This window comes from Odocoileus virginianus, chromosome 19 (assembly GCF_023699985.2).
Source record: "Odocoileus virginianus isolate 20LAN1187 ecotype Illinois chromosome 19, Ovbor_1.2, whole genome shotgun sequence".
NCBI lineage: Eukaryota > Metazoa > Chordata > Mammalia > Artiodactyla > Cervidae > Odocoileus > Odocoileus virginianus.
In genome coordinates this window covers 14472489-14616667 of record NC_069692.1, presented here as the reverse complement: position 1 = coordinate 14616667, position 144179 = coordinate 14472489, and the positions used below count along the sequence as shown (strand labels likewise).

At 37.9% G+C, this 144179-nt stretch overlaps 2 protein-coding genes across 3 annotated transcripts; one reads left to right on the top strand and one right to left on the bottom strand.

Annotated features, from left to right (window-relative positions):
- Positions 1-48660: 48660 nt before the first annotated feature.
- Positions 48661-50760, bottom strand: LOC110133630 (uncharacterized). The gene is made up of 3 exons (XM_070480765.1): positions 50587-50760; positions 50144-50356; positions 48661-50046 (listed from the first exon to the last, which is right to left on the bottom strand). Exons 1-3 carry the CDS (start codon positions 50758-50760, stop codon positions 49456-49458), a joined length of 978 nt encoding a protein of 325 aa, XP_070336866.1. The 3' UTR covers positions 48661-49455.
- On the top strand, positions 49925-138819 carry CLVS2 (clavesin 2). Of its 2 annotated transcripts, none has more exons than XM_020887636.2 (6): positions 49925-50015; positions 50484-51415; positions 63763-63937; positions 108758-108868; positions 115832-116052; positions 123223-138819. In XM_020887636.2, exons 2-6 carry the CDS (start codon positions 51027-51029, stop codon positions 123308-123310), a joined length of 984 nt encoding a protein of 327 aa, XP_020743295.1. In that variant the 5' UTR covers positions 49925-50015; positions 50484-51026; the 3' UTR covers positions 123311-138819. The 2 variants fall into 2 exon arrangements, with proteins under 2 accessions (XP_020743295.1, XP_070305983.1); XM_070449882.1 differs by having other exon boundaries at positions 49978-50067.
- The last annotated feature ends 5360 nt before the right edge of the window (positions 138820-144179 follow it).

The window sequence follows — 144179 nt, the reverse complement described above, 5'->3', positions numbered from 1 at the left end:
GCAGGAGATTGACTGAAGTAGTCTGCCTGCTGAATTTGTTCTATAAACTATTACACTCTACCTTTCAATATTTTTTTAGATGCTGTGAATAAAAGTTTTACCTTCTAATTAGTAGAGGTTATTTAATGACCCATTAAAACTGTGAAGCCCCACAATAATAAAGCCTCTGCCTTTCAGTGTCATTTGATTTAATAAAATTCCAGGTTTTTACCACTCTCCCCAGGTGGCACAGGTACACAGCCGATTTAAGAGACTCAAGGGATGTGGGTTCGATTCCCTGGGTCAGGGGGATCCCCTGGAGTAGGAACTGGAAACTCACTTCAGTATCCTTGCCTGGAAAATTCCAGGGACAGAGGGACCTGGTGGGCTACAGTCCATGGGTTTGCAAAGAGTTAGACACGACTGAGCATGCACGACACCACACACACACACACACACACACACACACACACCCCATACCCTGATGTCTATTCTTTATTTATAGCCCATGAGACAGATAATCTCTGGGATATTCCTTTATGAGAAAAATATATTTACATGTCATATTTAGAAAAAATAAAAGCATCTGTTTTGTTGTTCAGGTCGTTATAGCTCCTTACTTTTCTCTGCGTCCTGGGAATTTAATTAAAATAATAAAATAGAGAGAGCTACCATAGTTTGCCACATAATGATGATAGCAAAAAAGAACAGCACACAATTAATCTCTTCTTTCTACAATGTTGCCTGATGTGCACATTCATCCAGAGGCTAATGGTGCCAGTCATATCAATAAAGGGCAATGAGCTCACTGCGGATTCTGTGGGATTGGCTGGTTGTAAGCAATGTTTCAAGTCTCAGCTGTAAAGGTCTACAAAATACACAGCTGCTAAGGAAGTTGCCTTCGCTGTAGCTGTCAGTTACCATGGTTTCTGGGTCTAAAGGTAGAGCTGCTGTAGTCTTAGAGGCTTCTGAGTCTAAAGCCTTACTCCCAGGGCAAAAAACTGAATTGGAGCAATAATCCAGATAATTCACACAATGAGAAGCCAAAGTGCTCCCCACTCCTCTAGGAATTATCTATCTGGATGATAATTTTCAATCATTTCCCACTGTTTGGATAATATGCTACTTGCCCCTTGTGAAACGTGTATTATTAGCAGGAGGTGGCCAATGTTATGCAATTATGTGAACGTGAACTCTAGCTGAAATGTTTGAGAATTTTGTTTTTCAAATTGCATCAATAGGTTCATACATGTTATGTATGTATGTTAATTATATTATGCTATTTTATATTACATAATATATTATTAGATGCTAAGATAGCAGAAGCATATTAGAACAAAAATGAAATATTGTAGGTAGTCTCCAACTCAGCAATGTGTTACTTTCCCAAAGTCTATGTATAAATAAACTATTCAGGAACCCCTAGGGCATTTTTCTACAGAAACTAATAGTCTGATTAATTTCTTTTTTCATGTTCCATCTATGAAAACATATTTAGTGTTACAAGTAAGTCATGATCTCTCTGGTTTCTGGAGTCAGGAGCCTTGTTGTTGTTGCTATAAAAAAGCATAGCGGAAAATACCAGAAACATCAAGGATGGGTTTGTGTGAAATATCAAGTTTCCTCCTACTTCCTCCTGCCATCTCCTCACTCAGCTGGGCCCCTGGGCTCCTCTGTTCAGTGCAATGAGAGTCCCCTAAGAAACATTGCCTTGAGTTGAGAAATGGATCCCATTTAAATTGCTTTCAACTACTTGACCTGTTTGGGAGATTTCTTTGAATTATGAACTACATCAAGAGCTTCGAGGTGCCCTGCCTCACATTTAGAACACATGCACATTTATCTTTCTCTTGGATTAAGCTGATTATGGATATGAATTTGCACAACTGTATTTGTATTTGATTATAAGTTATTGAAAATCAGAACTAAGTAATAAGGCAGGTTAGTTTTTCAATTTTATTTATTTATTTTAATTGATGGATAATTGCTTTACAGAATTTTGTTGTTTTCTGTAAGGCGGGTATTTGAATTACTATCCTAACTTTAAAAATTATCAAGAAAATAAAAATCATAGAAAATTAAAAGCATACAGATAAAAGTAATCAAAATATAACAAGCTGTAGTTATGAGATAAATAAGTACTAGGGATGTAATTGGAACATGATAAATATAATTAACACTGCTGTATGTTACATATGAAACTTGTATAGAGAGTGAAAAAGCTGGCTATGACAAAGCTATGATGAACATAGACAGCATATTAAAAAGCAGAGCCATCACTTTGCCAACAAAGGTTTATAAAGTCAAAGCTATGGTTTTTCCAGTAGTCATGTATGGATGCGAGAGCTGGACCTTAAAGAAGGCTGGGCACTGAAGAACTGATGCTTTTGAACTGTGGTGTTGGAGAAGACTCTTCAGAGTCCCTTGGAATACAAAGAAGATCAAGCCAGTCAATCCTAAACGAAATCAACCCTGAATATTCATTGGAAGGACTCATGCTGAAGCTGAAGCTGAAGCTTCAATACTTGGACCACACAATTTTGGGAAAGATTGAGGGCAGGAGAAAAGCAGGGGGACACAGGATGGGATGATTGGATGGCTTCATTGACACAATGGACATGAGTTTGCGCAGACTCCAGGAGATAGTGAAGCACTGGGAAGCCTGGTGTGCTGCAATCCATGGAGTCACAAATTTGACATAACTTAGAGACTGAACAACAGCACTACAGAGAGTAAATCCTGACAGTTTGCATCACAAGGAAAAATGTTTTTCTATTTCTACAATTTGGTGTCTGTGCAAGATGATGGATGGTCACTAAATTTATTGTGAAAATTATTCCATGATGTGTGTAAGTCAAATCATGATAGGCTGTGTTGTGTGCTTCGCTGCTCAGTCATGCCTTTCTCTTGGGACCCACTGGACTGTAGCCTGGGGATTCTCTGTCCATGGGAGTTTTCAGGCAAGGATACTGGATGGGTTGCCATTTCCTCCTCTGGGGATCTGCCCGACCCAAGGATTGAACCCGTGTCTTTCGTGTCTGCTGCATAGCAGGTGGACTCTGCCTGCTGAGCCGCTGTGTATACTGTACACCTTAGACCTATGCAGTGCTGTTTGTCAATAAAACTGAAGGAAACAACCCATATAGAATTCAAAAATAGAATCATTCCTGAAATGACAGATATCTTAGGTGCCCTTCCATTTTACCAGAGGAATTTTTCAGCAAACACAGGCTTAGCAGCTTAGAGAGAGCTTTCTGGGATCTTCAAGGGGATCAGGGGAGATCATCCATTCTCAAAGACCTAAGACCAACTTTGTTCTGTTCTTAAAGTAGACTTTTCCAATGGAGTTAAGCTTCTAGACTTCTAGACTCTAAGTTCTCTTTAATGCCTCCTGCAAATATCTAATCCTATTCCTTATACCAGCCCCAGATGGAACATGTGTACACTCTGGGCAAGGCAGAAATTCACTCAATAAAGCACTTCTCTGAGTACTGTACATGCCTTAGAAAGCTTACTAATCTTAATTTTCTGAAATTAAATTCAAGTATATTTGCTAGAATACATTTCCAAGTGAAATGGATGATAGTAGAACTAAATCTTTTATGATGATGTGGTATAACTTTAAGAATTAACCTTAATACAAGTTAATGATGTGACTTTCTGGGTGTCAAGCATTAATAGCGGCAGTACCAGCAGAAGCCTCACCATCACAGAAGTTTTTGCTGACTACACTATCTCTTCTGCTGATCTGTTCTTTTAGCTCCTTCCCTCTCCAATTCCCAAGTTGCATTTGGTTCTTTGTGCAAAGGTTTCAACTTGCTGTGCCTCACATTTTCTTAGTGGTAAATTTAACTTGCTAATATCCAACTATCCCATGTGTATTACTCAGGGCCCTGGTAGTACACACAACTGTCTCAAGATAATTGGTAGCTCTGAAATCTTTGATAGCACACATTAGACATATATTCATTCTTTTCACTAATGCGACTCTAATTTCATAGACATCCTTATAGAAAATCTCACATTGATTAGAAATGACAGTACTCTTCCTTGTCTTTTTATCATTTTACTTCCATATTGAACATATACTTTTTAAAAATTTATTTATTTTTTTAATTGAAGGATAATTGTTTTGCAGAATTTTGTTGTTTTCTGTCAAACCTCAACATGAATCAGCCATAGGTACACATCTAGCCCCTGCCTTTTTAAACATATAGTTTTATTTTCATACTATATTTACTTTTACGCAAAATAAGAGCCACTACCAAACTAAAATAGGTATTGTAATTATACAATAAGTATCAACTATAGGCAAAATACATTTTAATACATATACCATATGACTTGGTATTCAGAGATGAAAAAATCCTGGGGGAATTTTTGACCCAATCATTTATTTTGTTATGTAATTTCCTCTATTGAGAACACTGTTCCTGATGGATGGCCACTTGTCCATTGCAGGAATACTTCTAATCAATTGTTTTCTTATAAAACAGCTCTTTCCATCTCAAAGAGCGCTGTTTCAAAATCCTTCTTAACATAAACCTAGATCTATTTCATCATAATTTCTAGTGTCTGGTTCCTGCAAACTCTTCTCCACAAGCCACTCCTAATAATTTGAATTTCTTAATAACATAATCCCCTAGATAAAGCAAAAGAATTATCATGACATGAAAACAAGAAGATAGGTCATTAATGGGTGGCAAGAAACAAAGGCATGACTTGACAGAACCGAAAGAAAAGCAGAGAATGAGAATCAGAGCAAGAATAAAGGCAGGCAGAACTTACCCTGATGCACTGGAATATAGAGTCCTTAAATTCAGAGAATGAATTCGTGAACTTCAGGAGAAGCAGCATGAAGCTCTTTTGGAGGTAAGAGGATGTTTATGGGAAAGCAAAATCAGCAAGGTGGGTGGTGACTTGAATAGAGTTAACCATATACAGGGTGAGCTGCTTTGTCAATGAAAAGTAGATTTGTCCAACTACAAGGAAGAGGGGTGATGGTGATGGTGATGGCTCCTGGCGGGTAGAGGCAACTCTGTGATCACCTAATGAGACCATCAGGGATTGTTTGTTCTTCTGAAAGCGTGTATATGGGATGAGAAATGTCCTCATATGTAAAATAAAGATGATGTACTTTGATTAGGACTATGTTGTCCTATACTGCTATTCATGCATGTGTGCTCACTCGGTTGTGTCTGACTCTTCGCAACCCCATGGACTGTAGCCTGCCAGGCTCCTCTGTCCATGGGATCTCCCAGGCAAGAATACTAGAGGGGACTTCCATTTCCTTCTTCAGGGGGCTCCCCACCCAAGGATTGAACCTACATCTTCTGCCTTGGCAGGTGCATTCTTTAGCCACCAGGGAAACCACATACTGATATTCATGGTTGTCAAATAGATATTATATGTATAGTAATGTATGATTTTTATATATAAATATATATGACAGAAAATTGAGTAGAATTTTTCTCTTTGCCTGGAACATGTGGGCAAGCATATTTTGGTGATATACACACTGAGTTTTGACCAAGCTAAGCAGGGAATGAGACAGATCACTCCACTCTGTATGTGTGACTTCTTTCTCTCTATGATGTCTTCTCAAGAACACTTTCCTTGAATTTGGCAGCCAGCATTTTTATACCATTTTTACCTGAAAGTAGGGCTGAAAGCTGGAGGAGATTAAGGATGTTTTCTAAGAGAAAGAGAGTCAGAAATCCCTGGAGGACTTAAGATTACTATATTTGGGCCATTAGTTATAAGTGGTCTAGATGTTTGTGGTAGTGAATAATAACCCCTCAGAGATGATCACATCCTCATCCCTGAAACCTGTAAATGTCACTTTACATGGCAAAAGGGACTTTGCAAATGTGATTAAGTTAAGAACCTTCAGATGGAGAAATTATTCTGGATTATTTTAGGGGGCTCTTAATGTAACCACAAGAGGATTACAAAAGATCAGTCAGAAATGTGAGGAAGGAAGCAAGAGATCCCAGTGGTACGGACAGGAGACAAGGGATGCAGGCAGTCTCTAGAAATTGGAAGAGGCAAGAATGAGCTTCTCCCCTGAAACTTCCAGAGGAAACATGCCCTTCCAACTTCCTGACTTTAGCCCTGTTAAGACTCATTTTGGATTTCTGACCTCCAGAACTCTAAGAGAATACATTTGTTTTCTTTTAAATCGCTACATTTATGGCAATCTGTTACTGCAGCAATAGGAAAGCAGCAGTATTTTGTATGTTTTCCATTAATTTAACTGCTTTCTATAAATCTAGTAGAGGAGCCCTTGTTTCTACATCAGATATTCCCAGGGTGCTGTGAGAGGAAGGCGAATTGAGGGAGTATACATTCAACCATGCAATAGTACGTGAAACTAAATTGTATCAGTCAAGGTCTGTTAGTTGCAAGGTTCAGAAAACAACTCTGACAGATTTGAGCAGAAAATGAGTTTACTGAGAGGATATTGGGAACATTACTGACTATAGGATTTGGAAAATAAATAGGAACGAGGGAGCCAGGCGTCAGCTAGGACCAGCCTGAGAGTCCTGTGGAGATGCGCCTCCTATTGCTGCCAACACTGACCACGAAGCTATGGCAGTTCATCAAGGCCCCAGAACCCAAGCACCACCCTGCGTGACTGTCCCTGATGCTTCTGAAGATTTAAGGATTTTACTGCTGTTGCCAATACCTGCCAACGGAATAAGGTTTGCATGGCCCCTGCCTCTCTAAATCACTGACTCCTGCCCATAGTCTAAATTGGGTAAATCTGATTGATCAATTCTAGATCACATTTGGATCACCGTAGGTACAAAGGAAGCTGGCAAATGAGCAGCTGTCGGTTTCAGCTCCATCAGAGAGAGTTTGCTCTGTTTCTCATGCATGGTAGGATATGAATTCTCAGAAGGTGGGAAGAGTCTCAAATGATGGGTAGGCTTAAAAATGTATAAACATCCCTGACCTAATTGTTAAGGCAGACTGATATGGCCAGGAAAATGAACAAAAGAAAGTAGTAGAATACACATAATAAATATGACATTTTGAAACTGGCGGGGGGGAGAGGCTAAGCTTAAAACTAAAAGAAATCCTACAAATGGAGAAGTATCATTATTCAAAGAAATAATAATAATAGTAAACATTTATCAAGAGCTTGCTACATACTAAGTACTCTTTTAAGTATTTAATGTGTTAATTCTATTAAGCCTCATAGGAAAGCATTTACCTTACTTGTAGGTAAATAAATGAAGGCATCAGATGTTTAAATAAAACATGTAAATTTACACATCTAGAAATAGAAGATCCAGGCTATACACCCAACAGTCTGATCCAGAGCTGTAATCATTAGACTTTATTGACTCTTGAAAATAAGATCTGCTTCTTTGAAAGAATTGAATAATTGGCATATTTTAACAGATCTTTTAATTTTAAAAAGTCAGGCACACTTATTGTAGAAACAGCAACAATACAGAAGTTTATTGGGAGTGGAAAGTAATAGTGCTCTCTCCCTTTCCCCATAAATCGCACACCACTCAGATGGACATTTATTTGTGTAGTGCAAGTTCTTACAGTCTCCAAGTTGAGTGTTAGGCTGGCTCTGTATTATATAAAATCCTATGAAACTGAGCCTTGTTAACCCCAGGGGACTATATGAATGAGGATAAAAGGGAAGAGAAATTTTAGTATTTCTAATGTGGAAAGGTTCTGTTGGGTTTTTATTTTTATCCATTATTTTCCTGAGCCCCATCTTACACACCTGAGCTTTGGAAAGTCTTTACCTAAAATCTGAGCGCAGGCAATGAACCAGTGACAATCATGCAGAGAAATTAACTCATACTCACACAGTTTTTGTTTGTAGGGGTGGGAGGCTTCAGGGTAATCTAGTCATTTTGGTGACTTTAGCCTAATAAATTAAATTATGGTTGAGCACTCTAGTTGAGGACTCTCAGAGTAAGACTACAAATCTTACCCCCAGATCTCAGGGTAAAGGAAATGGGGTTGATGAGCTCTGGGCCCACATTACCATACTGGAACCATTAATCCTCCTGCTTTGTGTAAGTGTTCTATTTCTTCGAGGATTTTATAATAAGCTGTGCTTTTTGTGCTATCTGTAGATGTTGTCAATGTTCTTTCTCTTTTATCCTATGCTCTCATTCCCTTCCAGGATCCAGGGTGACATCAACACCTCTGGATAAAAAGCCAACATCTGGGCTGCCCATTCTTCTGGTGCCTCAACTGTACTGACATCTTCAGCTTCTTAGTGGCCCATTTCCATTGCCATATTCTGGACCAGGACAGCACCCAGAACTGGTCCAACCTATTGTACTTTTAATCCCTTCATCTACCTCACTGAGTGTATCAATCAGGGTTCTTTATTGTAAACCAAATAATCTGATCTAGATTGTTTAAGCATGAAAAAAAAAAATTGACATACACTAGTTAGATCAAGGAAACCAGGGAGCCATGTCTACATGCCAGAAAGTAGGAGTGGTGTTTGACTCTATCAGGGACTGCTCCAGTACTCTCACCTGGAAAATCCATGGGGTCGCTAAGAGATGGACACGACTGCGCGACTTCACTTTCACTTTTCCTTTCATGCATTGGAGAAGGAAATGGCAACCCACTCCAGTGTTGTTGCCTGGAGAATCCCAGGGACAGAGGAGCCTGGTGGGCTGCCGTCTATGGGGTCACACAGAGTCGGACACAACTAAAGTGACTTAGCAGCTAGTGAAAATATCCCTGCTGCCAATATTCAGTATCACCAGTGTTGCTGGTACCAATGATGACACGGGTGTCATTGGATGCTGAAAATGCCCAGCCAATTCTGAAAAGTCAGGCATCTTTACTGATATAGTTGCTAGGAAATGCATCCCTTTTGCTCACTTTCTCACATTGTTCACTCTTTGAAATTGATATTCCAGGAGCATGAAGCTGGTTGCTATTCACATGCCATGCTCTAGTAGAAAAGTTTGTTCAGGGAAGAACAAACTTGGTTTGTTCTTGGTTTCTACATTGGGTAAGCAAAACTTAGAAGGCAGAAAGAACTCAAATATCATATATGTGTTCAAAAAGTTCCTTAAAGCCAGAAAATATTGCAAGAAGCCACCATATAATTATTTCTTTTTCCAGTTGTTCTCCCTTATCAGGAATTCTAGTACAGATCACTCTACATGTACTTTGTTTATACATTTTCTATTTTCTTGTCATCTCCAAGCTAGGTTAGATTTCATGATAAACAATTTCAATCAATTCCTTAAGAGTATATTGGATTCCTTTGACCCATTATTTTTTCACCCTGACTAACCCAGTATTGGACAAATCCAGCTATTTACATTTTTTTAATGTCTGCATAGGGACTGTGCAGCATTGTTGGAAGTAATTACACAATTAAGCAGGTAATTGTCACTGCATGTTAATGAACCTGGGGACCACACCAACCCTGCCCTTAAGGTTGTCAAGGATTCTGTTTCCCTCGTCAGTTCTTTTTCTTCATAGCTGCCATTTTGAAAGCCCTATTCTATTCTTAATTCTCTCATTATACCCTTCTATTAAGCTCCCTCATATTTTGGGCATATAATTTTGTCTGTTACTTCTTAAAGAAAATAAATCCATCAAAAAATTTTTTTCAAAATGTTGCCCATCAACCTATAAACCTAATTATGTATATTTACATCAAATTGCCTTTTTTCCCTACCTAATAAAATGAGGCCTGGTGGCTCAGATGGCAGAGAATCTGCCTGCAGCATAGGAGACCCATGTTTGATCCCTGGGTCAGGAAGATCCCCTGGAGAAGGAAATGGCAACCCACTCCGGTGTTCTTGCCTGGGAAGTCCCATGGACAGAGGAGCCTGGCAGGCTACAGTCCATGGGGTTGCAAAGAGTCAGACACGACTGAGTGACTAACATTTTCACTTTTCATTAAAATGAGACAACTCTTTAGGGTTTATCTCTTTCCATCAGCATTTAAACACACTCATATAACTCCTTATTAAATTAATTTAAAACATAAAAAGCCAAGTAAACAATTGTATAAAAATAACCAGACCTACTCTGTACCAGCAACTCTTCTATTGCTTTTACCCTTCAAAGGAAACTGATTTCTGGCTTAACTTTCCACTGAAACAGCTGTCTAATAGGATTTTACTACCGACTTCTCTCCCTCCCTCCCTTCTCCCTTCCTTACTTCCTTTTATTTCTTCTGACATTTTAAAAATTTATTTAATTTTTGTCTGTGCTGGGTCTTCATTGCTACTCCTGTGATTTCTCTAGTTATTGTGTGTGGGCTTCTCATTGCCGAGGCTTCTCTTGTTTCGGAGCATGGACTCCAGGGCATGAAGGCTTCAGTAGCTGCTGCTGACCGGCTCTAGAGCGTGGGTTCAGTAGTTGTGGCCCATGGGCTTAGTTGCCCCTCAGTGTATGGTATCCTCTTAGACCAGGGATTGAACCTGTGTCTCCTGCACTGGCAAGCAGATTCTTCACCACGGAGCCCCCAGAGAAGCCCTCTTTGCTTTCTTTTCTTTCTCCTTATCTATTTAACCACCCTAGGTCCTTAAGGATATAGCTTCTTCCTACTTCAACCTCATTACTTGGGGCCATGGGAAATAGTTCTGTTATACTGGATTTGTTCCTGGGAAAATGACATTTGGTAGCTTCAAAATTAAAATTCAAGCATGTTTGCATCCAAAAATGTGTTATAAATTCTGATAAGTTTGCACTCTCTGAATCTTTCTCTGACAGTCTAGAGAGTCTAGTTGCAAAGAACAGGAACCCATTAAAGTTAGCTTAATGAAAATGGGGAATATTGGACGTATTTAGAGTTGCTTTGTGTGACTGACTGGCAGAAGTGCAGGTGGTCCTCGGGGGGCCCTGGCACCAGGAGCTGGGCAGTGATGACCTGGGGCTCCTCACTCCATCTCTCAGGACTGTGAGGTCTCTTTCAGTGGTTTTTACAAGCCGGTAAGCTTTCTTTTCACTCACTGCAGACTGCCTTTTTCTGCTTCTCAGTGCACATGGACAGGTGACTTTGGATTTACAAACCACATAAACAGTGTTCTCAATAGGATACTGAAATATTTCTCAGAGATTTCATGGATTCCAAGGAAGTAGGTTCTTTTCTGCTTAAGACCCAATATCATCCATTCATCCTAACTAAGAATTGTTTTCAGGTTTGAAATCAGTATTTTACTTGTGTTTTCTCTGGATTTAGAAATCTCTCTCACTTGACCCCTCTTTTTCTTTCTGCTCTAATGTTATCACACTGCATCCTGGCTGATGAATGCATTCAGGTGTTCTTGTGACCTTGAACAAACTATCTTATCTCCTTTCCAGTTTCTGCAGAGGTTCTGCTCTCCATTTCTCTAAAACATCCTCTTTTTAACCCATCACACATTTTTCTCTTTTGTTTTTTAAAGTCCTCAAATTATTTTTTTAAAAAAAATCCTCCTGTAGTCTAAATAGAATATATCAACTCTCGTTGCAGAAATCATAGTTTTGAAAAATGAAACCATCATTTATGTAGACAATAAACATCTAAATGCATGCCATGTATGATATGTATGACTCTGAGCATATAGAATGCATAAAATTTACTTTTAGTGTTCCAGCATCTTCCAGCATTATGATTTGGGGCTCAAACATTAGCAATATTATCACTATTATTTCATAATGGAAACACTTAGACTTGAAGAGTTTAAGTAATACTAGTTCAAATTCTCATGGTTATAAATGTAGAGGGAGAATTCAAACTCATGTCTGAGTCCTCAGAATCTTTGTCAAAATCTTACAGAAATCTTCAGTAGTGGCAGATTGCTATCTCTTTTGTCTCGTGGATAATTATAATTAGGTTCAGTGGATGCTCCAAAAGTTATTGGGATCCAAAAGTAATATAAAAAGTATTTTATTACACTGATATGCATGATCATTACAATGTGAATGTAAATATAAGCTTTTTTTTGGTTTCAGAACTTGTATAAGGTAACTGTAAAAAAAAGTTCCCGAAATACTTTGAGTAGTGACAGCCTCTCTGAAATGAGTATGTGAGTGAAAGTTGCTCAGTTGTGTCTGACTCTTTGCGACCCCATGGACTGTAGTCCATGGAATTCTCCAGGCCAGAATACTGGAGTGGGTAACCTTTTCTTTCCCCAGGGGATCTTCCAACACAGGGATCAAACCCAAGTCTCCCACACTGCAGGCGGATTCTTTACCAGCTGAGCCACAAGGGAATTCCAAGAATGCTAGAGTGGGTGGCCTATCCCTTCTCCAGGAGATCTTCCCAACCCAGGAATCGAACTGGGGTCTTCTGCATTGCAGGCAAATTCTTTACCAACTGAGCTTAGTTTTCTAAGATGAAGGATATTCTGAAGAATAACTTGCAATTATATGTACACATTCTTTGGTTTCAAAGAAGATATCTTATTAATTTACCACTTTCTAGAAGGCTTTTAAAGGAGAGATAACTTACTTCAAAATCCACTATTTACCACCATAGACTAGTTAGTTTATCATATTAATTTCTGTCACTTAGGCAACCCAGGGGGAATAAGAATACAAAGATAATTCAAATACTAAGCAAAAAGCATTCTGAAACGTAATAATTTCTACCATAAAGTTGACATCAATGTGCTTGTGTAATTGGGCTAGTAAAAAGATCAAGATCTATTGCATCTCAAAATATGCATTTTCTATAGTTTGATTTAGGCTTTAAGTCAACCTTCTTTAGATTATAGCTTTTTAAATTGAAAGAAAATGTGCTCTTTCCTTTTGTAGCTCATAAGACTTATTTGTTGTCATTGTTTGCTCACTATGGTATTCTCAAGGCAGTTTTCTGTTCTTTCACATCTTTGTGGATATCACTTCAAATAAAAAGAATAAGCATCTTTTCATTGTTGCTCAAAAGCACAAACAAATACCATCTGTTCCTTAAACTCTTCCAGGTATAGTGACCACCTATGGCTCTCCATCTGTCCGCAGTACATCTATCCACATCAGCTGTGCTGTCGGTAGATCCTACACTAACGCTGTGGCAATAATTTTTTTTACATCTCACTTTATGTTTGGTAAAATGTGAAATTTTGATTCATAAATAAAATATGAAACTATACTGTTTTCTAAGTTGACTTGGGGAGACATTTCAAAGGAGAATTTCCCAAAATCGTTGCAGCAGCACTGGCATTTGTGTTTTGTCTTTCCAATGGATTGTTTGGATGTTTGGATAAACATCATTGGGATGTTTATCGTTCAGTAAGTTAATTTTTTAAAGGTAAATCTTCCTATTTTTCTTCATAACTCACACAAGTAAATACTATCATAGCAAATAGTGTTAAATACAGATAAATGGGTAGGCATTTAAATAACAAAATATTAGTATTGCCAGCCCCACTGATTTTGAGTCATTTCAATTGCAATAAAAATTATAATTTTAGCAATATTCATATTAAAAATTTTTTCCTCATAATTTAAATTAATCATAGGGCATTTGGCCACAATTACTAGGCTTTTAACTATACATATTAAAGTAATTCAATTTGTCTTGAGAGTTGAAGAAATTAGTTAGGAATGTGAAAAAAAATTATAAAATACACATTCATAGAAGAAAAAGTTCCATAAAAAAATGGCAGAATAAGAACTTCTGGCCCTCAACACCCCCACAGCAACAACAATTTAACAATGATATGTGGATCAAAAGAACTTTATGAGAAGTTTAGAGTCTAGTTAAAAAATCGTATTACTTCAGATGAGCATAAAACCAAAAGAAGCCAAAAAGAAATGAGTGAGAACAGCAATCTCACTTTACCTGCATCAGCCCCTCCCCAAGACAGCACCTGGGAGGAAAGAGAGGGTGGAACAGGGCTTTTGGTGCACCGATCTATGGGCCAGTCTCCTGTCTCGCCTCCGAGGCAGAGAACTGATGGATCTGACATACATCAGATACCTGTGGTTCCATTAGGATCAAAGGAAAAAGAGCATGGTTCTATGAGAGGGAGGTGAGGCACAGAACCCAAGGCTTCTTCCCCGGGAGGGGAGTGTCCCGGAGCATAATCTTTTACTTTGTTTGAGGGGCTGGCTTCTGTCTTGTCTCACCAAGACGACTGACACAACCTGCTAAGTTTGGTGGAGGCAGCTAAGAACAAGAGACTTGTATTCAGCACAGCTCTGTGCGTTTGAGAGGAGGCACAGAGCTGGAGGCGTCTCCACTAGGATCAATTTAGAATATTACTTAAAAAATCAGTACATCACAAAGACAGCAAGGGAAGTAAAGAGTGACAAAAAAACTACAGAATAGAAAAAAAAAAATTGAGACAGTGACAATTTACTGTCTTTAATTATGTTAAAAGTAGAAAAGTAGATGGATTAAACTCCTAAATAAAGAGCATAGAGGGGCTGAAAAGACTTTAAAAAGAGAGAGAGAGAGAGAAAAGATCCAGTTCAATGCTGTCTACAGGAGACTCATTTTCGATTTAAGGATGTGTATAGCTGCAGTTCTAGATCAAAATGGCAAAGTAGAAAATCCTGAACTCACTCCTCCCATGAACACACACAAAATACAATTAACAACTTCATTGAGAACAACTATCTCTGAGAATGACCAGAAGACTAGCAGAACAGATTTTCTACAATTAAGGACATAAAGAAAAGGCCACATTGAGACGGGTAGTGGGGCAGAGATGTCAGAACCCACATCTCCAGCGTGGGAACCCACAAATGGATGTCACAGCTGCAGTTTCATCCTGAAGAATCTGGGATGCAAGTCCCAGGTTAGTGTCTGCATCACTGGGAAAAGGAACACCCACAATGTCTGGCTTTGAAAACCAGCAAGGCTTGTATCTTGGAGAGCCAAAGGGCTGTGGGAGACTGAGGCTCTCCTCTTGAAAGACTCACAGACAACCTCACTTACTCTGAGTCTCAGGAAAGGCAGCAGCTTGAGCCATAGGAGGTTCATTGACTAGTTTTATAATGTGTGCCAGAAGGGCAGGATTCTGGTGGAACGTTCTCCGGAGACAGAAATCCTGGTAGGTGCCAAGTTTCAAGCTCCTACTAGCAGGTTCAGTGTCGGAGGGCGCCATTTTGGTCACTCCCCGTCAACCTCGCTAACACCGCGCTCCCTGTGCTGGTGCTCCCTTGAGGATCTGCCTCATGTCACTGCAGGGCTTGGCTGCCACCTCCAACGGCGTTCCTGTTCCATCACTCATGGTGAACAACCCTGAACCCCTGCAAAGTGGTTCCTGATCTGGGGGAGCGGGGCCCAGTCCTTCTAAGCCTGGATAGTGGCCTTGGCCCGCACAAGTGCCGCTCCAAAGTGGCGCTCACCCTGGGGGCCGGCCACACACACCAGTGTACCCAAAATAGTTGCAGCTAGGGCTCACAGCCAGTCACGCCAGGGGCCAGACCTGTGTAGTAAAGATACAGACACGGTCTAAGTGTCCACTGATAGATGAATGGATGAGAATCTGTACAGTGAAAGAGGAAAACAAGGAAACAAACGAATAGAACAGAAACAGACTCAGAGAACAATCTGGTGGTCACCAGAGGAGGGGGTGGCAGAGGGTCAGGCAAACTAGATGAAGGGGATTAAGAGGTACACATTTCAAGTTCTAAATAAATGATTTGGTCAATAATTTTAACAGCTTTGTATGGTGACAGATGCTTGCTAGACTTATCATGGTGATCAATTCATAATGAATTTAAATTTCAAATTACTAGGTTTACTCCTGTAACTAGTGTAACATTATATGTCAACTATAATAAAAAAAATTAAAAGGAAATAAAAAGCAGGCAAAATGACTCAAAACTGTGATTTAAGTCAGACAAAGGCAAATATCATATGATACCATTTCTATGTGGAATCTAAAAGAATGATACAAATAAATTTATTTTAAAAACAGAAATAGAGTCACAGATGTAGGAAACAATCTTATGGTCACCAGGGGGTAGGGGGGGAGGGGTAAATTGGGAGGTCAGGATTGACATTTACACACTACTGTATATAAAATAGATAACCAAGGGGGCCTACTGTATAGCACAGGGAAATTTACTCAATACTCCATAATGATCTATATGGGAAAAGAATCTAAAAAAGGGTGGATATATGTATATGTATAAATGATTCACTTTGCTCACGGAAGAAACCAGCACAACATTGTAAATCAACTCTACAATGAAGGTCATCATATAATAATAAATGGGTCACTTTATCAGAAAGATATAATGATTATACATATGTGTGCACCCAACATCAAAGCACCCAAATATATGAAGCACACATTGTCAGGACTGAAGGGAGAAACAGATAGCAAAACAATAATAGAAAATTTGAATACCAAACTTTCAAAAATCAGTAAGTAAACAGAGGATTTGGACAACTTAGAATTATCTATAAAGATTTTTCTGGAAGTTTGCCAAGCATTAAATGATTTCATTTATGTTTCTCTTTTGTGTACTGTCATATTCCATACTTCTCTCCATCAAATCTACTGTACTCTTATAGGGGAAATTTGCTTTTCATTCTTGTTGGTGAAAGTAAATAGTATTATTAGAAATAGCAAACCAGAGTATATACATTTCATCAAAGAATTTTGTTCCACGAGTCATTTACTCTATTCAGAGTCAAATGAAAGAATTCATACCAAACACTTAATGATAGGGTACAGATTATCCAATTTGATAGGAGACTCTATTGACCTCATAACAGCAGGAGTTGCAATATAAAAGACATTAGGAATAAACAGACAGTAATGATATACTGAGAAATGTCTTAACTCTGCCTATAATACAGAATAAAAAGGGAGTTTTTTCTGTTATATTTCTTTGAGGTCTAGGATGAAATTAAAACCCCAGGGAATTTCTATTTGGTTTCAGTATCCTTCAATAATTATTTTTTATTAAAAATAAATAATATTTCCTTTAGCTCTTATCTTTAAAGACTAGGTGAATCCTTGTTACTTCTCCCAAGAATATTAAATTCAGACAAAACAGTTATCTTTTCATTAGGAAATCTACAAAATAAATTATTTCTCTATGGATAGGAGGACTTTCCAGGTGGCGCTACAGGTAAAGAATCCACCTGCTAATGCAAGAGATGCAGGTTGATCCCTGGATTGGGAAGAACCCCTGGAGGAGGGCATGGCAACCTATTCTAGTATTCTTACTGGGAAAATTCCATGGACAGAGGAGCCTGGCAGGCTGCAGTTTGTGGGGCTGCAAAGAGTCAGACATGACTGAGCCACTGAACACATGGATAGGTAAGGGACACTGGTATACTTATAGACAAATGTCTTTCTCTTTAAATTTCCTGTTTTCTGTAATAAGTTTATAGTCAAGATCAAGCTGTCAGTTGGCTGTGATAGGGTAGGTCAATGTTCCGGTAGATGAGTCTATTTCAGACACCTATTTCTTAAGCCCTTGCTTAAGAAATGCTTTAGAGGCACAAAGCATTTTATGAGAGCACTGCCTGCAGGATAATGATTTATCCAAGTATTATACTCATTTGTCTAAGAAATGAAGTTGCTGCACCATCTTCCTTAATATATTATCTTCAGTCCCAGCATGGGAGGACTAGGAAGACACGTGCAAGTGGTTAAAAAAATGAATTAAGGATATTAAATGTCATCACAAAGAAAATGTAGGATATTATAAATACAGTCTGAAGCACCATATATAGAAAGTTCGTACTTGACTATTAACAATGCCTTCCAAAAGGCAACTTAACCACTTTTAAATCTTCTTACTATTTCTTCTCTGGTTGTCTTTATATCTCTTTATAATATCTTCATATTGATATGTATTATATTATTGATTTATGCCTTATATTTTTATTTCATGTTATGCTGGCTTATTGTGCTTTTCTCATCCCCTTCCTCATTTATTCATTTAAGATATAGTCACTGTGTGCCGGGTCGTGGGGATACAACAGTTAATGAAGCAGATAGGGTCCATGCTCTCAAAGAGCATATGGTTATTTGAGGAGAGAGATAAGTATGTAAATAAATTAATCAAAAATTCAAGTGTTAACGGAGTGAAATGAAGACAATAAAGCATGACAATACTAAGGGAAAATGTGGGTGGAACCACATACAGCTTTACATAGAGTCAGGGAAGTCTTGCTGGGAAAGAGATCTTGAGCTAGGACCAGGATAAAGGGATTCCTCTTACGGAAATCTGGGTTGTACATCCCAGATAGTAAAAAAAGCAAAAGCAAAGACCCTAGAATTGAAAATTTTTCCATTATGATAGTAATTACATTTTACATAAATTTTTACATATTTGCATACTTAAGAAATTGCTTTTGCTCCATTTCTATTAGCATATCTTCATTTTTGCAGTATATAAGATATGGATTTCATTGTTTTAAAATCTCCTTTCCATCGTTTCCCTTTTACGGTTTTGTCATCTAAACGGTGGAATTGTTAATGCTAACAATTCTATTTTATGTTCTATAACCCAAACTAAGCTGTTCAATTTTCTGAAAGTTCATTCTAAAAATTCAAAAGAAAACAGTGTTTGCATTACTGTGAGTAGTAAAATCTTGCTCTTTATAGAACCAATGGTTTGCCATGAGCTTTTTTCTTTTGTGTACAGCTTTTTATTTTTCTTCATTTCCCTTGTTTTTCTCTTTTCCCTGTACTATTTGGTTTATCATACTTTTGTTTTTTAATCTACCAATAAAGCATTCTATTAGCTTCACCTTTCCTCTAGAGGCTCTCATGAATTTTTTTCTGGTCTTGTTTGCCATCTAGACCTTTAACATAACTATCACTTGGAGACTTTCTCTGTTTTTCATATTTTGTCCCTCAATTTCCTGAATCGCACATCTTTTTCTTTGTGTCACTAGAATAGTTTGGACTACAAGGAACAAAACTACACCGAGATGACCTAAGTAATTACAAAACTAATCACCTCACACAAAAGAAGGCCTGAGATGGAGTGATTCTAGAGCTGTTTAATTCAATAACTAAATGGAAGCAAGGATGTAATTACTTTCCATCTTTCTGCTTTGCCAGTCTGAGAGTTATTGTCTTTGTCCAACTGTCTTCCTGCTGTCAGGATGGCAACATGGAAGTCACAATTCTAAGGATCACACATAGGCATGAAAATATTATCTTTTTAAAATTTCTCTACTTCAAGGTTAGGGAAACTTAACCTAGAAGCCATCATGCAGATATCTGCTCTTGTCTCATTCCTAAATAAAATGTTGGCAAAGAAAATGAAATTAGTATGATTGGCTTAAATAATCAAAATTTACCTATAAGGTAGGAGCTAGGATTACCATTCCAAGACCATCAGGGAGAAAGAGAAACAACTACCCAGTCCCCTCCTGACCCCAAAGTTGGAAGAATGGAAAGAGTGGCTATTGAAATAATTTTTTTTGACTGAGACCACACTGTTCTGAGCCACATTGCCAGGAAGAGTACCCTAAGAAGTGCACAGAGGTAGATTTTGGTGGTCCCTGCATATGTGAAAATGTCTCAATTTTATCTCCCAAAAGACAGGTAATTGCCTACTTTCGGACTCTCAGAATGAAAAAAAGTTTCCTCAGGACTTTGAAGGAATTTCTCCATGTCCACCAAGATCCAGTGTTGAGAATTTCCAAACAGGACTTTTTAGGTGATCAGGTTCATCCTCTGAAGGTTTTTAGGATGTGCTCGTTATTCTTGGTGTGCTGCAGTTTCTTAATGTAATGTTGTGTTTTGTTTTTCTCATCCAGTGCCATTCACCTTTGAATCTAGGGTTTTATGATCTACTTCCATTCTGGGATATTTAGTTTTATTGATCAAATGACAATTTCCTCCCACTTCTCTTTTTCATTCTCTATTTCTGGGGATTCTTTTAATTGCATATTTGATGAAGATGTCATGAACTGGTCTTCTGTGTTTTATTTTTTTTTCCTCTTTTTTTATCTTTGCTCTTACATTTTCACCTCTTTTTAATTGTTACAATTTCTGATAAAATCTTCATTTTATCACTTAATTCTCAGCTGAATTTTTATTTTGGTAATCATATTTTAAATTTTCATGATCTTTTAAATTTACTCCTGTTATTACTTTTTTATTGCAGCATATTCTGTTTCAGATATAGACGTGATATCTCCTCCAGTCTCCCTACATTTATACTGAAGTCTACTTGTCTCATTATTTACTACTAACAGGCAGATAATGTGTTCCCTCATTTCTGAATTGACAAAAGGATTGAGGGGAACTTTAATGGTTCTATTTCTATACAGAGATATTGACTTTATAAAGCCATTACTCCTCAGCTGACAAGAGTAATTCAGGCAGAGTGGAGAATGATATATGCAAGGACCAACAACATCTGACAGCTTGGATGTTGATTTCAGTGGAGTATCTTGGGGACATCATCAAGATTTGCCACTGTCAAAACTGCAAAGATGCTGAATTTGTGTTGTGTATTCATCTAGTTCTCTTTCTCTTTCCTATTCTTTATAGCTATTTTTTCCTGTTTTCTCTAAACCCAAACTGGTCACTGCTCTCACATTATCCACCCTGAGATTCTGTTCAGGCCTTTCTTTCCTTAAAGTATGTCTAGTTTACTTATACTACTCATCTATTAAATCTGCTAATCTGTAAGATTTCAAAATTAGCTGATTAGTTCATGTTTAAATGTGAATGATTAATGATCCAAAGAGAGATCTTGAAAACTCAATAACATTTAATTGTCATAACTGAGAAGATTTCTGAGACTCTTTCCAGGGCCCCTTGTTTTGTCTAGGCATACTCTCAGAAGCTCTAGCCCAGACACATTTAAAACAGTAATCAGCAACTTAATGTCTTAATTCTGAAGAGATTTATTATACCAATAATGACTTGTAAATGTATTCACTTGATATAAATCTACATATACATCATATACATACATTCTGTTTTTAGGCATAGGAGTATATATGTCTTTCCATGTTTTTCAAGATCCAGATACAAATTATAGTCAATCTCTATACAATAAAGCCTTCAGAGAGAGAAAGTTGTTATAATTGTTATACTTCGTATTGTTATACTTCGTATCTTTCTTCCTTCTCAAAAACATCTAATGTCATTTTGACTGCAACTTGAAGTCTTTTATAATATTGGCCAAAGGAATTAATTAAACATAAATGAGAGTGTTGCGCTTGTTATGTATTGATGACTGATTTAAGAATGCACTCAGAAGCATATGGGGCTTTCATGGTGGCTCAGATGATAAAGAATCTGCCTGCAATGCAGGAGACCTGGTTTAGATCCCTGGGTTGGGAAGATCCCCTGGAGAAGGGAATGGCTGCCCACTCCAGTGTTCTTGCCTGGAAAACCCATGGATGGAGGAGCCTGGCAGGCTACGGTCCACGAGGTCACAAGGAGTTGGACATGACTGAGCGACTTTCACTTTCACTTCACTTTAGAAGCATATATCTAGTTTTTCAATGTGATTATTGTAAACAAATTCACAATATATGAAGGACAGCTGCACTGAAGCAAAAAGTTTTATATATATATATATATGTAGTGCAGTGCAGCTCCTACGATGAAGATAAAAAGGAGTCTAAATACTTTAAGACTGCAGGAAAGAACTTCAGAGCTTATATCAACTTGGAAACTCTGGTAAAACAACAACCCATGAGAAGTACAGTAAGCATGACATGGAATGGACTGAGAATTAGGAATGAATTTTTAAATTTTTAGAAATTTTTAATTAGAGAATGATTGCTATACAGTAGTGTGTTGATTTCTACCATACATCAACATGAATCAGCCATAAGTATACATATGTCTCTACCCTCTTGAACCACCCTCCTACCTCCCACCCCACCCCTCCCCTCTTGTCACAGAGCACTGGGTTTGAGCTCCCAGAGGAGTGAATTATAATTGGTTCTTTACATGGATCCAACTCAGTAGGGTACAACACCACCACTCAAACACAATCTCCAGAATCAATCTTTCTTATCCTTTCTTCTCAGCATTTTGGAAAGATTTCACAGCTTTCAGTCATTTTCAAATATTGAAAAATGAAATCTAATGTAAAATTCTAATTTTACTTACAATTCAAGGCTTCTCTCCTTTTCTTAACTCAAGCCTAACCCAAGGCTTAAGATCAGGGATGGAAAGGTGAATCAGAGAGAGAGAGAGGACAGCTAGGCAGCACCTGAGGTCACGTGCAGATTTAAGAGAGAACCACCCATGAGTGCAGAAAACCTCCTTTAAAATGTTGCTGCTTATTTGCAAAATGGTGCCTGACTCTTGCAACCCCATGGACTGCAGCTGACCAAGCTCCTTGTCTAGACTTTTCTGTTTAGATCGTGAAATGTAACAACTGAAGCCCATTTTATTTCTTCTTACCATTTCTCCTGTGGCATTGTGCAAAATGATTTAAATGAGTGATAATGTGAGCAGGGGATTTTCATATCTCAAATGTTTAGAATGTATGTATGTGCAAACATAAATAATATACCCTCATCCCTGCAAAACTGAAGTGAGGAAATGGCGAGTCTGGAGTGTTGATAGAGATTGAGGTTACCCTGGAGGAAAATAAGATATGCTAATAAATATTTATGTTCTCAATAAATATGTGAAGAACTTCTACGATGGATATATACTTAAAATTGGAGTGCTGAACTCAGGTTTGAGGCAACAAGGAATTGAAATATCTGAATGTATTCAACATTCAGTTGGAAATAGCTGTTTAATAAGCACTCTGTGAGAAGTTTCTTTTTAAAAATTAAGCTAATGTTGATTTCATGATGCATATATATTTAAACTTCTGTGGTTTACTAGTAAAACTTTGAATTAAAATTATTTATTTTACAGCTTTTAAAGATTATGCATATTGATGTACATTGTATTAAATAAGAAGACATTTTTAAGAAAGAAATTTAAAAATTAATACCTATAATTCTACCATCTAGAAATAACAACTACTGCTAAGTGTTTGATATCTTTTAAATTTCTTTTATATGGAAATATAAATTTATATAAATATTTTATAAACATAGCATATACAATATATTTATAATTTGAATTTTTAATCATGATTAACATGTCATAATTTTTTTGCTATTATAAATAGTGCCACAAGAAAAAAACCCTTGCACATGTATTTTAGGTACTGCTGTGATCTGAATTTTTGTCTCTGCTCCCACTGCAAAGGATACAAATGTTGAAATCCTAACACCCAGTGTAACCATATTAGGAGGTGGGAACTTTGGAGAGTGTTTCACTCATGAGGGTGGAGCCTTCTTGAATTAAATTAGTGTCCTTATGAAATAAGTTCTACTGAGCTCCCTAGGTCCATCTGCCATGGAAAGATACAACAAGACGTCTGTAACGTGAAAGAAGGCCCTCATCCAATCACACTGGCACCCTGATATCAGACTTTCAGCTTCTAGAACTGTGCGAAATAAATGTTTGTTGTTCATAAGCCACCCACACTATGATAACAGACTGATAGGAACATACAAGTTCATCATATCTCTGATACAATTGCATTTTTATTTTTATGTCTTTTTATCATATAATGAATTTTGTCATAACTTAGTTTATCTGAAATTAATATGCTACCTTGGTTTTCTTTTGATTAGTTTTTGCAAAATGTATCTCCTCCCATCATTTTAAGGAGAAGGAAATGGCAACCCACTCCAGTACTCTTGCCTGGAAAATCCCCATGGATGGAGGAGCCTGGTGGGCTGCAGTCCATGGGATCGCAAAGGGTGGGACATGACTGAGCGACTTCACTTTCACTTTTCACTTCCATATACTGGAGAAGGAAATGGCAACCCACTCCAGTGTTCTTGCCTGGAGAATCCCAGAGACAGTGGAGCCTGGTGGGCTGCCGTCTACGGGATTGCACAGAGTCGGACACGACTGAAGAGACTTAGCAGCAGCAGCAGCAGCATCAGTTTAAGTTCAATACATATCTATGTGTATATGTACATATGTTGTGTGTGTGTGTGTAAGCGTGTTTTGGTATTTTCTACTTTATATATATGTTTTCTTTTCCTATTTTTCTTCTTTCCTGCCTCCTGCTGGATTATTTCTTTTTATTCTTGTATTATTTTTTAGAAATTTCATTCAGTTCAACATTAATTTGGCATTTTATGTATATAAAATGAATTATATATTAGCTAAGTATTTCAAACAGTTCCATGAGTTATACGCTACTAGTATGTTAATTTTATGGGTAAAGGAAAATGAGCCCTAGAGAGAGAAAATAATTAGCCTAAAGTTACACAGTCAGTAAGTAAAAGAACCAGAATTCAACTCAAACATTTTGGCTCTAGAGTCTATGCTTGTCCCAACCGCAGGGCTAAATCTGTGCCGTGGAGCAAAATGTAGGGTTTTGGTCAAGGCTATAGGATATTTTTGGACAATATTACATACCATGCAGCAAATAACAGTAGGAAAGTTTTCATTAGGAGGTGGTATTTGAGCAAAGACTTGAAGGGGTAATGAAGCAAGTTATACAGATATCTGAGGAAAGAGAATTCCAGATAGAAAAAAGTACTGAGCCCTGTGGTGGAGGCCACAGACAAGGAGTCCATTTGTCTGTGCGCAAGCAAGGGTTGAATGATGACAAGTGAGCAAACAGGAGGATAGGTCATGTAGCGCCTTGTAGGTTATAGAAAAAAAGCTTTTGCTTTAGTGGACCAGACACACCCATTCAGTTGTGCATTGCGGAACTGCAGAGTAGGCTGGTTCCAACAGACTAAAAGGACTGCAAAGCCTAAAATATGTACTATCAGACTCCTTACAAGTTTGCCAACCTCTGTTCTACTCCACGGATGTTTGTTGAATCAATGAAAAAAACCTCAATTTTGATATTTTATCATACAAATATATTATCATAGACCATATAGTGTATATTTTATAATACTGTACATTTTTAATGTATAAATATAATGTATGTTCATACACATAAAATATATATTGTTGATATATTAATTTAATGTATATTAGATACATAAGTGTGTTCTATAATATATAAATATTATTTAATAACACAACTATATATGCTACACAATAGTATATACTGTATAACAATATATAAATAACAGGGAGGCTTGGCCTGCTGCAGTTCACGGGGTCACAAAGAGTCAGACATGGCTGGGTGACTGAACAGTAATAACAACAACAATAATAATATATAATTTTAGCTCTCCATAACTCATACATATATGTGTATATATTAAAAACTATTATACATATATGTGTGATATTAAAAATATGTATATCTCCACAACTTTTATACTCTTTTCTCAATGAAATTCTAAAATGGGGACTAAAAGTAAAGTCAAGTCGCTCAGTCGTGTGTCAACTCTTTGTGACCCCACTGACTGTAACCTACCAGGCTCCTCTGTTCGTGGGATTTTCCAGGCAAGAGTACTGGAGTGGGTTGCCATTTCCTTCTCCAGGGGATCTTCCTGACCCAGGGATCGAACCCAGGTCTCCATCATTGCAGACAGATGCTTTACGGTCTGAGCTACCAGGGAAGCCCAAAATAGGAACTAGGCCTTATAATTTCTTTATTATTTGGTTCTCAATTTCACCTGGTGCTAAAGTGTTTAATAAATACTTGAGCTTGTATAAAATTGTTCGAGTTACAGTAACTCTTTGTTCGAGTTACAGTAACTCTTAACCCACTGACCTTTATAACCAGTTGCTCTTAAATTGAAGGCGTTTGTCAGAGATTTAGAAGGAAAATATGAAATGGAATAAAATAAATGATTCAAGTATAAATCAGTAACTTATTGCTGGAACAATTATATGTGTGCGGGATAAATACGCTGTCCTCTGTGAGTTGTTATTAAGCAGTCTCCCAGAGTTAATGAACTTCTTAAAGTGCCCTATTAGCAGCAGATAGTTACACATAGGGGGTAGCTAGCTTGAGGTACTACTGAATCAGAACTTTCTGTGTTAGTTTTATATGCTTCTTTTCCACAGGGATTTTCCATTTTAAAAGCTATGGACACTGATGGATTAAAAAGCAACATGGTCGATATCGCTGGAAACCATGTAGTCCCAAACTATAGGCAGCTTCACTGAAGAGGTGTAACTCTTGTTTAAAAAGAAAATGTAAGTGAGAGAAGCGATAACAGCTTGGAGGAAGCTAAATCCACAAGTGAAGGGCACTGATGTGTTTTAAGTTTGAAAAGAAAATGTCTGATAATGTGTTCTGAGAGCAAAAATCTATAGTAGAGTTATCTTAGAGCTAGTAGTCTCTTCAATTGTGATTTGTCGCTAGCTATGTGGAAGTTTTAAAGTATGATCAACATTACCTGGTAACACACAAAATTAAAAATCTCTATGTTGTACCATGGACACTCTTTGAATCAGTGTCACTTGTCCAATGACTACACAAACCATATGAATGATACAGTTTATAAATGCACAAATATTCCACAAAGGAACACAAAATACTAAACTTTTATTATATCAGCTTAAATATGTTTTAGCTTGTTACAAGGCATAGTGTCCATATGATTGATACTCCAATGTGTCTGGGAAGAAAAGATGGATATTTACATGATCACAATTACAGAAAGAAGTTGCTGAACCAATTGATTTCTTGAACTACAAATGGTAACATGCAGGACCTTAGGTATCCCACTCCTTTGGCATATGTATTTGTGTACTTTTCACTGAGTAAAGCCCAATGGACTCTTCCAGTGCCCACAAGGCATTTTCTCTTTTGCTTTTGTGCAAAAAAAAAAAAAAAAAAATTACTGCCTAGTGTGTAGAGTTTGGCAAAGGGACACCCTTTCTGCCCTTAGACTTCGAACATCAACTACCAGCTTTGGATCCTGTGTTCCTATATTCCATTTTTTATGACAAAATAAACAATAATTCTCTCAGGTATAAGAATTTTAAATTTTGTAGAAAAACTGTGGCTGAGGCATGAGGGTGGGAACTGACAAGGGATTTGTATTAATCTTGTTACTTGGAACAAAAGACAAAAACCATTTTTCCGTGGAGGAATTGTACTCTTTTCTTCTGGGAACCATGTGAAATTTATTTGTTTTCACCTTAGGAAACAAGAAACAGAAAGCACGTTCCTTAATAAGTCTAAGAGTATGTGGAGAAAGAAATGTTGAGTCTCAGTACACAAGAAAGAAGAGGGAACTAATATTTACTGAGAACTGAATGTGCATGACACTGATAGAAGCTTTCCAAAAATTATCTCTTTTAACCATGGCAAGAACTTTATAACAGAGAGCTGAGCTTTACAGTTATTAACAAAATTCTTCAATTCATCCCACTATGCTTTGGTCTACAACTATTAGAATTTTTTATTCAAATTTACACATTAAGAATTCACAATGCATGAAATTCAGAGCTAAGGGTAGGCTCCAGTGTTGATTGATTTGAGCTAAATAGGTTATCAAGGATTCAGCAACAGCAACAAAACCTGTTAGCCCAAGTACATACAGTAAATTTGCAAGATATAAAATCAACACATAAAAATCAATTGCATTTCTAATCAATAAAAATGAATAACCCCAAAGGGAAACTAAGAAAACAGTTATATTTATAAAAGCATCTAAAAGCACAAAATTGTTAGGAATAGACTTAACTAGGAGGTGAAAGATTCATACACTGAAAACTTCAAAATATTGTAAAATAAATTAAAGACAAATAAATGGAAAGACATCCATGTTCACAGATTGAAAGAATTAATATTATTAAAATTTTCATGCTACCCAAAGTAATCTATATATTCAATGCAATTCCTATCACAATCCTAGTATCATGTTATATAGAAGAAAAAACAAGCCTCAAACTCATATGGAATGAGAAAGGATCTTGAAAAGTCAAAAGGATCTTGTTAAAGAAAACTAAAGCTGGAGGCCTCATACTTTCTGATTTCAAAGCATATTTCAAAACTGTAGTATTGAAAATAGTATAGTACTGGCATAAAGACAGACATATAGGCTAATGGAATAGAATGGAGAGACTTGAAATAAACTTAGGTTGTTATTGTTGTTCTGTCACCCAGTCATGTCTGACTCTTTGCGACCACACGGACTGCAGCAAATCAGGCCTCCCTGTCCCTCACCATCTCCCGGAGTTTGCCCAAGTTCATGTCCAGTGCATCGTTGATGCCATCCAGCCATCTCATTCTCTGATGCCCTCTTTTCCTGCCTTCAGTCTTTCCCAGCATCAGGGAAATGCAATCAAATAATAGTGGACAAGGGTGCTAAGACTTTGTTGTTGTTCAGGCGCCAAGTCCTGTCTGACTTTGTACAACTCCATGAACTGCAGCAAGCCAGGCTTCCCTGTCCTTGGGGAAAAAAAAAATCTCCCTAACAAAGGTTGTTGGGAAAGCTAGATATCTACATACAATAGAATAGAGTTGGACTCATCTTATACCACACACAAAAACAACTCAACATGGATAAAAAAGTTAAAAGTAAGGCCTGAAACTATAAAAACTCCTAAAGGGAAACATTATGGTAAAGCTTTACAGCATCAGTCTTGGCAATGATTTCTTGGACATGACACTGAAAGTACAGGCAACAAAAGCGAAAATAAACAAGTAGTGCAATTTTAAACTATAAACAACAGAGTGAAAAGGGAACACATTGAATGGGAGAAAATATTTGAAAACTACATATTTGGTAAGAGGTTAAATCCAAAATATATTGATATGAGAAACTCCTACAACTCAATGATACAAAAACAAATAACCCAATTAAAAACTCGATAAATGACTTGTATAGACATTTCTCCAAAGAGGACATACAAATGGCCAAAAGATATGAAAAGATGCTCAATAACACTAATCATCAGGAAAATGCAAGTCAAAACCATAAGGAGATACCACCTCATATCTGTTAGGATGGCCAATAGAAATAAAACCAAAATAACAAGCCATGATGCGGAGAGATTGAAACTTTTGTGCACTGCTAGTGAGAATGTAAAATAGTGTAGCCACTATGGAAAACAGTATGAAGTTTCTTCAAAAAAATTAAAAATAAAATTGCCATATGATTCAGCCCCATATCCCATTTCTGGGTATAACCCCAAAGAAATAAAAAAACAGGATCTGAAAAAGATATTTGCCTTCTCGTGTTCATTGCAGCCTTATCACAGTGGCCAAGATGTGGAAAAACTAAATATTCACTGATAGATGAGTGGATAAAGAAAATATGGTATGCACATGCAGCAGAATAGTATTGATTCTTAAAAATAAGAAAATGCTGTCATCTGCTACAGTATGGATAAAGCTTGAGGGCATTATGCTAAGTGGAATATGACAGTTAAAGGATAATCACTGTATTATTCTACTTTCGTTTAAAGTAATCAAATTCATAGAAGCAGGAAGTAAATTGGTGGTTATCTGAGACTGGTGGAGGGTGAGATGAGGAGTTGCTGTTAAGTAGACACAGTTTCATTCATGAAAGATGAAAAAATTCTAGTGAGTTGCTATACAACAATGTGCATATGGTTAACAACACTGTACTGTACACTTCAAAACTTGTTAAGAGGGATTTCACAATTTATTTTTTACCACAATAAAAACAAACTGAAAAATTAAGTTCTGTTAAAAAGGAAGAACAGAGTTAGATTCTGGGTAAGCAAGCAATCTATTCTATTAAAACAGCATTTTTGATTCCTGTATTTCAGCATCAGAGGCTGCAATGTGTTGGCCTGTGATCTACTAGTTTTCATTTAAAATAGAAAATTTACTTTAGGTAAAAGGAATGTATATTTCATTGAGCATAATATTATTAATTACTCTTTAAGTATATGTCAAACACTTATTTAAGCTCTTTATATGTGTTACCTAAGTTAACCCTCACAACAATTTTATTAAAGCAAATACAGTTATGTCTATTTACTGACATGAAAATTAAGAGCAGAAAGTTAAAGCAATTTGCTTCAGGTAAGTAAAGTGTAGAAAAAGAATTTAAACACAAGTAGCATAATTGTAGAGCCCACTCTCTTGAAACACATGAGAGAAAACTCCAAAGAGGGCTTTGTTATGAAAAAATATATGTTAGAGTTAGCCTGCCGTACATGATAGACAAAATCACTACAGCGGCTCAAAAGCAACAAAAATACTAACATTGATTCACAGCATCTTTTGTGATGTGTGATCACTTGAAGATAAAAGGAGGAACTAGAAGCATTGATAATATTTTGTCTGTCTTGCTGCGACACTAGCATACACCCTTCTCCTTCACTGTTTAAATGTGGTAGTCTCTTGACTTCCTGACAGAAAAAAATGTGAATTCTATTGTCCTTAGTTAATGCAGAAACAACTAGAGAACTAATATCTGCACTCTTAATTTCTGTCTACTTTGATAGACACAAAGTACAATTAAATATTCTAAGAGGTAACCGTAAATCATTTAAGGTAATTAGCTACTCTCCCTAGAAAGTTCAGCTCTGTAGCTCTATACAGTAAACTGGAAAAATTGTCTTGATTGACCAGTACTAGCTGATTCTCCAGGGGACATTTAATCTCTTAGGCTAAATATTGCTTTTGTGTCATGAAGAATGGGCGCAAGCCTGATGACTTTCACCTCCATTTTTACTTTTACATTTTTAGTTTATATTCCTTCACTTTCACAGGTGACATGCTAAGGGCTGTCACACCTACACTGTGGTGCCATCACGAAGGATCTGTAGTCATTTTCCTGTATCACTCTTTCTCTGAATTACCACGTAAGGGTCTCAGAATAAAGTAGTTGTATGACATCATGGGCTTCTCTGGTGGCTCAGAGGTTAAAGAGTCTGCCTGCAATGCAGGAGACCTCGGTTCGATCCCTGAGTTGGGAAGATCCCCTGGAGAAGGAAATGGCAACCCACTCCAGTACTCTTGCCTGGAGAATCCCACGGAGGGAGGAGCCTGGTAGGCTACAGTCCATGAGGTCGCAAAGAGTCGGACACTACTGAGCGACTTCACTTTTCAGATGACATCATGGTTTTCAAAGTCAAACTCTTCATTCTTCTCAACACTATATTAAATTTGTATATATTCTTAGTTTTATTCTTGAATTATTTAAACAATATGTTCTAAGTTTCATTAAAGTCTTAAATTTGAGTGTGCCAAGTCATAGTATAATAGATATGAAAATAATATTATATATTGTATTTTATTATACAGTAATTTCCCTTTTCCACATAGTTCTTCTTACCCACTGTTCTGAGAAGGAATTTTAATTCTTTGGGTTTTTTTTAATGCATAGTTTTCTCTTTGACTGGTTAGTGCATGGAATAATTTGAATCATTAGTGAACATTCTGGAAAGTGAAAGCTCTATTGAAAGGGGATGAAATTAAGTAGACTATCCAGGTCTAAAACTCTAAAAATTGTAATCTTGGACTTTCTCCAAAATTATTCTCTTGTCAGTATCACAAGGAACCATTTACTTGAATAATTTACTGTCTATGCTCCCAAGTGTGCATTTCAAAATCCTCTTTATTTCCTTTAACTTTTCATTAGGGGGATTTTCAAAATACACAAAATTAGAGAGACTAGCAGAGCAAAGTCACTTATATCCATAACCCAGCTTCAACAATTATCAACATTATCCCAATTATTTTTAAACTTTCCACTACTTGCCATTTTTTCCCCTAACATGTGCTTTAATGTAGATCCCAGATATCATGTCATTTCACTTATAAGTAAAATAATATTGTTTGCATAGAGCTCTTGTTAAAGAGTAAGAATTATGCAAGAAAAACATTCAAATGCATATGAAAATCACAGTTTTCCCTCTGTTGCAGGAAGGGGGACCCTTTCCAGGGCCCGAAATTGGGCTCTTGTCTAACACTCGGAGATGAATTGTCCGAGGAGACACATGTGCTGACAAAGCAAGAGATTTTATTGGGAAAGGGCACCCGGGCAGAGAGCAGGAGGGTAAGGGCACCCAGGAGGACTGCTCTGCATGTGCTCGCAGTCTCAGGACTTAGGGTGATGGGATTAGCTTCCGGGTTGACTTTAGTCAATCATTCTGACTCAAAGTCCTTCCTGGTGGTGCACTCCTTGTTCAGCCAAGATGGATGCCAGCGAGAAGGATTCTGGGAGGTGGTCAGACCTGTGGTGTCTCCTTTTGACCTTTCCCGAACTCTTCCGGTTGGTGGTGGGTTATTAGTTCCATGTTCCTTACAGGACCTCCTGTCGTAAAACAGCTCATGCAAATGGTTCCTACGGTGCCTGGCCAGGGTGGGCGGTTTCAGTCAGTGTGCTTCTCCTAACACCTCTAGACATGCTCAAGTAGTAGAGAGTGGAAAGGAGCCTTGGCAACTTCTAGTTCCCTCGAGTGACAATCCTGACTCAGGCACACATTAATGAGCTTTCAGTCATGCACCTTTCCCTCAGTTCTCTTTCCTAAAGTGGAAATTCTGAAATGTCTTTTACCTCAGAGACAAATGCTGTGTTGTTACAGTGAATACACACAAAGAATGTATGTTGCTGTTGTTTAGTCCCTAAGTCATGTCTGACTCTTTGTAACCCTTTGGACTGTGGCTCACCAGGCTCCTCTGTCTATGGGATTTCCCAGGCAAGTATATTGGAGTGGGTTGCCATTTCCTTCTCCAACAAAGAATGTACATATACGTACAAAGATGTATACATACATACATACCCTGTTAATCTCAAATACGACGGCAACTTAAAGAGCAGCTCAGCATAAAAGCACCAAATAAGTATGTGTTAAATGGAAGAACAAGTATATAAAAAATGAATTAAAGACATTATCTGTATAATGTCAGATTGTTGTCTGAAATGCATAAGTTAAGTCACTTCATCAAATGTTTTGCTCAACTGCTGTCGAGCAGGTAGCTATTTAGTAAGTTATTGGATATATAGTGTATATGGACTTCCCTGTTAGCTTAGTCAGTAAAGAACACACCTGCCAATGTAGGAGATGAAGGTTTGACCCTGGGTCAGGAAGATCCCATGTTGTAGGAAATGACAACCCACTCCAGTACTCTTGCCTGGGAAATTCCATGGACAGAGGAGCCTGGCAGGCTACAGTCCATGGGTTTGCAAGAGTTGGACATAACTTTGTGACTAAACCACCACCACCATATAGGGTATATAAAGAATATATACCTTTAGATCATTTGACTTTTAGTCTTTTGTTAATAAAACACAATATAATGGACAGATATTTTCATTCTTCATTTAGAGGCTTTATTATCATGTAGTAATAGCAAGAAAAATGCTACATTTTGCATACTACTGCTTATATTAAGTGTCAGATCTGTAACCTGTGTGTTTGGGCATTTTTGTTGCCTAGCATGGTGACTAAATGAATCTTCTCACAAGAATTCTTATTGATCACTAGCTGCTCATGGCGACTGCAGTGACATACATTTTGCAAGAAATTATGTTTTCCCGTGATTTTTTAAAAAGTAAGAGTATTTTGAACTGGTTAAATTAAATGATGCTCAATTAGACACAAAAATACTGAAATTTTATCTCTTTGGAGAGTACCATATTTTGTGGTTGTGAAAGATGCCAAGATGAAACGGCCATGGGCACTGACTTTTAAGAGCTTGCAATTGTGTCATAGAGAAAAACATGCTAAAATAAAGATCTGCTTCTAGACAGAAAGTTCTAGAAAGAAGGTTTTAATCAGCTGTTTTTCTAAATGTGATATATGCTGTGCCATGCTAAGTCGCGTCAGTCATGTCTGACTCTGCTACCCCATGGACTTCAGCCTGCCAGGCTCCTCTGTCCATGGGATTCTCCAGGCAAGAATACTGGAGTGGGTTGCCATGCCCTCCTCCAGGGGATCTTCCCGACCCAGGTATTGAACTCGGGTCTCTTATGTCTGCTGCTTTGGTAGGCGGGTTCTTTACCACTAGCACCACCTGGAAATAACATCATAGAATTAAATAGTTTCTGTGGGGGAAATGGCATAGAATTACAGGAAGCTTTTTAGTCAAAGCAGCTGCTCTTGTGATTTGTGCGGGGTTTACTGAATTCACACAACCCAGAGGGCTTACTTACTCTGTCACTGTGGTGGTCGCTCTTGTCTCATCACCCTACAATACTCAGCTGTACCTAGAAGCCACAGAAGGTTTACAGTGTCTAACAAACGGTGTTGATGAGATTTAAGGCTGTAGCTCTTGCCACTCTAGGGCTATGTAACAAACTGAGTTGTTTTGTTTTGGTTTTTTTTTTTCCATTTTAAAAATACTGTGTGTGGGGGGGAATCTTTGAATGTGTTGTACATAGCCGCGTGGGGAAGATGTGTTGTGGAATTTCTATCTCTGAGAGGTCTGGGGAGGGGTACATTGACACCCAACTCTTTAAAGGCCGGTACTTTATGCTTCTGTCCTCCTAATTCACACCTCCTGGCTATAACGGAAGGAGGGGCCTCGTCTGCGCCTCACCCCGCTGCTCCCGCAAGTGCAGGCTTCTTCCGCGGAGCAGCCCTGGGTCTCCCTGGGGCCAGCACTGCCCAGAGTTCTCTCTCCAGGACCCTCCTCGGGTCAGCTGGGACGTGCATGGTGCGCTGTTTGCTTCTCCCTTGGCCTCACACTCCTTGGGCCCGTTCTCAGCCTTCCTGAACTTCGCTGCAGCTCTGTGTGGCACACGGATCAAACAGTTCTCTCTCCCCAGCCGTCTTCACAGTGCCATTGTCTTAGACAGTGAAGGGAGGATCATGCTTATCATGCAGATAGAGTCAATTGATTTCCATTCAGGGTGAGTCATGTTTGCTTTAATTGGTACATCATCAATGTCCATTCTACTAAGACAGCCAGTATGCTCTTTGATGAATTGCTTTTAATTTTGCTCTGACAGTTTGTGGTGGATTCTCAAAGGTGATATTACCTTATTCATTGAAAACTGGAGATTTTTATTCTATGGCCTCATAGCAACACACTGACATTAAATCATACTCATTTGAAAGAGAATAATGCTAACATTTTGAATTATCCATGCCAGCTTCCATATTGTGCTAATCAAAGAAGGATGCATAAAAAGGTACTAATAAAAGACGGAGTCAGAGAGAAAAAAAAGACCATTTAATTGAAAAGTGAATTTCTATCTGAGATTGAATCCTAGTAATTAAAATTGAATTACTAAAAGTAGACTTAAGAGTGGGTTTCAAGCCACCATTTAAAACTGAGACTAACTTGTTTTCCACTTCAGTTTTATTTAAGAATTAAGTTTTTCATTCTATAGCAAAATCGCAAAAACAAACTGATTTATAGTGTTAAAGATATTTAATCAAATAATAACGACTAATAAATATACATATATTATTTCATTTACTCCCATTTTACACAACTGAATAGAAGTAAACAAACCATCCTGTGTGTGGGTGTGCACTCAATCATGTCTGACTCTTTGAGACTCCATGAACTGTAGCCCACCAGGTTCCTCTGTCCATGAAAATTTCCAGGCAAGATTACTGGAGTGAGTTGCCATTTCCTTCTCCAGGTGATCTTCCCAACCCAGGGATTGAACCCGCGTCTCTTGTGTCTCCTACATTGGCAGGTGAAATTCTTTACCAGCTGAGTCACCAGGGAAGCCCTATTCCTAGTTAAATAATCTGGGAAACATTCATACTTTACATAGATGCTGCCTACATTTGATGCTATTATCTGAGTAGAGAATTTTAAATTTGAAGGAAATATTGGGAAGTGTCTAACTGAACACCTTCATGAGTGAAGAAAATCTGGTTAACAGATCTTAAATAACTTAAAGTGCAGCAAGTAAGAAAGACATAATTAATATTGGGTCTCTTGACTCCTACTCAAATAATTTCTACCATGTAATTCATAAAGCTTTTTCTTATCTGTTTTAAATTACTGCTATCATATATCATTCAATATATTTATTTGAATTTTCGAACCCACTGAGAAACCTGGCATATTCCTTAAGCTAGAAAGACAAATGGTGTTACTCATTAATTCAACATATATTTATCACATCCCTACAAGACAAAGCCGTAACTTTAAAGTGAAAGTGAAAGCCGCTCAGTCATGTCTGATTCTTTGCAACCTCATGGACTATACAGTCCATGAATTCTCCAGGCCAGAATACTGGAATGGGTAGCATTTCCCTTCTCCAGGGGATCTTCCCCACCCAGGGATCAGACCCAGGTCTCCCACATTGGGGGCGGATTCTTTACCAGCTGAGCCCAAAGGGAGGCCCAGGAATTCTGGAGTGGGTATCTTACTCCTTCTCTGGCAGATCTTCCCCACCAAGGAATCAAGCCAGAGTCTCCTGCATTGCAGGTAGATTCTTTACCAACTGAGCTATCAGGGAAGCCCATGCATACTAAGGAACAGGTAAAAGAGGAGAAAGCAGGCAGTTACCCTGGAGCTTGATAGGTGATACAGTAAGGTCATCATACAGCATTATGAGTAGAGTAAAAGCTCAGATCAATCTTAGCCACAGGTTGTGTAATGAGGTTGGTTTCAAACTGAGCCCTGAATGATTAATAGTTGTTTCCACTACTGTGCAGAAGGACAGAAGAAGTATGTTCCAGGATTAGGGAGCAGAGTATGAAGCAGAATGTGGCAAGGCTCAGAAGTGACACCGTGCAGTACTTATACTTTCAAGGATACGCTAGGAGGTTGATTTTACTGAAGCTCAGTGAATGACAAAGGAAATGAGTCAAGAGGTATGCAAGGTTCAGATAATATTTGGACTTTAAACTGAGGGAAATAGAGATCTGGTGAAGGGGTTTAAGGAAGAGATACAAAGTTCACGGTGGTCCAAGGGCAGGGACTGGCACTTCTGTGGTCAGGGCAGTCATCTTGCTAGCTGACTCTTTGATTTGCATTGGTTTTCCGTTCTCCTTAGGATAGAGTCTAATCTCCTAAAACACAGTTTACAGGGATCTGCTTCTGTTTTTTCTACCTTGGTGCCAAATTTGTCTTGGTGCCAAAGACTTTAAATAGCCTTTTGAAAAGGTTTAAAGGAGATGAGTGGGGAGAAGAGGGGTAGGGTGGGAGTCAGAGAGCTTTGTGAGGTTGAAGAACCCCATAAACAACAACATTTTTAAAATATACAAAATCATTTTGAGAATTCATCAAAATATTTTTCTTTGACTTGTGATTGGATGAATATAGAGACACCAAACAGGAAGGATAGTTGTGTACATAAAGACAAAAATCATACTAAATAAATGTGTACAACATACTTTGATTTGTATATTTGAGTCGCTGAAGTATGTATATTATTGAAGCAACTGGTTTCTTCTTTCTTAAAAACTTATTGTGAAAGATGTAAGACATAGACATAGAAAGTATGTTATGAGGTAACCCTTACACCCAGTTATATAGTATAATATAAAATAATGCCAAATTGCTTAAAGCCCCAAGGTGCCCCTCTTTGATTTTATCTCCCTGCCTTCACCTGAACTGATACCAGCATTATGAATTTGGTGACACCTCCTCAGGAGATAAACTAAGAATACATTCTCATTGTGCCATTTTCCTGAAAGCAAAATGACCACTAATCAGGATTAGTATCATGTTGATTTATTATTTGACACTATGAGAAATTCTCAATTTTGAGAAAGTTTAAAACATATTTTTATACAAACAGTAAAATGAACTTTAAAAGATGGCTTAAGCCCTGCAGGATAAGTAAATTCTCATGTAAACCAGACAGTCTGGGCATTATAATAAAAGATAAAGCTTATGAGCTAAACTAAAGCTCTTGCTTTGACTGGTGTTCCTAATTTCATGCCATTTCCTTATTCTCGTGGTGTCTAATATGGTATTTTGTGCTTAGAATGATTTTTTTCCAGGGTTAAGCCTCTTAGGCTGATATACCAGTCTTCCTTGTGAGTGTTACAGTTCATCTGGTAGAAGGGCTGTGCTATTTATACAGGTGAGCAGGGCAAGTCCAGACACTGGTCTAGTTGATGTGAGATGAGAAGGGGAAGATGGGACATAAGTCCAGAAGTACATCACCAGATATTAATAAAGTCCACATGGTACTCTTTGCTTATCCAGTAACTTAAATCCTGGTCACGTTAAAATCACTCTGTCACTGGAGGATATCCAACCATTTTCTGTAAGACAGGAGTACTTGGTCTTGCACAGATTAACTTCAATAGCTTTAGTATTCACAGTGAAATATTTCAGCTTTATAGTAATAAAGAGATGCAATTATTTTTTACCAGATTACTTTTCCCCCTCTTTTTGAAAGTCTCAATTACATTTTGATTCATTGATCATTTCTGAAACAAATATACAGTTCTTGAGGCTCTGAAAGTTCCATTTTTACCTTTGGAGAAAATAATTTCAGTCTCATAATCACAAAACATTAACATAAACATCCACAGCAGCTCCTTTGAGACACGATTGCATCAGGTGTTGGGAAGTCAAAACAAATAAAATTTAATCCTTTTATTCAGGAAGCCCAAGTATCTCCTTGGGCAAGCAGATCCCACTGTGCCTGCTGTTTCTGGGTCCTTTAAACCAAGCACACTTCAAAGGCTGGGATTATCTCAAAAGACGCATTTAACTCAGACATCCATTGAGTTTCTCTGAACTTGTAACTCTCCAGCCTTTCAATTACCTTGTATGAGACAGAGCAGTGTCCTGGAGCCTCTGCCCTCCCTACAAGGGTCGACGCAATCATGTAAGATGAACCAGATAAATCAAATGACTGGCTTCCCAGGCTATAGAAACCCACGGTGAAGTCCACTGGGAAGTGTCTCCCCGATCCACTGCTCCTATTCTCCATCCTGGCTACCCCAAAGATCTACAGTCTAAGCTCCTAGCTGACAGGTTCAGTACCATTAGTATGAGCCTGGTTTTACTCACCAGCTTCTTGCCTATATCTTCCCTGCTTCCATTTCTGGTATTTATTAAACAGGATCTGTCTTTTACTGTTAAAGTTTCTTTCTTCCCCTCTGTGGACAACAGGCTTTTCAACTAAGGCTGTCCTGGTGTGGCTCACACAGTAAAGAATCTGCCTGCAATGAGGGAGACCCAGGTTTGATCCCTGGATTGGGAAGATCTCCTAGAGAAGGGCCTGGCAACCCCCTCCAGTATTTTTATCAGAGAATCCCCATGGACAGAGGAACCTGGTGGGCTGTAGTCCATGGGGTCAGAAAGAGTCGGACACGACTGAAGGACTAAGCACAGCACACCAAATAAAAGAGAGGGCTGTTCAGATAGATTTGGATTTAATTTTTTTATAGTATAAATATATTCCAGATATTTCATGGGGCATATTCATGCTAACATTTTATTGTTATTTGAAAATCAAATTTTTCTGAATCAGGCAATCCTACTCTCAACTAGCTTTTGATTGCCTAGACCCCAAGAAACCCCTGTACTTTTGGCCCCTGGATGTTAGCCAAGCTCGTTTAAGTTTGTAGCACCCTCTGCTGGGAAGCCAGACCGTGTTTTTGACCTGAGCTCTGCTCTGAAGCTGTGAGCAGTGAGCAAAGGGTGGTATAAGAAGGTATAAGATGATAATGGGGAATAGTGAGTAAATCCTTTTATACGAAGCATGGGGTATTTTGAAGAACTGGGCCATACATTTTTTCCCTCATTTATTTTATATTTTAAGAATTCTTACAGTCATATTAAGTCACTTATTGTTTACTTAATTTTGAAATCATGACACCTGTGTTTTATTTTTTCTTCTCCATAATGAATATACATCAAGATATTACAAAATTCTTTTGTAACTTGGATCCCAGAAAATGTCAACTATCTTTAAACTCTTGTTTTGTAGCATCTTGAGGGTTATAAGATCAAAAGATAAAAACAGAATATTATTTTCTAGTGATTAGTGTTTGTGGCACAGTGGTAGAGAATCCACCTGTCAATGCAGGAGACACAGGTTCAGTCCTTGGGTCAGGAAGATCCCCTGGAAAAGAAAATGGCAACCCACTCTAGTATTCTTGCCTGAAAAATTCTATGGGCAGAGGAGCCTGGCAGGCTACTGTCCGTTGGGTTGCAAAGAGTCAGATATGACTGAGTGAATGAGAAATAGACAATTTGAAACTTCTAATTGGAGAAAAGTGAAAGTGAATTCCCTCAGTCGTGTCTGACTCTTTGTGATCCCATGGACTGTACCCTACCAGGCTCCTCCGTCTATGGGATTTTCCAGGCAAGAGTACTGGAGTGGGTTTCCATTGGAGAAATGGCTACTGTTTTTCATTACAATGTTATTTTAAAATTAAATTTTGCTTCTTTGTGAGAGTCCTTCAGATCTCTTTCCATAGTAACTTTTCCACAGTCATTTGACACACACTTGCTGCAAATTTGCTGAGGTGTGGGGATATGTCTTTCACCCTTTGGGATCAAGTCGTACAAAAACAGACAACTAGCAGGTTGACTGAGCCAAATGCAAATTTTACAGGGCAGCGTACCCTGGCCTGAATGTTATGGACAGCTTTGCATCTGGTGGTCAACATCAAACTCCTCATCAGTTTCTTGAAATGTGAGGAGAAACTTGCATAATCCACTAGTGGAAAACAGAAGGCATATTCTGGCCTATTCAAGGTATATTCTGCCTTTAATTGTAATTTTGGTAGACTCAGGACAATTGTTGGCTGGGTAGAGAAGAAATGTGGGGGCAGAAAATCTATCTCTGAGATGCTGCTGGGCTCCATTCTCCGGAGGGGCCTATATCTTTCCCACACAGGGTCGTAGGAGAGACGTGCCCTTGACCATGACTCTGGCAGGCTGGCTGCAGGTGCAGAAAGTGATGGTGCAGCCTCCAGTGCTCAGACTGGTGGGAGAACATTCACAAGTCAGAGAGTTCCTGGTCAACTTCTGGAGAAATTTTCTATTGAGGACTGATGCCTGGTTTCAGACACAAGGCAATATTCTGGCCACAAGGAGAGCAACCAGAACCAGCAAAGCAGGAAAACAGATGGCAGTTCAGTATGGAAGTGTCTGAGGCAGGCTTCATAGCTCAATCCTGCAGAATGAGCCCATTTGGATGTCAAATATAAGGGAGTTCTGAGGTGCTGTGACTCACGGAGCATATGCGAATGAACTTCTGGCACACCACGTCCCAGGGAGCTTGGCTGATAAAGCTGAGGAGCAGGAGAGGTCAGTGGGTCAGCAGAACCAACTTGAGCATCTGGACGCTGCAGAGACAGTGGTTCATAAAGTCTCAGGTTTGAAGCATGATAGAGAAGCAGCTCAGGCAGAAAATACTAGCTTACATCAAAGGATGGAAACTGACAGCCCAGCAGATGTTTTGGGGGCTTAGTAATGGTTATCCACTCCAGTGTTCTTGCCTGGAGGATCCCATGGACAGAAGAGCCTGGTGGGGTACAGTTCAGTGGGTCACAAAGAGTCGGACACGACTGAGTGTCTAACACACACATAGTGTGGAAAGAGATCAGGAGATCTGAAAGTTATATATGCTTTCACATTTGTCACAGTTACCAACACTCCCCGTGGCCTTACACAGACTGTTTCACAGTTTAAGATACCCAGCTGTGGGGTCCCTAATGCCCTCTGAGTCTGGAAACTCTGGTGGACACCTTACTTGTATTTTGATTGACCTGGGAAGCTGAGAAGGGCTGGAATCTTCAGAAGCAGATTGGATCCAGCTGTGAGAAGCTGGATCAACCAGAGGTAGAGAAGGTAAAGTAGCTGCTGACAGTGCTAAAGGGAAAACTGCCATCAGAAGTACTATCAAAGACGTCTGGTTACTCTGACACAGAAACTAGCTAAGCTTCATGTCAATTGATGAAACCAAGGTCAGTCGCTCTTAATTACAGGGAACCAACAGACACATCTTTTTGCCTTTTCATACTGTTCATGGGGTTCTCAAGGCAAGAATACTGAAGTGGTTTGCCATTCCCTTCTCCAGTGGACCATGTTTTGTCAGAACTCTGCACCATGACCCATCCGTCTTGGGTGGCCCTATACAGCATGGCTCATAGTTTTACTGAGTTAGACAAGGCTGTGGTCCATGTGATCAGTTTGATTAGTTTTCTGTGACTGTGGCTTTCATTCTCCCTGCCCTCAGATGGCTAAGGATTAGAGGCTTATGGAAGCTTCCTGACAAGAGAGACTGACTGTGGAGAAAACTGGGTCTTGTTCTGATGCTGACAAAAGTCCACCTAGTCAAAGCTATGGCTTTTCTAGTAGTCATGTATGGATGTGAGAGTTGGATTATAAAGAAAGCTGAGCACAGAAGAATTGATGCTTTTGAACTGTGGTTTTGGAAAAGACTTCTGAGAGTCCCTTGGACTGCAGGAGATCAAACCAGTTAATCCTAAAGGAAATCAGTCCTGAATATTCATTGGCAGAACTGATGCTGAAGCTGAAACTCCAATACTTTGGCCACCTGATGCAAAGAACTGACTCATTGGAAAAGACCCTGGTGCTGGGAAAGACTGAAGGCAGGAGAAGGAGATGACTGAGGGTTAAATAGTTGGATGGCATCACCAACTCAATGGACATGAGTTTGAGCAAGCTCCGGGTGTTGGCGATGGACAGGGATGGATGGCATGCTGCAGTCTATGGGGTCACAAAGAGTTGGACACGACTGAGCGACTGAACTGAACTGAACAGACACATTTTGTAAGGACTCCAGGTTGTATTCTGTACTTATTTGAGTGGAAGAAAACTAGATAAGCAAGCTTCCAGAGATTGCATAACACCCAAAGGTCTATCTTACCTGTGAGATCATTGGATGATATCTTAAATAGGTTGAGAAAACCTGTTTTGGATGAAATTTAGGTGCTCCTAAAGAGATGCTAAAGGATGCCCTTTAGGTTACACTTTGAAAAGTGACAGTATCACCTGTAATGGTCACTATCCCAAAGGATTCTGTTTGAATTTATAGACCTGTGCCAATCTGAAAGCAGAAAACATGATCTTAGCAAAACAACCTTAAAAATGAGGCTTTTGCAAATTAATCCTCTAATAGTTCAGATAACTTAGCTACAGTATATTATACAGTGGTGAGCTAAAGAGGAAGCAAAAGTTGCCTAGCACAGGGTCTACATTGATTTTCAATAAATATTTGGTGAAAGAATAAATGAATTTTCAGAGAATTGAAACTGCATTCCCATCTTAAAGAACATTTTGTTTTTTTCAAACTTCATCTGAGGATTGTCCATGACTTACTAGAATGATGTTTAAAGTACTCTTTGTTATCAGTAAGAGTGTCATCTTAATAATCTGTCAACACAGATACAGCTGGACAGTTTCAAGCCTTTCTTCTACTACATAACCCTCTCTAGTAAGCCAGAAGATAAACAATATGGGAAAGGTACCTGAATGTTTGTAACTGTAGCCTAAATGGAAGTGAACCAATGGATATCTAAGGAAGGCATTTTCAAAGGATGATTTAACTGAACTGCAAAAGAAGTCCTAGAAAACAAAACAAAACAAAAAAAAGAAATCCTAGAAAACCAATTTATAACATACAGTCAGATGTCAAAAACAATTGCTTTCAAGAATCTAAAATGTTTCACTGGTATATTATGTGGTCTATTTCCAGTTAAAAATACTTACTTATAGTTGGAACATGTAGGGATCTTTTTAACGTCACAAGTTTTACTTTTCTTACACTTGTTTTCAGTGGTGGCCTTTTTGAGCATTTAATGTGTGCTGAACATTGGGGCTATAAGCAGGGCAAACATATATATGATTTCCATGTGCTTTTTGTACAAAATTTACTTCAAACTTCCATGAAGTTTAGCTAATTATGTACCATTAGAACAAACCTAGGTCCTATTAACTGATTGGTAACAGATATGATGCAATAACAGGATTCTCAATATTTTGGAGAATAAAAATGAAAGAGATTCAAGTTTGATCAGTGGGTATGAAAATATGTTATAACTGAAATTATATGCCTCAAAGTAAGAGCAATGAAGCAGAACTGAAATTGTTCTTATCTACTGATGAGACATCATCAACAGCATGACATTTAGTCACAAACATATTCACTGCCACGGACAAGCCTGGATATGCTGCCTTTATTTACAGAGTGACAAGTCTAGGAAATTCAGCATAACGTTAGTTTTCTACATGCTTTTCTCTTGAAGTAGCTTCAGTTTGACAGACTCTTTAGTATTGTATTTGGGGGGGGACTCATTTGGGGGCTAGTGTTGCTTATTAAAAACTGTTGTCCAGGGAGTGAGCATTCAGTTGGTGATTGTGTTAAAAATAGCTGAGGTTCATATACATCCACCCAGACCTTCACACACACACACACACACACACACACACACACACACACACACCCCTCTTAAATCATTTATGGAATATTTTTCCTTGAGGTGGTCCTTAATGATTTTTAATCTAGTTTCATCTGCACAGCTATATCGGAACTATTAACATATAGAATGAAGTGATCCAGGCAAATCTTTTTAGTAAAGTCTTATTTAAAAGTAGGAAACAACTTTGCAAAGTAAAATAAAATAAGAAATTAATTTAATATAGATCTGTGATATGAGATAATAATTAAAATAGTTATATATAATATGTATTATGAATTAAAAAAAAACTGTCAGGCTAATAATTTAATGTAATCACCTCCTTGAGTACATTTACTTTTCTGAAAGAAGGGAGAGAGCAGTTCAATCACCTAGACTGCATGAAATAGGGTCTCTGGGAAGCATTTGTTCATCAAGGGGATAGCTGGATCAATTTCCCATTACTGGTTTCTGTGAAGGTGTGATATTACCAGTAATACAATACTAAGGTGAAATGAGAATTTGTCAACTACTTCTGCAAAACCTCATCTATGCAATATTATTAAAGACCATACATACCCTTATCTGTAGTACTACCTATATAGGAAAAAAAGAGAGAGGGAGAAAAAAAAAACAAAATAAACCTCTGGACGAATGAATCTTGCCTATTAACTATCACAATAGAGACTATACATGATAATGTGGAATGAAGAATAATGAAAAGGATAAATAGGTATGTACATCTAGAGCAACAATTGTCAAACTTTAGTGTAAATTATTAAAGCCTGAAAGGCTGTCCAGATGACAGTTAGATCCCTCACCAGGATTTCTGATTCAGTATGTCAGGGCTGGGAAGTTACATTTCTAACAACTTCCCAGGTGATGTTAATGGTACTGGCCTGGGGCACCTACTTTGAGAAACACTGAGAAATATTGGTTGTAAAACGATATATCTTGTGGGGCTTAAAATTTGTGTAGAGTTAAAATCAATGTATATACAGACAGTTATTTTGTGACAATGGTAGCTCTTCTGCTCATTAGGAAAAACATAGTCTTTTCAATAAATAGTCTCAATAAATAGTCTCACACCCTGCACTAAACTCAGTCTCAGGAGGTCCCAGTGTGAAAGGCAAAAGAATAAAACAACTAAAAGGTAATATCAGAGAATATCTCAGTGACCTAAAACATTCTTGAACAGGACACAAAAACGCTATATGTGGAAAAAATTAAACTACATTAAAATTTTAAATTATGTTAATCAAAAGACACTATTAAAAAGAGTAAAAAAACAAGTCCCAGACTGGAAGAAGATAGTTGTAACATATATAACTGACAAGGGATTCATATTCTGAATCTATACAGAACTATAACTATAATAAACAATCCACTTAAAAGTGGGCAAAATTCTCAAAATGATACTTCACAAAAAAGGTTACACAAATGGTCAAATGTATGGAAACTTCATAACCGCATTAGCAATCATGGAAATGTACATGAAAACCACTATGAAATTCTCCTGTTTAAATAAAAGCATGGTTTTAATTAAAATACAGTCAAAGTGATAGACAATAGTAAGAACTTATGAGAAGTGTGGTACAGTGAAAAACCTTACATACTGTTGGAGGCAGGGTAAAATGGCACAATCTTTGGGATATAAATAGTTTGGCATTGTTTACTGTATTTGATGGTGTCCTCTAGTGGCTCAGCGGTAAAGAATCCACCTGCCAATGCAGGAGACATGGGGCCCATCCCTGGGTTGATGGCAACCTGCTCCAGTATTCTTTCCTGGGAAATTCCAAGGACAGACGAGCCGGATGGGCTACAGACCATGAGGTCAAGGAAGAGCTGGACACGACCGGGTAACTAAACAACAATGATAACAACTGAATTTGAAAATGCATATTCCACATGACCCAGCAATTTCATTCCTAGGTTATGTCCACATGCACTAAGAGACTTGTACCAGAATTTTCATACGTCACGACTCCTAATAGTCCGAAAGAGAAAACAACACACTTTTCATGCACGGGAGAATGGATAAGAATGTCATTTGTAAAATGGAATTCTATGCATCATCACTGATTATGGTTGAACTAACTGCATGCAACCAGTTAGGTGAATCTTACAAACATAATATTGAAAGAAAGTGATCAATCACAAAATCACATATGAATGACTATATTTATTTAAGTCAAGAAAAAAGACTAATTTGTAGGGCATAGTTACTTAGTTTGCAAAATTTTAAAGAAAGACAAGTGACTTGAAGTGATTATTTTCAAAATGAAGATAGAATGGTTTCATTTTGGGGAAGAAAAGCCAGTAGTTATGAGGGGAGGATAAGGGGGCTTTTTTGGCTACCTGCAATGTTCTATTCCTTAACCTGGGTGGGTGTTTACTTTATAATATGTCACTGAATTGTGCATCTCATTTTGTGCCTCTTATGGTACGTATATTTTGTTGGACAACAAATGGGATAAAATGCTTTAAAACAAAAACCACTCTCTCCATTTCAATACAGCAGTAAAACCAACTGTCCTTTTGGTTGCTTGAAAACACCTGAAGTCCTTAATTTAATCATTTTCCAATTATGATTTAATTATTCCTGTTGCTTAATTTATTTTCATATTCTAGTTTCTACATTGCTGTAGTCCATGGGGTGGCAAAGAGTCAGACATGAATTAGTGACTGAACAACAACAGTTTTTACATTACTTTCCATTAATTTGTCAAAGTGAGTTAATTTTGTTTTTTTTTTTTTTTTTTAATTTTTATTAGTTGGAGGCTAATTACTTTACATCATTACAGTAGTTTTTGTTATACATTGATATGAATTAGCCATGGATTTACATGTACTCCCCATCCCAGTCCCCCCTCCCACCAAAGTGAGTTAATTTTGAATGAGAATTAAATGCTCTGGTGTCATCTGGATAAACATCTTGTTTCATTTTTAGAAGGCTTTACATATTTATTTTGGCTTCAGAACTGATTTCAAATGTACAAGTGAGACAGAATAAAAGTGCAATGATTGAAGGACTTAGTAGTTTGTAAATACAACTAACTGACCAGCTTCAACAATGCTGCTGCATGACAGAAGTGATCTATATCATATATTGATATGTTGAAATGAACCTTTTTGAGGCAATTGTATTATTGATATATAATGAAAACATCATCACTAAACATGGGTTATACAATTTCAATGACCAACAGGTTTTATTTTATAAATTCTTCTCTAAAAATATAGTTTAATATTTCCATCTCAGGGAACAAAATTAAGCAATTTTAAGCACCTTGAAGGATCTATTTAACCCTTCCTGCAAGCGAACAAGTTAGATGGCCACAGTTTCATGGATGCAAAACTCCTGGGTTACAGATGAAAGACTCAGACTCAGCAAGCAGTCTGAGCATCAGCATATTTAGGGCGGGTTTTCTGAGCCCAATTCCCACAAGCCTTAGAGAAGAGTTACATTTGCATACCCAGTAGGTGGTGTTACAGGAGAGTAACTCTTGAGTTGAAGGAAACCAAGTAAATCTGCTTGCCCTTTGTTCAGGAGAGAGACAGTATCTCTCTTTCTCTAAAGCCCTAAGCAAACCAGTCCTTCCTTCAGATGGAAGTACTATCTGCAGCTTCTCAGGCTCTTCCAAAGCTGCTCACTATGCACACAGCCTTGAAAAATGGTCTTGAAAAAAGGATAGTTAGTGCCTTGCTTATAAGACATGAAGAAACATGAGACCCATGGAGAACTGTGTGTCCTTATTGGTGATAGTTAAAACCTCTCTATGCATTTGATACGAATCATTTTCCTCAGTTAGATACTGAAAGCTGAATACTGTCCTACACTGAATTTTTCAATTTTTTTGGAAATAGGAACCCAAATATTTTAACAATTCATGTTGCACTCAGAATGCCTTTGAGAGTCATAAACACATAAAGTCCTAGAAGGACTTTGAATATATATAGTGCATATATATATATATATATATATATATATGTATAATGCATAAATATAAAAATATGTAGTGCTAAGACATTTCAGTGGTATCCAACTCTTTGTGACCCTATGGACTGTAGCCTGCCAGGCTCCTCTGTCCATGGGATTCTCCAGGCAAGAATACTGGAGCGGATTGCCAAGCCCTCCTCCAGGGGATCTTCTCACCCAGGGATCTAACCCTCTCTCTTAAGTCTCCTTCATTGGCAGGCGATTTTTTTTACCACTAACACCACCTGGGAAGCCCATATATATATACATATAGATGTGTGTGTGTTTATATATAGTTTATTTTCCACCTCCCTCATTCTTTGAGTATAATGACTATTTGTATGTATAAAATTTTTCTTATTCTGGTTTGCTTTACTTTGCATTGGTTTAATTAATAAAGTGGTATGCAGGTCTGCCACCCCTCTTCTCTCTCTTTGTCAGCACCATCACCATGAAAGCAGTACCAGAAGGCCTGTTTTCTAATCTGAAGGTTCTAATAGTCTCACATACAACAGTGTTTTATCTTCAAGACCACCCATCCATAGACCAGGACAATGGCTCACACCCAGTGGAGCTCAGCAGATGTTTGTTGCATTGAGTTAATCCGAACTCAGGACTCCATTCAACATTTTCTAAGCCAAAAGTTTATAAAGTGACAGGCTCAGAAATACATGCTGTGCTTTGAAAATACAAAGCGTTCATTTTTCTCAAACCCTTAGACAGTCATCTTAACCTCAAAGACTTCTGTTCATGATGATTCTAGTATACAGATGTATCAAACTGAGGGAACAATCAAATGCATCTCCAGAAACATGTTTTATTATGAGATGAGAAGTCAAAGAGTACTTGTTTTTCCTTCCTCTGAAAACGGGTCCCTCCACCCCCACCCAGAGCTCATTTCCATCCTCTTCAATAGGAATTTAGCAGCCAGCGTGGTTGAAATACTATTCATATAAGTTCCTCCGGAGGCTTAATCATCAGCCCAATGCTGTGGAACCACTCTGGTCTTTTCTCAATTCAACATTTCTGTCAACAACAAATGCGGAAAGTACAAAATGTTTCCCTACTTCTTTCACATCAAAATTACCTCCTACAGGAACTAGAAAATGTTGTGTCGCTGAATTACCATCTACAATAACCACTCGCCGCCGGGCAGCTCAGGGGTCTTGCACACAAAGGGTGAAAGAGGGGCGTGGGGAGGCTGCGGGGCGTCGCTACCCGGCCTGGCCCCGCGATGCCCGTCCCGAGTAGCCGGCCCGGGAGTGGGGGGACCAGGAGCGGGCTAAACTTGGGGCTCGGGATATCTGAATGCCACGGAAATTGCGGTCCTATCCAAACGAGTCAGGGCGAGAGGAGCGGAGTGCGTGCGCGAGCTGAGTGAGTGCTTACGTCGCAGCGAGATCTGTGCTGGGATAATTAGGAGTTGGGCTGAGCCGAGTCCTCTTTTAGCAGCGGCAGCCGGAGCCGCAGCAGCAGCAGCAGCGGCAGCGGCCGCGGCGGCAGCCCGGAGGGGCACGTCTGACTTCGGCCGCCCGGGCGCGCACAGGCTGAGGGCCCCGGGCCCGCAGCAGCCGCGCCCTCGGCCCCAGCGGCTCCGAGCGCACAAAGGCAGCGGCTGCCCGCGTGGCCTCCTCCATCCAGGCGTTCGATTCTCGCTCGCTTCCTTCTCTTCTCCGGCAGGCGAGAATGGCAGGGCCGGGCGAGGACCTGGGACAGCAGGGGCTCTAGCGCTGGTCTCCCCCCACCCCCCACCCCTCCCGCGGGGAGAGGAAGCGGCTTCTTGCCGACGATGTGGTCAGGGCTGCTCCCCAGTGCGTCTTCTGCCCAGGTCCCCGCTGCCGTCACTCTTCTCTGCTCGCTCCATCCCACCGAGAGGAGTTGATGCTGCGATCGCCGCCGCCGCCGCCTCCGAAGCCGCGGCTGATGGATGCCAGGGAGTGCCGCATTGCTTAGCGTCCCCGCCTCCGGGTTTGCTGGTAGGAGCCGGCTGCTCTTTCTTCTCTCTTGCTTTGGGGCATTGTAGAAAAGGTAGAGATATTTTAATTTTATCTTCCACTCCTCTTTCCCACCCTCTCCTCCCCCCAGCCTCGCTTTTGAAATGTACCTTCCCAGAGAGATATCCCTCCCCGCCACCCCCCTCCGCAGCAAGTCCGTTGAAATAAAGGGCTAGAGGCAGGCAGAAGTTGGTGGGGGTGGGGGTGGGGGTGAGGGGGAGCCCACGCGGGTACCAACGCCACCAAAAACCCTTCTGGTGCCTTAAGAGATCACGGTGTATCCAGGAGGGGAGGAGGGAAGGTGCGCTCTCTGCAGTCGCCACCTAATTGGATCCTGATCGTTTTCAACGGAATCCCACAAATGTCTTAGAAATAGCATCTCTGAATAAGTAGGAGAAATAAGCTCCGTTCCCCTCTCTTTCTCTTTTTCTCTTTTTCCTTCTGGCAAAGACGCTGTCTCTCCCCCGCCCCAGCTCAGCGCGCTGAAGAGCCACCTTATTATTAATCAGAATTTCCATCGTTATCCCTGGCAGGAGCAGCGTTCAGTAGGGACCGCAGAAGCATCACAGTGCTGGGGCTGAGATGTGCGTGGGGGTTGTTTTTGTTCCATCTCGGAAGAGAAGAGGACGGTACCAAGATCAGCACCCCCTGTGCTGGGTGCAATTAGGGGTGTTTTGTTAGAGAGAGAGGACAAGAAGCGGGGTCCTGGGCCACTGGAGGGCCGCATCTCTTTGGAGGAAAAGAAAGAGGGAACCAAAGCGGGACGTTGTTTTTAAGGAGGGGTGGGGAAAGAAGTTCCTATCTTTCGGAGAAAAGGTGCAGGAAAGCAGGAGCAACAGGGTACTTGATTGGACACCAAGACAAATCATTTCCTGTAAAGAAGAGGAAGCTGGCAGCAGGGAGGTCTGGAGGCCGGAGCGTGGTGGTGGCCAGGGCCAGCTTGGTGGTGGGACAGCCAGCAAGAGAGAGGCAAGACTCGGGGACAGCAGGACAATGACTCATTTACAAGCGGGTCTCTCTCCTGAGACCCTGGAGAAAGCCCGCCTGGAGCTCAACGAGAATCCGGACACGCTGCACCAGGACATCCAGGAGGTGAGGGACATGGTCATCACTAGGCCGGACATTGGCTTTCTCCGCACAGATGATGCCTTCATCTTACGCTTCTTGCGGGCTAGGAAGTTTCATCACTTTGAGGCCTTCCGCCTCCTGGCCCAATACTTTGAGTACCGGCAGCAGAACCTGGACATGTTCAAAAGCTTCAAGGCCACTGACCCTGGCATCAAGCAGGCACTCAAGGATGGTTTCCCTGGGGGCCTGGCCAATCTGGACCACTATGGCAGGAAGATTCTAGTCCTTTTCGCTGCCAACTGGGATCAGAGCAGGTAAGTCCTAAATGCAGTCTTGTGCTGGATCTTCTTTTACTCTCCCATTTTCCAGAATGTTATCTTGAGCAGTGTCGCCGGTTTCCTGCTTTGATGTTACTGTTAATTTGGCTCCTGGGAAAAAGAGAAAACTGAACTAAGACAAGAGTGTTTGGTGGCCGCCCTGGGGGCTGGCGGGGGCTTTTATTGTTACAGTTGAAACTCTTACTTCATTAGCACCCTTTTTCTACTGGAGATTTAAGGATATCCTGAACTGTGTAGTCTAAATCATTTGGCTTCTAAATAAAGCTGCTCAATTTATCAGCTCCTGAATAAGTTTACTGTTCTGTGGAGAAATGAGTTTGAGAATAGAGACAACTTTCCCTCTTTCCTCCCTAAAGAAATTCTTGTGTTTTTTTTTTTTTAAGAAATTCTTAAGCTAGATTCATCACCACCCTCCATCCCCTCCATGTCCTCCTCCTCCTTTTCATCTCTCTCTCTTTAGCACTGCAATTTTATTTTATTTTTTTAAAAAAGAAGAGCCTGGCATTCAAGCAATATCAAGTAGCTTTATTGCTTGGGAACTTTTCTGCTTCGTGATGTGTAGATGAAGGAATAATATGATGTGTGTCACTTCAATAAAAAGGAGGAGTTGTCTCCTCTGTTGCTGAGCGTGCTGCTGACACTGGAAATAAATGCACTGGTGTGCATGTTCTACACCTGTCACTAATCTAAAGAATGTGTTTCCTGTCTGATGTGATTTTTCATCTTTTGGAAGGAAGTGAAAAATGTTCAGATCTGTCAGTTGGTAGATGTTTTTGAGCTCTCTTTTTGATAGAGGAGAACTAATATTCTTATTTCATCTACATGATAATAGAAAATAACAGACAATTGACTTCTACTTCCTCAGTCGGGGGAATTATTTTCTTAGATTGAAAGATATAAGAAATTATAAAAGACTCTTCTGGAAGGTAGTTTCAATCAAGTTCGAAGTTAAATAAATTTCATGAAACTTAAAAATGTTACCAGAATTCTGAATCATAGGAAGCTTGTTGTTAAAACGTCAGTGTATTTTTAGTTCTGTGAACCGTGATTTTTGATGCATCTGGTTAGTTTAAACCATCTCTGGAGCAATTTTGAAAGACTTTATAGTTACTGAGAAACCTTATAGATCTCCTAGATCTCCTATGACTTCTCAGAGTCTTGGGATTTTAGAATGCAAATTAATATTTTTAACAGGTGTTTAACTCTTCGATTGGTCTCCTATTCTCTTTAATTTTAGGTTGAGAACTACCTAATTCCTTTTTAGGTAAATAAAAAGATAAATTACTACCTGAAGAATCATAAAGCTAAGACGCTCATAGAAAGAGTAAGCCATTGAGGTGAAATGAAGTTCTCTTTCTGTTTGTTACTTTGGTTATTTATAGAGATTTTACTCTACTTTTTAATCAGGTAGCAAAGTTTAAAGTCTCATGAAATGCCATTCTTTGACCACAATTTCTCTTTAAAAAGTTTTTATTTCATCTAAGAAGTACATTGAAGATTTATGCAAACCAATTATTGTGTAGATCAAAGTCAAAAAAATTTATTCAAGAAAGAATCTAATATTTCATATGTCAGTTAGGCAGGAACTTAGTTTTTTGAGCTACCATGGAATGGGAGCTGTGGAAATGGTATGTTTAAATATGTGTCAGAGTCTGTTAAAGATATTTTTAGGGAGGCAGATAGCCCTTAGAGACATGCATATACATCAGACCTATTTTCCTTTATTTTTATAAGTGATCTAATATTCACATTGATTTACAAACCTAATTAAGTTGAAAATCACTTGTAGTTCTCACCCATATGAGAAGGTGATTATTCTGGATTTACTAAAGTAACTATGTTTTAGTTGTCTATCACATGCTTTCATATAAAGTATAAGTTGCTAGTAACCAAAGTATATCTCCCTAGAAATCTACAGTGGGAGGGGACTTATTAATTGATATATAGAATTATTTGTTTAAATCAACATATGTGACATTAATGTATACGGGACATTAAAATGAAAAGCTATGCCCTGTAAAAATACCTTACAGGTTCTATAGACTAATAATTGTGAACTCTATTTCTAAGGTTTAAATGAAGAGGTATGATCAAGTAATAGTACTTCAAGGTCAAAAGGTATACTCGGTATTTAGAGCTTGTCTAAAATTCAGTTGAGTTTCCTCCTCCTATATTCATTAAAAAAAGTTCCCCCTTCCTTCTTCTTGTCTGCTGCCACCCCCATCCCAGATCTAAGTATACATATGGAACTAGTGGTAAAGAACCCATCTGCCAGTGCAGGAGACATAAGGGACGTGGGTTCAATCCCTGGGCCAGGAAGATACCCTGGAAGAGGGCAGGGCAACCCACTCCAGTATTGTTGCCTGGAGAATCCCATGGACAGAGGAGCCTGTATACAGTCCATAGGGTCCCAAAGAGTTGAACATGACTGAAGTGACTTAGCAGCAGCAGCAGCAGTGGATAAACAGGTCCATCCTCGTGGCATCTTCTGTGAAGCTTTATCATGGGGACATGTGCATAAGGACTGTCTCTGCCCTGCTCTGAAACCAGCAGGACAGCTGCCTTTCTGACAGTACCGGGGTGTCACCAGCCCTTTTCCTGCCTTCGGCCTGAATCCTCTTCCTTCCTCCACTATACGTCTTCAGGGCCTATCTGACCTGACTCCTTCAGAAGTTTCTGCCACCTCCCCTAGATGTTTGCCTTATGATTCTTCTGTTAGCTGGATATGCCATGTGCCAGATTCTCTTGCTCCTTATCCCTCCCCTGTTCTGTGAGTCAGGTATTCTCATCTTCCTGCTCCAGTCCCTCCAGTCCAAACAACCTGGGTCCCTGGAGAAGACTGCACATCTCAACATAATTCTAGCCATCTTCCTTGAGTTGTTCAGTGAGTTGTCTGGCTTTCAGTAACTTTAAAAGGAGGAAAAAAAAACATTTTAGAAGAAACAAAATAGCATTGTTTTAAAGAAAGAATAGGTGGGAATTGATCAGGGTTACATAGGGAAATTCTAGAAATGAGGTAGAAGAAAATGCACCCTCCCCTTTTATTTCCGACTTCCCAAAGGGGATAAGCAAAATATTCTTTGTGAATTTTGAAAAACTTTGTAAAGACCCATGAAATAATTGATCTGTATAACAAAAAGCAAAAACAAAACTAAGCCTCATATTATAACAGTGCCTAAACTAGAGTTAATGTTCAGTAAATGTTTATTGAGTTGAATTGAGTTATGCATTGTTTTTAAAAAAGGTTTCAAAGTAGGAAGTTATCTGATATATACTTTCTCCTATATTAAATTTTTAGGACAGTTTTCTGTGCTTCTCAGGAGACTAGAGACAGTAAATACATGTGAGATGGTGACTATAAATAAAATAGTGTCTTTTCCTACTGCAATATAGTGCAGGTCAGTTTCAGGTTATTGCAAATAACTGGACCATTTCCAAAGCCTTTACAAGAAATATGGAATCGTTGGTAAGATGAAGGTGTAATATTTATAGTGTGCCCACCTAATAAAAATAAAAAAATAATCAAAATGCTGAAATGTCAAAATGACTTTCAGTGTGGTCTGTGGTTCTTTTTTTAAAAAAATCATAGAACAGGTTCAGATGATTTATTACATTTATTGAGCAGGCTATCCTTGGAAAAGATTCACATAATCTTATCTTCTTTCTTTCAAATTGTCCAAGATAATTTCTGAAAGCAAAAATAGATTCCACAAAATTAAAAGCGATTGAATTGATCCCCTGCAGCATGATGATGCAGTATCCTCCATGCCTTACACGGTGTCTTGCTTTCCTGAGTGACGGAATCCTACTTTAGGACTCAGCAATACCTTCACATTTTCCAACTGATTTCATCAACAGAATGTGATGATAAGGTACCAAGAAGCTAGAGCAGATTACACTACCTTAAGAAAGGAAGTTTGGAATAAAAGTAGATTGTGGTCTAGACCCTAGAGCCTGAGAGCAGGTATCTAAGAGGTTGAAATTCACTGGCATGTAATGATTGGGAATGTTCATGAGTAAATTGTGTCACCCAAAACATAATGATGACATATATTCTGATAATTGACCTATAATTTGTCAGTTAGTCTGTAAGTGGTATTTTACATTTGTTGCTGTTCAGTTGCTAAGTCATGTCTGACTCATTCTAACCCCATGAACTGCAGTGCACCAGGCTTCCCTGTCCTTCACTGTCTCCCTGAGTTTGCTCAAACTTATGTCCATTGAGTTGGTGATGCCATATTTAATCCAGCAGACAGCCATTGATTTGGAATCAGATTAACAACCTCTAGAAAACAATTAAATACAGTGAAGTTAGTGATTCTAATATAGTGGCAATTCGGAAAGCACTGACCATCTTGCACCATGTTTGGCTTGTCATAATGGACATTGATTATCACTTTTAGTACTGAAAGTCTGAAAGGGCTGGAAGACTGATTGGTGAGACCATGCTAAGATCCTCTAAACTGTCCTGGAATTTGCCTGAAAAATGTACTATTGTCAGTTTGTTTGTTTCCACTGTATGGCTTTTTCATACAAAAGAAAACATACAAATGGCCAGCTATTTGAAGCTTTAGTTTGAATTATGAATTATGTTGTAATTTATTGGACTTCCCAGTGGCTCAGACAGTAAAGAATCTGCCTGCAACGCAGGAGACCTGGGTTCGATCCCTGCATTGGGAAGATCCCCTGGAGGAGGGCATGGCAACCCACTCCAGTATTCTTGCCTGGAGAATCCCCATGGACAGAGGAGCCTGGTGGGCTACAGTCCATGGGGTCCCAAAGAAAATTATGTGGCCAACCTTCAAAATGAATGAAGATTATGATGATGGTAGCTTAAATTTTTTAAAAAAATTGCCATAGACTACACATATTTGTTTTATTCTCAGCCACAAAGCTTTACTGTTCTATGAAAGTGCAATAAAATAAAATAACTAGAAATAGATTAAAATAGACAAGAGCAATTAACTAGATAATTACAGAGAAACACTCTTACTTGGTAATTTGCAAAATGCAAGCCAAAAAAGAGGTTTAATTTTTTGGACTGATTTTTCAAGTCTTCCTGGCTCTGTTTACTAAAATATTTAAATATTTCTCAACTTTTTGTTTCATGGGAGGGTCAGGATTCCTTAACTTCAAAATCCTAGCGTCACCGCTGTGCTGTATTATGGCTGATTTTAAGATTGTGCTCAGTAATTCAGTTGTGCCTGACTCTCTTGTGAACCCATGGGCTGTGGCCCACCAGGCTCCTCTGTTCATTGGATTCTCCAGGCGAGAATACTGGGGTGACTTTCCATTTCCTGTTCCAGGGGATCTTCTCAACCCAGGGATCTGAACCCACATCTCCTGCATCTCCTGTATTGGCAAGTGGATTTTTTTTTTACCACTGAGCTACCTGGGAAGCCTGATTTTAAGATTAGGTCAATCCTAGAAATGGCTGGTATGGATTCCATAAGGTTTCTGTCCCAGCAGAGCTTCTGTATTGCTTCCTTGCAGAAGGATGCTTTTTAAACAAATATTCTGGGAACTGCAGCTTATTTCAAAATATGCCCTTGGTTCATACCATGAAAAATGAAAGAGAAAAAATATTGTCCTGAGAAATGTTACCAAATACTGGAACAAATCTCTGAACAAAATAGGACAGTCTCTAAAAAGTAGGACAATTATGCAGTAATTAGAGAAATAATCCTGAAATAACAGCAATGACCAGGAGTGCCAAACTTCACTAGGATGTTGATTGGGTCTGGCCCAAACCAGGCCATGTTCATGTTTCAAATATGCAACTTTAAACAAAGTTGGAAAGAAGCAATGGATTTGGTATTACTATAGTGCTCTGAATCTTCAAAAGAAATCTTTAAAGATATTTTAAAACATGAGCCAACAGTTAGTAAATTCACAAATTATCCTTAGTAAATTATTATATTTCCTCCATTCTGAGAAAAAGATTGAGCTCTTTTACACCACTGAAGGCAGGTCTATATATATGTGTGTGTGTGTGTGTGTGTGTGTGTATACATAGTTAATATAGTCATTAACATAGTCAGTGGCACTCTCGATGTGAGGGAAAAGATGTCCTTGTATGTTGGTTGGATCTTTACAACATCAACTAAGCTGAGTGAATAGTACTTAATTCACATCAGTGTTTTAAAAAGTACACTTTTCCCTAGCATTTGCTACATACTTAGAATTTTAATAGGTGCTAGGGGCAAAAAAAAAAAAGACATAACACATTCGTCATACCATCAAGGAACATACAGCCTCTCTGGGAAGATAAAACATGAAAAGCTAAATAACTATCAGAGAAATGGTGAGTGCTTAATGAGGATACTGCTCGGTAGTGCTGAAAAGTCCGGGCAGAGGCGGAAGCAGCCTGCTCTGTGCTATGTGGAAAGAATATCACTTGTTTGGGCAATGTAATTCAACCTTTTATTTTTTCATTTTAATTAATTCATTCATTTTAAAACACTTTCATACAGTAGCGTGACATATTGTAGCATGTCATATTTTATATATATATTATATATAATATTTATATACACATATATACACAGACACATATATATATATATATATACACATGTCATATATTTTATATACACATATATATATGTGTCAGCCACTATTCTAAGCACTTTATAAGCATTCATTTATTAAATCTTCTTCACAATCATAATAAGATAGGTCCAGTTAACATCCACATTTTGCAGATAAGGAAACCGAGGCACAGAGAAGCTAAGTATTTCACCCAAAATTGTACAACGAGTAAGTGAATTTGTCAAAGTTGTTTTGTGTGTGCAGATAGTGGGCCAACAAAAATCTGGGAAAAAACAAATATATCAAAAAAAGCTAGCTCTGATAATTAAAAGCTCCATCTATGGTTTAGAAAATCTTGATTAAACATCAGAATGTAGACAATTAGGCACAGGAGGTTAAGTTGGTAGAGTAAATATTCTCAAGACAAAGACTGTGCTAAGCAGCTAAGTAAACAGAGTATTCTGCCCTGAGGAAGAGTTGCCTTTCCAATGTTTGTGTTTTTTTCCAACATGACTTCATTCTGTTTTATTTCGTTTTGGGGGCAGTAGGTGCACATTTTTAAACTTTTTTTTTTCAAAGAAAGACATTTTTCCTCTAGATGTTTCATTTCCAGTTATTTTCTTGTTCTCACTCACCTATGTTTCCATAGCAGTAAAATACTGGAAAACCCTCAGCAAGGCTGAGACAGCTTCATATGCCTAGTGATGGTGTGATGATTTTGGATGTCATATTGCCTCCACGGTTTGTAGACTTAGTACCTTCCCATTCTGACTCAAGATGTCTTGATGTTTTCCTTCCGCCAAAGCCCCTTGCTGGGACCACACTGGAGCTGCCCTGATACCTGGCCTGGTGCCGTGTTGGTATTGACTTTCTGATCCTTCTTCTGATGTACATTATGCCACTGACACATAAAAACACAGAGCAGCTATTCATCAAACTCTGTTCTAGGTCTTGGCACGATAAGGAGTGGAGTGCTCTGTGGTGTCAAAAAGACTGAGCTTCTCATCTAGGCTTCCAGTTTTATTTACTCTTATAGTGATTTCAGAAAAACTCAATTCTCTGAGACCTCCTCTATGTTTTCATCTTCAGAATAATAGGAACTAAGCCACGCACAGAGACTTTGGGCTTATTTTGAGATTAAGATAATGCTTTTGAAATTGCTTTGAAAATCTTAAATGGTTACACAGATAGAGATATTATTATTACCACTCAGTAATATAAAGCACCTTGATGGATTCATCAACTTTAGCACCAATGATACCCCAAGGCATTAATGAAGGTAATTCAGCTCCTTTGTCTCTCCCTCTAGCGCCTTTCTAACACAAGTGCTTTAGACATTAGGAAATGTGGCTTAATGAAAGCTGAGCGTTGGGGGCAGCCTTAATGAAGAATTTAATAATGGCTGATTGATTTAATGACCAAGGCAAGCTGCTTGCTGTTGTGCTGCTCAATGTGATGCCAAGATGCCAGTTTTTCCTTGTCAGGCTAAAGAAAGGGCTGGAGAGTAGGAAGGAAATGACCTGTTTGTGATTTGTGTTGCGCCTTGCACTGATGGTCAGCTCTGGTAGGGGATGAGACCTTGTGAACCCCAGAAGAGAAGCACAGGCCAGGCAACTCCCCAAAACTTGCAATGTCCGAGGCAGGAGAAGAGGCTTCCCTGCTCTTGATCACCAGTTAGTAAAAAAAAAAAAAAAAAAGGACAATTTTTTTTTAAACATATTGTAGCAGCTTTGATTTAATAGCAATGGCTTACATAGTCCCAAGTTGTAAAATTCCTTACTGGTGTCATTATTTCATCATCTCCAAGTCAATTTCGGATGCAGACTTTACCTGATGCTGCTTCGGGAAGCTGTTAGGAGTCAAGGGCTCCATGAAGATGTTGGTTTATTGTTTATGGCTTTCTTTCAACATAGAAGGGAAGAATAGCTATGGTGGAGCTACTATAATTGGAGTGTAAACTCCAAACATGAACTTATGAAATACTTGCTGTAGTAACATCTAATTTGTGAAGTACAGCAGTTAGAAAATAGTTTTAATGAGAATAGTGAAAGTCAGATTCCTGAAGGCAGAAAATTCATAAAATACTCCATTTCTTCAGAAGGTATTTTATGGACTTTGGCATGTAATAATGTTCTGCTTAGGAATAACCTGCTGAGCTGCTGATGGTAGAAATGTGACATGTTTGATAACAGAGGATTGGAACATCAAGAGTGGTTTTGACCTGCCCTTTGAATGCCATTATTAATAGCTAGAGTGTTTTTATATTTCTTCTATTAAATGTAAAGTGTATAATGTATACTTCTAATAAAGGAAATACAAGAACACCCCACGCTAACTGCATTCAAAAGACAGGTCAGAAAAGAATCCACCTGCCAATGTAGCAGATGCAAGAGATGAGGGTTTGATCCTTGAGTTGGGAAGATCCCCTCGAGGAGGAAGTGGCAACGCACTCCAAAATACTTGCCTGAAAAATCCCATGAACAGAGGAGCCTGGCAGGCTAAGGTCCATGGGGTCACAAAGAGTTGGACATGACTGTGTGACTGAGTGTGTGCACGCACACATGCACATACATTAATATAATTTATACAAAGGTCATTTAATTCTCTTTTTGGAAGAAGATATTAAATAAAAAAAAAAACATTGGTTAGATTTACTCTATTGATGATCCTGGGATTTATCTTATTTTATTTCCTTTGGAATAATGATATGTATGTAAGTTTTTCTCTTGATTTGACACAGTTTTGGAAAACCATACTTAAAATGTGTTATTTAAAATAAATTGCCTCTTATTTTCAGCCCTTACTGGTGTCATGGTTTATTATTATATACAGTGCATCATTCTTTTAAAGCTGATTTCAGATTCAAGTTTTACTTAATGCTATTTGGTATTCTCACAGGAAAATCTAAGAATGATCATAACAGGAGAAAGTTCTAAGTTGGATTGTTCTAATTTTTAATTTTTTCAACCGTTATTATTATGAATTTCAAAAATTAAAGTGAGTATTTTTTTAGAGGGGGCTCTGAATTTTAACCAAGCTTCCCTGGTGGTTCAGATGGTAAAGAATTTGCCTGCATTGCAGGAGACCCAGGTTTAATCCTGGGGTTGGGAAGATCTCCTGGAGAAGGGAATGGCAAACTCAGTCCAGTATTCTTGCCTGGAGAATTTCAAGGACAGGGGAACCTGGTGGGCTATAGTCTGTGAGGTTGCACAGAGTCAGACATGACTGATCAACTAACACTTTTCACTTTAAATTTTAACCAGAAGTACAGTCTTCCTGCTCCAAACTTTTCAGTCTGTGTAAGTTCACAGGCTTCTGGTCACAGTACTGTGTTAGGCCATTATATTTAAAAAGGAGATGAGCCAGCCATGAAGTGACTGATAAAGGTGTTCAGTCATTCATATTTCACAGTTTTAAAGACAAATAAAGATAGAGCTCTACAAAAGTTTTATCTTATAGACTTACATAGTATTTTGGGATGCCATATCCTTAGGCCTATACATAGCCTGTATACTTTCCAAAGATTTAAACATAGTCTCTTGATCCTTGCCTTTAACAGTAGCAGTAAGCTATCTAAAGATTATCTTTACTTTTTAAGTAAAATTTACAAACAAATATTCTTTAGTTCTGCTTACATCCTGCCTAGTGCACTGTGAGTGTGGTTACCACTAAAGTGAAAAATGTGCTATGTGGGTATTCCAACAAACCCTTCTTGAACACACACTCACATGCTCTTTTGCATTTTTTAGCATTGCTCACATGCTCTCACCTGAATCATATCTTTGACTTCCCTTCTCATTCCCCCTCCTGTCACCTGGCCACTGCCAGTGAGATGCAGTGATAGTCATAGATACTCTCATTTAAGGAACTCAGCCTCAGAATGATAAATCATTGACTTGTCCAGGGCCACACAGCTAATGAGGAACGATGAAGAGATTCCATCTTGAAGTCTTCTGACACCAGGCCCTTTGCTTGATTAATGCTGGGACCCTAAAGAGATTCTATTCCAAACTACTGATATTACAGATGAGGAAATGCAGCCCAGAAAAAGTGAGAAATTGCCTGAGGTTTCACTGTTAATTTTTCCTTCCTGTCTGAACTACTGTGCTTTCTCCCTTCGCCTCCAAATGTTTTTAGGAATAAAAATAGAACGACTCCCTCACATGTGCTCATTGTCTCAGACGTCTTCCTGGTGAGCCCATCACTTCCACTAAATCCCGAAGATTTCAACTCCTAATCCACCACCCTTGCCATCTCACCTCTCCCCTGATATTAGGATCTTTTTTTCTAGCTTTTCCTGGACACCTCCACCTGAATGAGCAAAAAGGTAAACTTGAAAGCAGGGTGCTAAAAAAGGAAAATTGTTAACATCTTCCATAAATTTACTAATTTCTCTTGAAATGCAGGGATTCCCTCTTAGAACAATCACCTCGTTTTCCTCTCAGCTCTGGTTGCATTACCTTCTTCACTTCTGTGAACATGGGATTGATATGCTTTTCATTTTGGAATTTTCAATTTTGAGCTTTCTCCTGAGTTTGAAATTTACTTTCTCAGATGTTTACTTGATATATCTTCCTGGGTATACTACCTGTTTCTCAAGTACAATCTATTCTATTCCAAATTCTACATTTCCAGCCATCCTTAACTGCATCCTTTTTTTGCATTATTGATTTTAATGAAAGATTGATATATCTTCCTGGGTATACTACCCGTTTCTCAAGTACAATCTATTCTATTCCAAATTCTCCATTTCCAGCCATCCTTAACTGCATCCTTTTTTTGCATTATTGATTTTAATGAAAGATTTCACCATTTGATAAATGGTAAAATCTAAAGTACCATTTACTTTAGATAGCTTACTGGTCCTGTCAAAAGCAAGGATCTGAAGCTAGAATCTGTGTGTCATCTTTTCCCTCAATCTTAGCCCCCACATCTAATTAAGTATTGCATTTTAACAAGTTTACTTCAAACATACTTCTCAAATTTGGCTTCTTTTCTTCTTACTTCCACTGCTTTGTTGAGACAATGCCTTCGTGTACAATTAGTGTCTTTGTACTAGAGCTCCATTTTACAAGAAAGGAAGTGCATTTATTGGATTTTTATAGTGTATCAAGGACTGTGCTAAGCTGCAAGGTAGAAAAAGATAAAGACGAAACTCCTGAATTTGGGTGGCCTATGTAATAACAGACAGATACATTTTCCCTTTTATTTTCATTGATTTCACTGATTTCCCTTTCTTTCTATCCATCCCACCTTTCCTTTTCTTTTCTTTCATCTTCATGATATAAACTCAGTCCAAGTAATTAAAATTGGTTGACACTTTCAACCACAACTGTTTACACATGGTGTTGTTTATTGATGAAACTCCTTCAAATCTCATTCTCAAACTTTCCACATGTGAAGATATGAAATGTCAGTACTTTTAAAAGCATTCCTGAACTATTTAAAAGTACCATGTCTAGTTTTTAGGGAATGGTACATTTGTTGAAAATGAGATTTTGTAAGGTTATTAAAGAGCCTGCAAGGAAAAGGAATGATTGTAAAATATGAAACAAATTATAGAATTTTCAAAAGCATTGGAATTTGTTTTGGTAGAATGCATGTTAAATTCCAATATGTCCCCTGAGTATAGTGAATAATGTAAACTTCATCTTAGAAGATTTTTAAACAAAATGTTTTCCTTAAGCTTTCTGAGGTATTTTAAAGGGAATTTTCAGTATGCTAAAGACATTCCATAGTTTCTACAAATGGTGTTTGTCAGATTTAACGCAGTACTTCTCTGTTGCTGATAGGTACACGCTGGTGGATATTTTGCGTGCCATCTTACTTTCTTTAGAAGCCATGATTGAAGATCCTGAGCTTCAGGTGAATGGATTTGTTTTGATCATAGACTGGAGTAACTTCACCTTCAAGCAAGCTTCTAAACTGACGCCAAGCATGCTGCGCTTGGCTATCGAAGGCCTTCAGGTAATGATTTATAGATGACCCAGTTTCTCAGTCTCCCATGTTTGCCTTATCTCCAATAGAGTAACAAGATGTCTTACTTAAATAATAATAATAAAAATTTAAAAACTAGTTTTTAAGCACAAACACTGAAAACTAACGGGACAAAGGGTCATAGAAGAAAACCTAGAAGATGTGGGCCTTTCAATGAAGGGAATTTTGTGGTACTTGGCAAAAGCCCTCACTATGTCTAAACATTAAGTGGATGATGACTTGAGATTTTTATCTTGATGATCAGAACAAAATCTGGATTTTAATTATTAGCTATTTAGGTTTTTGTTTCCCTTTCTTTTTTTGTGTAGAGTTGTTAATTAGCTAAATGTTTGCTTCATTATTACATTTAACCTGGTGAATTTGGGGGATGATTAGCAATATCTTCATGTAGTCCAACAACTGTTGGAAAGCCAATCAATCAATATGTATTTTCATGCCTAAGATGTGGAATCGCTGTTTTGAATTACTTCTTTAGACTTAATTGGGATTTTTGTTGCTCTTTTTTTGTGGAGGGGCCATCATGTGGAATTGACATAGGAATGGTGCGTCTTCTAGTGAATGACATTTACCTGGTTGCAGATTATGAAATAGAAAATCAATTATTATTTAGTGGCATGTTATAAACCTAATATTGACAATTTGTTTTTAGCTTTTAGGATGTCCTTCTTCTACTCTCTCCTGTCTGCTACTTTATATATAATATTTATGGAATAAAATATAAATTCTTAAAAAGATTTGCAAATTAATTCTTAAGTGATGTTATTCAGTGTTTATTCTCAGTGTGTTCAATGTGCATTTTAGAATTTTGTAGCAGTTAAATTTTTGTAACTTTACAAATGAAAATATCATAAAATAACTTATTTTATCTTTGTTATTCATTAGGCCAGAATGTTAGTTTTCTTTAAGTCAAATACCTAAAATTTTCTAGAGATGTCAAATCAGTTCAGTTGCTCAGTCATGTTCAACTCTTTGTGACCCCATGGACTGCAGCACGCCAGACCTCCCTGTCCATCACCAACTCCCGGAGTTTACTCAAACTCAAATCCGTTGGGTCGGTGATGCCACTCAGCCATCTCATCCTCTGTTGTCCCCTTCTCCTCTTGCCTTCTTCATAATAATTTCTGACTGTGTCTATAGGCACCTAAATTGATGGATGATGACCCTCTAAAATAGGGTCACTTCTCCAAGCAGCAGGGCATCCTAACTAAATTGAATTCACAGTTTGGGTTTTGCGTCTGAAGTGAATAAAAAACAGTGATCTTTTTATCTGAATGTGTTTTTCCTGATGCAGGCTTCTTGACTTGCTCCTGGTGAGCCAGCCTTGCTGCTACCTTATCTTGAACAACATTTTCTTTTTAACTCCATAGAAATAGTTAATATAGGTTGGAGAGAGGGCAACACTCGGAAATGTGTATATCAGGTAGAATCAGTCCTAATTCTGCCCTGTTGCCAGCAGCATGTAAAGTGTTCTTCACAGAGAAAATTAGTTACTGCCAGCATATTACTTAACACAGAATGGTAACTTAGCCTTTGATTATTGTGATCCCAATTTCGCTGGCAAGAAGCATAGGCTAGGCCTTCAGCACTTGAAGAACCAGAGTACTCATTATTTCCAAAAGATTGAAAAAAACACCTCAAGCAAGGCCTAGTGTCTTGCTTTTTGCCAATTTACACACTTTATGGAGTCATTTAGTAGTAATAAGTCGTCACTGGAGAAAAAAATGCTTGGGAGCTTGGACGTATTTGGGAACTTCCCATGACTTATGGCCCCAATCAGGACTTTGTAAGTCCTGAGAATCAGCGCAGAAAGAGCTACAGTCAGATTCAGCGTCTGTGCTTGTATTAGAGAGAGCAGTGGTCCCCTCTGCCTGCAGGAACCTCTACTGAACTTCCTTGTCTCTGTCCCCCATCACTCTCCCGATTCCCTTTCCTTGTTCCCGGGACCCAGACTGTGTAAGCAGGCTTGATTCCTCCTGATTGCTGATTGGGAAGGCCACCTAAAAGAGGGGAACTCCCCCTGGGAATAAATTTGGCATGTTACTACTTTTAAACTCAGTTTTTCCTTGGTTTAAATTAATTTCTTTTTAATTTAATCTTTTTTTTTTGGCTGCACTGGGTTTTCACTGCTGCATGCGGGTTTTCACTACTTGTGGTGAGCCCGGGGCTGTTCTTCATTGTGGTGCGCGGGATTCTCACTGCGGGAGCTGCTCCTCAGATTAATTTTAAATGCTCCATATCTATATCTGTGTCTGTGTCTATGTTGGTATCTGTAAACAATGGTGATTCTGAATAGGAATGTAAGATGTGCTAAAAGTGTTCCATTGTGACATGTGTGCTTTCATACTCAGTTTTACATACTTAAGTAACATTTTCTGACTTTTCTAATTAAGATTCTGATTTATTTTACATTTACTATGTGAGAAATACTATTGTATAATGAGACATGTTTCATGCAGAACTTGAATAAACTTCTTTTGAGATTAACATAAGATCATAAAATATCTGAAGTAAAGATACATATACACAATTTTTGATTGTTAAACACAATTATCACTATCAGTAAGATCACCACCAACACTACAATAATAACCCCCTTCTGATTAACCCAATTGGAGAAACTCGTGTAAAAATATTTTTAATAACTCGGTGATCATTTATATCATGCTATCATCCTGCTATAATATTGCTACTTTTAATTGTTGTTGTTGTTTAGTTGCTAAGTCATGTCGAACTCTTTTGTGACCCCCATGGACTGTAGCCCACCAGGCTCCTCTGTTCACGGGGTTCCCAGGCAAGAATATTGGAGTGAATTGCCATTTTCTTCTCCAGGAGAACTTCTTGACACCTGCATTGCAGGTGGGACCACCTGGGAAGCCTGCTTTATCAAGCATAAAATATATCCTAGAGAATTGAACCCAAAGTAAGAAAAGCTACCGGTGGGTCTAATGCTAGGGAAGAAACTCATTTTAATGATGTATATTATTAATGAGATGTTACTATGTTTTGAAGAGGACCTATCTCTCATTCTTTTGAGGGTACTATGTAACCTGTCTACCCTCACCAATCCCCTTTTTTCTCAAGTATTTTGAGTGACTCAACTGGAGATAGCGCCTTATACTTTGGATTAAATATGTAGGCTATTGCTGTAATATCCACCCGTGTTCACAGTACAAGGCCAATAGGGAGACAGAATGGGCTATAGAGGCAGACAGACCTGGATTTGGATGGCAGCCCTGCCACATATCAAATATTTGAGTAAATTACTTAACTTGTTTGGATGTCAGTCTATTCATTTATACCAATTTTAAAGTATTAAATTAGAAGTGATACATCTTGCACCTAGCGGGTGATATTAATGATCAAAGTAATTGATGTGGATAAGCTCATTTTTCAAGTGGCATTTCTTTCTGGATGTGTGCTGATTTTCTCACAATTCAGTGACTACCTTGACTCTGAAGACTTAAAGATGACTAACTTTGCGAATCTGAAAAATATCATACTTTGTCTTAAATACTCAGATTATAGATGCTAAGATTACATTTTAAAAAAATTGCTTCACTTTGTGGTTAAATAGCATCTAGATATTTTCATAGAAGGTGCCAAATAATATATTTTTTCTTGTTGAAAGCCAGGGGAAAAATTGAGTTTTTTTTCACCTGGTAAAAATTAATCTTTGTTTCTTTAGCCAGAAGCTCCAAGCACAGTTGAAATGGTGGTGATTGTAGAGATAGTTTTAGCCTTAAGGGATGAGCAAGAGTTTGCTAAGTGGATAAGGGCAGGAAGAACAGTTTGGACAAGGAAACTTTGGGGAGGTAATCTGAACAAATATATAACTCTTAGAAAAAGGGCTCAGCTATGAAGAATTCTCCTGCTAATGCAGGAGACGCAGGTCTGATCCCTGGGTCAGATGATCCCTTGGACAAAGAAATGCAACCCACTCTAGTATTCTTGCCTGGGGAATCCCATGGACAAAGGAGCCTGGTGGAGTTCAAGACATGGTGGTTGCAAAAGAGTCAAACATGACTTAGCAACTAAACAACAGCAGCAGTTATTAAAGATTGAAAGTATGTGGTAAGTCTGATTTGATGTAGCTAGAGTGAGAAATGAAACGAATGACCAGAGATGATCTGGGGAAGACAGGCTAAGACCTGGCTCTTTGGACTGGAGGAAGGCAAGATTTGTGGTTTGACCTGTGTTCTCCAGATATGTGGACATTTGGGATAGAAAAGTGACCTGGTCATCCCTCTGCTTTGGAAAGATCTGGCGAGTAGAAGAATTGACTGGGATCAAAGGAGGAAGGGTTAGATATAGAGAACCTCCAAGCTACCCTAGAGGTAGTTATATTGATCCCATTTTATAGGAAAGATAATGAAACTTCAGGGAGTTTAAGTCACTTCCCTAAAATTTCTTAACAGATATCAAGGCTTGAGTCCAGGTGGTCTGGATTCCAAAGAATGAATATCTTTCCTGAATCTTGTTGTTCCTGTTGTTTAAACATTAAAAAAAAATTATACAAGTTTCCATTTACAGTTATTATAAAATATTGGATAGATTCCTTGTTTTGTCTAATACATCCTTGAGCTTATTTTACATCCAATAGGTTGTGCCTCCCATCCCCTGTTGATGTTTCTGTTGTTTCCAAGACTTTGCCTAAGAAAACATGGGTCAGCTCAGGTTAGAGTAACTTCCCTCCCCATGCCAAAAACCCTCACATTTTCACAAAGATGAAATTGCTTTATCAGGATAGTACAGGACTAAAATAGTCACCAGTGGCTGACCTTGTACTTTTTGGAAACCAAGTGGCAGAACTATTTCGTTTTTCCCAGTGAGCGGTCTCCTTGAGTGACTGCAAGCCTCCCAGTTGCCTGTGATGAAGGACAAGGGCAAGGCACTTTTCTGATAGCCAAAGAAAACTTTTATCCTCATGGCCACAAATTGGTAAGCCCCTCATTATATTGATCCAAGGCAATTCTGTAGGCTTTCTCTCTGCAGAATCTTCAAACTTTTTTTTTTTCAAATGAAAAGCATAAAGCAATTTTTTACCAACATAGTGCTCCTAAACAGATAAGAGGCAGCATCAGATATTTTTTGTGGAAATAAAGAACTCAGGCTTTTTTGGGGAAAGAAACGAGAAAGAGAAAATGGTCTGCACCTTACATGAAGTTAATTGATTAAGGTAGTCATAGTAACAAGAAGCATCTTGGAACAATCAATAGAAGATTAAGTGGATGTGACTTGTTGACTCTAAGATATCTGCCTGGGAGGCCAATTAAAACATGAAATGTTTGGAAATACCTGGAATAGCTGAAATTGAATTTATAATGAAGTGGTATGCTTTTAATATTTTTTGGTTGCTATTGCTCTGTCTTAATTTTTTTTTCATAAAATAGTATAATTCTTAAAACTCTTTGGTAATGAAAGGCTCAAACTCTTGTGAATCTTGAATCTCTTATTCGTGATTTTTAAAAAACACATCCTGACTCTCTTGTTTGTTGCCTTTTGGATGCATTTATCTGCTATTCCCCGTTAGCTCTGTCCTGCTGAGTCTCTGTGCTTCTGCTTTCACAATTTCACAGGAATCCCCAAACTCCATCTGCTAAAAAGTACATAATGTAGTCAGGACGTGGCTTGCTGGCAAGGGGTTTGGCTGTAACAAGGAATTGAATAGCTCTTTGAATTGCTACATAAGACTCAGATGTAGGGCTGTCACAAAGTGCCTAAATCAGTGCCAAATTTTGTAAGAACCCTTAATAACTAGGACTTGTGAAAGAATAAAGAATATGTAATCAATTCACAGTACTTAGTGCTGGCCCTTTCTTTTGACTAAAGGGTCCAGTGTTACTAACAACCACCAATCTGCTAGCTCTGAGAGCTCTGGTCATTCATGTAGAAGGCTGAAAGTGCTGCCACTACAAATTCTGGCTCTAACTGTTTGGAAGCCCAGTCCTACCTAGGGGATCTTGCCAAAAGCAGAGGCCATGCTAATGACTTGGACTATCCCTATCCAAGGCCAGCGGGTGAAGAGTTCCATTAACTTCAGCCTTGCATTAGATTATTTAGTCTTCCCGATCTTACCCACAATTCTTTCTAGCTTTGAAATTGTACGTGTGTATGTGTGTGTGTGTCTGCATGTAGGACGGTTATGAGAGAATATTAAAAAGGAAGTCAGTGAGATCTTGAGTAAATTAGGCTTTCATAATAAAACAAAAGGCCTCTGCTTTGCAACTGTTTTTTGCAATGGTTGTTAACCTGCCAATAGTTTTCATGCCGATTAACTTTGGACAATGGCAGAAACCTCTTGCATGCAAGCTACCTTGTAAATTTAAGGCAGCATGATGGTGCATTGATATGAGAGGTCTGAAACAATAACTATCTTTTTGAAAATGAACACACGGCCTCATGAACTGTATTCATTCAGACAGCCTGGAGGTGGGAGCGTTTATTTCCACATTTTGTATGCACAGGCAGAACCACATTGAGAAACAGTGACAAGGGCAGTGTATAAAAAAAGTGACATTTTGTGCATCACATGCTTCGCTGTCTGAGCTAAGTGTGCTTCCTTTCTGTTGTTTCTTAACCTAAAACCCAATAAGTGAAAACTCTAAAGTGACTTTATTTCATAGTGTGATAATGTGGTTTGATTGAGAGGTTTAGTCCCCAGAAGTAGAATGTTGGAAATCTTTTTAAAAGCTGACAATAGGCTTGTAAAAGCTATATATAATATTTAGTTCAGCAAGGAGGCTAAGGATTATATAATCTTTGCTAAGAGCCTTGGTTAATTCTATATACATATATACACACACACATACCACATTTATGCACCTATATACATGTGTATCTGCATATATATCATAATTTTTTCCTTGCATTATAATTGCTGTTTTTTTATATTAGCAGTTAAATCTATTTAAAACATCTAGTTATAGGAAGTAGCTGTCAACCTTGACAAAAGATGAAGATATGAATGCTCTAGATTTACTTAACATACACTTAGTGAATTGAAGTAGAGAATATCAGTATCAATAAAATTTAGTACCTCTACACTTTCAGCCACTGAAAAGGAGACTAGTTACCATTTTTTTTTTCAAATAGTCAAATAATTTAAGCAACAAAAGGGAAGGAAGCAAATAATCTTTCTGTCTGAGTCATTGAGATAATGATAAATGGATAGAAAGTCATTATCTAGAAAGAAAAACTGAACAAGCCCTGTGAGTTATTCTGCATTTCATTTTATTGGCTATGTTTAGACAAGTCCTTAACTGGAGAACAAAGAAGATGAGTAACTACAAGTTCTTTCTTATTCTTTTTATTAGCAATGTAAATGTATCTTGATATATTCTTCTCTCCCAGTAAAACTACATTTTTTTTCACTCTCTTCAAAGCAAAGTGGCAAAATGTGAATGTTCGTGTATCTTCAAAAAAGTAGTTTAGCTGCAACCTTAAAAAAGAAAGAAATCCTGCCATTTGCAACAATACGGATGAACCTTGAGGACATCATGTTAAGTGAAGTAAGCCAGGCACAGAAAGACAAGGACTACATGATCTCATTTATATGTGGATTTTAAAAGTCAAATTCATAGTTAACAGGGAGGAGAATGGTGGTTACCAGCGGCTAGGAGGTGGGGGAAACAGGAAGATGCTGGTCAAAGGTACAATATTTCAGTTATAAGATAAATAAATCCCAGAGACCTAATGGTAGCATGGTGACTCTAATTAATAATAAAATGTTGTATACTTGGAATTTGCCAAGAGAGTAATCTCAACTGTTTTTATCATGCATACCTAAAAAAAAGGTTATTATGTGAGGTGACTGATTTGTTAGTTAGCCTGATTGGAGCATACCACATCATGCTGTATGTCTTAAATATATCCAATTTTTGTCAATCATCTTAGTAAAACTGAAAAAAAAATTGGTTTAAGACCCATGTGCAGTCAGATTTCCTACAGATGTTAATAAAATTGATATGCTTATCTCTCAAATGCTTAGTCGTTTCTCCTTCATAAATGTAACCTCCTGGATTCTAAATCAAAACCTTTAAAAATCACTAAGGTGTCATTTTTGTTTTCTTATGTTTTAAAATTCTAGTACCATGTTGCCAGAATTTGGGAGGTGAGCAGTTCTTCTGTTCCATCCATGAATAGCAGTCTTGTTATATTCTCAAGATTGATCTGGAAATTAAAATACTCTTAATTCTTCATATCAGGGCTTCCCTGATAGCTCAGTTGGTAAAGAATCCGCCTGCCATGCAAGAGACCTGAGTTTGATTCCTGGGTCAGGAAGATCCCCTGGAGAAGGGATAGGCTACCCACTCCAGTATTCTTGGGCTTTCCTTGTGGCTCAGTTGGTAAAGAATCTGCCTGCAACGTGGGAGACCTGGGTTCGATCCCTGGACTGGGAAGATCCCCTGGAGAAGGGAAAGGCTCCCCACTCCAGTATTCTGGCCTGGAGAATTCCATACAGTCCATGGGATCTCAAAGAGTCGGACACGACTGAGTGACTTTCACTTTATTCTTCATTATAATCGTTCTGAGGATTTGTTTTTAATGGTCTTAATTTTCTTCGGTTTCTGCAGTTGGAGAAGTCACAGTAAACTCGTAAGAGGAATGTCTTCTTGTGTTTATCCTGGGCTATTATTTCACACACAGTGAATTATAGTGTGTTTTTATGACTTCAAGTGAACTGCAAGGCTTCAGTCATGGGAATTTTAAGCTGTGGGTGACTGTGAGGTCATCACAAAAGGTAGTAATGGCTGCTGTAACATGCGAAAATGTGCGCGTTGGCTTAGCCATCTCATGGTGAAGTCAGACGGAGTCTTTCATCAATGAATGTTGCTTTTCCTACTGAGTCAGTAACCCATGTTCCTTCCACCTGTTACCCTGCCGTTTTCTATGTGTGGTTTCCCAGGTCCCTTTGTCCAGTTTCTTTTTTTTTTGTTTGTTTTTCTCTCTCTTTTTTTTTTCCATTTATTTTTATTAGTTGGAGGCTAATTACTTTACAATATTGTAGTGGTTTTTGTCATACATTGAAATGAATCAGCCATGGAGTTACATGTATTCCCCATCCCGATCCCCCCTCCCACCTCCCTCTCTACCCGATCCCTCTGGGTCTTCCCAGTGCACCAGTCCCAAGCACTTGTCTCATGCGTCCAACCTGGGGTGGTGATCTGTTTCACCCTAGATAATATACATTTTTCGATGCTGTTCTCTTGAAACATCCAGTTTCATTACATTTCCCTATAAGGTGAAAAGGCATGGAGAAACACGTATGATAACATTTCTATGGGCCAAAGCTGAAAACAGTGTACATTGCTTTATTTGAATTCCATTGGCTAGAAAACTCGGTCAAGTCGACATGCATAACTCTAAAGGAGGTGAAGAAATGTAGTCTGTGGTCCTCCTCGGAAGAAGAGGGATGGTGGACACCTCGTTGCAAGGCTGGTTCCCTGAAATGACTTTGATGACTGTTCTGTCAGCTCTTTATAGCATATTTGCTTATGTCCTCTGAAAAGAAGAGGTGATAATCTGTGTTTCAAGAAAGTTTAATTCCAACATTCAAGCTCAAAGGAGTAAATGCAGTTTTCCTACAATTCATTCTATGCACTTATTGGAATCTCTGTACCCAGCTAGCTTTGCCTAGGAAGGGGTGCTGGCAATTTCTATGTTCCTGGATCACTTAGCTGTATCCCTGGTACAAAGGTAGCACAGGTGTGATTCAATCAGTTCAGTGCCCCTAAGATCCTGATTTTAAAAGAGGAAAAGCCAAACTCCTAAGATCCTGATTTTGAAAGGAGAAAAAAGGCAAATCATTCCTCTAGGGTCTCAAGACTGCATGTAAGACGACTATAGTGATACTTTTGTTGTTTTACCTTGGAAGTTAGAAAGCCTCTGAATTGGAGATTTAATTTTCATAAAGTAAGAATATGATTTTTTAAATAACTTGAGATTACCTACTTTGAGAAACTCCCTGAAAAGACTATTAGCTGTTGAAACAGAGAGAATTTCACTATAAAGTCTTATTATGTAGACTTAAAGACTATAAAATCAATGTCAGACTGTAAAAGATGTGGAGTCCACCAACTTTTACCGTTTTGTCAATGTCTATCAAATGCTTTAAAAACCAGTTGAAGTTTTACTTATTGTTGAGTCATCTAGTCAAAACATGCAAAAACATCAACATAATTTTATTTTTTTATTATTATTTTTTATATATATATATTTTTTTTATTAGTTGGAGGCTAATTACTTTACATCATTACAGTAGTTTTTGTTATACATTGAAATGAATTAGCCATGGATTTACATGTATTCCCCATCCCGGTCCCCCCTCCCACCTCCCTCTCCACCCGATCCCTCTGGGTCTTCCCAGTGCACCAGGCCCGAGCACTTGTCTCATGTACCCAACCTGGGCTGGTTATCTGTTTCACCCTAGATAATATACATGTTTCAATGCTGTTCTCTTGAAACATCCCACCCTCGCCTTCTCCCAGAGTCCACAAGTCTGTTCTATACATCTGAGTCTCTTTTTCTGTTTTGCATATAGGGTTATCATTACCATCTTTCTAAAGTCCATATATATGTGTTAGTATACTGTAATGGTCTTTATCTTTCTGGCTTACTTCGCTCTGTATAATGGGCTCCAGTTTCATCCATCTCATTAGAACTGATTCAAATGAATTCTTTTTAATGGCTGAGTAATATTCCTTGGTGTATATGTACCACAGCTTCCTCATCCATTCGTCTGCTGATGGGCATCTGGGTTGCTTCCATGTCCTGGCTATTATAAACAGTGCTGCGATGAACATTGGGGTGCACGTGTCTCTTTCAGATCTGGTTTCCTTGGTGTGTATGCCCAGAAGTGGGATTGCTGGGTCATATGGCAGTTCTATTTCCAGCTTTTTAAGAAATCTCCACACTGTTTTCCATAGTGGCTGTACTAATTTGCATTCCCATCAACATAATTTTAGCACATAAATTAACAAAGTAAAATTATATTATCAGTACTTAGTTTGTCAATCATATTGTATACTATTAATGTAAGGAATCCACTTTCCTCTTGAATGTATCCTAGTAGCTCTTTATTTCCTGTTATGATTTTTTTCCCTCTTGTTTATTAAGTCTATATTAAGCTGTCATTCTAGAAAATTTGAGAATTTCACTTGTGTTATATTCTCTGTTTTTTAGATTTCCTTTCCTCAAGTCCTTAAATTCTTAGTTCTCCCTTTTTTTTCTTCCTCCTCTAAGAGTACATGGGAGGTAAATTTGCGGAACACATGCGTTCTCTAAAGTTTTTTATTTCCACATTGGTTGATAGTTCTGTCTAGACATAGAAGTATAGACTCAAAATAATTTCCCTCAGTACTTTGAAATCATTATTTTATTGTTGTTAGGCATCCATTATTTCTGACAAGAAGCCTAGATTCAGCCTTTTTTTTTTTTTTACTTTGTAGCTCCCAGTAATTTGTCTGTAAAGATTTCAGGATCTTTTTTTCATCTTTGGCATTTACAAGAATGCGTCTGGGAGCAAATCTTTTATGTGTCTACCAGGCTTTAATGAATCCTTCACTTAAAAAAAGAAATATTTTTGTGATTATTTCCTTTCAATTTTTTTCTGATCCCTTTCTGGTATTCCTATTGTACGGACATTGTATCTGTGAACTTAATCCTCTGTGTACCATGTTTCTTGATCACATGTTTTTTAATTAAACTACCCCATTTTTATTTTGAAATTAATTTAAATTCACATGCAGTTATAAGAAACAGTACAGAGAAGTCTCATATATGTTTTCCTCAGTGGTAACATCTTGAAAAAATTTTGTGTAATCTCACAACCAGGATATTAACGTCCATATAATAGGACATTATATGTGACAGTGTAGGCTTCCCAGTCTGTCTCTTATATGACACTGATGGGGGCTGGGATACTTCATCACAGCTTGGTGAGGGTGCTCTCATACTTTGCTTATGTGGGTGGGAGTGAGGTCATATTTTTTTGGTCTCCTCTAGTGTTTGACTAGAGTAGTCAATCTAGTTATCGCCTAAAACGTTTATGCATTGCTACTAGGCAACTTTCCTGGTCCTCTGTCCAGTGACAGGAAACTTTAGTTAGGGCTTTTTTTTTTTTTTTGGTCTGTGCCCATCATAGTTTCCAGTGGCCAATTTCCTGAACTATAAATCTGGGATAAAACCCACTCCAGTATTGGAATGGAAAATTGGAAAATCCTGTGGACTGAGGATGCTGGAGGTCAGACTACAGCCCACAAGGTCACAAAGAGTTGGACACAACTGAAGGACTAACACTACTCCTACTACTTGAAGCAAAATCAAACCCAGGGAATTTGCTGGCATTTCCTTCTTTGGATCCCAAAATCTCCAGCTGGTCTGCCTCCTTCTCTACACCATTTATAGTCTTCTTATATTTGTTTGGATAGCAAGGAGATCCAACCAATCCATCCTAAAGGAAATCAGTCCTGAATATTCATTGGAAGGACTGATGCTAAAGCGGAAACTCCAATACCTTGGCCACCTGATGGAAAAACTGACTCATTTGAAAAGCCCCTGATGCTGGGAAAGATTGAAGGTGGGAGGAGAAGGGAATGACAGAGGATATGGTTGGATGACATCACCAACTCAATGGATATGAGTTTGCGTGAATTCCGGGAGTTGGTGATGGACAGGGAAGCCTGGCGTGCTGCAGTCCATTGGGTTGCAAAGAGTCGGACATGACTGAGTGACTGAACTATGCTTGTCTTATGTATAGTGCCCAGGCTTTTTAGTTATACTCAATGAGAAGAATAGGGAAAATTATAATTCCTCCACCTTTCTTGAAGTGGAAGCTATAACCATATGTATTTTTTACCTTTCAAAATTTAATCTAATATCTGATTTAATAAAGTTACTTTGTCTCATCTAGTTTTGATGCTATTATAAATTTATTATAGTTTGTAATATTTGCTGTCATTTAAGTTTGTGGGGGACAGTGAGGAAATTGTGCTTATTGAGTGTGCCTTATTGACTTGGAAGCTCCTTAACTCCTTAAAACCAACCATTTTTATAGTTTATGATCATAATACAATAGAAATGAAGGTCATGAGCCATCATTTTTCTCTATAGACAAGGATCTAAGGAATAAATTGTTATTATTCTATGTAGTTATAGCTTGTATTATTATGTTCTTTAAATTTCTGGAATGAAATATGGACTAAGTTTTTTCCCCTCCCCCAAGAATTCCAAGAGATATACCCACAATTCTTTGCCAGTCATTATAGAACTAAGATTCTAAAGCTGAGAAAGCCAGGTTTGTTTGCAACTAAGACTCTAAAACTTAGAAAACCAGGCTTATTTGCAAGTAAGAAGTAATTTGGAGCTTCCTTGTAGCTCAGATGGTAAAGAATCTGCCTGTAATGCAGGAGACCTGGGTCGGGAAGATCCCCTGGAGAAAGAATTGGCAACCCACTCCAGTGTTCTTGCCTGGAGAATCCCATGGACAGAGGAGCCTGACAGGCTACCGTCCATGGAGTCACAAAGAGCTGGACACGAGTGAGTGACTAACCAACACAACAAAGAAGTAATTCAGGCTGATGGGCAGTTTTATCACTTGGCTTTAAAAGAAGGCCTCAAAGAAATGCTACCAGTCAACCCATTATCTCTCCTAAAGTGGCTAAGAAAAGAACGTTCTACCCCACATAGGACAGTGCTGGATTACCACAGAACTGGTAAGGAAGCTACACTTACTGATATTTGAGGCTTGCTGTCTCAATAGGAAGTAGATAATCAGCATCAGAGTGGGTTACTACTATATGCTCAACTTAGAGAGGTGATTCAGTCAGTGAAAGGAGAGTAAAAGCACTCTGCTGTACATCATAACAGGCTGTTTTCTAGCTTCCTAAGTATTTGGATCTGGAACATGCATTAACTCTAAGAAGAACTGATGTGACTTCTGGGTTGCATAGTATTAGCTGCTCAGTTGTTTCTGACCCTCAATGATCCCATGGACTGTAGCCCACCAGGCTCCTCTGTCCATGGAATTCTCCAGGCAAGAATACTGGAGTGGGTTGCCATTCTCTTCTCCAGGGGATCTTCCTGACCCAGGAATCAAACCCTGGGTTTTTATTCCTGCATTGCAAGCAGATTCTTGACCATCTGAGCCTCCAGGAAAGCCCATAGAAACCATCAAAGGAGGCTTAGGCTGAATTGATCAGCACCACGGAGAGCTCCTTGAATTCCATTGCTGTGGTTTATCTTTTCCACTTTGCTGTTCTGTTTCTTTCTGGCCATCACTGCCTCTAAAGGGCTTCCCTGGTGGCTCAGATGGTAAAGAATCTTCCTGCCAATACAGGAGACCTGGGTTTGATCCCTGGGTCAGAAATATTCTCTGGAGAAGGAAATGGCAACCCACTCCAGTATTCTTGCCTGGAGAATTCCATGGACAAGGGTTCCAGGCAGGCTGCAATCCATGGGGTTGCAAAAAATCGGACATGACTGAATGACTATCTCACACACACACACACACACACACACACACACACACACACACACACAGAGAGCCTCTAAAGTAAGCCTTGTACCTCTTAGAATAGGTCACAGTCCTCACAGAAATAGAGATTTCCTCCATTATTCCTTAGTCTCATAGTTTCAATGATTCACTGTTTGAGTCACAGCTACATTTTTCATGTGGCCCAAGGTTTTACTTTTAAGTCTTCTTTTTCTTTATTATTTAGCTCCTATCTTTTGGGGATTGTTTACTGGAAACACATATTGGCATTGGAATTAGAACTATCTCCTTTCTTAGCTTTATTCTTGAAATCTTCCCATAATTATTTATATTCTAATTTTCAAAGCACAAAAGATTTTCCAAAGTTGGATATAGGATAAGAGAAATGACACAGTGATTTGTGTTTCATCATAAGGCCATGCAAGGAAGAAAGAGATTGTCTTCTTTCACCCAAGAAAATTGCTAGGAAAGTGGTGGATTGATTATATGCTTTCTTCATAAAGAGTCATTTGGACAAAAATTATATAGATATAGTTGAAAATAAAATTGTCTGTCTTCCTGACAAATGCTAGAATAGGTCAAACTTTAGAATCAAGTATTCCTGGGCTTAAATCTTGTCTTGGTCACATCCAGATTTCAATTTTAGATAGACTGCTTAATTGATCCTAGGCTTTGTTATCACATATAAAAATGGGATTAATACTTTCCACCTGGTGTTATTATGAGAATTAAATAAGATAACATATATGAAAGAGATTGGCATGATATCTAGTTAGGGAAGTCAGTTGGTTATAGTCAGTCCTGCCCATGAACTTTCCCCCTGCACTGTGCTGGAGAAGATAGTTTAAGTAAACTATGAAATAAGATGATTACGTCTTTAGAACAAAATATGGTTGTTCTGTAATGTCATTAGCCTAATTTGGTAGATCATAACAAAACTTGTCAACTAAAGTTAAGTGGGAAGAAAGTCTTCCCCCACCTAGATATTCAGCAAATGATCCACCTTTTAAGAAATTAAGTGGATAATTAATCCCCAGCCTGCCAGGCTCCTTCTATTCATAGGATTCTCCAGGCAAGAATACTGGAGTACGTTGCTGTGAGCTCCTCTGGGGGATCTTCCTGACCCAGGGATCGAACCTGTGCCTCTTAATATCTACCTGCATTGGCGGGTAGGTTCTTTACCACTAGTGCCACCTGGGATGCCCAGATAATGGATAAATGTGATTATAATAAGTGAAATAAGTATTGTGTTTTATAACATGTGGAGCTCATTGGTTTGTTCTTAGGATGTAAGACTGGGGATTTTTCACTCTTGGAAATATCACAAATATTTTCTGTTGAAATAATTAAGAGATTTATATTTACATGATTATTATACATATCTCTCCTCACTTAACTAGATGAGGAGTTCCTCAATGAAAAGAACAACATTTAGTTCAGCTAAGTAATTCACCGGTAAGGAGGATTATGTCTCTGGTTCTGGGTGGACTAAAAATGTGTTAAAGACCTACAATCCTTAAAACTGCCCCTTTGGTGAAATAGGATGGGATACTCTTGGAAGAGCATACACTGGAGAGTTCAGTAGCTAAGACATTTGAGAACTTCAGGGGAATTACTAATCAAAAGGACTGTGGTAAAGCAAGCTGGTACATTAGAGAAAGTCAGTGACAGGGTTGTCTGAGCAATGGGGATGACTGGATTCAGAAATACTACTGGGCAGTTGATGACATTTACACACCAGAAGTACGTTGGGTGCAATTGTTATAATGAGAGGCAAGGTTGGAATGACAGTCCTAAGGGCCTGGCCCTTAGGGGGCTATCAGTTCAGTTCGGTTCAGTTGCTCAGTCATGTCCGACTTTTTATGACCCCATGGACTGCAGCACATGGCTTCTCTGTCCATCACCAGCTCCCAGAGCTTGCTCAGACTCATGTCCAGTGAATTGGTGATGCCATCCAACCATCTCATCCAACCATAGGGAGCTATGGATATGGTTATTAAACATGGTGTTCCTATAGGAAAGAAAGATAGGAAGACAATAAGTTTTGTTTAAAATATTCAACCAAAGAATAGAGAGAGAGAGAGAGAGAAAAGGAATGAAGGCAGCTATCTGAATATAAAGTTAGAATAACATGCCTAGTTTCCTGACATGAGACAGTTTTCAAACTCAGAATCCATGTACTAAGGGAGAGTATAGATCCTCATGAAGAAGGACTCTGCAACCCTAAGTTGTTTCTATGATGGATGATCTTTCAACAATGAGGAGTAATGGTTGCAAAGAATTTGTGGTAATGTGGGCGATGGGATTATTAATAATCTTAGGTGTGCATGATAGAAACAAATGCAAAATGGAATCGTGTTTACATTAATAATATGTTAAAGAGAAGAAGAAAATGCTTTGGAATCTAAGCAATGATTATACGGGAGTAGTAAGACTGGTGAAAATTTCTTTTTCCTACTTTCTACATTTTACACATTTTATCATTAGGAACATTGCATTTTTATCATAAAACATTTTATTTCAAGCAGTCATGATATACAGTAAAAAATAAAGGAAATTAACAAATAAGTATACAATGTGCTATGTTTAAAAGATTAGCTTCTATTTTAAAGTGATATTGATATAGTCTGATGAGAAAATTAGTAGAATCAGGCAGCTGCAGCTGCTCATCTTAAGAAAATTATGCAGTGCTAACACATATAACTGTGATGGGTCACATTTGGAGAGCACAAAGGAAATTTACAACAAGACCTAGGAAAGGAGTCAGTGAAAATGTAAATATGCTTTGGAGTTAAAGATCAGACATGCTTAAAAAAGCATGTTTTATGAAGCTACCAGACTTTTATATAACCCCAAATATTATGCTAATATATCTGTAGGTACTAACCAGTTTTTGGTAGGAGAAAAGGAAGTGGAATTGTTAAATAGCTATTAATAAGCCCTATTTAAGAGCATTTTAAGCGAATCTGAATACGATAACCATGGATGAGTTAAGTAAAAGACAAAAAGAGAACATAAATTACACCTTATAAAGATGATCATGGGGCTTCCCTGGTGGTCCAGTGATAAAGACCACCTTCCAGTGCGAGGGGTGAGGTGCAGGTTTGATCCATGGTGGTCAGGGAGCTAGGATTCCACATGCCTCTCAGCCAAAATTTCAAACATGAAACAGAAGCAGTGTTGCAACAAATTCAACAAAGGCTTAAAAAAATAAAGACAATCATGCTTTTAAATAGTACATCTGATTTCTGCCTGTCAGTCATATCCTTTTATTATTAAAGTTAATTCTATTAGTGGCAAAATAAAATTTGCAGACAGAAGTTGTTTAATTGATCAGAAGAGAGAGTTGATGTGTGTGGACTGAAATGCTGGAAATGTTTTATGGAAGAGCTGAAGATTGAACATATCTTCAAAGACGACAAGAGTTGGTATATAGACAGAGGGAGGGAAACAGCACAGCTAAGTATAGAGGTGAAAATTCATACATTGCATTTGGGATGTGTAATAAGTCTAGAGAGTCTGATGTGATGAGTTGTTGTAAGGTAGGCAAGAAAGATATGCTGAAGAAATCCGATAGGGTAAGGTCAAAATGGGATACATTTTAAATTTAAACTGTATTTTATGATCACTGGAGAATCAATGAATATTTTAAGTCAGAGAATAAATCTTGGAAGATAGCCAATGGAAAAATTAGTGTGACATAATTCTTTTGTTCATGATTTCAACCCACAAGTATCTATTGAGTGGGACTAATTTTAAAGAAAGAACTTGAAAAAGTGGGAATTTAGGAGGCTTTTATAGCAACCCAGCCCGGAGATGCCGAAAACCTGCATTTGTGCTGACCAACTGATATGAAGAAGAAGGAGAGGGTACTTTTTGTCTGTTTTCTTTCCCATTCGCACTTTTTTTCCTATCCTCCTTTAAATCTTTGTTACCTCCTCTCACCTTTGTTTTCTCTGAAGATAAAACAGTGGCCTTGCCTCCAAGTGTACCCGATCCAGTTCCTCCTCATCATGGATGTGGAAACCACAGTTGTGTTTCTAAAATGTGGTCTGGTCACCAGACCCTCTGCCCCACCTCATGTCTTTGCTCATGTTGGTCTTTTTGCACAGACAGGAAGTAAGGGTTCTGGCATGCTCCTTGGACCCAGAGCTTGTCAGGCTTAACCTTAAATGAAACAAATCAGAGGTTTTGGCTAGGCAAGAGTTTGGGACCTAAATTAGAATGCCATTTAAAGATACTCTTAAAATATTAAATTAGTTGTTACTCGTGGTAAAGCCTTTTGTGGAAAAGATTTTCTTGAGAAGGTTTATACTTTCATTTGCTCAAGATATGATGATAAATTATATTTGTAATATTGAAGTACCTCACATTTATAAGGAAGTGCATTCTGTTTTATAAGACTTTTTAATGGATTGATCTTCTAAAATCTGATCAAATGTTGGTAAATTATAAACATATGTTAAGTGTTTAACATTTACAGATTCATGTATGGATTCTTCTTTTCCCTGTAGACTTTCTGAACTAGTAACTAAGTACACATGAATGTATTAAAATATCAGAGAGCATCCTAGTGTGATCTTTCTTGTCTAGTAGCTATGCTGTTTCTTGGCATTTTATATGAGTCTGTATTGGGCTCTTGACCATTTTATGTAGATCTAAATTAGTTTCAGGCAGTCCATGACAGAGGAGCACATTCTATGTTGAATGCTACCATGAAAAGCTCAGCATAGATGTGGCTAGAATCTTAGCATTTGAAGGAAGCATGGACATTACATGGATGATCATGTGTAATAATTACTTCTGTGATAATATTAAGAGATGATTCTACAGCTTCTCTTTATACACATTCTGAGCCTGCTAACACAGCACCTCAAAAGGGAGTACTTTTCATCTTTAAGAGTGGCAACAAACCCTTTCTTCAGCTAAAATCTGCTTCTGGGTATTGTACCCATAGGTCCTTATACCAACTCATGAAAATAGTATCAATGCCACTACACCTAGTAGGGTGGCCCTTTACATAACAACATTTCAGAAGCATAGAGTGTCTGTTCCTTGGGACATTTGAAGCTCTCTGGTATTTTCTATGTTATGGTTTTCTTCTCCAAATACATGTGGCCTGTTCCCCCATCCTTTTCTCTCATGACAGAGTTTCTAAATAGTGTATCCTTCTAGTTGCCTTCTTCTAAACTCAAAACATTTTTTTCACTGTATATCCAAATAAAAAAAAAAATTACTCCACATATGTTTAGATCAGTGTGCAAATATTGCCCATGATGAGTAAAAGATATTATTAAATAGCCAAATGTGATGTTAACTTAAAATTGTAAATACTCTGTAAAAGTGCAAATAACATACCAGAGAGGAGAGTGGAAAGGGCAGTTACATTTTACTTAAGGAAAGATTAAGAAAAAAAGATATTCTTAAAAGGCCCTGCAAGGATTTTGAGAGAAGGGAAATGCATCATTAAAAGCATTATAGACTGAGGAGCAATTGGGGGAAAAATAGAGATGAAAATGTACATAATGGGTATTACAAAGTAGATTAATTTAGTTGTATGTTACCATTCATGAAAAAGTAAAGTAGGAAATAAGGTTGCAAAAGTTAATTGATACCTAATAGTAAAAATTCATAAATGCTACACTAGAGTTTGAATGTTTTTTTCTGTGGGTGATCAATCAAGTGTTTGAATTGACAGGAAAAAATGCATTTTAATAGAAAAATCTAGTGGGCCTGTCATAAAGGATGGATTAAACAGAGGCAAACATTGTAATATTTGCAACATGCTGTTGGTTAACTTAAGCAGATCATCAACCCTGCTTGTAGTAAACGCTGCCTGATGATGGAATTCAAAGGTAGCAAGGAACTTGTGTATGAGAACACAGATTGATGAGGCAGTTGTTGCTAAAAGCGCCGTGAGAATAGCTCTCATGCATCATCTGACATGGAGAATGCTGCTGGACCTGAAGATGCATCACCCCCCTTAGTGAAATGCTCATAACCTCTGCACGCGGGACCTTTAGCGAGCCATGCACGGAGCCAAGTCAAAGCCCTGTGCCAGCTCTGCAGTGCCGACTGGAAAAAAGGCAGGAAGTTAAGAGTTTATCACTATTACACTGTTGCCTTTTGCTCTCCTAACATCTCCTTTTATGTCACTTTTTTCTTACTTCTTTGAAATAGGGTGTTAATAAAAGTGTGTAAATTTAGGTCTTTTCTTGTTCAGTTCTATTTGTGCTTGATCTTCGATCTCATCTCTCATCTTATGCGGCTATTATAAGAGACAGATATGAGACTGGATTCTTGAAATCTTGGTGTCATGTTTAATCTGCAGTGGAGTCCCAGGTATCCAAAATCCTTATCTCATGTTCTGTTTAAATGTTCTCAGGGCTACAAGGAGTGAGAAGCAGGAATGAGTCATGTTGAAGTCAAGCTTTATGCCACTTAAAACTGTATTTTGTTCAGACTCATATGACTGCTTGGAGAATGGCTCACTCTCCTATCTTCAGTAACATTTTCTTTAAATCTGCTTCCCTTTGTTTTTTTCTAATATCTCCAAACTGGACTTTGCTGTCCAGGTAATGTTGGGGTGGAATCAAGGTGTGCAGATCCCAGTGAGAGCATGTACTTTCTTTTTCACACTAAAACTTGCCCTGCCAAACTACATGGAGTAAATCTTAGGGCTTTAACTGCTAATTTGTTTCTATGCATTAGGACAGGTTTGAAATACTTTTGTAAGGAGAATCTTAATCCTGCCTGAAAGTTCAGTTCAGTTGCTCAGTTGTGTCTAACTCTTTGTGACCCCATGAATCACAGCATGCCAGGCCTCCCTATCTATCACCAACTCCTGGAGTTTACTCAAACACATGTCCATAGAGTTGGTGATGCCATCCAGCCATCTCATCCTCTGTCGTCCCCTTCTCCTCCTGCCCCCAATCCCTCTCAGCATCAGGGTCTTTTCCAATGAGTCAACTCTTCGCATGAGGTGGCCAAAGTATTGGAGTTTCAGCTTCAGCATCAGTCCTTCCAGTGAACACCCAGGGCTGATCTCCTTTAGGATGGACTGGTTGGATCTCCTTGCAGTCCAAGGGACTCTCAAGAGTCTTCTCCAACACCACAGTTCAAAAGCATCAATTCTTCGGCGTTCAGCTTTCTTCACCGTCCAACTCTCACGTCCACACATGGCTACTGGAAAAACCAAGGTTACATTCAGTTCATCACAGAGTAGAGGAAGGGTGAACTTCTGTTGTGCTAGGGGTCTCTCTTAGGCCACCTGTAAATGCTGCTTGTTTTGACATAAGCAAATGTTAATCCTAATTCCAGCTCACATATCTGTTCACCAATCTGATGAACTTTTAAGTGACCATTTCCTGAAGATTGTCAGGAATTACATCCCCAAATTCTGCTGCTAAAACACCCAGGGATATATATGTAGTCCACTAGTACTTACATATATCTCAGTGCATTATCATTATTGTGAATCTTGGTCTTATTTTTCTTCTTTTAATATTTAATTTTATTTAAAAATATTATTTACTGTTTAGTTGCTAAGCTGTGTCCAGCTCTTTTTGCCACCCCATGGACTGTATCCAGGAGCCCACCAGGCTCCTCTGTCCATGGAATTCTTCAGCCAAGAATATTGGAGTGGATTGCCATTTCCTTTTCCAGGAGATCTTCCTGAGCCAGGGATCAAATCTGCATCTCTTATGTCTCCTACATTGGCAGGCAGACTCCTTACTGCCAGAGCCACTTAGAAGCCCCCAAAATATTATATCAAGATATCTACTTCTTCATAAAAAAATATGAGCTTATAATTAAAAGACTTTTTCCCGCTGTTTACTGCCAGTATCTTTTAGTCATCTTTTCATACTTACTTATGAAATTCTTTTTATTCTTTTAAAAAGCATTTTTCTTTTAGCCCAGTCCCTCTCTCTTCTAATTTTTCGATTAGCTTTCTAGTTTTGATTCATGACTATCATGTTGGATTGTTCTTCAGTGAATTTCTGGTTTAGATCTATTGTTTCTTATTAAAATATCTATTTCCTGCATGTTTTCATGCCTGTATTGCCTCTGCTTAATTCATTAGACTTTCATATCCTTCTCCTATGCTAAAAATGCTTTGAAATAGCTTATGTGATCATTTTTTTTCTCCACTCCTCTCACTATTCATGGTTTCATTTCCTCAAAAAAAAAATTCCTTCTCATTTTAATGAAGTCTCAGAAGTAAGGGAAACAAATACACATGCTCTGGCATTTTAAATCAGAAAATACTCATCTATGTTCATATAATTTTATGTATTGCTATAATGCTCTCTGATAAAGCATAGAGTATAAAATTTTATTTCAACTAAATGGCAAAATCCATGAGTGGCAGGGATGGTCTCTTACCATCACTAAGCGAATGACAAAAAAAAAATGAGGCTTAACACAGGTTCCTTGAAAGAATATGTATGTCATCAATAAATGTGAAGTTCTTTTTCACCTAAACTGACAAAATTATGAAGGTGGGTGTTGACTGTAGTCTGACTGAAGCAGCGTCACCATTACAGGAGTATGTGCAGTATTTTCTTAGTATGATACTTAACTCTAATATTCAAATTTTTGTCTCTTTCTCACTAACTAATAGACAAAAATTTTAAGAGTGGACTAAAAAGTAGACTTCAAACTATGGTAGAGTCCATGCTTACCTTAACTACAGCTTGATTAGAAATTTAGTCCTTTAAAATCTTTGAACTTTCTGTGCCTCAATTTTTTCAGTTATAAAATTCATATCATGTAATAGCAGATGTATCCAAGAGGCTATGATATTCTGTATATCATAATTACCAAAAGTTTATTTGTTGTCTGTTGTTTCTTTGTCTATGTCAGAGATTTTTTTAAAAAAATTAATTATTTCTTAGTTGTATATTTTTTGCTAGTAATTTTTTTCACTCTTTAGATATTTTTTTTTTTATTCAGATTTGAGATTTTGGGGTTTCTGTTTTTCATACTGGCATATTAATCTTTTTTTTTTTTTTGCTGTAGCAGAAACATTTCAAACTAACACTATTTGGCCCATGAAATTGAAAGGCATAAAATGGCAAGTTAATTTTCAGCTGTTTCTAGGGATGGAATTGTTTCCTCAAAAATCAATTTTTATTTAACTTTCAGAGAACTGCATAGAGTTATATTTGCAAAATAATTTTAACTTACATCTTTAGAAGAGATAGATTTTGGGTTTTTTTGTGTGTCAAATTTAAACAGCCACAGTAATATTATATATAAATATTAGAATGTTGAACTGGTAGAGGGTAAACACATAGCAAAATAGAGCAGAGAACCTAGAAATAGACGTCCAAAATTATGCTTGGATCTTTTGCAGAAATATAAAAGCTATTCAGTGGAGAAAGTATAGCTTTTTCAACAGATGATGCAGGAAGTAACTGGACATCCATAGGCAAAAAATGAATCCAAATTTAAGCTTCAAACTTTATATGCAAAAATTAGCTTAAAATGGATTATGGAATTAAATGTAAATGACAGAACTATAACTTCTAAAAAACTGAAGAAAATCTTTAGGATCTAAGAATAGGTAAAGCTTTTTTAGACTTGATATTGAAAACACATCTATAAAAGAAAAAATAAATTGAGCCTCATCAAAATTAATGTTTACTTTGTGAAACACTGTTTAAAGGGTGAAAAGACAAGCCACAAACTGAGAGAAAATATTTGCAAACCACATATTGAAAAAAGGAACTTTTGTCCAGGAAATAACTCTTAAGAAGTTAACATTTTCAAAAAAGAGCTCCAATAATAAAGTGAGCAAAATAAATGAGCAGATTTTTCACTGAGAAGGATATACAGATGACGAATAAAGATGAGAAAAGATGGTCAATATTTGGCATTTTATACCTTTAGGAAAAGGCAATTCAAACTACAATGAGGACTTCCCTGGTGGCCCCCTGGTAAAGAATCTGCCTGCCTTTGCAGGGGACGTGGGCTCAACCCCTCGCGCCAGTTACTGGGCCCACGTTCTGCAGTGACTGAAGCCCACACCTCTTAGAGCCTATGCTTAGCAGAAGAGAAGCCACTACAATGAGAAGAAGCTTCCACTCACTACAACTAGAGAAAAGCCTGCTTGCAGCCATGAAGATCCAGCACAGACAATTAATAAAATTGAAAAAAAAAAAAAAACAACCACAATGAGATATCACTATGTACCTATCAGAATAGCTAAATAGTGAAAATACTAAATGATGGTAAAGATCCAGAGAAACTGGATTTCTCATACTTTCCTTGTGGTAATTCTGAAAAACAATTCGCAGTTTCCTATAAAACTAAACATGCAACCATATGACCCAGCAGTTTCACCCTGGAGCGTTTATAGCAGATAAATGAAAACAGGTTCACACAAAATCCTACACACAGATGTTCTTGACATAATAGCCCCAAGCTGGAAACAACCCGGTGTCCTTAAATGAGTGAATGTCGGTATATCCATACGATGGCATGTGTGTGTATTAGTCACTGTCGTGTCTGACTCTTTGTAACCCCATGGACTGTAGCTTGCCAGACTCTGTCCATGGAGTTCTCCAGCCAAGAGTCCTGGAGTGGGTTGCCATTTCCTTCTCCAGGGGATCTTCCTGACCCAGGGATCAAACCCGGATGTCCTGCCTTGCAGGCAGATTCTTTACCACCCAAGCTACCAGGGAAACCACTCCTTAGTAATAAAATGGGGAAAAAGCAACTATTGATGCACACTGTTTTCAAGTATATCAAGGACATTATGTAAATCAGAAAAGCCAGTCTCAAAAGGTTTTATTGTTTGTTTCTACTAATGTATAAAATTCTCAAAATAACAAATTATAGTGATGGGGTACAGATCAGTGGCTACAGAGGTGTGGGACCGGCGTCGGATAGCTTGGGTGTGACTTTGAAGAGGTAGCAGGTGGGAGCCCTGTGGTGACAGCTGATTTCTGGATCTTGAATGTGCTGAACACAGATGATCCAAATCGCCTAGGAGTAACACACGTACACACTCACCAATGAGTGCTTGTAAAGCTGATATCATCTGAATAGGCTCTGTGGGTCGTTGTTGTTCAGTTGCTGAGTCATGTCTGGCTCTTGGTGACCCCAAGGACTGCAGCACGCCAGGCTTCCTTGTCCTTCACTGTCTCCCAGAGTTTGCTCAAACTCATGTACTTTGAGTCAGTGATGCCATCCAACCATCTCATTCTCTGTGGATTGTACCAATATCACTTTCTTGATTTTGATGGTTTATTCTAGTGAAATAGTATCCCATTGGATACTATGGTGCAGGAATGGTGCAGAGGGTCTTCCTTTCAGTTTTTCGACTTCCTGTGAGTCTATAATTAAAAATTTAAAAATCAATGAGTGACTAGATAGATACAAGTACCTTCTACATGGTGAAAAAGTGAAAATGTTATAGCCTGGATCTCACCATCAGCTTAATGGTATACTTAAATACTTGGTGAATGAGAAATAAATATCTTTATTATCTCTTTTGAACAACACCATAGAATAACATTCAGAAAACCTTTTTATTTTGCATCATTAAAAGGAGTAGAATATTTTTTGTGTTTTGTTTTTGATCAGATCTATATGACAGAGACTATTAGAGAAATAAAAGCAATACGCTTCAATGTAAAATCTACCCTTATGATAATATTTACTTGTAAAGGAATTTTTGATGCCTTTTCCTGAAGTTGGGGATTATTTTTTTAGAGTCAAATAAATTTGATGGAACTTTCCATGTATACATACATGAACACAGATAAGACCCATGTTGAAGGGATGGTAAGTGGATGGCAGGGAAAAAAAGGAACACGATCAAGACCTGATCCAATGACAAACTATGTGAATGCAGCGGAGAGAGTATTGACGTTAGAGAAAAGGTGTAGCTCTTGGTGTTTTGTCTCCAAAATCTCTTGAATTTACTTAAATTGTAAGTTACAGTTGAGCCATGGACTATTATAAAGGTTAGAAAGTATTAGTTGCTCAATTGTGTCCCACTGTTTGTGACCCCATGGACTGCAGCCTGCTAGGCTCCTCTGTCCATGGAATTCTCCAGACAAGAATACTGGAGTGGGTAGCCATTCCCTTCTCCAGGGGATCTTTCCAACCTAGGGACTGAACTCAAGTCTCCTATATTGCAGGGAGATTCTTTACCATCTGAACCATCAGGAAAGCCCAAAAGATTAGAGTGTGAGTTTTTAAAAATTACACAAATCAAAATATCAGCCTAAACTGTCACATACTTTGATTTTTAAAATGACATGCATTGCCCCAGTCAGATTTACACCTTATATAAAATGGATATCTATGATCTTTGTCACTAGGTCACAAGTGTTGTGTTCACTTAGATTTCAAGGTCAGGTGAAGGGCAAGGGATGTAATTTCTTCTGCTCATGAATTGCAAGGAGCAGGTGAAGGTTGGGAGCTTTTTTAAGCACATACATCCATGCATTCAGCAATCATTGGAAATAACATTTCTTTATTCAGGAAATCTGTGCTTTTTTGAGGGCTTTATGCAACTTCATGTGGCTGGGCTGGAATTTTATTTATTTTTTATGTATATGCCATGATTGAAATTATGGGAAGAGGATGTGTGGTTGCCTGAATATGAATGCTTGGACAAATAGAGATGTTTGTATATCTTTATCACGCACATTGGCAGGCCAAAAACTAATATGAACTCTCCAGCACCATTGTAATATTCATCAGTGAAAGGAGCCCTTGTGTGTAGGAATACTATGAGGGGACAGTAAGTTCCAATGAGTGACATCTTCTCTCCAGAGAAGTGTACCATGGTACAAGAACTTGTTGAATACGACTTCCCAAAGAGATTTATTTTTAAGAGGACTTTGCAGCAGTGTGAAGGCAAACTTCCAGGGAATAGCTTTGGATGATTATTACTGCCAATAAAATCACAGGGGGGAAGGCAAAGGAAGCGTAATCCTACACAGGCCATGTGAATTTCCTGGTGATTTAATTAGCATCTTCTCAAATTAACCAAATCGACAAGTACCTTTGATTTTTGTAATAAACACTAGGAAAGCATGGTAAAATCTCTGTGAAATGAAGTTAGAATTTCTTATTTTTTTTTTTAGAGGTACATTCATTAACATGTTTTCAGATTTTGGAGAGGGAGTGATCAACCCAAGCCATACCCTTGCTTCCTTCCTGTTGTAAAACTACCAGGTAAGAAAAAGTAGATAGTCCCAGATTAGCTAAACTGAAGCATCATCCTTCTTACCCTTGGCCTTGCAGGAGATACTCAGAGACCAAATAAGAGTCCCTCATTAGCAGTGTTGGGTGAATGGGCTCCCTCCACCCTCAGCCTCGGCTGTGCTCTCCTTCATGTGTGGTTCCATGAAGGACACGTGCCTGAACATCTTTAGACCCTCTCAAGCTATCTTTATAATCCACTGCCTCACTATCCATATGGACCCCACACGGTCTTGGAAGGAGTCGGTAGAGCTAAAAATGTTGTGGCGAATGATTGGAAAACATCACTCTGGCTTCAGTGACCTCTTCTCTCCAGCTTGTTACTCAAGCCGGCAACGTGACATTGGTCAAGAACTTCAATTAGGGAGACAAATGGGTATTATTATCATTAAAGATATACGAGTGCCTGGAGCCTTTTAAAATGTTTTTCATTGTACTCACGAGTCTCCAGTTTTTGCTCCCTTCTGCTTTTCTGTGTCTCTACTCCAGTCTGAGCTATCCAAACTTGAGGATAGCTCCACATGGCTTCCTGCCAGTTGAAATTCGACATATCACACTTCCCTTCAAATATAATCCTTTCCCTCTTTCAGTTTCTAGTACAAGTAGTGGTCTCTCAACTAAGCAAGATTAAAATGTACCAGCCTGCTTTCAGCCCTTCTCTTGTATGCTACCTCTGCATCCAGTCATTTCGGTTATATAATGTCTGTCTTCCCTGTGTTTCTGCAAGCGTGCCTTGTTTTCCTTTTATTGGTAGCACCTTCATATGACTCGAATTTGGCTTTTTTACTGGCATAGTCCTAACAGCCTTGACTTCATGTCTCCTTCCTCCCTTTCTCCCTACTTAATATCAAGTAAAGTGGGACGTTTTGCAGCTCTTCATTAAATGAACTGGGCAGGTCAAACCATAGAATCACTATTTTATATTCTAAGAAATGTGCACCAGAGACACCCAGGAGTCTCCTTCCACCCTTATCTCTATTAGTTTCCAAGTCTTCCTTTGGCCCCATCCCATCCCTAACCCTCACTGTCTTGAACTCTGCCTGGTGATGGATGGTTGTCTGTGTCACACATCACTTGGTCATTAAAAAACAAAACAAAACTGACACTTGTTTTCTATTTTTAACCTGAGACAGAATGTCTCTACTTCAAAGTGGTTGCACTAAAGCATAAATATTAAAATGTCAAATTTCCACAAGAAACTACACAGCCCTGCTGGATAAGTGTTCCCATAGCATGGCTGAAACCTGCCTCTCTTCTCTGAAGGCCCAATGTGAGACACACACACTTTTCTGTGAGACAGCTTGGACAGTTCGGGCGGACTTCAAAACCAGCTTCTCACTTGTGCTGCCAATACTTCTTCACACTTCGCTTCGACTGCAGACAAACAGTCCTGGCATCTGTATCCTGAAGGGATCCCACCTCCCGTCTCTAGTCCTACCTCTCCTCTCTGAGATGCTTCTTCCCCTGGCTGTGTTGCCTCATTCACAGCGACCGGATTCTCATGGACATTCTAAGATTTTCTGCAAATGCTACCTCTTTGGGAAGTTCTTTCCTCATCATTCCAACTTCTGTTCAATCTATCATTCTTTCTCTCTTTTAAACCTTGTAACATCTTGTGGACATTATCTTTCCTTATTTTACATTACTTGTTCCCTTTACCAGAATACATATTCCTTCAAAGTAAGGAGTCTGCTTCATTCATATTACCCTGATGTTTCCTAGGCTTGAGCAGCTTTCAGTAAATATTTGTTAGAATTAATCAATGCTTAGTTCTATATTGTCTTTTGTGTTGATTTTTTAATATTTCTCTGTGTGTGTGTGTGTGTGCATGTGCATGTGTGTGTGTGGTATATGATCATTTCAGAATATTTGAAAGATATAAAATATACAAAGAATAAAATAAAAGTCATCTATTACACAGGGTTAACCAGGCCAATATTTGATATATATATTTCCAAGTCTTTTATATTCTTTGTTAAAATCTTTTCTGATTTATTACCTCATACTATATTTTGATTATTTTTTGTCATTAAGAATTCTTTGAAAATGCCACTTCAATGACTCTTTTAGTATTATATATTACAAATACCTCATTCATTTATTCACCCTTTTGTTAAATAAATTTAAATTGATTCCAGTGTTTTCCTCATTACAAAATATGTACAAAACATTCTTGTACAAAAAATTTTGCTCCAATTAATGATAAAAATTTCTTGTAATTTATTTCCAGAAGTGGTATTAGGATTAATAAATCACATGCTTTGAGATACTGGGGGAGAATGTTTCACCAGTTTCTATTTCCTTGGCAGAATATGACAGGTCCTGTCTTGCCAAATCCTTACAGCATTGAATTTCACCATCACAAACAATCTTGGCCAGTTTCACCTGCCAGAGTCGGCAGGAGTGACCTCAAATATTCACTTAAGGGCTTCTGCCTAATTCTTTTTATAATTTGCTCTTCTCAGTTCCTCTGGCTGAAGTTCTGCTGCTTCATTCCCCTTTGGCAATTTTGAAGATGAGAACGTCGGCACTTCTGCATGTGTGTTACTAAAGTAGTTTAAAAGTCAAGTGGGAGACCTGATTCGTTATTGGTCTTATGGCTAGGGGTAAAAGTAAGGCTGTCTTGCTACAGCTAGCGTATAGGTTGAAGCCACAAGACTCAGGACACAGGTCACAGAACATGACCATATATTCTCTTTTAGTTAGAAATGGCACCATTGTCTCTTCCCTTTGCTTTGCGTTAATAGACGAACCTAGCATTTTATGTGGCGGTAGTTTTTACCTTGGGCTCCCTCCTGCTGTTACATCTGATGTAAATTGGTACTTGATGGATTGTGAAGAGGTGAGAGAATGGCTTTGTGTCCCATCCCAGGCTGTCTCGCCCCACCTCCCTCCGCCTGTACCAGGCATACAACCAGTAGCGACTAACTCACATACGCTGTGTGTCTTCGTGTGAAGGCTCTGTGACTGTGATTTGTTTCACAGACCTTCTCTGACAGCAAAAGTGGCTGGGGAGAATACCAACTGCTCACGAGAAAGAGATCTTCTTGCTCATTCAGTTATGTGATGACTAAACATGTTACAAATTCATTTTCAGTGTTGGTTTTACTTTAAGAAATATTTTTAGCTAGGTAGAGCTCTTTCGAAGAGGAATATTTTATGTAATATCTCACTTTGTGTTGCCTATATTTTATTGTACTCAAGACTCAGACATTCCCTTCCATATACAAAGTTGATGTTACTATGTCACCAGTGTAATTTCAGAGTTTTATCTAGGGGTAGTGATTTAGCCACACTAATAGACCAATATTGTGTTCCAGAGTTCTTCACAGGGTGGGAAGGGATGTATTTGAAGCAAAGTTTTATTTTTATTTTTTTGTCATTTGTTTCTTCTTTTGTATTTATTATCTCTTGTATTGGAAGGTAACTACTTTACAATGTTGTGTTGGTTTATGCAATACAACAAGAATCACTCATAATTATACATCGCCTCTCTCCTGAGCCTCCCTCCCCCCTCCCACTCCACCCCTCTAAGTCATCACAGAGTGCAGTAGCATCAGATGATCAACTGCAGGCACAAGAAAACAATAATAAAAGAATGATTTGCCTGGAATTAGAATATACCTGAGATTTTGAGAAAAATTAGTTCTCGCCCACAAATTTCAGAGACCCTGTTCACAAAGTTATAAGATACTCTCATGGGTGTTCTCTGCATAATAATCCCTCTGGTCTTTTTAATATTAATAATTCTAATCGTGTGGCTGGGGAGGAAGGGACAAGGATACTTTTGCTGATGGAGACACATTTACCTAATAGGTAAGTGGATTTATCCCTGGAACCTGGAAGCCAAGAGTATTATGGATTACTTTAATACATGTGCTTGAAGCATAACAAGGATAGGAAAATAATGGAATAACACTTGTGTTTTTTCCTGTGGAATTAGTGTATAAGCATGATTTACAAGCGATGATTTACTGGTGAGAGAAGAGATATGGTTATTCTTCATAGATTTAAGAAAGCCAACTATAGTATATTTAAGATTCTGAAAACAAAATTAAAAATTGGGAAGTGGTGATCTACGTTAAGATTACAGCAATGATAAGAACATCACAAAACTCTCATTTTCATGTGAGCAGGTGATAATCATGTACCATCTTGGGTGAGGAAAGGATCACTCCTTCCCTTTCTCTAGGTCTGAAGCTTTGTGAGCTGGAGCAGCCCATGGCCACCACTGACTTCAGGATGACCCAGAGATGTTCCTTCTAGTCTTTTGGAGTAGAAATTGGAAGACTGTCTCAGTGCAAACAACCACCAGAGTAATGCAGTCAGATACCTCTGCCTTCAAAATGTTGGTGTGGGACCTGCTCTCCCCATAGCACATGTCCACTCATAGTTTAAAGGACATGATAATTTAATCCCTAAGAATTCTGTGGCCATTTTCCTAGTTATTTGCATTGAGAAGATACAGCCCTTCAGTGATCCCGTTAAGCTTTCTTTATGTTTGCCAGAAAGGAGAATATCAGGCAACATCCTTGCACTTGGATATCATTTCTAATTAACTTAAAAAAAGAAAACACCCTCAGACAAAACTGAAAAAGAACAAAGCTAGCACATCTCTATAATGGGAACTGAATTTTATAAAAGCAGAGTGACAAGGCAAAAGATAGATTTATTAGGAGTCATAGTGTCATAATGTCTTTAGCCAAATATTGATGTATGTAGGGTGAAGGAAAGTAGAATTTTTTTAAACAGAAATGTCAGAAATGATATGCATTTGCCTTTGGGTACAGCGCATTCTATTGGTCACCCTTAAGAGAAATACATGTTGATGCACTTGTTTTCATGATAGACACTTTTAACAATAGCTGACCTTTGCCAGAGGTCTTAAAACAGATACTATAAAGTATGCAAATGCAAATCTAAGAGCATCAATTTACAAATTTAAAAATTTGACATTGTACTTACATAAAATTTAATTTTATACTTTTAAAATATAGAAAGTTATATTTTAACACATATTTGGATTTAAGAGTTTAACCTTTAGAAGGGCAAAGTCATTTCAAATTATTTTCATATCTGAAAAATTTTTAACTATAAAAGAATGCCACATATTAATTGGAAATTAATGTACCCTATTCATCACTCTTTTAAATGATCCATCATGGTTAATCCATGTTTCTTAAAATACTTATTAAAATTAAGACACTGTTTTCTGAGGAATCATAAAAATTTAAAACTGTAATTTACATGCATTTTGTTTCAGAGATTGCTCATCAAATAAAAGCTTTGCTAAGTGCTTATTTCGAAATGCAGTTTGATCTATCTTTGAAGGCTGACTTGTTTCCTGTAACAGGAATTTACTAATTTTTCCAACCATTCACTTTTTTTTCCCCCTTTTTTCTCTGATGACAAACTCTAAATGTTATATAAACTGATTCTAGAAAATGTTAATCATTATTGTTTACCTACATATCAGAGCAATTGCTTTTTGGGGGGTGAAATTTTGTTTCTAAATAATTCTTTGCCTCCAACCAAATTCTTCTATTGTCTGCCTACCTAGGTAGCTTGAGGTTTTAATGGACAGTTAGAAGAGGATGGAGATGAATAGCCTCCTGCCTGTGTGCAATTTCAATGTAAACTCTTATCTCTGTACCAGGGTCAAAGTCCTTCATTTTCAATTAGTTATTTGCATTTATTTACATATGTCTTATTACCAGTTATGAGACAGGCACAGGAAAAGACATCCCAATTAGCTGATAATTACTTTCCTGTGTGTCTTCTCACAATTTGGCAGAAGGCACTAGTTAGAATGTTTTGGTAAAAATTCTTGTTTCCCTTGTGAAAGCAATTGAATGACTTACCTGGATCTGTCTGTCCACTGCTGATGACACTAAACATACAGGATCACAACTAATTTTCGGTTCCAGACACTGCTCAGGGTGCCAGTGTTAGGGAATGGGAGCAAGGTTTTGGAACTAGAACAAACATTTCATTCTGGAATTTAACCTTCTTGAAGATGGTTATGGCATGTAGTCAGATAGCTAATAGAACATTCTAAAAGATGGATATGAGGTAGTAAGACACTATTTTACCATCTAGAAAGGATATCCTCTGTATACATACTTAGGAAAACATGGTATGGTTAGCATGGCAAAGCAATCTTCAGAAGTTTGAACGTATCTGAAGGAAATTAATGTTGACTAAAAAATACAGTCACAACCTGAAAGTTATTTTTTTTTGGTGGGAATGTTTAGGACTATGAGTCTGAGAGACAGCATTTCAGTAGCTCTGAGAAAACTGCTCTAAGAAGGAAGGAAGGGAAGGCAGGCTACATACAAGTTTGCAACAAAGGGAGCAGGCAATCTGAACATCAAAGATCAGGTGTCAAGTTAAGGAATTTAACATTCTATGTTTGGGAAGATGCAAGCCTCTGGGCTCACTGAATTCAGTCCTTTCATATGAACCTCAGCTATCTGGGGCCAATCCTCTTTCCTTGTTCACCTTGCCTCTTGCATTCCCCAGTTACTGTGGGGGGTGACAGCATCTGTTGGGTCACAGTTTTGGGAGCCCTCATTCACATATGGAAGCCAGAAATTGCTGATGGCTGTGACATTTCTTGTTTATTGATGTGGCAGGAAATATTTTCATTTCACATGATCCTACCTGACGAATGTGCATGTATTCTTGGTTCACAGTCGTGTCCGACTCTGTGATCCCATGCACTGAAGCCCACCGAGCTCCTCTGTCCATGGGATTTTCCAGGCAAGAGTACTGGAGTGGGTTGCCATTTCCTTCTCAGGATCTTCCCAACCCAGGAGTCGAACTCGTGTCTCTTATGTCTCCTGCATTGTCAGACAGATTCTTTACCACTGAGTCACCCGGGAAGCCCACCTAAGGAACCAGTAATATCAGTTGCTATAATAATCACCTTCTACTTTCTATATCTGCTCGTACTTTTAGAGAGAGTGATGTTACATATGTTGAATACATACATGCCATTATTTAAAAAAACTATTATCATAATTCCTGACTATTAGATAGAATTTCATGTCATCTATGTAAAATTTAACTGCAAAAAAAAAAAAAAAATGGAAGCATATCCCAAGATACCTAGAGTATTGCTTTTGTCTCTGGTTGGTAAAATTAGGAGTGACTTTTTAAAAATTATACTTATTTTGTGTTAAAAATTTCTGCAACAACTATGTTTATATTTATACTAAAAGCATCATAAAATAATAGTGTATTATTTTTTATTCTAATGTAACTTTAGGGATAGAGTTATGGAATTAAAGATCTAATTTCTAGGTGCTGGTACATTATCACTAAAGGCATTTTGCCATAGTACATACAGTAGTTGAAACTAAGTGGTATAGAAAAGTGCAAGAAAAGACGAAAAGAAGATCATTTAAAAAAGCTGAATAGATTTAATTCTGAATGGGTGAACTACAAGTTGAGTTTTTGCCTATATTCACATGGAGGACAAGTCTTAACACAGTTGAAAAGTTTAGGAATCCTGGACAGTGTGGTTTAGGAATTCTAACTAGTCTTACTTGTGAAACAAGACCAAAGTTGTGGATTTAATAATAGAAAGTTCATTTTCTTCACATTTATGACATCAGACTTTACACCAGAAATTATATTGATTATGCTCTTAAATCTGACAGCTTATTCATAGTAATACTAATCTTATTACACAGTTTTTATATTTCATCAAGATCAATTAAAAAAATTCAAGTAATATGCTAATAGATTCTCCAGCTTTTTTTCTTGAATGGCTAGATATTTGGAGCAAATGTATTTTTTTGCTAGAAATATGTGAATAATCAGTTATGTATATTTGATGCATACAAATATGTTTGTCATTGTATTGTTGTTTAGTCATTAAGTCATGTCTGACTCTTTTGCAACTACGTGGACTATAGCCTGCCAGGCTCCTCTGTCCATGAGATTCTCCAGGCGAGAAGACTGAAGTGGGTTGCCATTTCCTTCTCCAGGGGATCTTCCCTCCTAGGGATCAAACCCATGTCCTTTATCACTAAGCCACCTGGGTGGCCCCATAAATATGTTGACTCCTCCATGTAATGCCAATGGTGCCAAAGTCTATAGTGTCGATAGTTTTTCCTGTGCCAATGAGATGGTCAAGGCTTTGCTTTAACTGCGCTTGTTTTGCAGTTGTTTCTCAAGGCAGTCACCTCTTAAAGAAACTCACATGCTACAGGATAGAAGTGCTTCCAGATCCATTTTCTCTCAAAGAATGATATTTATTTAAGTTTATAGTCGGCAAAGGATGAGATGATTGGATGGCATCACTGACTCAATGGACATGAGTTTGAGCAAGCTCCAGGAGTTGGTGATGGACAGGGAAGCCTGGTGTGCTGCAGTGCATGGGGTCACAAAGAGTCGGACACGACTGAACTGAATTGAAAGGTCTACAGAGGCTTGCAGAGATGCTGAATTCCACTAGAGCTTTAGTGGGTCACGTTTGCACTCACTGAAGAATTTATTCAAGATAGTTTGTGCATTAAGCCCAAATGTTCTGCTCAAGGGAAAATGAATGGAAGCAGGTGAATTGGCGAAAGCTCTTGGAGGATAGAAATTCTATTAATTTTCTTCAGCCCTTTTTGCCCTACTCTCATTAATTGTAAAGCATTTCCTGTTTCATTGTCTCCAGCGAACAGCAATGTGTCCAACAGAGCCAATGATTAGCATATTGTATTTTCTTGATATTGTTATTATTGTTTTGTACTCTACAGTGTTGGAGAAGGGCACGGCAATCCACTCCAGTATTCTTGTCTGGAGAACCCCGTGGACAGAGGAGCCTGGTGGGCTACAGACCATAGGGTCGCAAAGAGTAGGACACAACTGAAGAACTTAGCACACACGCATGCACTCTGTAGTGTTATTTCAGGCCAAACAACTGCCCAGTACACCATATTATAAAATTTCCTCCATGGTCATTTCCACTTGTATAAAGGGAAAGTTGATTGTTAACTTGGTAGCTTAGTACCGAGGAGGTGTGCTGAATGAGTAACACCGGTGGTTAGCCATAGCAATTCTATTAAATGTTGTTCCCATTTTGCAGATAAAGAAATTGTAGCTCAGAGAATATGGCTTAATTAAATAATAAATATCAAGGTCTATTTCATTTAATAAATATTCATCTAGCTTTGCTCTGGGATGCACACCTATATACACACATTTTCAAAATACTAGGAGGTTGAAGGTGAATCAAGCACAGTCTGGATCAGCATTCAATGTGCAAAACAGAAATCTCTGGATAGTTCAAGGGAAAGTGGATTTAAATGCAGAGAGTGAGTGCCTAAAGCCTCGTGGGAAGAGCAGGAGGAATGAGAATTAGGGAGGACTGGGACTGTTCTCTTGTTTTGAGGTCACAACCCTGCAGATGTGATTCAGAGGTCAATAAACAAATGTCTTTACCTTCTTACTGACTGATGTCCCAGCAGACTTTTACTTGCCAAAATGACAACTAGAAAGTAGAAGATCGTGTCCAGATACTGCTGGAAACAATTGCTCCTCTAGAGCTTGCTTTTGTTGTTATTTAGTCGCTATGTTGTGTCCAACTCTTTTGTGGCTCCATGTACTTTAGGCTCCTCTGTCCACTGAGTTTCCCAGGCAAGAATGCTGAAGTAGGTTGCCATTTCCTTCTCTAGGGGATCTTCCCGACCCAGGAGTCAAACCTGTATCTCCTGCACTGACAGATTCTTTACCCCTGAGCCCTCACGGAAGCCCGGTGCTTGTTTAGCAGCTGTCATTGCACAGAAGGTGACTGCTGCCTCCTTTTAGTCCTTTAAATCTTACTCAAGTAGATCTTATATAGATCTCTCCTATTAAGAACGCTAGTGGTAAGTTTCCTGTGGTTTAGCCTTCCATGCCCTGCTCTTTTAGTTGGGCATGAAGTGGGTGGAAATGGATGCCAGGCCCAGCACCAACAGATCATATGGAATACTTTGAGTGCAGAAACCTCTGCACTCAAAGAGCTCACAGTTTAGTAGTGCAAGCAGATGAGTTAAGAGGCAGTTTTAGTATCTCATGGTAGGTGCAGTGATGGACCCCAGCACTGTGATGGTAGAGGTAAGCTTTTATGGGAGAGTAGTGGGATGACGCTACCAGTGGGGATTCCCCAGTGGCTCCGATGATAAAGAGTCTGTCTGCAAAGCAGGAGACCTGGGTTTGATCCCTGGGTCAGGGAGATTCCCTGGAGAAGGAAACGGCAACCCACTCCAGTATTCTTGCCTGGAGAATCCCATGGATGGAGGAGCCTGGCAGGCTACAGTCCACGGGATTGCAAAGAGTCGACACGGCTGAACAGAGTCGACTTGCCTGGGCGACTTCCCTTTCACTTTCCTTTCCTTCAGTGGGATGAGAAGTGAGGAAAAGGATCAAAAGAGCTTCCTGGAGAAGGTGTTGCCTGAGCTGATTCTTAAGGGTTCAGTATGAGCAGATTATTTTTAAAAGAGGGAAAAAAGGAATAGAATCAACAAATAATAAAACAGCACATGAATATGAATAGACATGAAGGGGATGGAGGGAAGTGACATGGTACTAAGCAGAGAAATGGGGACAGTGGTTTCAGATTTTCCTGGGATCACATTAGCATCATCTGGAAGGTGAATTTGAAAATATGAAGCTGCACAGCATTGGGTATAAATATTGCAGGGCTTGGGATGTGGTAAGAAGTGAAGGAATCAGACTTCTGGTTTTCAGTTTCACATATAAAAAGCTTGGAAGTTGCTACTCTGTCCTAACAAGGAAAAAATGGAACAGATTGAAAAGTCAGTGACTATTCTTAGATTTTTAAAGATGATACCAGGATTCAGGGCAATCCCCTACCTCCAAGACTGGAGAAACAGGTGAATACAGGAAGCCTTGACTTAGTGGGGCAGAAACTCTTGATTAGAAACCAACGTGGGAACCAATACTGGAGATGGACTGCCTGAATTATAATTGACAAATTGCTGGAGGCTCATTGTACAAAATTTTGAGAGTGAAAAACTCCAGTGAGGGTGCAGGTATAGGGGGCCATCCACACTGCAGTGAGATTTACCTCCAGAATCTTGACCCAAGTTCTCTCAGTAAGTATTTGAGAAAAATCCCCTTATGTTTGCTTCAGGGGTGGGAAAAAGGAACCATTTTTAATTATGCCAAAGCACTGTGCTCTGGTCATCAAGGCCTGCTCTCAGGAGAACCCACGACCTCTGCACTTAAAGAGCTCACAGTTTGTAAATTAAGAGACAATTTTAATATCTCCTGGTAGATGCAGGTAACCAGAGCCCAACCGGCTGGGTATTATTAGAATCTAACTGACCTATGTGGAGAAGGAAAGGACAACTCACTCCAGTATTTTTGCCTGGAGAATCCCATGGACAGAGGAGCCTGGCAGGCTACTGTCCACGGGGTCACAAGAGTTGGACATGACTTAGTGACTAAACTACCACAACTGACCTAAGGAAAGAAAATTCCCGATTTTAGTCTTCCACATGGGAGAAGAGAAATATCCAACTCTGGGCACTTTAGCCATGTTGTTCTACCTAAGTGGGGAGAAAAAAATTAAAAAACAAAAACCAAACACTTGTGAGAGCACAGTCAAGAGGCAGGATCATTAAAAGCATGAAAGCTAGTCCACTGGACTACAGAACACTTTACCCTGCCCCACATCTTACCATTATATTACTGAAGGCTTTTTACAATAGTTCCTTTTACCTGGTAGGTCATCCCTGGCTATCATGAAAAAATTATAATGCATAGCTGGAAAAAGGTAGAAAGCACAATTTGAAGAGACAGAATAATCATCAGAATGATACATGACAGGGATGCTGGAATTATTAGACTGGGAATTTAAACAACTATGAGGAATATGCTAAGGGCTTTAATAGATAAACTGGAAAGCAGGTTAAAACAGGTGGGCAGTGTAAGTTGAGAGATGGAAATTCTAAAAAAAGAACCAAGAAAGAAATGCTAGAGATAAAAAACACAGTGACAAAAATGAGGAATGCCTTTGACAGACTTTTTAGTGGACTGGACACAGCTAAGGAAGAATCTCTGAGCTTGACGATATATCAAGAGAAACCTCAAAACCCGAAATGCAAAGAGAACAAAGGAAAAAAAGCAGAACAGAGTATCCAAGGACTGCAGGGCAACTACAAAAGGTGTATCATACGTATAATGGTAACACCACAAGCAGGAGAGAAGGAGAGAGGAAATGAGTGGTGTCACAGTGAGGAAAGGAAGGAATCAAGTATTATGTCCTTGTTGTGGACTTGGAAACCTGAAGGGACACAGGCGGTTAAGTTAGAATTTTAACCCAAGTCTACTTGGTTTCAAAGGCAGTGCTTTTCTTTCTCTTCTACACCATCTTAACTGTGACCAAGTTATTCTGTATTTAAAGATGTGTCTAATAGCATCATTTGTAAGTTATGTGCTTATGTGTGCATATTCCTTTTTCACAACAAAAGAAGCATGACCTTCAAATGATTCTCAAAGTTGAAAAATCTCTGAGCTAAGACTTTTGGTTAAATAAATTGATAACTGTTGCTCATTCAGTTTTGTTCTAGAGATCAAAATGCTCACTCAGGAGTATATTTTAAAAGCGTACCAAGTAGTTCTGCTTTAGGTAGTGCTGTAGGTTAAAAATTCTTCAAGAATGCCCTGCCATGAAACACCAAAGTCTTGAATAAATCACAGTGAAAATATGTCTAGATGATCTGCTGAACTCTAGTGAACATAAGACAAGTCCCAGCGGAGACTAGCACACAGAGTCTATTTGAAAGAAAAAAGAATTTAAGTGAAGTTTGAATGGTTCTGCAGGTAAATGTTGACTGTAAGAACCTAGGTGGCACTAGTGGTAAAGAATCCACCTGCCAATGCAGGAGACAAGAGACGAGGGTTCAGTCCCTGGGTTGGAAAGATCTCCTGGAAGAGGGCATGGCAACCCACTCCAGTGTTCTTGCCTAGGAAAATTCCATGGGCAGAGGAACCTGGTGGGCTGCATTCCATGGGGCTGCAAAGAGTTGGATGCAGCTGAGCACACACACACACAAGAACCTAGAATTTTGGAGAGTAATGGTTGCTGGGGCTTTGGGGTTGGCAGGAGCAGGCGTGAGGCTTGCACACACTGAGGGCAAGTTGGTGACTGATGAGAACCTGCATTCCTCCAAGTGCTACATCCTTAGGGGAAGGTTGTGCTGGGAAAATCCCAGCTGGCCAGGAAACCTTCAAGGAAACCTGTCTGCCCCTCCCATGCGTGCTTGTTCAGTTGCTTCAGTTGTGTCCGACTCTCTGCGACCCCATGGACAATAGCTTGCCAAGCTCCTCGGTCCATGGGATTTTTCTGGCAAGAATACTGGAGTGGGTTGTCGTGTTCTTCTCCAGGGGATCTTCCCAACCCAGGGATCAAACCCTCATCTCCTGCTTCTCCTGCGTTGCAGACAGATTCCTTACTGCTGAGCCACCAGGGAAGTCTGCTGCTTCCATATTCAGGTATAAAAATAATAGTAGTAATAATAATATCAATATTGATAATGATGATGATAATAGTCTTCCCTGATAGTCTGAAGTAATAATTGTCTCATGTGTCTGACATTTGCATATACATACCTTCTACAGGCAGAGAAACTGTGAGATGAGAAATTAAATTAAAGCCAAACTAGGTTGATAGAACCTGGTAGGAGCTAATATAGATCTTGCCTGGAGAGAAGCATCCTCAAGATAGCTCTTTCAGGATTCCCAGTGATTAATAGTAGCCAAATATAAACTCACTGTAAACAAGATATCATGAACAAGGTCAGCAGAGACAGGCCCTCAAGGACTCAGAAGCAGAATACCTCTGAGTAAAATGGTTATGCTATCAAACAATGTTATTAATGATGGAATTACAATGAGCAAAGACCAAGCAACTAGCAAATTAAAGTGCCAAGAGAACCTATTTTATACTCATTAGATTGGCATTAGGAAAATTGACAATACCAAGTGTATGAGGAATAGCCAGAACTTTCCTGCATTACTGGTAGAAGGAAGAGTATAAATTGGTACAATTTAATCTCACCTCTTCTAACAGAAGAGGAACTAAAGACCTTCTTGATAAAGGTGAAAGGGGAGAGTGAAAAACCTGGCTTAAAACTCAACATTCAAAAAACTAAGATCATGGCATCCAGTCCTATCACTTCATGTCAAATAGATAGGGAAAAAGTGGAAACAGTGTCTGATTTTATATTCTTGGGCTCCAAAATCACTGCAGATGGTGACTGTAGCCACACAATTAAAAGACACTTGCTCCTTGAAGAAAAGCTTTGACCAACCTAGACAGCATAATAAAAAGCAGAGACATCACTTTCCCAACAAAGGTCCATCAAGTCAAAGCTATGGTTTTTCCAGTATTTATGTATGGATGTGAGAGTTGGACCATAAAGAAGGCTGATTGCCGAGGAATTGATGCTTTCAAAATCTGGTGCTGGAGAAGACTCCTGAGAGTCACATAGAGATCAAACCAGTCAATCTTAAAAGAGATCAACCTTGAATACTCACTGGAAGGACTAATGCTGAAGCTGAAGCTCCAATACTTTGGCCACCTGATGCGAAGAGCCGACTCATTGGAAAAGACCTTGATGCTCAGAAAGACTGAGCTCAAGACAGGAAGGAGGCTGCAGAGGATGAGATGGTTATATAGTGTCACTAACTTGATGGACATGAATTTGATCAAATTCTGGAAGATAGAGAAAGCCAGGAAAGCCTGGCATGGGGTCACAAAGAGTTGGACACGACTAAGCGACTGAAGAGCAACTATGCAATGGTGTGCTATACGATAGTAACAGTGAACTGTAGCTATGCACAAAATGTTTATATTTCAAATCCCACAAACCTCAGTAACACCATTATGTGATGACATTCACTGTGACATTTGTATAAGGTTTACATGGCGCCTGCTAAGTCACTTCAGTTGAGTCCGACTCTTTGTGACACTATGGACAGTAGCCCACCAGGCTCCTCTGTCCATGGGATTCTCTAGGTAAGAATACTAGAGTGGGTTACCATGCCCTCTTCTAGGGAATCTTCCCAACCCAAGGATCTAACTCGCATCTCCTGCAGCTCCTGCATTGCAGGCAGGTTTTTACTGCTGAGCCACCAGGGAAAGCCAGGTATATTTGTATATGTAGTATTCTTGCTTGAGAGAGGAGCTTGGTGAGCTACAGTTCATGGTCTCTCAAAGATTCGGACATGACTGAGCAACTAACACACATAGCAAAATAATAAAATATAAAAATAAATAAAATATGCAAAATTTAATAAATATGCTATTTATATATTCACAATATTTATAATATAAAATATAAGCAAAAGAAATGCTTATATTTGAAATAAAATATGAAATTTTAAAATGTGGGTAAGTGAAAGAATATGAAAATACAGTAAACTTCAAGGTTACCAGCACATTCTATTTCTTAAGCTGAATGGAAGGCACATTTTAGTATTCTTTTTACTGTATATACATTATTTATCTTCTTTTTATGTTTAAAAATGTCGTGATTTAAAAACAACTATGTCTTCTTTTCTACTTGATTCGTTTCTGTTTTGTAGTAATCTTTTGATGAATGAAAACCACAAATTTATAAAAGAAGTAAGACACTGACATAGAATAAGACACATTTTACCAATTTATTATTAGAAATACCGTGGTGTTTTCATAGTGTATTATTCTCAGAGATAGAAATTTCTTTTCCAAAAAAATGGTTGTTGACTCAAAAGCCAATGTACAAAATCACTAATTAATTTCTTATGCTCATAAATTGAAAGCGTTAGTTGTTCAGTCATTTCTGACTCTTTGCAACCCCATGGACTGGAGCCTGCTAGGCACTTCTGTCCTTGGAATTCTCCAGGCAAGAATACTGGAGTCACCAGCCATTCCCTTCTCCAGGGGATCTTTCCCACCTGGGGATCAAACCCAAGTCTCCTGCATTGCAGGCTAATTCTTTACTGTCTGAGCCATCCAAGGCCTTAATGCTCATGTGTTCCCTAAAAACAAAATAGTGTTTTCAAATCTTTTGAATCTTATTCAAGAGAAAATTTAAATTAAGAAAATAGATTTACAATTATTTCCGTTTCTTTTCTTTTGTTCCTATTTATGCTCTATGGAGTATCCAGAAATATGTTAATTACTATGATGCCACTCAAGAGAGACTTCTAGTGGATGGATTTTTAAAAGGAGACTTTTGTAGTCAGCTCAGCATGGAATTTTGAACCATCAGGTGCATTTATGCAGACTCTTAGGACTGTCAAATGTGTAATCTGTTTGATTTAAGGATTCTATTCAGATTTGGGGGTGGACTTGAGATGCATTTTTCAGTCACAGATAGGAAGAAAACACCTCTGCATCACTTCAGATGCAAATCTTGGACTGGAGAGTTCTTACTGAAAGAGAAGATGGCTTTGTGATAGCCCCATTTTCCTCCTGTAAGATGAGAATGGAGCATGTGAGTTCCATTTAACCTGACAAAATGCGTGTGCAAATTTTCTTACACTACACTTCCAGGTTTTTATTTTGCTTAAGCACATTTCATTTTTTTGGTAGCTGGAATAAGGAGAGTGTTCATAGTAAAGTTGATAATAAAGAGAATAAAATGAGTTTGATATGTGACAGTCCTTGCATTATAGATGTCTACATTGAAAATTAATAAAACATTTTAATTTAAATATAATTTAATACTCACATATCTAACATAGATTCATTGTGCAACAAATTTTTCAGGTCTTTTATTTATATTTCTTGGTTTATAATGACTGTCAGGAATTTGCAAGCTTGAAATGTGGCACTCTTAAAAACACTGAAATTCCTATCAACAACCGGTTCTTAAGAAAGATGTGCTTTGTTACATATTCCTTCAGTTTCCATGTGAAATTTACAGTGTTAATTGCAGTAAGGTTCTTTTTTCTTCTTCTCCTTTGCTATACAGATAATCTCATTTAAGTGTGTGAAATAACAAATTTGTTCCCTTAAGCTTCCCTTCACCTTCTTAATGTTTTAAAGCATGTTTTGATTTTTTCCCCCCTCCGTGTTGCTCTAGGATAGTTTTCCAGCACGATTTGGAGGAATTCATTTTGTTAACCAACCATGGTACATCCATGCCCTGTACACCGTGATCCGGCCTTTCCTGAAGGAGAAGACTCGGAAAAGGGTATTTGTTTGCTTCTTTGTTTTTTTTTTTGTTTGTTTCCTTTCTGCTTCCCATTCAATAAATTCTCATGCATACTGTGTGTATAATGCTTGCTACAGCAAAAGTGTGCTTCTATACTGAATATAACTATTTAACATAAAAGATATTTTACAAAATTTAAAACCTTGTGATTAATGCTGAACAGTGTATCTGTGAAAGAAATATTTAAAAACTAACTCTCTTGCTTTTCCACAAATGGGGAGAAACATTTTAGCACATTCATCATATATTAAAGCCTCAGTTTAAAAGTAAAAAAAAAAAAAAATTATGCCATGTTACTGTATTGTTATTGGTACACTTAGTTTCAAGCAGCGTTTAGACAGAAGTTTTTTATATGTTGATAAATGGGTGTTAGTTATTTCACAATATGTATTGCATTATATATGGTGAATTTTGTGATATTTAATATAATTTTGTAGTGATTGTCATGAGCAATCATACATTACAGACAGAATGTCCATGTGTAGAAATTTTAATATTTCTTTAAATTACAGATTAATTGAATTCCAAGATTTAGTTTTATCCAACAACTAGGATATTCAAAGGATGTTCCAAAATAATCATTTTCCTGAGAATATAAAAATTTATGTAACTCATTTAACACAGTGCATGTGCTCAATCACTCAGCTGTGTCCGACTCTTTATGACTCCATGGACTGTAGCCCACCAGGCTCCTCTGTCCATGGAACTTTTTTGGACAAGAATACGAAGCAGATTTCCATTTCCTCCTCCAGGGGATCTTCCTGACCCAGGGGTGGAACCTGCATCTCTTGTGTCTCCTGCCTTGGCAGAGGGGGTTCTTTACCAATGTGGCACCTGGGAAGCCCCCAAACTACAATACCGAACACATTAATCATTATGATGATTTTAAAGTGCATTTAATATACATTATTTCATCTTATCCTGCAAACATCTCTGAAAAGTATGATTAGTAGCATCATTTTCTATTTCAAAGCTGAGGAAAGTAAGTTTTAGGATGGATAAATAACTTGCTTACTCATTTACACAGCTGTAAAGTTGTAGAGTTAACATTTGAATCCAAATAGCTTTGCATTTAGAGATATTTTTACCACTGTGCTGTGACCAATTTTCAAATGATTAGTTCCACAGTAAAATATAGTTACTTCTAAATCCATGCAGAAGATAATTTCCCATATTTCTCAGTGAATGAGAAGGCACTTTGGGTAGTTTAGTGCCATAAAGCCTTACTGTAAGTGTGAAAGTGAAGTCATTGTTTTAGGTGTGTGTTGGTTTCAAACATTTGTGAACAGAGAGTTTTCTGCTTATGAATTTGTTGAATATGTTTTAGTAATTTAGGAGAAGAATTCTGTAGACAATGATAATTTATATCAGGAATTATTTCTATCACCAAGATTCAAGTTAATTTGTTGTTGTTCAGCCGCTAAGTCATATCTGACTCTTTGTGACTCCATGGACTGCAGCATGCCAGGCTTCCCTGTCCTTCAGTATCTCCCGGAGTTTGCTCAAACTCCTGTCCATTGAGTCAATGATGCCATCCAACCATCTCATCTTCTGTTGCCCCCTTCTTTTCCTGCTCTCAATCTTTGCCAGCATCAGAGTCTTTTCCAATGAATCAGCTCTTCGTATCAGGTAGCCAGAATATTGGAGTTTCAGCTTCAGCATCAGTCCTTCCAATGAGTATTTGTAAATCAAGTTGATTTACAATTTACAGTTCAAAACAATGGATTGACATGCCTCAGAAATAACACTTTCAAGCAATCTTTTGTGAAGGGATGATCAGGTGATCCAAAGTACCTGCTGGGGTTTTTAGTACAAATTATACCAGTGAACGCTAATGTAGCAATCACTCTACACCACATGCTGTTCTAAGTGCTTTCAATATGTTAACTCATTTAGTCCTTCCAACAAGGCTTTAGGGTAAGCATTATTATTTTTCTCCTTTTATAGATGGGAAAATGAGGCATGGAAAGTGAAACCATTTGCTCTAAATCTCAGCTAGGAGATAGTAGAACTGAAAATGCGGATTTACTGGGAAGACTGTTCCAGGTTCAGGAGTAGCAGAGGCAGTGGTTCTTGGGTAGAAACAAGCCTGGAATATTTGGCAAAGAGCAGGAGGCCTTCCCAGGTGGCACTAGTGGTAAAGAACCTGCCTACCAGTGTAGGAGACATAAGAGACATGAGTTCAATCCCTGGGCCAGGAAGATCCCTGGAGGAGGGCATGGCAACCCACTCCAGTATTCTTGCCTGGAGAATCCCATGGACAGAGGAGCCTGGTGGGCTACAGCCCATAGGGTCCAAAGAGCTGGACACAACTGAAGCGAGTTAGCACACAAGGAGGCCAGAAATGTTGGAGCTGAATGAGCTATTAGAGAGGATAGTAGGGCGTTGGATGGGTGGGAACGTGGTGTGCCAGCTCTTGGAGGGCCTTGCACACTGCCATCAGATCTGGGCTTTCAGTCAGAGTGAAATGAGTAGCATTTAAAAGACTGAGTTCAGGGTTGACTTGTTGTGACATTATTTTGACATGATTCTGCTCTGTTGAAAAGACTGGAGAGTGTCAAATCTATAAAACGAGGAAAGCTCTAGGTTTGGGAGTTATTTGGTGGAATTTGATGATTTTGACAATGCCTAGAAGAAGACATTGCGGGCACTATTCTAGATGGAAGTGAAGCATTTGAATTTTACCATTTTAATGAAAACTACATGATTTAGGAATTTTTGTATGAGAAAATAATAAATTAAAACACCCTTAATTTCTGCTTATATAATCAATGCAAAATGCATTATTGTTATATTTCCTTCCTGGAATCCCACGTGATTCAGCCTTACAGTATTACTCAAGCACCTTATAATGCAGATGCTATAAATTTATGTTCTGAAAAGCTGGTAAAAGAAAACCTAAAGAAAAGTTGTGAATCATCTTTTACAAATGGACATTTAGTTCTTCAGTTTCTTAAATTAAAGCAGACTTTGAGTTTCCAACATGCTGGGCTGATGGGAATGTCCACCTTAAGTGTTACAGAGATCCCTTCTCAAAATTTCACCAATGTCTGGATTATTTCGTGTATAGCCAAATTTACAATCCATCATGGCCACTTTTGATGTGTTCACTGTTCAAACTAATATTAGTTTCTTGAATTAAGGTCTCTTTTTGGGCCCAAGCATCTTTATTGATGTTAGAATCCAATGACTAGGTTTCAATCCGCTATCCCAGTGAACTTTTTAGCTGGTCCATGGACGTGGTCCTGCCAGACCCCAAGAGCTGACAGGAAACTGATTTTCCTACTAGTTGTCACAGCTTCTACTTCTTCCTCAGTATCATGGACTTTCTCTTCTACTCCTTGCTAATTCTTAAAAATATTTTACCTTCCTCTTCCTATAATTATGGTCTCCTACCATAATCTCTTTAATGGCACAGTTTAGGAAAATAAAATCTTAAGCTTTAAAAATTTTTAATTAAAAAATTCAGCCTAAGTATAATTGTAAGGTAATCTGAGGCAAAAGAGCCCCTAAGGACCAGACTTCTTGAGTGAAATGGAGGAAGAAAAATATATAAGGGGGAGAATGTAGTAAAACTTCAATAAGATGAGACAAATGTGTGTATGGATGCTCCAGCAGATGAGTCGCAGGAGATGTTTCACTGAAAGTGTTCATAGAGGATCTTAAAGGATTTACTCCAAGAGAAAGGAGAAGCCAATGGGGGATTGTGAGCAGACTAATATAACCTGGCTGATGTTTTGACACGGTCCTTCTGGCTGCTGTGTTGAGAGTAGCGTCCTGGTGGCAAGAGTGAAGGTAAGGAGAGCAGCTAGGAGGCTAGTGCAGTAATACAGTGGAAAGGGTGATAGGAATTGAGTTAGGGTTGTAACAGTGGAGTTGTTCAGATGTTTGAGTTCAGGATAGATTTTGGAGGTAGTACCAAAAGAATTTACTGACAACTCAATGAGAGAAGTAAAAGATGAGTCAGAGGTTTTGGCCTGAGTAACTAGAAGCATATTTGTACCATTAGCTGACCTTGAAAATAAGGAGAATCTGATTTAGGGGAGAAAGTTATAAGTTCTGTTTTGAATATGACATGTTTGAGGTGCCCATTGATCATTTAAGTGGAGGTGTGACACAGAGAGTAAAAGCAGTAATATGGAGTTCAAAAGAGAGATCTGGATTCAGGATACACATTTTCGGTGTATAGGACGATATTTAAACCATGTATTTGTTCAGTACTAAGTCATGTCTGATTCTTTGTGACCCCATGAATGGCAGCACGTGAGCCTTCCCTGTCCTTCAGTTTCCCAGAGTTTGCTCAAACTGATGTCCATTGAGTTGGTGATGCCATCCGACCATCTCATCCTCTGTTATCCTCTTCTCCTCCTGCCCTCAGTGTTTCCCAGTATCAGGGTCTTTTCCAATGAGTGGGCTCTTCGAATCAGGTGGCCAAAGGATTGGAGTTTCAGCTTCAGCATCAGCCCTTCCAATTCAGGGTTGATTTCCAAATTACCTGAGTGCAGATAGAGAAGATAATAAATCCAAGAACTGAAGCCTGAAGCTCTCTGATGTTAAGATATTGCAGAAGTGGAACAACCAGCAAAATGGACTGAAGAAGGCATCTATCAGATAATAGGAAACCAAGAGATCCTGGGAGAAAATTTTCATTGAGGAGAATCATCTACTCTACCCAGTGCTACTGAGAGTTTAAGAAAAATAAGGATACAGAATTATTCGACACTGAATTTAGCAGTGAGAAGGATCTTGACAAGAGCTATTTCCGTTGTAGTGGTGGGAGGCAAACCTATTTGGATTGGATTCAGGAAAAATGGGACAAATGTACTTGGGCAATGAATATAGATAATTCCTTTGTTGAGTTTTGCAGTAAGAGGAAGGAGAAAATAGGATAATAACTAGAAATAGAAGCAGGATCAAGATAGGTTTAATGTATCTGTATGGGGAGGGGGAAGCAAGAGTAGAGTTGCTATGTTTGTTCTTTGATGGAAAACATGCAGAACAAAGAGGAAATCTGATGATGTGAGAGAGACAAGAGATAATTGCTTGGGAAATATAACTGAGTGGAAGAGAGGATGAATTCTAGTGCACAGGTGGAGGGGTTGGCCTTTGTAGAGTGTATTCTTCCATTGTGCTGAGAGCAAAGGCAAAGCATATGGACACAGATGCTAGTGGGTGGATCTCATCTGGTTGCCCTGTTTTTTTTCTGGGAAAGAGGAAATAAGGCCAAAGCTGAGAGTGATGTTGAGGGAGGAGGTAGCAGAGTGTTGGCAAAAAGAGAAGAAGTAGTGTGAATTACATTTACTTTTCTATGGATTTATCACCATAACTCTTGCATGACTTGAAAGAGAAGGTTTCTGATGTGAAGCAACATGTCTGATGAAAGAAAGTTTGTATACCTAATAAAGTAGGGATTTCAGGCACTAGAATTTCATCTTCCCAGGAAAATTATAGGGGTGTGTGTGTTTTCCTAGGCTGTTGTGCTCTGTAAATAGGAGCGGGAAGGTGGAAAATTTGCAAATAACCTGATTTAACTTGGGTCAGAAAGTATTTTCCACCTCTGTAATATTATGTATTCCACCAGCCACGTGCTGTGATCGTTTTGGCCAGTACCTTCTCTCACATGCTTTTATACCCTTCCATAATTTATTAGTATTACTTGTTGATTGGTGATTCCCATTCTTCTCATTTTATTTGAAATAGACTAGGGCTTCCCTGGTAGATCAGATGGTAAAGCGTCTGCCTGCAATGCGGGAGACCCGGCTTCAATCCCTGGGTCGGGAAGATCCCCTGGAGAAGGAAATGGCACCCCACTCCAGTACTCTTGCCTGGAAAATCCCATGGACCGAGGAGCCTGGTGGACTACAGAGTTGGACATGACTGAGTGACTAAGAACATGCACACATAGTCTTTGTTTTCCAAAATATTTATTTAAGTGGATTCTAAAAGTATGGAAATCAAGATGAATGTCTTAGCTCATTCATCTTGAACCTGAAATATGAGATTATTTCTAAGCCACTTATAAGCTATAATCTTTAAATAAATATATAAATCTATATAAGATGACAGTAGTACTTTATTCGAGAAGGCTGATCTGCAGTTTTGAGATTGATATAAAAGAAGAGAAAAGGGGTGGCTATTTAGGGAGAAACGCATCTTGACTATGTAGCTTAAGTGGTCCTCCAAATTAACAAAAAGCTCTGTGTAGCCAGTAATAACAATGATTAACATATACACACAGCTTTACAGTTGCAACTCATTCCATTTACGATTTGAATGAGAAGCATGGAAATCTGTAGCAGAGAAGATGCTGGCAACATTACAGGACATAACTCCTTTGGGATGTGACTCTCAGTCAACCTTTCATTGTGATGATGCTAATCTACTTTTATTTACATCACATACTTTGCATTATAAAGCAGTAATTTAGTGGTTACCGTATTCTTATTTTTATTGATCATAACGACAAAGCCATACTGGTGACAGCTTTGGGGTTCAATAACTTGAATGGGCTCAGCAGTTGATGAGTTCCTCATGAGAAAAGTCTGTTTTAATAGCGTTCATTATGCTCATCATCAGCTTTGCACAACTAACACCAGGATGATGTACAGATCGAAGTAGGCACATTAGATTCTGCTCATGTTCTCAGCTTTGAAGCAGGAAACGAAATTTCCAGTTCTAGTTCTTTAAAAATGATCTGACCTTCTAGAAGCTACTTAAAGTCCCTGAGCCTCAGGATTTTTATATGAAATATTAGGATTATGATACCAGCCTGCCTGTTTCACAGAGTAGAAGAGAGGCTTAAATATGTTAACAGACATGGAAAACTCTTGTTTTGGGTCCTTCTATCCTCAATCCCTCCTCCTACCCTACCCCAGTCCCTGGCATCTACCTGATATTTATTCTTCTCTGTGTGTTTTCCCCACCCTCTTCTTGTGTTTGTAGATATTTTTGCATGGTAACAACCTGAACAGTCTACACCAACTAATTCATCCTGAGATTCTGCCCTCTGAGTTTGGAGGAATGCTTCCCCCTTACGACATGGGCACCTGGGCAAGAACACTGCTGGACCATGAGTATGATGATGACAGTGAATACAATGTGGACTCCTATAGCATGCCTGTCAAGGAGGTAGAGAAGGAGCTCTCCCCCAAGTCCATGAAGAGGTGAGCTGGGGGTACCTGGGAAGTGGGCCGGGCCAGGGTGGGGATGCTTGATGCAACTCCAGATTTTATATTTTTCTAAAGTAGATACTTGGTGGGATTTTAAAGCCTTTCATGCTCCTGTGTTTGGATGTCTAGGAGTTTTGAGTCAAAGATAAAGTCATTCGAGGTAACCTCAGCTCAGAGTTCTGCTCCAGATTCATAGAGAGTCTAGCTGGCTTCTTAGAAGTCGCCCAATCCAGTGGCTTTTCAAACGGTACTTTCAGGTTCTGGTTGTGTCTCAGGGCAAGTGGGGTGGTGTGGGGACGGTGCCCCTCTCCACTGTGGTGAGACTATCTAAACAATTGTTTTGGACTTCTGTGTAAGATTTCATTTGAAGAAAGGGATCCATAGCAAGCACATGCATACACACACACTTCAAACATTATCATTCAAAGCTTCTGTTCCTTTTTCAGTATCTGTGCCAGGTTTCTGTTTAAACATTTCTATCTAGCCATTCCTGGGGCAAAACCTTCTGTTTCCCTACGGCTTTAATCTTTACAGAATTCAGTGTTGAGAATATCTAATTTTCTGCTTTGACTCTATGGTGTTATTAGGCCTGTTTTCTCTCAATGAATGTGTATTTATTCAACACATGCTCTGTAATAGAAGCTTTCCTAAATGTTTTGGATTCAGTGTGTATAAAACATATGTCCTGCCATAGTCTACTGGTGATTGAGGGCAGGGGGGTTGCTAGACAGATGCAAATGCAGAACTGACTCTGTGTTTGCGTTCTGTAGCAAACCAGAGACTTCTAATTCTCATGCTACCCCAGGCTGTACCAGCCCAGGCTTCATTTGGATAATGGCAACAAATATTATTTCTTGGTTGATTTCCCATCCTGGAAATACAGAAACCACAGCTCCTACAAGTTTTCTTCACCTATTAGTTCAGGGAGGACCCAAGAGCATCTTACATGTCATCCCCAGCGTTGTCTTACATCCTTCTCTGATGACAGTCTTGTGGTCTTTCAGTTACCACCGACTCATGCAGTGACAACCCTGTTGTTTTAGACTGGCCTCTTTTATTTGTTGCTGTTGCTGGTGCTGGGGTGTGTGTGTGTGTGTGTGTGTGAGTGTGTGTGTGTCTGTGATGCCTTTCTCTCCCAGATTTCTCCACAACAACTTGGACAAAATGGGACAGTCAGTGACATCTCCAGCTTTAATTTCTCCATTAATCGACAAGATTATGTTTAAATGAAGTTTGGGCTTCTCAACTCATTTCCCTTTAAAACAATTCTTCCTAATTTGAGTTTTATGCTCTACTAAAAGGGTTCATTAATGGGCTCTCAAAGGAGTCTATTAAGTGCTAAAAGTTGTGTTAAAAACTGTGTGTGTGTATATGTATGTATACATATATATATGTGTGTGTGTGTGTGTGTGTGTGTGTATATTTCCCCAGTGGCTAGGAGGGTAGAGATTCTGTCTACAGTGCAGGACACCTGGAGAAGGGCATGGCAACCCACTCCAGTATTCTTGCCTGGAGAATTCCATGGATGGAGGAGCCTGGTGGGCTAGTCCATGGGGTCGCAAATAGTCAGACACTAATGAGTGGCTAACATATACACACACATATATGTGTGTGTGTTTGTGTATATGGTGCATTTTTTTCTGGAGAGAAGGCATGTTTCATCACATTCTCAAAGTTTTCTAAGAAAAAAATGGTTAAAAGTCATTGCCTAAGAATAGGTTCCTTCTGATAAAAATAAAAATCCTGATAATGATAATTATTACAATCTATCATTTATTACCAACTTCTCATGAGTTAGGCGCTTGTGTACTGTGCTTAGCTGTTCAGTCATGTCCGACTCTTTGCGACCCCATGGACTGTGGCCTGCCAGGCTCCTCTGTCCATGGGAATTCTCCAGGCAAGAATACGGGAGTAGGTTGTCATGCCCTCCTCCAGGGGAATCTTCCCAGTCCCAGGGATCGAGCCCAGGTCTCCTGCATTGCAGGTGAATTCTTTACCGTATGAGCCGCCAGGAAGCCCAAGAATACTGGAGTGGGTAGCCTATCCCTTCTCCAGGGGGACTTCCCAAAGCAGAAATTGAACCAGGGTCTCCTGCATTGCAGGCAGATTCTTTAGCAGCTGAGCTACCAGGGAATCCCTGAGTTAAGCCTTTATGAGGTACTTTTTTTTGGTAAAATTCATTTAGGTTTCATAGCAACCCTATTAAACAGATATTTGTATCCCCCAAGTCGCATAGTCTATATGTAATGGAACAGGATTCCAGTCTATGAGGTACAGAGTCTTCCACGTTGTGAATATAACTCTTTTCCACTCTTCTGTAACAGCATGACACAGGGTGCCTTCACGCTAGAACTGAGCTATCGGAGGATTTAGAGACAGCTCTCATAGGTGTCCTCAGGTTTTTTCCCTTGCCAGCTAGCGATGCTCATTTCCTTCAGCCCCTCCTTCTGTGACTTGTTAACTAGTGCAGTCCCTTCCTCTGAGCATTCTTCTCTCCGTACCCTCTGCGGCCTTAGCTGTATCCTCATCACCTGCACTTCCTCCAAAATTTCTTACCTGCTGTCTTTGCCTCTACCCTAATCCTTCTCCATTTATTATCTGTGTGTCAATCAAAATAGTATTTTTAAAATGTAAATCGGATCATTTCACTTCTCTGCTTTGAATTTTTAAATGACTATTAATTATACAATGCATGCAATCAATTTCATATTGTGACTTACAATATGCTGCATAATCTGCCTCTCCCTACCTCTTTCCTCCAAGTTTATCTCCCTTTTCTCTCCACCTTTCAGACACAGCATTTTTCTTTATTCTTCTTCAGCCTCTGCTTGGAATGCCCTTTTCCTCTATCTTCGATTGGCTGGCCCCAGTCAGAGGTCACCTCCTCCAGAAGGTCTTTTGGTTAGTCACCAGGTCTTAATAAGCTCTACTCTGTATTCTAGCCACTTCCAATCAATCATCTCCTTTATTTTCTTTATAGCTCATTATTAGCCTGTGAAATAATTGATTTGATTTAATTATTTATCCCTTTCATCCTGCCATGTAAGCTTCAGGGAGACTTCAGTGGCTTTGTCTATCCTGTTCTCTCCTGAATCTTCAGTGCCTGGAGTAGAGTGTGGTGCACAAAGGATGCTCACGAAGTACCAGTCAGAGGAATGAAGCAGTTCTCTGTGTCTGTCAGTGGCCCCTTCTAAGTGCAGTGTTTGGAAAGGTAGAGGTGACATCTGATGCTATCGCTGCTTCCGTTGAGATTCCAGAATCCCTGACTTTGCAGTGTAGACTTCATTGGTTTCCTTTGTTTATTGTTGTCACTGTCTCGGTCGTTCAGGCAGCCAGGGTGCATTGCTGACTCATACTGAGCTCCTTAAACTAGTCTCCTTACTTCTAGACCTTTATCCTCATAATTCTCTATTTCTATACTTAGCTCTTTCTTCTAAGCACATTATTTTAATTGATTGACATCATCTTGTTAGATTTGGTTCCGGCGATCCACCTTTTGAAGTCTTTTTGGATCCTGCTTCTCTTTTCCAATTAATTAGGCCATTATGTCCCCTGCAGACTTGGCTCATAGCATGATGACTTCCCCAACCCCAAGTTTCTTGCTGATTGGATTTTCAGACATGGGCAGATTGGAATTTCAGACACGCTTTGTTTGGTATAGGTTTTGCATCCTGTGAAGCTTATATGGTTCTATTTGAAAACTCCTGAAGAACGAGATCAAGAGAGTTGTTTCACATGATTTTTATCTTCTCTCTGGAAGGGAATAGCAGTTCCCCATCAAGGATGGGAGAAAACTGTTTCTAGATTTCACCTTTCCTTCATTTTCTTTTCCAGTTTTATGTCATTTTTAGATTGAGAAGGGGAAAAAATCATTCCTTCACAAATGGGTCATAGATAGCTATTCCTTCGGGTGAATTCAGCTTCTTGTATAGGGAGAAGAAATGGCAACCCACTTCAGTATTCTCACCTGTAAAATCCCCTCGACAGAGGAGCCTGGCAGGCTGCAGTCCATGGGGTCTCAAAGAGTTGGACTTGACTGTGCAACTGAGCATGATAGGAAGAAGATTATGTTCTGTGTAAATTTGTGGAGAGATAGCATAATCAAGTGAAAGAATACAAAGCTCATTAGATTATGGGTAATATGTGCTTCCACTTAATTAAATAATATTCAGCATCTATTGTTACTACCTGTCAAACCCTGCCTAATGTTTTATATATATCAACTCCTTTGCTTTCCTAAACAACTAATAAGGTGATACTGTATCCATCTTATTGATGAGGAAACCCTGATACAGAGAAGGTAAGTAACTTCTACATGTTCCATAGCTACAAAACCACAATGCTAATATTGGAACACAGGCAGTAGTATTCTATAAGTCATTTCTTTAACTGCTACCATATACTATTTGCCAGAATTAATGGTGGGGATTATGCATTATTGCACTTGATCCTTAGTACATCTGTATGATGTAGATGGTATTTTCCCCATTTCACAAGTAAGGGAACAAAATCTTAGGACATTTAAATAGCCTCCAGTTGGTCACGGAACTAGTAAATCACAGGAAGTGCAATTGGAATCCATTTCTGTCCAAAAATCTAGTCTTTCAAACACTAAGGTATAGCACAATATTGTAAATGCATAATAAATGAGTAAATGATACCTGGATAATTAAAGTTAAGCTACAGGTTTTCATGGGAAAAAGTTATTCATTGAAAGACAGCAGAGCCTGGAGACTAAGATGTACTATGAGTTAATGACAGATAGCTTCCTCTATTGTAGTTGAAAAAGACCAATTCAATAACCAATCACGCGCAAATAACCCTGTTGTTTTGTACAAGAGGCCAAAAGGAAAGTCTGGACTAAAACAACAGTATACTTGGGACAATTAAACACCAAAAAAATCTTAATCAGAAATTGTTTCTTTCTGTCTTATTTTATTGAGGAATTTCTCTGCATATGGAGCCAGCAGCATTCATAATTGGACAAATCTAACATCTGTAGTACATGATAAAAACAAACTAGAAACTTAATCCCAGGTTGAATAGTGCACTGCAATTTAAAATATTTTATTAAAATTGCCATGAAAGAAAGAAAGAAAGTGAAGTTGCTCAGTCGTGTCTGACTTTGCGACCTCATGGACTGTAGCCTATCAGGCTCCTCCGCCCGTGGGATTTTCCAGGCAAGAGTACTGGAGTGGGTTGCTGTTTCCTTCTCCAGGGGATCCTCCTGACCCAGGGTTTGAACCCAGGTCTCCTGCATTGCAAGCAGACGCTTTACCATCTGATCCACCAAAGTGGTTAAGGAAAGTAACAATATGTAATACGTGTGTATGTGTGTGTGTGTACAATGTGTGTTTTAATAGAACATTATGTTTAGCAAATGCTAAATGTGTAGACTCTATGCTGTCTGAAGAGCTTTGGTGTGTACTTAATATTATTAGGATGTACCTCAACATTTGTATATTTCGTGCGATTTTACAATAACTTTTCTGTAAAGAATTTTTTTCTTCACAGGATAAATTGCTTTAACTTCATCACCCTCCAGTTTGAATGCTTGACATCCAGCTTCTTTCAGTTTGGAAAGTATTTATTGGATAAGAGTTAAGACATTGAAATCCTCCTGTGTCACAGGCTCTGTGATACACATTGTGTCTGTAGCAAGGAGAGACACGGATAAAGTCCCTGCTCATGGAACTTACAGTCCAGTGGACACTAGTTGTCAGGTTAACACCCTAGTGCAGGACATTAAATGTCCTGCATATTTTAGCATGGATTCACCTTGGGGGAACAATTATTTCAGTTGAGTCTAAGAAAAATAATGTTACAGGTCTAATTATTAAGTGTTTTGTGCAGTTGTCAATTGTGCTAAAGTCTATTTTATTCATATATTCTTTTCTAAGATAAATTATCATTGCTCCTTTCCCTCTTTCTTTCTCTCTCTCCTGCACAGACACACAGACACACACAGACACACACACACACCACATTCAACTGTGGCTAGTCTCCATTCTGATTTATGCATCTAATACCTATTATTGAGATAAAACAGTGAAAATGACTTAGAAAATAAACCTCCTGATATAACTGTTCTCACCTTCTTCATTCTCTCTTTAGAAATGAATTTAAGTTTATTTAAATGAAAGAGTCGATTTATCAGTTAATCTTGTAATTATTTTTGCTTTGATAATTCCTTCCCTTGCTGTTCTTTTTCATCAGCATGTGTGGTTGTATTTTCACTTAGTCTTTCTATTTGAAAGTTAATGAGGTCTACTAAGACGCAAATCGTCCCAGCAATAGCCAAATGGCTGGAATGCAGCAGCAGGGGAAAATTCATTACGGAGGAGAAATTTAAAAGGACGGCTGCTTCTTTAATGCCATAGCCATTAAGATGGCAGCTTCCTGTCGCCACAGTGGCACGTTTCATTGACTTTCCTCCTTCTCAGTTTCGTGTTGTTTCCTGGTGATGAATTGAGATGTAATTCCCACCTGCTATCAAAAGCATATGTAAGGGTTTTCACATTATTTGTTTCTCTAATAGTAAAGTACTGCTGCCTAAACAAGAGAGGTTTTTAAAGTTTTAAACCGTATCATAGATTTTCAAGAATAAGATTGATTTTATTCAGATGTTCTAGTGGAAAATTTAACAAAACTCATATGAAATATTGATTTTTTCCTATTGTGTTCCTTATGTATTTTAAAAAAGATGGTTAAAAATGCACATTCCTGTTGAAGTTGTTTCTTAGAACCCTTGAAGCCAGAATTCAAGGCTCCTATTGTTTCTACTTCATTTCTTATAATGGTAAATTCACCATAATAATTTACCCTTTCGGTGATGTTCTCTTGGAATGCATCAGTCCTATACTAGAAGTCCTCAGTCTCAAAGAAAAGGCTCTTCTTGATTATAAAGATAAGAGCTTAAGCCTGTTGTTGTGTATTTAGAATCCACTGCTGGGCACTGTTGTGTTCAGGGGCCAGAGGGGGTTGTTTCCTCTGAAACAATCACCGTGAGTGTGTCTCTGTCAATGTGCACATTCTCAGTTCATAAATCCCTTGTTGTAGAAGTTAATCCACATCCAAGAGAGAAGAAATAAAGGCGAAAAGACAGAGAAGAGAGAATGTGATTGTTTGGCAGTAACGCGCTGACTTTGGCTTTATCATTTCCAGATCCCAATCAGTTGTGGATCCTACAGTGCTAAAACGCATCGATAAAAATGAGGAAGAAAACATGCAACCTTTGCTGTCTCTGGACTGATAGCTTCTCTACCCTCTCCACGGAAGGTACATGTTTTCAGCACCAGGGCCAGCGCTGTGGATGAATTACCAGCTGGAAACTTATTTATTCATGTTAATGTAGCATAATATATAATAAGGCATCAGGCTTTCCCATTTGCCTGAACCATGGGTGCCCTGGTCTGGATTTAAAGAAGTCAATAATTTATTCTGTAAGTGCCAAGTTCTTTGTAAATACAATGTAATCTTCACGTCAAGTTTGTAAATTTTAGTAGTAACTTAAATTGGAAGATTGACTTTTCAGTCCATGCCAGTGATATGAACTATAACAAGAACAGAAAAGACACATAAACAATCAAAGCTAATTAAATGTAACCCTGTTTCCTATGAAGCCATATTTCAGCTATCATAGTGATTGTTTCATTGTTTTCCTCTGAAACTCTGTCATACTCAAATGTATGTTTAATGGGCACAGGGAGCTAAATGGTTCTAGGAAATTATTATGATAAATGTATTTCCTGTCTAGTGATTTTCAATTCACAGAAAATGTACCCTAGTGACTATCACTGGCCTTGAATTTGGGAGGCAAGAAATGGCAAATAACCTGGTAAACTCAACACTAGAACTCTTCTGTGTTGTTTAGTTCTTGGAGTCTTGTGAAAAAATATGTTCCCCAAAATAAGATGTGGAATTCTGAAAGAGTGGATTCTTTATAAACTCCTGTCTTCACAATGTGTCCTTTGCTCAAGATTCCATTATATGCCTGTCTGATGTACTTTAAGAACTTTATCCCAAAAAACTCTTTGACCAAGAGGAAGAGAACTGATACATGAGTAGTGTTTGACAGCTAATTTTGAACATAAAAGTTGCCAAGTACTGATAAGGGGCTGATTTCTAATTCTTGTGACTGGTTGAAAAAATATATATATTCACACACACACATATATATTTTTACTGAGCTTTGGTAAATCTGTGATGTGACAGGCTTATAAAATAGATTATGCATATTCAATGGTCTTAGAGATGTTATAGGTTGTTGTCTGAGATGTTAACTCTGAAAACCACTTCCACTAAAGTTAATGAAAATGAGGTATTGTGAAACAGACTTTCAGTGAATTTATTTAAGGGAATTCAATTTAATTTGTAATGCAATCTTGTATCTGTGCCATTTCAGTGAAATATATTTTTTCTTCAAAAAAACAACAGGTCTCAACATAGCATAGGCAGTATAAGGTGACAGAGAATAATACTGTTTTTCTCAAATTCAGGTTAATTATCCTAATGATCCTGGAAGTACACATTTTCTTCTCAGAAAAGATTTTAAGAACATATTGCATCTAGGAGACATAATGAAAGCTTCTGAGGGCATCTGAGAGTCTATGTTATAGTTTAAATCTAGATTTGGAATCCTTATGTTAAAGTTTTCTTTTCACAAAAATTTTGCAAGGATAGCACATTTTAAAAATTTAACTTTAAATTTCAAATTCTAGTGTGAAAAAGCAAGATTCTTATCACCTTTTCAGAGTGGTAATTTTTGAGACTGAGACTTTGCCATTAAAATATTGTCTTGAAAGAAAAATATCTCAAGGAACTTATGGAAAACCAACAGAAATAAAGGCATGTAGCAGCCTCTATATACTTTTTAGCCAAAAGCTTTAAAGGGTCCAGTTATAATTCTGCAACCCAGAATCTTAAAATTAATATCAGTACATTATTCTGCTGTGTCACAAATGAACTGTCTAGTATTTGTAAAAATACATAAATATACATAGATACTATGAATGAAAGATACCTTTAAAATGCCAACCTCCAGTCAAGTGCAGAAGAATAATGACGGTCAGGCACTCTGCTCTACCCGTGAAAGTTATAGAGATTGGAATGCACTGGAAGAAAAAGCCACAGTAACTCTAATCTTTCTAAGAACCCTGACCAAACCTGTTCTTATGTTTTTTCCTACTTGACATCATACATTTTTTAGCCTTGGGCTCTATATACTATTCAAGCAAGTGTTAGACAGTATAATGCATTGGAATAAAATAGAAACAAACTAAGTTCAGAAGGCCAGTCAACTTTTCACTTTCATGAATTTCTTTGATATGCACCATTTATTGCCAAATTCAGAATTCTGCCAGCTTCAGATGTCTACCAGCATAGCCGGCTTTTTTCCCCTGTCATATGCTAGTGTCAAATGTAAAAATAACTCGGAAGGCATATTTTATATGTATACCTACCCACTTATAAGTACACTCTCTCACTCCCCAACATTTGGGACCTGCATTGGCATTGCTGCTCGACTGCTCTCCTTAAAATGAGCAATTGAGAGTTGTCTGGGTTGTGTGAAATATTTTTAAATGCCTGAACAAATGACAACAATGTTGTGTTTGCGACTGCTGTATCTAGTGCAGTCTGCCTATGATATCTTCAGCCTGAAAAAAAACTTTCAGTAATCTTTTAAAGCTGCTTGTAGGACATTTGATCAACTTTATGAATTTTCCCCTCAGCACCAGCTAACTGACACCATTTAGGAGTTTTCTTTTTCCTCATATGATTTTCTGTGTTATGTGGCTATGTCTACTGTCACATAACTTAATAAATAAGCACCCTTATATTCTTTCAATTTACTTGAGATAGTATATAGACACAAAGACTACACTGTTTACCCTAATGATTTGCCTCTCTATTATGACAGCTGTGCTTTTCCTTTTCTGTTATCTTGTTACTTAAAATTTGTAGACGTCAAAGAATCATCGCATTTGATTTGGAATAGGCCAGTAATTCATTTACTCCCCTTACTCAGCCTTCCCTACCTTCTACATCTGGTATTATTTCTTTTCTCCAATTTTTCAGGGGCAGCTGCTTCCAAAGCTGGTTAAAAATAAGTAGCTTCCTTATGTTTTCAGTGGTATTTGCACACATTTTTGACTGATATTTTTAAAGGAAGAGATTATCATAAAAATATCCTCTAAGAAATATGAAGTGCCTCTTTTAAAATGGAATAAAGCAGTGATACTAGAATACGGATTCTATTTGTTCTCTCTTCCAAAAAGTAAATACATGCATCTCTATTATAAGGGTGAAATACAGATATCATTTGAAGAAGGATATTTGAGGTCTTGCCTTGAGCTTTCTTGTATAGTATTAAGTCTTTATTGTGTAAGTTTAATATAGTAACTTGAAAACATTATTGACAAAAATACAATATTAAATTGAGTTTTGCAAGCAAGTTTTTGAAATGAGCATGCATGATTACTTTTATTTCAATAATGGTTTGTGTAGGTGTGAGCAGGAACGTTCCTTAAGTGTTTTCATGTAAAATCCTTGTTTACTTTACAATACTGGAAATTCATACAATCATAAGTGGGAAAGCCAAGCAGCTGGGTTCTTTTTAATATTAACTAGGTCACATTGTTAAATTAAACATTTGAAGTTTCTGTGATATTCCTGAGGAAACATAGGCCCTCTAAGGCATCCAGAAAATGCAGAGTTGTTTTAGACATCAAGAAATGTGTTTATGACTTGTCACGAAAAGAAACTTCTAGCCATGGCAGTGTGTCTTTAGGAACAGACTTCCTTTCCTTCTACAAATAACCCCAAAACATATGGACATACCTTTAGAGAAGTTCTATCAAGAAAACCTGCTGAAAGGTTGTACGGTCCCTGTTGTTTTATTTAAGTGTCTAGCTGGTTTGGTTGGTTAATAATATCTCTTTGGCTTCTTATTTGGTATGTATTTATTAATGATTACTTGAAACATTGCTTTCAGTTATGAGGATATTTCAGAATGGCTTTCAACACAAAATAAATGAAGCAGAGCTCTGGTACAATGTGTGAATGTTCAGATTTGGTATTTATATTTTTTGCATCAGTCAGCTAATAGGCAAATGTTCCACTTTATATGTGCTATATAGATATTATAGCTATATGGTCTAAGAAACAGTGATACATTTTAAATTTATGAGGCTATTAGATCATGTAAGAATCAGCAGATTATCTAAAATATATTAGAACAAACATAGAGGATTGGCTAGGTGGGTAGCATGTGTAATTATCTTTAGCAGAGAAAAGGATTTTTTTTTTTTTCAATTTTTGTTTTAGTTGAGAAAACTGCTTTCTAATATGTTATTAGAACTAGTTAAGCAGTGTTACCAGTATTCTTGCCTGGAAAATTCCACAAACCGAGGAGCCTGGTGGGGTATAGTCCATGAAGTCACAAGAGTCAGACATGACCCAGCACACACACACATATCCAGCACTATTAGTATTTGAAAGGGAGAAAATAACCAATACAAAAGAAGGCTTGGGTTTGAAACATTATTATATCTCAACTTAAGGGATATAATTTTTTTCATGAATTGAAGTTTTTATTTTGTAAATATCTATAGGTTAGCCCCACACATGGACATAATACTGTGGAATCTATTCTGTGCTGTGTAGAAATTTATTCTCCTGTACCATAGGAAAAAAATATAAAATAGAAATTCACCAGACTGGAACACCCAAGTTGTACTATTTTTTTAAAGGAGTGCAAATGGTATTGTTGAAATAAAAAGATATATTTAGAAACCAAATAAGTATAGGTATTAAATACAATAAATGCACTTTTATAATAAACAGTGGACATTGTTAGGTGTAGACGGTGTTTGGTCAGTATTTGACTTAGTTTCAAGTTTCATGCATATATTTTTGTCCTTAATGATATTGATGCATTTATTCTGTCAAAATTAGTTTTTCTGGTGAATGAGAGGGACCAAGATGAGAATCAAAATAAACGTTAACAAAACAATTGAGTGAACAAATCCTAAACTGTATTAAAAAACTGCAGTGGTTTATAATTGGTTTACATATAACAAAGGTTCAAAGCTTTGTCTTGTTTCTAATTCAGTTTTTCAGTTTTCATATTTCTGTAAAAGATAAATGAAACTTTCCAACCTAAGTAGTTTTTGTTTTCAAAACTGTCTGGATTAAATAAGATGAATACTAAGCATACTCTTTACTATTTGGCTCAACTACCTTTGACCTTTTGAGGGAGTTTATTATAATACAATATTTTAAATGATATAATTTTGAATAAATATACATTTCTGCTTTTAAAAAAGGCTTTATTTTGCATATGGTAAATGTTGAATTTTGTAGTGTGGATCTGTTGCATCTATGAAATGGAAATTTCTAAAATGTCATCTAAAAATGGAAAACAGTAATTTCATTTTGAGAGAAATTGTAGTTAGCCATTTTGGTTAGGACACCTGAAATTTTCTGATACTTGTATGTTTGGGGTTAAAGGGAAAAACACAATTTCATCAAAATTACATTTTCAGTATGTCATAACTTCTAGACAAGCCTTCAAAGGAGAGCTTGAATGAAGAAAGTTAACTTTTAAGTCTCATGGAGCAGTGGGAATGATCAATAAGTAAAATAGCATTTTTATGCAAAGTTATTGGATTAAACAAGAAACTAATTATAAAAACATTGATTTAAATAAATCCTATAAAAATAATTCTGGTTCAAAATATTAAGTAAAATAAAATTTTCAGTTTAACTTTAAAAAAACGCCTACTCAATAAATACACAGTTGTATCTTCTGTGAGTTTCCTTGTTTATCCTATCTGTGGATGAAAAACCATCTAATGAGGCAGAGACATCTGGAATCCTTTATAATTGATGTATGATTTTAGCTCAGATGCAGATGATTTTCCTGTGCACAGCTTTTGAGGTTATCATGTCTCTTAGAGTTGCCTCTTTCCCCTGCTCTGTCAGGAGAAGCCCAAGTTTTCTAGCAGCTACTGGAGAAGCATTCTGAGTGGGAATAAACCCAGGCAACCAGAGAATACTAAAAAAGCCAGAGATCCAGTCTGCATTTCTTGTTGCTTAAATGTCCATTAAACTGTAGCATTAATTCTAAATACAGAAGATGATTTAAAAATGTCAAGAGTTTCTGATATCAGAAGTTAAATATCAAGAAAAGAGGCCATGGGGATATGATGGGCTGGGCGGTGATGTGTAGTCTGTTTTCACACAACAGCAGCACCAAAACCCTGATCTCTGAGTGATCACTTTTCTCTGAAGATAAAATATGCTCCTATTTCCCCTTTAGCTTTCCCAAGGTCTCAGCCCTAAAGAATCCACCTGCAGTGTAGGAGCTGCAGGAGACGCAGGTTCAATCCCTGGGTAAGAAAGATCCCCTGGAGGAGGAAATGGCAAGCCAGTTCAGTATTCTTGCCAGAACTCCGTGGACAGAGGAGCCTGGTGGGCTATAGTTCATAGGACACGACTTGGTTGACTTAGCACACACAGATGCTCTTATTCTCATTTTTCTAACTGGAAACATAAAAGTATCCACTGGAAACTGTATATGCTTTGTCATCTTTTAGGGGGAAAAAAATGCTGCATTATACACATATAAACACAATTCACTCAGTTGCATAGGACTGAAATATTTGCATGCTAATATACAAGTCCTAAAATTTTTAAAATACATATAATAAGATTTTATTGCTAGAAAATTATTAAATGTTCTTTATATCTGGGGTTCATGGAGAAGACTGGTAATATCCTTTCTGTTGAATCCACATATCTAAACATTTCATTTGGATGTTTAATGGACATACCACATTTAACACTGATGAAACTGTTTCTTTATCCTGAATCTGCTTCCTCTTTATAACCTTCCCATCTCACTAAGTCAATCCTAACCTTCCAGTTTCTAGGGCTTGAAATTTTATAGTCATCCTCGCTCTCTCTTTTTTTAAATCTCAGAACCATATCCAATCTGCTAGCTCATAGTTTCCACATTCTGACCACTTCTCTAAACTTCATCATCAGTACCTTGCTCCAAGACCTCACTTTCCACCTGGAATAATAATCTGAAAACTAGTCTCCTTGCTTCTTGCCCTGTAGAGATCAATTTGTAACACATTAGCAAGGATGAGCTCAGGTGATTTCATTCTTCTGAAAACCCTCTGTAAGAGTAAAAACCAGGGTCTTTATGGTGATATTTGAGGACTGATAGAAAGTTTGTAAGTACCAGTATAGCAGAAGAACGTATTTTCTGGCTGGCAACATTACCTGCATGATGCCAACACAAATCTTAAGTAATTTCTTGCTTCTGAAGCCCTAGACACTGTACTCTTTCACCCCTGACCTTGATTTTTCTTAGGTCATCTCTTAAGCTTTCACCTACTCTTTATTATCTTCCTGTCATTCTTGCAATTCTAGGAACTTGTCAAGCATTCCTCCACCTCAAAACTTTCACTGTCTGTTGCTCCTGTCTCTTTCCACCAGATATCCCCATAACTTTCCCCCTCATCTCCTTAAGATCTTTGCTCAAATGTCACCTTCTTAGAACTCTCTGGATTTCCCTGTTTAAAACTACATGGCCCTTTGATTCTTCACATTTTTTTTTTCTGCTCTATTTCTTCTCCATAGCTTTTATCACCTCCTAATACACCATAAAGTGTATTTATTTTGGTCACTTTACATTTTCCTCTAACAGAACATGAACTCCACATAGGCAGGGATTTTTGTCTGTCTTGTTTACCATTGCATTACCAGTGCCTTGAATAGTGCCTGGAATTTAGTAGCAAATCCAAGAAGATTGCATGAATATCTTAAGTTGTTGTCAGCAAGTTATATACTAGCTGGTAGTATACATTTGAGAAGGGCTCTTTTTTTTTGATAAGAATTTTTTTTAAAGAATTCTTCAAAGTGAGAATTGCACCTCTCTGATGATGGTGGAATCATGAACCAAGAATTACATTCCCTTTTCTCCCAAATCTGGTTTCTACCCCAGGGCCTAAGTTTTACATCAGTGTATGAGCTTCATCTTTGGAAGCTTTACCTAAGATCATTAAATGTTGTGTCTAAATATTCATGGCTTATATTTACACCTAGAGAGATCTAGAGAGATACCTCAGATGAAAACTTGTTTTGGACTCAAAACAATAGCGGATTGTTCTTAGTTGATTAGTTAATTCCAATTTTTAAAAATTGAAGAATGTTCAATATGAAAGAAAGATTAAGAGAATATGCATATATACTTACTTTTACTGGAAAGGAAAAGAGGAGAAGAAAGGAAATAGATTATGATCATCCTTCCTCTGAAATAATTATAAGATAAATGAGGAAGTTCTTTTATGTTTCTAAGATCTTCTTATCTAGAAATCTATATATTGCAACCACTTAATCTATGAACCCTCTTAACAGAAGTCTTATCTCAATTGGGTTTTATATTTGATATCTTTTCATATTTTTCACTATCTTGACACCACATGACAGGAATTGGTCAAGTTTATATATTCTAACTGCATTTCCAACTTTCTCTCTTCACCTCTGTATTTCAGTTGCAGATACTGTTTTCTGAATTTTATAATCACATTTTTGGTCCTTAACAACCCTCCCCCCTTTTTTTTTTTACTATTTGACAGATTTCCTCATAATTTTAGTGAACAGATATCTTAGATATTGGTTCTTGGTATGACAAGTTTTGATTTTTACCCTTTGCAGTTTATCTTTTTATTCTTACTAAATCAGTACTGTCCCTTTTCTTTCACTACATCTTTTCCTACATTAGAGTAGTTCAATCCAACGGGTTTAGAGTTTTCTGCCAGGACTTCTGTTAAGAAGACACTGAAAATAAAAGATTGGTAAGTGGTACTGAAGAAGGAACTAGAACTTGAAAAATATAGATATTTGGAAGTGTTTTCAGAAGACAACCAGTCTTTAGTGACTTTTTGGTAGATATTGTGTACACTGATACTCAGTATTGATCGTGTTTCTTGTCAATTACTTAAAAATATGGCATTCAGGGTTAATGGATAGTTTGGAAAAATCTTCTATAAAGAAGAGACTAAATGGCTCCTGCTCAGAAACAAGAAAGGATTTTCTCGTGTTTATACCCTCGACAGTCTGTACAGTGGAAGCCATTTGCCTCTGTGGCATCCTTTTTTGTCAGTCTTCAAGAATGTGTTTAGTACCACTTCAGAATTAAAAAGTTCAAGCTCAGCACACGTAGAATATGAAAGATACTATAGGTTGTGTTGTCTTCTACTCAATTTTATTTTTTTCATGAATTATTTTTATGATTTAATCTTAACAGTATGTTCTTTGATAAATGTATTAATTACATTCACTGTTTAATGCACCTAGAAATTTTACAAAGTAGGTCAATTTTATTATATTCTTAAGCCCATAGTATCAATGTTTCATTTAATGTCTAGGTTATTTCATTTAATGTCTAGATTATTTCATGCCTTAGTTGATTTCTGAGGACAAATGGACTTCTGTTAAATAAAATGTCTCTGAATGGAATTTCAGATTCTGAAATGTGAATGTGCGTATATGCCCTTTCAATCTTTCCATCATAAACTAAATTTTTGTAAATTTAGAAGACACATCATATCAAATAGCTTTGAATACATTTGTCATTAAAACATGGAGACATGAAGCTGGTGTTAGTATTTGAAAGTACAAAATACTTTTAAAAAGACTAAACGTGTGGGCATATTGTAATGTTATTTTGAATTTATTGTTGATGCAATCAAACACATTTTATGAGATTGTTATAAACAACAAGTCACTAGATAGAACTTAGTGACTTCTGGAATGACAGAATGTCTCCAAGCCAGTGTTAGTTATAAAGTCCTCCCCCTGAAGCAGTGGAATGGACTGGATGATGATTTCAGTTTATTTCATTTTTAACGTTAAACATTTATTGAGCACTTATTCTGTCCCAGGTACTGTCCTAGGCTCCAGAGGTAGAGGAGTAAACAAAACCAAGCTTGTGCCCTTATGAAAGTCTCATTCTAGGGGAGAAAGTACACAAAAAGCAGGTAAGCAAAATAGTATATTGTCAGTTAGTAGTGTGACTGCAATGAAGACTTATTAGTTTAACTTGTGTCATCTCTGGCACTCTGGTCTTCCCTGGAGGCTCAGATGGTAAAGAGTCTGCCGAGGTGCGAGAGACTTGGGTTTGATCTCTGGGTCGGGAAGATCCCCTTGGAGAAGGGAATGGTTACCCACTCCAGTATTCTTGCCTGGAGAATCCCATGGACAAAGGAGGTTGGCAGGCTACAGTTTATGGGATCACAAAGAATCAGACACGACTGAGCAGCTAACACTTTCTGGCACTCTGCTTCCTCAGCTGTGAAGTAGTACAATACTTGTACCAAAAACATGAGCTAGATCTCATTATATATCCTCTTGTTAATCTGGCCCCTTACTTTTCATGGAAAAATACAATATAACTTTTCTGTATCCATGCTATTTGGGGATGGCCATCAGGATTCTTCAGTTCCTTCTTTTCTGCTCAGCCCTGGCGGTGGTTGCCAGGGTTTCACATGCTCACAGAAAATTCATCTTGCAACCTGCCTCTCAGGATCGTCCAGAAGTGCCGACTCCTCAGTTTTGTCCCTTTTAAGGGAAATTCCATACTGCTTTAATTTATTATGAGTGAAACATAAGCATGAATTTTCATCAGAAAAGAAGACTAGGGAACCAAAGATAAATGAGTCCTGATAGACTGAGCGATTTAATTTTTCCATTTAATAGGTTACTTTCCCTTATCCACAGGCAAAACCACAGATCTATGGTTTTCCTGGATGGGTTTGGGTGTATTTCGTCTATGAACCACAGTTAAAGGGAGCTCTAATTGTCCATCCAGAGGTGTTAATTTAGGTAGCATGAAAAGGATTACTTCCACTTGGTATGTGAAACAGTGAGTTTTGTTTTTTTATAAATGGGTCATATTATAAAATACTCAGAGAATCTTGTCATGGGAAAGTCCGAAAGTTTGGACAGAGTACAGGATACCATGAATATTGACTGTAACTCATCCAGGAGGAGCTGTGAGCAAATAAAAGTTTTTCTTATGAAACAGATTTAAAAAAACAGCAAATGACTTCTGTCTTAGAAAAACAGGGAGCTTCTCTATTTCTGTTCATACAGACAAATCACTAAATAAGGGGCAGGATGGAATGCCAGGTTAATTAATTAAAATAAAAATGGAGTCTTCTTTCATATACTTTCATAAAGGGATATTTCAGATGGTCAACAATTGATTCTTTGAATTCATGGGAAAACCCCAGATAATCTATCATGGTTATAATAAAACATCCTACCTTTGAAAGCAGTAAAGTATTGCCTATTTTTGTGAACTGATATGTTTCTGAACTCTGTAAATTTATTTCTCTCATTGAGTATATACTAAAGATTTTAGCCAATCTCTAGAAAAAAATAGTGACTTTTATACAATTTTCATACAAAAAAACATTTGAAAGCAATTTTTCTTGTAGAAAGAATTTTAAACCTATTTTGCCACAGTTGCTCTTTTGTCATTTAGTGGGTGTTATAAACATGGCTTAACAAATTTTTCTCAAAAATAGTAAAACAAATTATTGATATAATTCAAGACTTTAAAAAAAATCTAAGAATCTGTAGGCATAAATAATTTTAAACTTGGAACAATTATAAGAATATTTGATAATTATTCAATATATTTGATTAATGAAAACTGACAAAGAATTGTTAACTCCCAAAGAATAAAAGCAAAAAAAAGGAGCTTTCTTATTACACACCCCTCACCATAACCCAAAACCACCTCTCTTTTTGCTTTCTTTGAGAAAAATAGATACTACTACTGGAAGATCCTTTAGAGATTAAGTAATCCAGACTGCTCATTTTATTAGGGTTTCTATAAGTATGCTATTATTTATAGTATAACATAAAGTTTGTCTTGCTGGTAGTGAAATGCTGGTACTAGAATGAAGATTCAACCAATTTGGAGATAATGTTGTTGCTTTTAAGCAATGTTGTTGCTTCCTGGTTCTCCCCACCGCTTTCTACTACACTATGACCCCATTTCATTTTTTTCCATACCATTTAATGTGCTTGGAATTCTCAACCAGATTTTATTGGGTAAGCATCTACAAATGCAAAAAGCACAATACCCAGGGATATTAAAATTAAAAACAGACTGTACATATCCACTATTCCCAGTCTTTGAAACGATCTTCAGTGAAAGTCTATTAGTCGTGTCTGATGCTTTGCAATCCCATGGACTATACAGTCCATGGAATTCTCCAGGCCAGAATACTGGAGTGAGTAGCCTTTCTCTTCTCCAGGGGATCTTCCCAACCCAGGTTGCCCGCATTGCAGGTGGATTCTTTACCAGCTGAGCACAAGGGAAGACCTTGAAAGGATTTTAGCCATCAGTATATGTGGCATAATCCCAGACCTGCAGGAAGATGAAATTTTAACAGGCTTATGCCTAAAATAGCAATAGTCACTCTATGAAGCCAACTATCTTGTGTTTAGAAGCATGTGTTTCAAGAAGAAAATGGGGTGGGGAGCAGCTCAGCACAATTACTCAGCTTCTACACTTGGCTGTCTTCTCTGCATTCGTCAATGATTGAAGGCAAGTGAAAGATCAGGAAGTTGGTGACTTTCTCTGTCATGGTGGCCGCCAATCAACTTTGCGTTGTGTGGGAGAGTTGTGGTACTGTTTGGGAGAGAGCTTCCCACACACATTTCCCCTAATGTGTTACCTTATTATGTGCTTTTGTCATAGGATTTGCTACAGGAATTTTATGGACTGTCAAAGAGTTGGATGCAACTTAGTGACTAAACAACAAAAATCTTTAACGGATTGGATTTTCTCAAATCTTGAGAGAAAGTTGGAGAGAACTATGGGTCTTAATAAATTGATTAATCTAAGCATACAGAAATATTTAATTCAGTTCACTAAAAGGGAGTAAGAAGGTTCTGTTTCAGAATTTACCTGAGATTATATCAGCATTGCTATTGTTGAGTTTGGAAAATGGTGGCTTTGGAGTTACTTGGCCATTATCATATCAGTTGACTTTTTAACCTGCATTTTTATTTTTTAATTAATTTTTATTGGAGTATAGGTGCTTTACAATGTTGTATTTGTTTGTATTGTGCAGCAAAATGAATAAGCCATGTATTAATATATACATATATCTCTCCCTTTTGTTTTTTAAAATAATGTGTGAAAATATGTTATTAGACCCATACTGAGAATATTAACATAAATGTTACACGAAAAAGCTATCTTAAAATAATGCACTTAAAAAAACCATAGTACTCATAATGCAATTGTATTCTAAGTTGAGAGTAATTTAATTTAAATATGGTTTCTCTTTGGGAAACAAAACTATGATGAAAAACAGCATAGCTTCATAGATCATATCATAGATTATGATAAATTCCAAATGCAGGTCATTTGAAAGTCAAAAAATAAATGACGATTGGGAATTTTTTTCAACTCATATCACAGACATAGAGCTAAGTTCTCTAATATATTAAAATGTTTCTAGAAATTGATGAGAAAAAGTAAAACCTAATAGAAATATGGGCAGCTGATTTAAACTTATGGTTCACAGAAAAGAAAATATAGTATCTCTAAAAATATAAAAAGATGCTGTACCAATGCTCAAAATGAGAGAAAGAAAAATTCAGTGGAATAGTCTGATAGCACACCCTCTCTTGAGGAGGTGATGGAGAAATAAGTTCTTCCTCACATTGTTTTTAGGATGGATGACCATTTGGCAGTATCTTTAAAAACTACAAAAGGAAAGGTACTTAGACTCAGCCAATTCACTTTTGAGAATTTAATCCTTCAAACATACTTGCACAAGAGAAGTATTTCATAGGATGTATTTAAATATATTTCCAAGGATGTTCATAGGATAATTGTTTTTAAGAACAAAATATGGAAGAAAATAATGTCTAAAAACACATACTATATCTATATTTTAAAAGATACATGCTATATCTATACTATACAGATCTAATAGAAAATGCTTAAATTAACCAGAATGCCATACAAACCTAAAAAAAATGAGGAGACACTTTCTGTACTAAAATAGAAAGATACATTTTTCAGAAAAATGGCAAGGTACAGAACTGTACAGTTCAGTTCAGTTCATTTGCTCAGTCTTGTCTGACTCTTTGAGACCCCATGGTCTGCAGCACACCAGGCCTCCCTGTCCATCACCAACTTCTGGAGTTTACCCAAACTCATGTCCATTGATGCCATCCAACCATCTCATCCTCTGTCATCCCCTTCTCCTCCTGCCTTCAATCTTTCCCAGCATCAGGGTCTTTTCAAATGAGTCAGTTCGTCTAATCAGGTGGCCAAAGTATTGGAGTTTCAGCTTCAGCATCAGTCCTTCCAATGAATATTCAGGACTGATTTCCTTTAGGATTGACTGGTTTGATCTCCTTGCAGTCCAAGGGATTCTCAAGAGTCTTCTCCTGTAGAGAATGTGTTTATTACAGTCTTCTACTGTACAGAATGTGTTTATTTAATGTAAAAAAATGTAAAAAAGTGGGGAAGGGAATAAAATAAATGTACATGTTTGCTTGTATATTAAGGAAATGCAGAAGAATATAAAAAAAATTAATAGCATTGGTTGTCTGTTGGGGGGGGTTGGAAATTGGGTAGATTTAGCAAGGGTAGGAAGGAAATTTGCACTTTTCACATTTCTATATTTTTTAAATTGAACTTTGTCTATGTATTGTTTATTGAAAAATCAAATAAAAGCAAGAAATTGTTATTGTCTTAAGCCATTTTGACATTGATAATAGTTTAAAAGTTTGTAGTATGTATACAGAATAACAGGAGTACCCATATATCTACACTTCAGTTTAAGACCATTACCGATAGTTTTAACTCCTCCTTCACATCTCTATATTATGTCATCCGATTTCACTTAGATTGCTATCCCAAATTATGTTGATTATTGATTTTATTTTCTCTGTAGTTTTATCACTTATGAGTAGTTCTTTGAAAAATATAGCTTTTGCAAAGAGCAAGATCAAATTTTCTCTTCTTTGAATGGCAAGCACAGTTCAAATTATCTGGGCTGATAGTTTCCTTATGTAAATACTTATATTCTTAATAGCATATCCTCAATGATTTCAGGACTATTGCAATTTTCATTTTCTAGTTGAGTTATTTAGGCTATTGTACAGGCATACCTCATTTTATTGTGGTTTGCTTTATTATGCTTTGCAGATATTGTGGTTTTCTTTTCCGAACTGAAGGTTTGAGTCAACCCTGCCTCAAGCAAGTCTATTGGCTGCATTTTTCCAACAGCATTTTCTTACTTTGTATCTCTTGTCTCATTTTGGTAATTCTTGCACTATTTCAAACATTTTCATTATCATTATATGTGTCATGATGATCTGTGATTAGTGATCTTTGATGGTACTACTATGACTCACTGAAGGCTCAGATGACGGTATTTGTTTTTTAACAATAGAGTATATTTTAATTAAGGTTATGTACATTGTTCTTCAGACATAATGTTGTTGCACACGTCATAGACTAGGGTATAATGTAAACATAACTTTTATATGCACTGAGAAAAAAAAATTGTGTGACTGGCTATATTCTCTTTACTGCAGTGGTCTGGAACTCAACCCACAATATCTCTGAGGCATGCCTGTCTGTATTTCTTTTGCTAGAAATTTGATCATTTTCAATAAACTCTTCAAACTTATTTACCAATTTTATACTAATCTCTGTTTTTTGAATAGATAGGCTGCATTTGTGTTCATCTCTGCTTCGTATTCCTCATATTAATAATACATCTTTTTTGCTTGTATTGCCATATGCCTTCTTTATATAGCTGAGTTGAAACTGTATTGTACTTTTGCTTCCTGTTTCACTAAATCCACTATATTATTTTTCATTTGTTTCTTTCTTTGTGTTAAATTTTGTGGATATTCTTTTTTTAAAATATGAATTCTTACTTTGGTTCTGAACTATTAATTTTGAGTCTTACTTCCTAACATTAAACATTTTTAAAGCTATGATTTTTTCTTCAGAAAAAATGTTTTCCTCTTTGTTCTAAAGTATTTTACATTGTTGCCTCTCACATTTCATCCTTGACCTCTGTGGAATTACTGTTTGTATGCAGTGAATGGTGGAGATCAAATATTGCCTCCCATCAAGCATCTAACCTTAGTCTTTGGTAGTCCTGACTTCTCTTATTGTTGTGTATTTCAAATGTTCCAGCCCTTTTATGTTTCCCTTGCTTTATCTCCTGTACTCTCAGTAACTATCTAAGCTGAAACTTTAAATGAAACAAGAATGGCAAAAAATTCCAGATAAGTGACCATCATCAGACTTAGAAATCCTTCAGATTCACACATATGTCTTGTATTTATCATCTGAGAATTTCTCTTATTTTCTTCTCAGTTTAGCATTGTTTATTTTTTTAACATATAGCATTTCTTTTTGTTTTGTAAAAAGAGAAATTGTCACAATATCTACATATTAATAGCATAAGTTGTCATTTTAAGAACTTTTAACTACGGCAGAATAAAAGCTTTGGAATAATGAGTGTAATTTAGTTTTTAAGAAATATATTCTAAATAAATAAATATAAACTGAGGCATGTTAAAAAATATATATATAGACTGAGGCACATTAAAAAAAAAAAAGAAATATATTCTAGGAACTTTGCTACTCTCTCTGTGATGTGTTTTTTATCACCAATACTTTTGACATTTTCCTTGATGCAACATGTTCCAATATTGTACATTAAAAGACAGAAAAGAAAATATTATTAGTGTAGGAAGCTGAAGGGGCTTCCCAGGTGGCACTAGTGGTAAAGAACCCACCTGCCAATGCTGGAGGTGTTAAGAGATGTAGTTCAATCTCTGGGTCGGGAAGATGCCCTGGAGGAGGGCAGGACAACCTGTGGCAGTATTCCTGCCTGGAGAATTCCCATGGACAGGGAAGCCTGTAGGGCTATAGTCCACGGGGTTGCAAAGAGTTGGACATGACTGAAACAACTCAGCATGCACACAGAAAGTTGAATACTCACTGATTTAAGAATAGGTGTTCTAGATATTGTAGATATACATTAAGTTAGGTATTCTATATTGGTTGGAATTGTTGGTAAGTTTCCTTGGAATCACAATTGCTTAGTCATTTATTTTTCTCTTGCCTGTAATTGATGTATCATTCTAGGCAAAATGCTCTCACATTTCACCTGCTGCCTATGCACTTTTCCAGAAGTTTAGGTAGCACTTTCTGAAGTCATGGATATATAGAAAGTATTCAGCAAGGAATCTGTCATTTTCTATGGATTCCGTCTGTTTAAATAATTACATAAACGGTGAAATCCTTTCAGGATTGTAGGTGGTAATGTTATAGTAAGCAAAATACTTAAGTGGGATTCTTTCTGTGTCTATTTTTTCTACTGTTCAGAACCTCCAGATTGTTTCTAAAATAGTTTCTTAACAAAATCATTTTATACCTTTTAGAATGGATGTACCAGAATCAGAGGTGATTTTTTTTTTTCAGTTTTATTTATTTATTTATTTTTACTTTACAATATTGTATTGGTTTTGCCATACATTGACATGAATCCACCATGGGTGTACATGTGTTACCCATCTTGAATCCACCTCCCTTATAAGATTTGTCATTTGTGGACAAACAAAAAAATCTGTCACAAGATAATCAGAACCTAAAGTGACTTTCAGATTATTAAATAGCTCTCTACAATTGCTTGGATAAAAAGCTTCGAAGTGGATATTAATAATACAGATAGAAAATCAGAGGCAAACAAAATTAACCATGTCTGCCATGATACCCCGAAATAAGGGTTAGCACATAAGCCTCTCAGGTCTTATGTCTTTTATGTAAGTTTATTTCTTTTGTGTATGTTTGCTAGAGTTGCTTTACCAAAATACCACAGACTAGGTGGCTTAACAAGCAGAAATTTATTTCTCACCATTATGGAGGCTGCAAGTCCAAGGTCAAGGTATCTGCATGTTTGGTTTCTTCTGAGGCTTCTCTCCTTGATTTGGGGGTGTCTGGCTTCTCGCTATAACCTCACATGGTCTTTCCACTGTGCACCCACATCCTTGGTGTTTCTCCATGTCCAAATTTCTTCTTATTAGAGTATCAGTCAGACTAGATTTGAACCTACCCTAACAGCCTCATTTTAATTGAATTACTTCTTTAAAAGCCCTATCTACAAATACCATCATGTTCTTAGGTCCTGGGAGTTAGGGCCTCAGTATATGAATTTGGCATGGTGCAGAGCAAGGGAAAATAGAATTCAGATCATAACATCCTTGTTTGTTGTTCACCAACTGTGAGAGACATGTCTGTCTTTTTAAATCTTCCTTGTACTTATTAGGATTATTATGACTATTAAAGAATAAAAAACCATGCAGAACACTTAGGATAATGCCTGGTAAATAGTAAATGTTAATTACTAGTGTCCATTATAATGGAATGGAGAATGTGTATTTTTACATTTTGGTAAAAGTTATGAAATACCAAGTATTCTGAAGATATCAAGTAAGTATGTGCATGCTAAGTCGCTTCAGTCATGCCCGACTCTTTGTGACCCTATGGATGTTAGCTCACCAGTCTCTCCTGACCATGGGATTTTCCAGGCAGGAATACCAGAGTGGGTATTGCTCTTCTCCAGTGGGGTCTTCCCAACCCAGGGATTGAACCTGAGTCTCTGAATTCTCCTGCACTGGCAGGGAACCTGAGTCTCTGAGTTCTTTACCACGAGCACCACCTGGGAAGCCCAAACGCTCATGTATCCTATTTCCTTGTTGATCTTCTGTCAAGTTGTCCTATCTGTTATTGACAATGAAAGTTTGAAGAACCCAACTACTACTGTTGAATTGTCTATTTCTTCCTTCAGTTCTGTCGGTTTCCCTTCATGTGTTTTGGGGCTCTAATCTCATGTACTTGAAGGTTTACATACCTTCAAGTGTATGTCTTCCACTCACATACCAGTGTATGTCTTCAGTGAATTGACCCTTTTATCATTATAAACTGACATGAGTGTTAAGGAGAACATCTATAACTGAAAACCATGACATGCTTTGCCTCTTCTGCTTCCAGTTCCTTCACCTATCAAATTGATATGTGTGGTAGCCTTTTCCTGGCCTTGGAGACCCATTTGGAGAGGAAACTACTACAGTGCTTTGATCAGTGTGTGCTGCTCCATCCATCCTGTGTCCTCTTGCCACTACCAACTCATCCTTGGTGTGGATGCAGCTCACCAAGGCAAATGGGAATTGGAAAATAGCAAGTGTGATGAAACTGAACTAGAAATCAGGGGAGACCATATTTTCTCAGTTTGCATTGACTGTTATTAAGCAAAACTGAATATCATGACAAAAAAGTCTCAAAATACTGATGAAAGTTGAAGTAGTATTGGTCACTATGTCTGCTGTCAATATTGTCAGCAGTACAAACACTGAAATATTATCGATTAATAGTCATTAAAGACATTGGATTATATAGCTTTACCTTATTTATTAATAGATAGCATATTCTACTTTTTAAATGTTCTTAATAAGCATGGAGGGACTTCCCTGGTGGTTCAGATGGTAAAGAATCTGCCTGCAACACAGGAGACCTGAGTTTGATCCCTGAGTTGGGAAGATCCCCTGGAGAAAGGAATAACCAATGCCAGTATTCTTGCCTGGAGAATTCCACGGACAGAGAAGCCTGGTGGGCTATAGTCCATGGGGTCACAAAGAGTCAGACATGACTTAGCAACTAACACACACACACACACACACACACACACACACACACACAAACATGGAAGAAGAGAGAATATATTATATATGTACTTTTTTAATGTAAGAAGCTATTTTAAATTATATTTCAATTTTATGAAAACAAAGACTGTGTGAAGATGAGTTCAGAGTAATAAATGGAAAAAGTAGGATTGAAAGAATTGGATATCTAATGCTCAAAAATTAATGAGCAATAACTAATGTAAATTATTTCTACTGCAACTTTCTGCTATTGAAAGATATCTTGACATTACCTCAAATTAACTTAATCAGGATATTCTGTTTTTTATATTTCTCATTAATAAAAATGTTTTAACATAGCATGTTATAATGTGATGCATATTGGTCATGTCATGTATAACATGTATTATGTAATCCAAGCAGTTAGATTGTTTAAGTGTTATTGAAAATTGATTTTGCCATTTTATAGTAATAAAAAATCCCTCTCTATTATGTTTGTTTTGTACAATGTGATCTTCACCATTGACACATTTGCAAAATGTGTTAGTAAAAGGAAGATTGAAGACATAGATCTCATAAAACAGAACTATCTGCAATGTTGACATGCTCTTAGTTCAAGGTAGTGACTGGTGATGTGAAAGTTCTGGTGGATGTATATCGCTACTTCTGTGCCATAGTGAAGCTAAGTGAAAAAAAGGAATTGAAGATAAGGATTGACATTCTCATAAAGCATATTCATGTGTATTATCTCAACATTATGTATCTTATCTCAAGCTACTTGGAAATGATAACCAAGAAATGTCTTTTAATGTACCTAATAATTGAGAAGAAATGTGGCACATGTTATATGTGTTAAAGCTGTTTGAAGATTGGGTTTTAAGCAAAAGTATTTTATAAGCGAAAAATGTGAGAAACCAATGTTCTCATCACTTACTATTCATGAACAAGTTTACTTAACATACATATAATCTTCATAGGGCAGAGAATGGGGACAGTGGGGGGTGGGTTTCTTGCTCTCTTTAACATAACAGGTTTGTTGAGGGAAAAAAAAGTCATAATCAAGTGCTTATTCTTATTTTTAACTCTAATTCTGGAAAATCTCTTACATCAATTCCATTTATCTAACCTTATTATGTTGCTTATTCATTGAGATGACATAGTAGAAAGAAAAAGATATTTAACAGATTTCTGGGAACACTAACAATTGAAGCCAACCTTCACTTGGTTGATTATATTCACCATATGGCCTCTACCAGTTTTCCAAGGGCAAATGAAAACAGAGGTTTTGAAAAGAAAAAGAAGCACAAATAAAGACATGTGATATATAAAAAATATTTTGGTTG

Excerpts from the sequence above, each read along its gene's own strand:
- LOC110133630 (XM_070480765.1), bottom strand. The coding sequence starts at position 50,760 with ATGCGGCCCTCCAGTGGCCCAGGACCCCGCTTCTTGTCCTCTCTCTCT. Across the intron at positions 50,357-50,586 it reads AGCACTGTGATGCTTCTGCG|GTGGCGACTGCAGAGAGCGC; the intron begins GTCCCTACTGAA and ends GGATCCAATTAG. Across the intron at positions 50,047-50,143 it reads AGGGATATCTCTCTGGGAAG|CAAGAGAGAAGAAAGAGCAG; the intron begins GTACATTTCAAA and ends AATGCCCCAAAG.
- CLVS2 (XM_020887636.2), top strand. The coding sequence starts at position 51,027 with ATGACTCATTTACAAGCGGGTCTCTCTCCTGAGACCCTGGAGAAAGCC. Across the intron at positions 51,416-63,762 it reads GCCAACTGGGATCAGAGCAG|GTACACGCTGGTGGATATTT; the intron begins GTAAGTCCTAAA and ends TGTTGCTGATAG. Across the intron at positions 108,869-115,831 it reads AGGAGAAGACTCGGAAAAGG|ATATTTTTGCATGGTAACAA; the intron begins GTATTTGTTTGC and ends TTGTGTTTGTAG.